Genomic DNA, 121,896 nt, shown 5'->3' with positions numbered 1-121,896 from the left:
TGAAGACCTTAATAGAACCAAAAGTCTGAGTAAGAAGGAACTTCTCCTGCTTGATTGCTTGAGCTGGGACATTGGTCTTCTGACTCCTACTGAAAACATTAGCTCCTCTAGATATGGTGTCTGATAACTTTCAAAGAGGAATTTACACTATCAGATCTCCTGCTGCTTAGGCCTCAAACTCAGATTGTGATATATATCAGCTTTGCTGGGCTCTAGCTTGCTGACTGCAAATCCTGGGACTTTCAATCATGCCAATTCCTTTAAATCAATCAATCAGCCAATCCTTTTGGTTCTGTTTCTCTGGAGAATCCTGACTAACCCAAGGCTAGCCACTGGGATTGTGCAGAAAGATAAAACATTTTCCCCCAGAATGGCTAAAATTGTTTACTTATTTCTATGTTCTCCTTTCATAGCACTTCTCTACTTCTTCCTTCCACCCTTTTCAGGATCAGGAAATGCTTCGTTGCTACAGTAGCAATAAACAGAGGAGATTTTTGATAGACATGTGGGAGAAATCTGTTCCAAGTAGAAGATAGTAAGTACAGGGGAAGATATTTAGATATCTAATGTTTGAAAGAATAATGATAGTGGTACAGAGTCCTATGATAACAGTTTAGGATATTGCTATGAAATGCTAATCTAAGAGATCTGCAAATACTGGATTATAATGAAAATGTCAAGAAGCACTGATGAGCTGGTATTTAGGTATATAGTATACACACTAAGCATTCTTCTAAGCACTTCATTTTAACTCATGTAATCATCCTATTCATTCTATTAAAATTTTTCTATTTTTGAAGTTTTACATTTGAAAAAACTGAGAGACAAATAAATACAGCAAGTTGCCCAAGGTCATACAAGTTTAGTCACTAGTAAAGCTAGGATTTAAGAATGAGGAGACATTCAATTCAGAGGAAGAAAATTAATCAGAGCCTATTAAATGATTCAGATAAGTTATGAGGTTTGAAATAAGATACTAATTATAGAAATGAAAAAAAGAGTACAAGGTAAAAAAATTATATTGTCAAATTATGCAGCATTTGGCATAAAATGGACTTGAAGCCAACAAGTACAAAATAGTCAAACCAGAAAATATGAAAGAGCAGAAGACAAATTTCATTTAGAATATTTTACAGTTGAAAAGAGACACTATATAATCAAGAATAAAATAAATTTTTTCTAAGTCACTGAGTTTACCATTGCTCAATGCAACTGAGATTATTACTGTAAACCAAATATCCCTTCCTTGATTTAAATTCTCCAGTGGCATTTATCCTGGTTGGACTAATTCTTACCAGTGGAATGTCAGCAAAAATGATGCAGTTCAGAGCAGGTGATTCCTGCCTCTGCTCTCATCTCCATGACTGACAACAAAGGATATCTCCATGGTATTGTTGCAAGATGAAGTAGATTGGATCACTGACTCAAACTTTGAAGGAGAGCATGATGAGAGGCAAATGACTTACATTGATCTGTAACATAAAAATTTGATGTGTGCAGTCATTGGGATTTTGGAGTTTGGTTATTACTGCAGCATAGCATAGGTAACTTACCTTGACATATATGTACAAGTAAAAGGTGTAGCTCTAAGACTACCTTAAGAGATCTCTGACTCTGGTCTTTCACTTTAAGGTATGAGGATAAAACAATTCCTAATTGGAATTGGAATTCCTAATTGTTCCTAATGTGGTTAAAATTTAGTAAACTAATAAGATATGAATGTGCTTTGTAAGTCAAAACTACTGTGTAAGTAAAAAGCATCCATATGCTGTTGTTGAATATCAGTCAGATGTTATTGCAAGCAACAAAAATATTTGGGCTACCACATTTTTTTAAAAGAATTTATTGAAGTATATTGGGCTCTGAGAAATTCATTAGAACCTAGGAGTACAGTCTTGAAAATCAGTAGAATCTAGGGTAATTCTAGAGATCCAATAGTCCAATATAGAAGCTAATAATCATATGTACCTATTGAACTCTTAATATTTGGACAATTTGAATTGAGATGTGTTATAAGTGTAAAATACAAACTTGAGTTAGAAGAATTAATATAGGGACACCTGGGTGGCTCAGCGGTTGAGTGTCTGCCTTCAGCTCAGGGCATGATCTCAGGATCCAGGATCTAGTCCCACATCGGGCTCCCTGCAGGGAACCTGCTTCCCCCTTTGCCTGTGTCTCTGCCTCTCTCTCTCTCTGTGTCTCTCATGAATAAATAAGTCTTTTAAAAAATGAAGAATTAATATAAAAAATGTAAAGTAACTTAATAATTATAGTGATTATTGAAATGAAGATTTTTTTATTACACTGGGTTAAATAAATTAGATTATTAAAATTAGAGTCCCCTTGTTTCCTTTAACTTTTTCAAATGCTGCTAATAGAAAACTTAAAATTGCATAAGTGGCTCTCATTGTGGTTTCTATTACTTTTCCAATGGGGAGCACTGACCTAGGCCTTTCACCTTTCCCAGAATAAGCTAAAGGCTAGCTCACTCCAAACAGGATATCATTTTGAATAGCCTACAACTGGAGGTAGAAAACAAAGGAAGAATGATTGTCTCTATTCTGAAAATTGTTAAGAAATCACTTTTTTTCAGACGGATAAAATATTATCCTTATACAAATAGAGAATGAACACATGTCAAAGATTTTGTCTAACTCATTACAATGTAGGAGCCAATAAGATGCTGCAACCAAGTCAAAGGAATATTCTAAGAACCACATATATAAAATTTGTTATTCTTAACAAATTCTGAAATTAATTTAAAAAAGATGCAACATGGATCTACCCACAAGGCAATAATCACTTGCAGTTTACTGGACACAACGAATTTGTATTTCCATGCACAAGAATAATTTGCATTATGATCAGTGTTCTACGATTTAGATGCTCAATGTCAATGATAGATACACATATAGGTGAACCAGAGAAGATACACATTGACTTTTTCCCCTCATTGCAGAATCTTGCAAATTTTTCCTGGCAGGATGAAAAAATTAAGAAACAAAAGAATTTCAAATTGTGTTTTTCAGGATTGCAAGGACAATGATGGAAATTCTGTAATCTAAATCATGATCTCCGATTTGTAATATATTCTGTGCCAATGATGTATTTTTCACTTTGTTTTAGAAAATTTTCTAAGTTTTTTTGAAGAAATAGAATAGATATTGACAAAAATTGTACTTTTTACTAATATTTATTTAAAATTACATGTTTTTCCTGAAGCTCCAACCCAGTAGGTATAACACACCACACCTCCAACAAACCCACCCCCCACAGAAAACAACCAACCAGCTAAATAAACAAACAACTGTCCTTGTGCTAACTCCTGGAACCTGTTACCATACTTTACTGTATTTTGCAAAAAAAGAAAAACGGGGGGGAGGTATATAGGGAGTTTACAGATAATGATTGAGGAATACAGGTCATAAAGCAGGGAAATTACCTGATATCAACCAGGTGGGCTCAATCTAATCATACAAACACTTAAAAACAGCAAAATATATCTAGCCGGGGGCAGGAAAGATGCAGCAAAAGAAGTAAAAAACATGCACTCTGGGCTGACTTTGAAGAAAAAAACCAAATGGCTACTTTGTGAACCGCTGATGGAGAAGGATAGCCTCTAGAAGCTGAGTGTGACCCTGAGTTGGCAGTCTGCAAGAACACAGGGGCCTTAGCCCTACAACCACAAGGAAATGAAATCTGCCAACAACCAGGGAGCTTGGAAGAGTCCCCCAGGCCTCACATGAGAATGGCAGTTCTAGCCAAAAGCTTGATTTCAGCCTGTGAGATGTGATCAGAGGAGCCAGCTAATTAGCACCCAGACTCCAGTCATGGAAAGTGTAAGATAATGAGTTTGTCTTGTTTAAATGAGTAAGTGTGTGAAAATTTGTTACAGCAGCAACAGAAAATGTAGATACTTACTCTCATGCCAAACTACTTTTTTTTTTTGATAGGGAGTTTTGGTTATTATTGTTTAGATGGCGATCTCTTTTATGTTTGTGAATGATACGCCATCACCCGTGAAATGAACTAAAAGTCTTGTCTGGCTTATTAATCTAAATACCTGAATTCTCTCATGTGGCCAAAAAAGGCTAGAATCTAATGTTAAGAGCTGCCTGATGCAGTTTACTTTTAGCTTATCTCAGGCAGAGCTTTGTTGCTCATTTTGAAAGAGGAAACCAACACTTTTGCTGATTAGAGTGATAGGGCTACTTACCAGAAGCATTAAAGTGTTTAGTGCTCACAAATGGCAGGATCATGTTACTTGATAATAACTTTCTACAAATTCTCTACTACTACAAAGAGGTTGGTACATGATTCTTAGAGGGAAGCTGTCAGCTAGGAGGAAGATCAGAAATAATCAAGGATAAAGTACTTGGATATGAGGCAAGGTTAAAAGTGTTAAATATTAACAGATTGGTCAACTAAAATAGGGAATGGGATTAAAAGCATACTTTATATCTGAAGTTTATTAAACAGCAAATTTATGAAGTAATTGGGAAGAATGTTGCAGCTGGATATTAGGTTAGATCACAACAGGGTTAAGCATTAGGTAAAAGAGGATATATTAGGCTAGAAAAACTTATATAATAAACAACTTTCCAACCTCAGGGGCTTAATGCTTTCTAGCTTGCATCATAGTTCACTGCGGGGTTGAAGGGAGCGCTGGGAAGGGTGCTTTTGCATGAAGCCATTCAGGAATTCAGGCTTCTATCCTGTGGTTCACCCACCATCTTCTTGGGTGGAAGTAAGAAAACTAGGACTCATGGACCAATTTTTGTTGCAAACCTGTTTTCATATGCCATATGAGCAAAGAGTGGTTTTTGCATTTTAAATGTATATGAATAAAGAACGTAACAAGCACAAAATTTACAATCTGGCCTTTTCAGGGAAAAAAATTGCTAACCACAGCTCTAGAGCTTTGGTAGCCTCAATCAGAGTCTCAGCATCCAGCTGGCTATAAGGAAAAACAGTGAACATAGAAGTTTGTGTAAGAGGTTTTAGGGGCCAGGTCTGGAAATGACAAATACACTTCTACTAAACATACTGATAGTCAGAAATACTTAATGGGACACCTCCTCTCTGCAAAGCACAGTTGCAGGTACAGTCTAGCTCTACACATAGCTGGAAAAGTAATAGAAATTAAAGAATTATGGGAGATGTTTTACCGCTAGGGAAAGAGGTTTTATAACTTGCCATAAAACCAATTTCTGGTTAACAAAACTTAAAATGGAAACATTTGAGAAACGTTTAATAGAAAATAACTATTTTAACAAATGTTAACTTATAGAAAAAATAACAGAAAGGCCCAGATTATCCAAATTATAAATTGGATGCCAGATAATTGTGGTTTCTGGCATTTAAAACATATATATTAATATAATCCAGTCGTAAATTGGCCTAACTTTTGGCCACAAATTGTCTAGAAATATAATGCAGATTCGTAGGACAGTACAAAAAAGACCTTTTCAAACAGCATGCCAAAAGCGGAAGTGAGATTATTCTCCAATTTTTACATGATCTGTCCCAAACATACGTTGAATATAATTATTAGATTTGTCTTGTTCAGTTAACCTTTATTACCTAAACATTATTTTTAATTCAAAACTTCATAAGCATAATTTTAAGTTTAGTTCTAAATAGCCAAACACATTGAGAAATGAGCAATGTTTAACAAACATTGAACAGAAGCCTAAATATATAGAAAAAATATAAAAATATAAATATCACTACAGTGGGATTCTCATGCTAACTACAAATCACTGTTCCTTGGACTTTGGTGGGAACCATTAATCAGGAGTGTCTGAGAAAAATCTTTGCCCCTCCCTTGTCAAGATGTTTTTCCTTTATTGTCATGATTGTGTTTCGTCTGCTTTTATATACATTAATTCATGTTGGATAACAGTAGACCTCTTGTTTTCTTTATTCAGAGCCAGTATATTAATGAAAAAAAAATATCTTTCTTTCTGTCTGAAACTGCTTTAAGATCAGTCTTTAAAGTAGAAGAAATAGTTGATCACTCAGATTTCATCAATCATTTCTCTTCTTCTAGCTGTATCTATTACAATTTATATTTATTACACCTGTGAAATGGCAAAGGTAGGGAAAGAAAATCTATCAGTGTCTTTTCAGAAGACCTTTTCAATGGAATGCCTTCCACAAAGCACTATCTGTAAACTGTCTGCTTCATCTGTGGTGAGAATGAGTTTGTTTCCTTCCTTCTTTGTGGGAAAATATCATCTTAGATGTTAAGTGTTGCTTGCAACAATCACCTACGTTTCTCATCCTCTTTTTCCTTTATGGTTGTTGCCTCCTTCATTTATCAGGAGACCAATTTTGTTCCACCAAAACAGTTGCTGGGACTTCACCTTATCTGTCTGTCATCTTCCAGGAGTTAAAGTGTTTAATGCTTACTTGCACATGGATCAAACACCTTTTCTCTCATAGTCAAGCCATGCATACCATCTCATTGTCTCCACATAGCCTCCACAACTGGCATCTAGGAAAAGCAATGAGATAAAAACTCAGGGAGGAATATTTTACCAGGACTTTAATCCTGCCAATCTGGTTCTTTCAACTGTGTCTCAGCAATGACTGTGGAAACACTTATTATAGGGTTTCTTTTAGTGTGAAGGAAAAAAATGATTCTGCGTCATAAAGCCCTTGACTTTCCCTCCTAAATTTTGCAAAGGAGACATTCTCCTTTGGCTTCCATCATCTCCTGTGGATTGCAATTTGCCACATTGCAAAAGTACATTGTGACTTCTTGAAAGGCTTGTGCTTTCCCATGCTGTTCTGTGAATGGGTTCTCAACTATCAGCCTTGTGCGTGTGTGGTGATTTCACACCATGCACTACTGAGACCTTGTTACAAGTCACATCCTCAGGGATTTTGTGCAATGTGTTTAGAGAAGGCCTTATGGAGGAATATGATCAAACTTTAAGTCAAAGAAAAGAATGGCTATGAAGATTTTCTTGGGTACAATGCTAGCTTTGTGTGAAACAAATAGTCACAAGTATTTTATGAAATCTGGGCTCCTGATTTGAAAGATTTGATAGTATTGTTTTAACCTATAAAACTTGTGATGGCTCTTTAAGTAAAGAAAATCAGGGATTGTCCCTCTTATATATTTTCACAATCTCAGTCAAGAAAACCAGCCACCTTGGGATCCCTGGGTGGCACGGCGGTTTAGCGCCTGCCTTTGGCCCAGGGCGTGATCCTGAGACCTGGGATTGAATCCCACGTTGGGCTCCCGGTGCATGGAGCCTGCTTCTCCCTCTGCCTATGTCTCTGCCTCTCTCTCTCTCTCTGTGACTATCATAAATAAATAAAAATTTAAAAAAAAAAAGAAAAACAAAGAAAAACAGCCACCTATTTCTGGTATCTGTTCCTATCTAACAGTAAATATATAATATATGTAAATATTTATATATAACATATATTAAATTTATATAACATATAAATATTCATGTATGACATATATTAAATATATATTATATAAATATAATATTTCTATATAATATAAAATTATTATAAAATGTATAATATATAAAAATATGTAATTCAGTACTTTTTTGAACTACCCTTAGTGGAAGACCTCAATACTTTACTTTACTTGGAAGAAAGTGGTGGATAATCAGCTGACTACAGCTCATTTAGCAAATCCTATATCTGGGTGTTATTGCAACTCTTTCCATCAAATGCATGAATATCCAGGTCATGTGGAATGTGTACCATATATATATTTATGTATTTATGTATGTGTATATATATATTTAAGTAGGTTCCATGCCTAGCATGGAGCCCAACATAGGGCTTGATCTTAGTACCCTGAGATCAAGACCTGAGCTGAGATCAAGTCAGATGCTCAGCCGACTGAGCCACTTAGGTGCCCCTCCATATATATTTTCGAAAGAGTTAAAGTAAAAGGCTAGAAAGTATAACTATATTAAAATATAAATAAAGTTATTATGAATTTTCTGTAAGTGCTTCTCTGAATATCATTTGGGGGAGTGGAACAACCTTTCACACAGTCAAATTATTTAAAAAAAACAAATGCTGTGAATCTAAAGTGACTCCTTCTATGAGAGACTGTAGATCCCGAGAAAAACCAAGAAGAACACAGGTAGTGAGGAAGGAAATGTGGGGCAGTATAGGGAGCAGTAACAATTAAGTCATAATGTAGTCATATACCATGATAAAAATCTGATAGAAAGAAGACCATGAGGATGAGAGCAATGGTGGACAAGATATATGGAGTCCAAAACTTCTCTGGTTATCTGAATAAAGGATAAAGGATCATTAAGTATCTACAATTGAAAAAAGGAAAGAAATAAAAATAATGGAGAATGGAAGAAAGAGGACAAGTAGATTGGAGGGGAAAAAAAACAACAAAATATTACAAGGTAAGAAGAAAAAATAAGGAAAAAAGGTGTTATTTGCCAGGTTTCTTCTTTAAAAGACCATGAGGATGAGATTTGCCAAGAGGAACAGAAGTGACTAAATGATATAAAATCCTGATGGAAAAGAAGAAGAGAACAGAAATATTCCTGTACACAAAGACATTGTCAGGGCCATTTTTATAAATCTTAGCAGTTTTTCATAAAGAAACAATGTACTGTGTCATAAATATTCAATTTTAATAAATCTGAAACTGCTACTACTAACATAGTTCAATTGCTTAAGGGGTTAATGAAAGATTCATATTAGGAAACAAAAAATCAAATAAAAAATTTTCATTGAAAAAAAGACTAGTTAAATGTTGATGAGATTCAACTTAGTAGGTCAAAATTTTAAAAAATTGTTTCTTATAATGAGACAGTGGACATAGGAAAAGTTGCGAACTACTTAAGGCAAATTGTGATAAAGAACATTTACATATTAAAAATAATAATTACTAATTAGCATTAATTTACCTTGTTAATAATGTGCCAGGCATTCAGCAAAGTGCTATAAATATCATTTCATTCACACATGCACATATACAAGTTATCGTATGTATTAATAATATTATAAATGAAAAAGCATAAGCTGAGAAAGGATAAATGAATTTTCTTAAGACCCCAACTCCATAAGTGGGAAAATAGAGAGTACAAATGAAGTTTGAATCCAAAGCCAGAGCTCTTAATACTTACTTAAACTGAATTTTGGTCTTCCTCTCAAATTGGAAACGGCTGTAACATTTGTGATTTAAAAAATATAGCTACTCAAATTCCCCCAGAATATTTCTTAATAAAGTTGGGTGGGCAAAGTGTGGCTAGTTTCCCTAGCTCAAGGAAAAAAAAAAAAATCACACAATAAATTTCTCAGTTCATATCATCTACCGAAGTCTTCAGGGGTTCTAGAAGATAAAAGAAATAAGAGAGATTTTAGAAACAGATGTGAAAAATAAAGATGGCTTTCACGTTGTGATGAAAAAAGATAAGAGGTACCACATAAAGTAGCTGAGCATAAACAAAAGGTGCAGCAGGAAGAAGACAGCTCTTGCAGAGTAAGTGAGCGGGAGTATGTTTATTTTTGAGCACTCCACTTTGTGTGAAGCCTAACTATGAAGGAAAAGGGGAATGGAGAAAGAAGCCATTAATACAAACAAAGAGAGGATAAGCCAAAGAAAATGAAAGGGGGGTCAACCAGAGATCGAAGCCAAGTTTCTGATACAGGATAAGAAGCATAACTCAGAAATCAGGTAATAGAAAACAGCCACATTTGGAGAGCAGCAGGTGAAAAAGAACAGTGTGAAAAACTACATCAAGTCACACACTTACAGGTCAAGTGGTTCTTGAAGCAGGATCATGTAACCTAAGCAACGTAACCACAAAGAAGGCACACAGTTTATGGTTCTCTAAGAAAGGAAAAAAAACAAAATGTCAGTACAAGAAAAAATTCATATGAAAAGAAAACACTATAAAGGAAGGAACTAATTTTGGAGTTCTTCAAAATGGTTAGTAAAGGGAAACAGTGTAATAAAGGGAAAATGCATTTTACAATGATTGCTTCAATTAATTTTATCCCACAATGTGAATCTGTTAGAATGAGTATATTCATAACTATCACTAGCATGTCTTCCCAATCTATATAACATCATAAATTAAGGTTAAAGTGAAAATTTCTTAGAATAGTTTATCTCTGTGCATCTGTGTAAGATATATGAATTGGGACGTATTCAAACAGAAATTTAAAAAAAGACTAGATTAAAAGTGACTTAGAGAGAATTTATCTCAGTTTAAATATAAATAGGTTAATAATTTATAGGCTTGTCTGTTCATTTATTTGATATAATTTCAAAAGCAACCTATATTCATTGTTAAAATTGTAGAAGATCTCTTCATAGCAGCAATGTAAACCTACAGGTGTGATATGGTATTCTCTAGACCATCTGTGCAAGTATTTCTATATATCCTTGCACTTACTTTCACTAGTTTGTCAAAGTGGTGAAGATGCCCTTTTGGGTCATCATTTTGGGGTGGTGAACTAAATTCCCGTAGATCAATTTGCAGAAAATCCTTTCACCAATAGCCATTCATCACAAGACCAATTTGCTGCATGACCAATTTGACAAATTATTAACTCCCCCCAAATGTGTATCTACTCACTAGTTATGAAGCTGATAGCAATCTCTATTTCACCAAGACCACTCGATTTTCAATGTCAGTTTGGTTATTGCAATTTCTTTTGGACTTTGAATTTTAGATATAGAATATACTATTTGTGCCTAAGAATTTTAAAGCTATAGAATGAGTCTGTTACAAAATATTTTCAATCAAGTCTACAAGTGGATATAGAGAAAAGTCTGAGGAATTGTGAACCTTTTTGTTATGTTCAGATAGCCATAGGAACATAAACTAGATTCATATAAATGATAAACCTGAATTAAAATAAATCACAACCCAAAAGGAAATAGTTTATAAACATAAGAGTCCCAGGATCCTTGAAACAGGAAACTAATGTCTTATATGTATTGTTATCCCTGCAACTAGAACTGTTTGATTTACATATATCTCCAAAAAATAAGAGAAATTGAGCTACATCAATGAATAGTTATTTTTGGCAATAGCTGGCTTCAAAGAGGAAAGAAATAGGGTTTATACATTTCAAATTCTTGAATACTCTTTTAAATGTTTAGTGTTTTATATACAGATGGGTAGCTCTTCCCATAATTGCAGTTTAGACTGACTGGGACATGTGAAAATAGACACTCAGATGAAACTTCCACTTGGTAGATTAAAAACACTTGGCCTCTGGGCCCATTTTTCTTATTGTACATACAATCAAGTGTGCACAAATGAGACACAGTATTACTTACTGTTCACTAGTATTAGCGAATTGCTATTATTCATTGGATTTATTAGATTATATATTTAGGGACTGTTTTTGAAAAATATGGACAAATTTAGTATAATTATTAAAAAGCCTACAAACTTAAAAGTAATTATCAGTATTTTGGAATTTTGGAGAAAAGAATAGAAATAGAGAGTAAGCACATAGTACTTTTCATCTTTCATAGTTTTATAAAGTCTCAATGTACTCTATAATTTTAAAAAATAACAATAATAAGTTCTGGGGATATAATTAACAATATATTAGAAAGTTGGTAAGAGAGTAGATCTTAAAAGTTCTCACCACAAAAAAAAAAAATTGTAACTATGTGTGGTGATAGATGTTAACTGAACTCATGGTGATCATTTTGCAATATATGAATATAGCAAATCATTATGTCATAGGGGCAAAACCAATACAATATTATATATCAATTACAATTTCAATTCAGGAAGAAAATATTACAAACCTAATTTTCATGACAGAGTAAAAATACTGTAATTCTCAACATTCACATTAAGAAGTAAAATATCCCCACAATATATAAATCAAGAAATAAAAAATTAAGAATTGTGTTTAAGGTAATGACAGTCATCAGAAAACACTAGAGAGATTTATTCTAACTTAAAGGTGTGGAGAGGATAGAAGTGGAAAAATAGAGTATAAATAGATTTATTTCCTCAACAAATATTTCCTGGTACTAACTTTACTACATAAAGTTAGTAAGTCAAGCAAAACAGGCATAAAAAATGTGTAGTTAAAAACTGGTAATAAAAGTTCTATTTTGTCTAAAGGGTGTAGAATATTAGAAAGAGTTCTGTTCCTATCTTAGTAATTAGAAAAAGCAAAGCAATTTATAAAATCATATCTTTTCTTGACCTATCGAAGAGCTGAGATCATCAGGCAACCAACTATCCCAATATCCAAAGAAAAGTAGAAAATCTCAAGGAGAGACATGGACACATGTGTTAGGTTACTTGGGATAGAACAAGAGACAAATACATGACAGTCATAAAAGTAAGAAGATTTAAGCACAAGAATTTAGTTAAGTTTTTGGAAGTTTAGTGTCAGCTATCATGGAGAGTGTAAAACCCCTAGGACCTGCAGACATTCAGATACAACCCAGATGTTGGAATTACAGGTCAGGCATTTAAAAACGGCTATTATTAACATGTTAAAGTCTGCAGTGGAGAAGATGGATGATATACATGAACAAATGGGGAAATCTTAGCAAAAAAGAGAAAACTATAAGAAATAATCAAGGGGCGCCTGGGTAGCTCAGTTGGTTAAGCATCTGACTCTTGACTTTGGCTCAGCTCATGATCTCAGGGTGAGATGGAGCCCTTCATGGGGCTCTTTGCTCAGCAGGGAGTCTGCTTGAGATTCTCTCTCACCCTCTCCCTCTGCTCCTCCCTGTCTCATGGGCTGTCTCTCTAAAATAAATAAATAAATAAATAAATAAATAAATAAATAAATAAATAAACAAACAAACAAATATAAATAAATAAGTAAATAGATCTGTAATTTCCCTTAGAGAGCAAATAGATTTTAATTCTGCCAAATAATATTTTTAGGCAGAATTAAAGGAAGTGTAAAATATTACCTAAGATTAGGTAGATTAAATATTGCCTAAGATTCCGAAGTTTGATGACATAAATTATGATCTAATTATAGAACTAGATTTGTTATACCTACAGAATGATAGAAATCATCTCTCCTATCTTAATGCCTATATACATATATTTATATCTAAAAGTACATCTTTCTTTAATATAGATACAAACATGTAGTCAGCTAACTCTGCATAGAGAATCAAGCATTTGATCAATCAGATTCTCACAAAATTAAGTATTGTTATAACTATCTTTGGAAATAACCACTAAGACATAGCATGCCCCTCTCTGATAAACTTGTAATAGATACAAAATTGTTTGTGTGAATTCTCCTTAGAAGTCCATATCTAAACCGGACAGCTGGCAAGAGAACATGTCTCTGTCATCTTAGAATAAACCACTTATTATTCAGCTCTCTTAAGAGATTACACCTTTGGCAGCCAAACATTTTTTGCCATCTGCAGCAGGTGGGAAACATGGAGAGTTGTGAAATTCTGGTTCATTTCAGTGGTCAAAGTAGTATTTGCAGAAAAAAAATGTTTTTGTCTTTAGGATAGAATTTGTATATATTTTCAATAAATGCTCCTTCCCCTTGACCTCTGTCAGGATATTATCCCTTTTCCAAGGATATTATTGCTTTCCTTCCCAGAGATGTCTAAGATGATGTCAGGAATTAGACACTTAATGTAGTCATAAATCACAGCAATAGTTATTTAATAACTATATTTCAAGCTGTGATTCTGTTTTCAGTTCCATTATTATCTTATATCAACTTAGTTAACATCCAAAAGATTCAATCCTATTTCAAATTTCACCATTTTTTCATCCACATCCGTTTTCTTGCTCTGTTCAACTCTCAAGCCTATGTAAGCACAGTATACATACAAGCTTAGCAGAGCTAATCAAAATTACCAAACAATTTGGGTAATAATATTTTTGGGGGGATCCCTGGGTGGCGCAGCAGTTTAGCGCCTGCCTTTGGCCCAGGGCGCCATCCTGGAGACCCGGGATCGAATCCCACGTGGGGCTCCCGGTGCATGGAGCCTGCTTCTCCCTCTGCCTGTGTCTCTGACTCTCTCTCTCTCCCTCTCTCTCTCTGTGACTATCATAAATAAATAAAAATTAAAAAAAAAAAAGATTAAAAAAATATTTTTGTGTGTGAATTTTCTGTTCCCTAAGGCCTTCTATACTTTAATGCTACATTCAGGACTGTCCAAATCTTATAATTTAAGCAAATATGTGAACAAAACTCCTCACCAATAAATATTGTAATGCCTAAAAGATGTATGATATATATATAGTTGTTATTATATATTTCTATGCATTTATAGTTATAATTTACATATTATATAATAAACTATATCATGGACTCTTTGAATCAGCACCTAATTACCCCCTTTACGGTGAATGAATGGATAGATATTATTTCAGAAAGAATCTAGTTAACCATGCCATTCAAAGTATTCTCAGGCAAATAATTAAGATTCCCCCTTTACAACTGTGTCAGTGTTGAAAACATTAGAAGAAAATATGAATATTTTCAACTTTTCAAGTCATTTTAGTTTACATTCATTTTAGTTTATGAAAATGAAAAGTATGGAACTTATAAAATAGAAAAGGTTGTCAGCACACCAACTTCTTCATAGGGACCAGCTAGCTGAGCTAGTGATGGATGAAAGGAAACAACCTATCATCAGTAAATGCTGGAAAATGAGTTAGTGAGCCCTAGAAATTCATTATTACTGAAGACTTCTTCTCAACCCTGGCAGCCTGGAGACACCAGAGGCTTCCACAGGCCTTTTGGCAAGAGATTGGTAAACAATCATGGAGTCCAAGAGGAGGAAGCTAACTCTCCACACACATAAAACTTGGATATAACTTAGTACATCATTGCATAAGGAAAAATAAGAACAAAGGCAAAATTCACCAGATACCAAAAGATTCTCAGAATAATAACTATATATCTATTAAATCCTTGTAGTTTTATGGCTAGAATTTCTACCAGTATGGGTACCAAAACTCCTAGTCAAAAGGCTAAATAGTGGTAAGTTGGTCAAACTTTTGGACAACTGATTGAAGCAAGCAGAAAAACCATTTCTAAAACAGTGCACTTTAATACAATCCTCAAATAATTCTCATAGAAGTCAGAGGAATAAGCACTTACAATTAAAAAAAAATCAACAAACAAATGAAATCCACCATCATAAATATCAACAGAAAAAAAATCCTTGCAAATTGAGTTAGGTCCTCGAAGATCTCATATATTGAAATTGTAAGCTATAAAGCATAAAATAAATGTATTTTATACATTTAAAGACATTCTTCAAAAATAAGGGGAACATTTAAATAGAAAAAAATTAACCAAATTTATTTTGTGAAACAATCAAATCTAATTTCTAGAAGTCAAAAGACAATAATTGAAATTTGAAAACAAAACAAAAGCAAAAACAGTGGTCTGATCAAACTGCAGATTAGGCTCAAATAAGGATTTAGTAAAGTAAATAATGTATATTTAATGAAATTATATGAAGTAAGGCACTAAGAGATCTAGGGAAATAAACATAAAAGAAAAATTAAGAGAGTAAGCAGAGAAAAACAGACTGGAAATTAAATTTCTAGAAGCATTAAAAAAGAGAAAACTGGAAAAAGACAATTATCAAAGGGAAATAGACTAATAGTTTTCTAGAATTGGGAAAAGATAAAATCACAGATTCAGACAGATAAACAAAGTACAAGAAAAACAAGTAAAAAATGTGCCTCAGGATGGTGTATGTGAAATGGCAGACAGTAAAGAGAAACAGAAAATTTTATAAGCAGTTAGAGATAAAATGGATTACCTTCAGCTAAATAACAATTAGTCCAATAGCTGCCTTCTCAATACTGTGTTAGAAATACAAATACAGGGGATAACATATTCATAGTAATTAGAGAAAATGATCATTGAATTAGAATTGTATATTCATTAAATTGCCTTTCAAGAAAGAGGTCAAAGTAAAAACACTTTCAAAATAACAAAAGTCTGTATTCACTGTCAAAAAAGTATCGCTAAAAGAATTTATAAAGCAGTTGTAGCCAATATAACTTTCTTCAATGATGGAAATATTCTACATCTGTCCTGCCCAATATGGTAACAAGCCACGTGTGATTTTGAGCTCCTGAGCTAAGACTACTGTAACTGAGAAACTGAATTTTAAATTTTAATTTTAATTAACTTAAATCGCCACACATGGCTAGTAGCTATGTATTAGAAAGCCAATTCTAAAAATATGGTTTAAGAAGGAATTATGTGTAAAAATAATAATAAAATTATATGTAAATGTTAAAGTACATAAAATAATACAATTATCTTACTGTGCTGTTAAGAGAATCAAAAGAAATAAAACAAATTATAGAGAGAAGTATGATCTGGCAAGGAGATAATTACAGTTAGAATATTTTAAAGTCCTTGTTTTGGAGACAAGTAAAGTGATATTGATCTTTGATAAGCTAAAATAGTTCTAGTAAATTCTAGGAAGATTAATAAGAGGAAAACACTAGAATATATAATTTCTAAACTAAGAGATATATAAAAAATGTGTGGAAGGGACAACAAACTCAATCAATGTAAATAAGGCAATGGGGAGAAAAAGATCCTTATAATATGCAAAAAATAAAAGGGGCAAAATAAGATGAGTAATAGCCTTAAATTTAAATCTATTGATAATATCAAATATAAAGAATATTTTTTCTACTTAAAAAATGAAGATTACACAAGTGTGTTGAAGAAAGATTTTGTTATATGCAGGAAATGTATAAGAATGTAAAATTATCAAAAGACAAATTAAAGAAAAATATATACCAGGCAAATATAAACCAATAGAAAATTGCAGGTATATTAATATCAGGAAAAAAGTAGGATTCAGGGCAAAACTTTGCTATAGATAGACTTTTCTGTGTTAATAAAATGTTTAATTCATAACGATGGAATTAAAATTTCTGGACTTGTAAGCACATAATAAAATAGTTTCAAATACATAATAAATTTGAAAATATTATTGGGGATCTTTCACATTTTTGCTCACAAAATTATTGATTAGGGAAAAATTCAATAAAGACATGGCAGCTAAAACAACACAACTAACAAGAATGATCAAAGAAATACATAAATACTGTCATCAATATAATCTTTTCATGAATACATATACATTTTCATGGAAATTGACTATGGTCAGAGCCACCAAACAAGTTATACCAAATTTTTTAAAAAGGATATCAATAGTGTTATAGAGACTGGTAGGTGATCATCAAACCTGTATCTTCATCTTTTGAGAAAACAGCTGGATTACGTTTCCCAGACGTAATTCCAACTGAGGCAAAAAAGTGCATGCGGTGTATATTTGCCACAGATGCTTTTTATTCAATGAAATGTAAGCAGAAATGATGTATGTTTCTTCCAAGCTAATACCTTAAACACCTTTCACAAATAATTCTCCATGCTCATTCCAATACTATCTTCATGATGATGTGCACAGAGACATGCAAGCCCTTTTCAGAGATACAATAACCATGATTTGAATGGAAACTTGAAGCACTGCTTAGAGAAAAGCTTCTTTCTAATCAAGAAATATATATGTTGGAGGTTTCACATAAAAGAGAAATGAATTGACATTTTGTTAACTCACTGAAAGTATAGAATTTTCTCTTATAAAAGCTAATATCATTCTAATACAAACATTATTATTAGAAATGATATACTGTAGTAGAAGAAACCTAATATATATTTTATCTCAGTAATTCAGCATTTGGTGGTGGTGAATTTCTTATTGAAGACTAAAGAGATGGGAAGCTCTGGAATGGCTAGCAAAACACTTGGAGATACATGACCTATGACAATTTGGGAGGCAGATCATATGTCTTCTGAATCAGATTCTCTAAGTAAAGGGGTTAGACATAGTGTAATAGTGCATATCAGATTCTAATTTTGGTGAGGTATCACAAGATACATATGACTTCAAGTAAGTATTTTTCATTTTTTGGCCAAAATTTTAAAAACAGATTAAAAAGAACTGGCAGAGAAATAGCAGAAAAGTCAATTGTTGCTAGACTTCAAGCAATGAGACCTAAGTCTAAACCTATGAATCTGTAAAGATCACTATATTCATTATGTTATTACATTACAAATTATCTTAGGTAATGGACCAAAGGCATTAAATATGTATCTATGGAACCCATGAATGTTACTTTATGTGATAATTTTTTTTAATTTTTTGCAGATGTGATTAAGGATTTTGAGATAAGGAAATTATCTGGATTACCAAGTAGGCCCTAAATCCCATCATAAATGTCCTTATAAGAGAGAGGAACAGGGAAATTAGACACAGAAGAGTAAGGCCATGTGAAGACAGAGGCAGTGATTGGAGTGATAATACAGTTACAAACCAATGAATATGGCGATCACCAGAAGCTACAAGAGACAAGAAACAGATTCTCCCTTAGAACCTCCAGAGGAAATGTGGCTTGGTTTATACCTTGATTTTGACCCAGTAAAATTGTTATCAGATTTCTAAGACTCCAGAACTCTACAAAAATTACATTTCTATTGCTTTAAACTATCAAGTGGTAATTTGTCAGCCATAAGAAACTAATACATGCTAAAATTTAGCAGCTAAAAACATTTTCTGATTGTTTCCCTATCTCAGGAATCCAGGAGTGGCTTAGCTGGATTTCTCTGGCTCAGGGTCTCTTGCACATCTGTAATCTAGGTGTCTGTAATCATCTCAAGTCTCAACTGGGGAAGATCCCTCTCCAAGTTCATTCCTATGACTGGTGGCAGGTCTCAGAAGATCTGATTCTAAGCTCACTCATGCAGCACTTTCCACATAGATGCATCATTTCATGGCAGCTGGCTTCCCCAGAGAGCAATCAGAGAGATCTAGAGAGAATACCTCAATGGAAGTCACAATCTTTATCCAACTTAATCTTGAAAGAGAAATCTCAACACACATTAGAAATGAGTCAGTAAGCCCAGCCTATATTCAAGGGGAGCATATTGCAAAAGGACATTATAGCAGGAGGGATTGTTGGGGGCCGTGTTAGAGGCTATCAACCACAAAAGCATAGATTTTATCAGTAAATACTTAGAAATATCAAGGAAAAATTGTTTAATCTTAGCCTAAAGATGGATGAGGTAAGAGGAGAGGATGTTTCTTATATTCCAGGTACATATATAATTCTGGATATTCTGAAAAAAGGCAAAACTATAAGAATAGAAACCAGATCATTGGTTACCAGGGGCTGAGGGTGGAACACTAGACAATTAACTAAAGAATAGTAACTTGGTGGTGGTAAAATCATTCTATATTTTGATTGTAGTTGTAGTTATCACTGTTGTATACGTTTGCTTGAAGTCATCAAATTATATTCTAAATAGGTCTAGTTTAGGGTACATACTCCCCATCACAATAAACCTGCCTCCCCAACAAAATTTAAAAATTCCCTCAATGTAAACCAAGTACAATATTCTAGAGACAAGTAAATCTAATCACACACAAAAATTTCTGGGGAAAGAAAAATGAAAATACTCTTCAAATTATCTTATGGTGTTAGAATAACCAGAGTCCCAAATTCAGAAAAGGACACTAAAACATCAGAAAATTAGAGTCCTGTCTCATTCATAAACACAGACATAAAGTTTATAAATGAAATGTTAGCAAAACAAATATTTTAAAACATTAAGAGGATAATACATCATGACAGAGTTGGATACATCCAAGGAATGCAAAATTATTTTCTCAGTAAAGAAAGGGAAAAAAATCAATTAGTGTTATTCATTGGGATAATCTTAATAGGTAATGGAAATACTTCAATAAATTTCAATATCATTTACTTCTTTTTAAAAATATCTCTCACAAAATTAGCAATAGGAAGACATTTCCTTTTATTGGTCTGAAAAGATTGTAGTCACTGTTGCCAGTGTTTTGTAAGCAATTGCTGTCATTGATTTAAAAAGGAAAGAAAACAAACATTTTTCCAAACTCAGAATAGTAGGGTACTAGTATGAATGAATTCAATTTGCCAGAATTTTTGATTACTTATTTATCATGCTATATTTCTTGTTAGTAGAATCGGATTTTGCTCTGAGTTGCATTGGTGTCCTTCCACACATTGACAGAGCAAAACCAGTCTAAGCTGTCCTGACAATTTTGCATTTCTTTGCCAGATGTGAAATTTTCCAGCTTCCCAGTACTGCCAGTTATGGCCCTATAAAACCTTTTTGGCAAATGGAATGTAGCACATGACTACAATTTGATTGGAATTGCTTTTAGGAAAACTTATTTTCTATCAAAAGGAAGCATACACATATGACAGCACCTTTCTTGTCTTGACATGAATATAATATCTAAAACTGAGGCAAGTCTTCTTATACCCATGCTGTAGAAAGTAACTTGCTGAGGATGAAACACAAAAGAATGAAAAAAGCCTATTTGTTTGAAGACATTGTGAAGCCCCTATACCAATAATAGGTTCTTTTTTTTTTTTTAAAGCTTATTTATTTTTTACTGTAATCTCTACACCCAACATGGTGCTTGAACTCACAACCCTGAGATCAGGCATCACATACTCTTTATGTCTAGACTCCTTATCAAGGACCCTGATTAATATCTTTGTTTTTTTAAGCAAATGTAAGTAAGGAGTTTTAGACTTACAGCTGAATGTACTTTAACAGATATAATTAGTAATCACCCCAATATCTCATATAATTAAATTATCTTTTCTTCTTACATTCTCATGAGAACGGAGATGGGGTAGCTTGGTCCTTTTTCCTTGTAACAAAATTATTTGGTTCAAAAATCTTACACTTGAAAATGATATATATTCTCAAAGAAACCATGTTTCAGTTATAGATTTTCCTGTAACAAACTAATCCAAAATCTGTTGGCTTAAAACAGTAATGATTTATTATTTCTCATTATTTCTTATAATTTCGTGAGTTGGCTGACCTAGCTGGACTTTTTCTTCTGTGCCATGTAATGTTGGCTGAGGATACAAATGTGTGCTTATTGACTGTCTTTGGCTAGTACTATGGCTGAGACAGCACGATCAAGATGGTTTTATTCCTGCTCATAGCACCTCCACTGTGGTATCTGGAATGCCTGGGGGCTGCCTGGGGCTGTTTCTCTCTTATCACTCAGTAATCTTGCCATAGCTTTTGTGCTTTTGGCTGGATCCCACAAGAGTGAAATGAATCTGCCAAGCTCTAGAACTCACACATCACTTCTTCCTCACTGTCTTAGTCAAAACAAGTCATAGGACAGCAGCAATTCAAGAGAGGGAAAATACCTTTATATCTTGATAAGGGGGATTGAAAGAATTGTTGATGGCCTTATGCTGACAGGATAATCTACCTTTAAACCACTTGTAATAATATCTTTCTCCTATTCCCATCACATGTTTATAACGTGTCATCTTACTGTAATGCTTTAAAAAAATGCGTATCCTATACAGTAAAGAATCGCTAAAAGAAGAAAAAGAGGAAGATATTGTATAGATTCAAACATATATTATTTATTCTATACTAATTCAAGCTAAGTTCTGGCTCATTGCTACAGGAGAACTATTGGAAGTAACCAAATGACTAGTAGAGACAAAAGTGATAGTGTACGAAGATTCAACTTTTTTTTCATATTATATATTTACTCTGCATTGCTCCTCCCAGACATTCAACTTTATTTTATTTTTTTAAAAAAGATTTTATCTATTTATTCTTGAGAGGCACAGAGAGAGAGGCAGAGACACAGGCAGAGGGAGAAGCAGACTCCCCACAGGAAGCAGGACGCCGGACTCAATCCCAGGACCCCAGGATCATAAACCAAGCCAGAGGCAGATGCTCAACCGCTGAGCCACTCAGGTGCCCCTCAACTTTATTTTAGAATGGAGAAACAATATGACATTATTTTGCATTTCCATCTTACGATGTAAATTTTCCTTCATTCAAATATATTTTTTTTACATTTTCCATAAAAATATATAACATAGAGATAATTGGAGAACATTTCTCTATTACCCGAAAGAAGTAAAACTACAAGTTATAAGACAAAGTCAGGAAATGTCAAGTATGATTACACATACATAGATTGCATTCATAAAGTATTATGTATTTATTTTCTTTTTAAAGAACTATCACATATTTTAAAGCTTATTAAGAACTATCTACAGGGCAGACCCGGTGGCTCAGTGGTTTGGCGCCTGCCTTCAGCCCAGGGTGTGATCCTGGAGACCTGGGATCTAGTCCCACATCGGGATCCCCACAGGGAGCCTGCTTCTCCCTCTGCCTGTGTCTCTGCTTCTCTCTCTCTCTGTGTGTCTCTCATGAATAAATAAATAAAGTCTTAAAAAAAACTATCTATAAAACTCAAGCAAATTTATTGTTTTGTGTTTTTAAGTAAGCTCCCTTATGTATGCATATACACATACATATATATATGCATATATATATGATATATATGTGTATATATGCATATACACACATAATGGAATATTATTCAGCCTTTAAAAAGAAAAAAATCCTTTTAAAAGAAGAAAACCCAAGAATATGGATGAACAGGAGGGTATTATGCTAAGCGAAATAAGCCAGATAGAGAAAGGCAAATACTGCATGGTATCACTTATATGTAGAATCTAAAAAGAAAAAAAAAGTATCAAACTCATAGAAAAAGAAGTTGAAAAAGTGTTACCAGGAGCTAGACAGTGGGCCTAGGAGGCAGGAGGGATGAGATTGGAAGTGGTTGATAAAAGGGTACAAACTTTCAGTGATAAGATAAATAAGGTCTGAGGCTGTAATGTATAATATGGTGACTAAAGTTGACAACACTGTATTCTTTAATTAAATTAGCTAAGAGAGTAGAACTTAAATGGTCTCATTAAAAAAATAGTAAATATGTGAAGTGATGGGTGTGTTAGTTATTTTGATGATGAGAATATTTTCACAATGCATATGTACATCAAATCATCATGTTTTACGTTTCAAGTGTCTTACAACTTGATTTGTGAACTATACCTCAGTGAAGCTGGGCGAGGAAACATGGCATGGGAGACTTATCTAAGGTATCATAACTTGTAAATTCAAATATATTTTTAAAGATATAACAAACAACTTCTGTATGTTACAGGATTCATTTTCTCCAGTCTAGTTAATCTTAATTTTTCATTTTGTTACCTATTTTTTAAAGACACATAACTTTCAAAATCCAAATTATCAAAAATTAACATTTAGAATACATAATATCATATTAAATTTTATTGGTATATGCATGCATGTACTTATATACATATTTCTGTACATATACATATATGTATATATGAACACATACATATACATGCACACTATAAATACATATAAAAATTGTAAGAAAAATATTTAAAAATAGAAAATTGAAAGACTTAGAGAATTACTGTCACTACATCTAATCAGAGAACACAGCCAAGTTGGTAATTAAATAGCCACATTCCCACTGACAGGCCTGCAGCTATGTGGCACTCATCCCAATAATATGAAAGGATCTAGATTCATACTGAAAACTACTATTAAATAGACTTACTTTAGACAAGTTCAATTCTTTCTGGTCAGAAAGTGCAAACTATGAAATTAGCACTATTGTGAAATACCCAATCTTTATCAAATAATACATACAGGACAGAAACTGCAATGATATTATATATTTTAATGTATTGACGTCTCATAAGGGCAATATTTGATGATATCTATTAGTAATGTTCCAGCTGTATTTTTGGCTCAAGAGAAGTAAATCAGAACCAATTCCCTCAATCATTTCAAGAAAAATTTAAGCTAAAATTCAAAATGACCAAAAATATTTAAGTAGTGCATACCCTGCTACTACCAATAAAAGATTCACTCCTTGTAATCTCATTGAATTCTATAATTTCTAATAACAGTAATTATACTATATTAAAACATAGATTGCAAAGTGATTTGTCCAAAGAGCGCAATTTCCTTTTATAGATGTTATTCTGCTCTATATAATACATTTATGGAAACAGGAAAAAGTAGCATTCCCACTTGGAATGGAAACTTATGCAAGAGGACATACTTTTATACTTTTCCCAAAATCAAAGAAAACTCTGTTTTTGTGAAATGACATCCTTGAAACAGATGACCAATGCCTCCACTCCAAGTATATCCTCACAAACTACCTTTATATTGAAGATTCCTAAAATATTCCTTCATGGTTTGCTACCACTCTGTTTTGTCAAGACGATAAGTAGCTGCAAGCCAATGGTCATAATGTGAATGTAGCATGGCCGAATGAGTGCCAGAGGATGCATTACTAGTATGTTACTGCCTTCAGCAGATTGGTTATGAACATGGTCTCCAAATCATAATTTTGTTTCATGATTTTGAACTATAGGTAGTTCTTCTTTGGCCTCTGACCTATGAAATGAAGGGCCACAAAAGACAAATCACAGTGATGTTTTACTATTTCACTTAAAATCCTTCCTTATTGATTTGCTTGCCTATTTATAGACCTGTTGACTTTCTGGCCTAAATGATCCCTGATGCAATAATAAATATTTTCCTGTTCTTCTATCTCCAATAGCCTGATTTTGATCCATAGCCTTTCTCTGACTTGTGATGTAATATATCAGGATTCATATTCTATGTGGGGATCCCAACACCTCTTTGATGACAAGCTGTTGAAACTTCACAGGCCAGGTCATCCCATCTGCCTCTCCTGGTTGGCCTTCCATTGGCCTTTCTAGTCTCAATCTTCAGTAATCTGTATTTGCAAGTGAAACTTTGACACTTTCAAGCAGCCTGCTTCTTGACCTTTCCATCTCACCATCACCTCTCATAATAACATGTTTACCATCACTTTCCTTACATTGCAGCTTGTGTCTGTATAAATATTCCAATAAAGCACCCTCTTCGAATCCTGCTTTTGTTCTTGGCCTAATGGGGGTAACCTCTCCATAGGATGTATTCTATAATGGGGATTCTTCACATTTAATACTTGGATACATTTTATTTAGTTGGCACAATGATATCAACAAAAAATCAAATTTGGGAAGTAGCATGAAGACCCTAGACTTGCCTCATCCCTTGAACACAGATATCAAATCATTCTGAATATGCAAGAAATCAATTTGAAGACTGAGAGAACACACTGCACAACTAGTGGGAGAGATGAGGCCACATTGTGGAAGGTAGGAGGTGTAGAGAGGTGATTTGGGAGAGAAAAGGATTACAGATGCAGTGGAGGTGATGGAGCCCTTGTCAGAGAGAGAGATTTGAAAGAGAGAAAGGAAGATATGAGGGATAGCACAAGAAAAACACTTCCCTAAAGCCACTAGCTGGGAAAATGAGAGGGGCTGATTTTTGTGAGTTTTTCCAACCAGTGGGCCTCAAAGACTAGAGTTTAAGAGGTCTGTGGAGTGACTGGGATGGAGACTAGTGGGTGCTGCAGTACTCCTGTTGAGGAGGACAGATAGTTCAGTACAGATTATGCAATCGGAGGATCTTCTGGAGCACACTGGGAGAGACAGTTCTCCTTCTTGGAGTGCATCTGGGAGGGGTGGCATTTCCTCTCCTGGGACAGAAGAGTTGATAGGTGCTATCTCCCTCCCCAAACCCTTAGCATAGGTGCATAGACACCTGCTGAGTGGTCCTAACCTGAACATTGACTCTTTGCTATGCTTTAGTCCAAACTTCACACCCTTGGACTTTGGTGCAACTACCCTTCTGGGATAAACCTGCATCCGTCCCAACATAGTGAGATCCTTCCCCAGAGGACAAGTGTTGGTCCATGCCATGCCGGGTCCCTCAAGTTTGAAATTTGAAGAACTCAGCCGGCCAGCCTAGGATAGACTACTGCACTGCAGACACAGGGTGAAGGCAGCCAACTGAGATGCCTAGGACAGATAAGGGGAGATTGTTCACTCTTCTTGGAGGGTTTCCTGGACAGAAGTGGGTGGGAATTCCCCCACCCTCCCACCCGTAGAGCCCAGGAAGCTGGCTGAAGCAGATACTGCTTTTCTGGACAAGTGATCCTGAGAATCACAGCAGCAGGCCCCTCCCCCAGAAGACCAGCGCAAACCTCTCAAATGTACATCTACTAACCATAAAGTTCTGCAAAGCTTCAGTTCTAGTGAAAGTAGCATCAGATGTCTTTTAACAAGCAGACCAGAGCACATCTAGTTAAAACTCACCACACTCCAGCCAAGATCCAAACACACCTCACTGTAGGCAAGGAGGAATTCTGCAGAGAAATAACCTGAGGGAAAGAGCAGCCAAAACACAGCAGCAGAATACACATAGAATACACCAGAGATACTTTCTGAAGCACCAGGCCCTGGAAAGTATATGACCTCTTCTTTATAAAGCCAGTACTCTCAGGAGCAGGAAACATAATAGGCTTTCTTAACACAGAGAAGAAGCCAGAGACCTAAACAAAATGCCAGGACAGAGGAATTCCTCCCAAAAGAAAAAACAAGAAAAGGTTATGGCCAGGGATCTAATCGAAACAGATATAAGTAATATGCCTGATCCAGAGTTTAAAGCAACAATCATAAGGATAGTAGCTGGGCTTGAGAAAAGCATAGAACATAGAGTGCCTTTTAAGTGATAAAACTTAAAAATTAATCAGTCTAAAAATAAAATGCTATAATTGAGATGCAAAACCAATGGGATGTAATGAGCACAATGACGGAAGAAGCAGATAAACAAATAAATGATATAGGAAATAAAATTATGGAAATAAGCTAAAAAAAAACAGGGAAATAAAAGTATTGGATTGTGAATGTAGACTTAGGGAACTAAGTGATTCCATAAAGCATAATAATATTTATATCACAGGAGAAGTCCCAGAAGAAGAGAGGATAAAAAGGGTGGAAGGCTTATTTGAAGAAATTATAGCTGAAAACTTCCCTATTCTGGGAAAGAAACAGGCATCCAAATCCAGGAGGCACAGAGAACTCACCGCAAAATCAACAAAAGGCTAACACCAAAACATATAATAGTTAAATTCACAAAATATAGAGATAAAAAAAAATCCTAACAGCAGCAAGACAACAGAAGTCCCTAAGTAAGGAAATACAGATAAGGCAGCAGATCTCTCCAAGAAGCCTGGCAGGCCAGAAGAGAGTGGCAGGATATATGCAATGTGCTGAATGGGAGAAATACACAGCCAAGAACACTCTAGCAAGGCTGTCATTCAGAACAGAAGGAGTGATAAACACTTTCTCAGACAAACAAAAACTAAAGGAGTTTGGGACCACTAACTCAGCCCTGCAAGAAATATTAAAGGGGACTCTGGGAGTGGGAAGAAAAGACCAAAATTGACAAAAACTAGAAAGGAACAGGGAAAATCTCCAGGAAAAAAATGACAAAACAAGTCATACAATGACACTAAATTCATAGCCATCAATAATTACTTTGAATGTAAAAGGAACAATTGCTCCAATCAAAAGCTATGAGTATCAGAATGAATAAAAAAACAAAACAAAACAAGACCCATCCAAAAAACAAACAAACAAAAAAACAAAACAAAACAAAACAAAACCAACCAACCAACAACAAAAAACCCCATCTATATACTGCCTATAGGCGACTCATTTCAGACCTAAAGACATCTACAGATTGAAAATGAAGGGATGAAAAACCATTGATCATGCTAATCGATATCAAGAGAAAGCCAGGGTAGCCATACTAAGATCAGACAAACTAGATTTTAAAACAAAGACTGTAAAAAGAGATGAAGAAGGGCAGGACATCATAATAAAAAGATCTATCAACAAGAAGATCTACTAATTGTAAATAATTATTCCCCCCACTTGAGAGCACTCAAATTTGTAAAATAATTTATAACAAACACAAAGAAACTCATTGATAAAAATACAATAATAGTCAAGGACTATAACACCCCGCTTACATTAATAGACAGATCATCTAAGCAGGAAATCAACAAGGTAACTAGGCCTTGAATGACACACTGAACTACATGTGAATGACACACTGGATTTAATAGATACATTCAGAACATTTCACCTAAACATTCAGAACATTTCACCTAAAATCAGCAGACTACACATTCTTTTTGAATGCACATGGAACATTCTCCAGAATAGATCAATACTGGGTCACAAATCAGCCCTCATTAAGTACAAAAAGACTGAGGTCATAACATGCATATTTTCCAACACTATGAATTTGAAGGGAACCACAAGAAAAAAATTGGAAAGACCACATGTATTTGTGGTTAAAGAGCATCTCACTAAAGAATGAATGGGTCAACCAGGAAACTAAAGAAGAAATAAAACAAAATACATGGGAACAAAAGAAAATGAAAACACAATGGTCTGATACCTTTGGGATGCAGCAAAAGCAGTCCTAAGAGGGAAGTACATAGTAATACAGGCCTACCTCAAGAAGCAAGGAAAGTTTCAAATATGCAGCCTAAACTTACACCTAAAGGAGCTAGAAAAAGAACAACAAATGAAGTCTAAATCCAGCAGAAGAAGGGAAATAATAAAGATTAGAGCAGAAATAAATAAATAAACAAAACAGTAGAATAGCTCAATAAGAGGCACCTGGATGGCTCAGTTGGTTAGGCATCTACCTTCAGCTCAGGCCATGATCACAGGATCCTGGGATCAAGCCCCACATCAGTTTCCTTGGTCCATGGGGAGTAGTCTGCTTCTCCCTCTCCTCCCTGCTCATGTTCTCTATCTCTGTTGTAATCTCTGTATCTCTCAAATAAATAAATAAAAACTTAAAAAAAAAAAAGAATAGCTCATTGAAACCAAGAGCTGGTTCTTTGAAAGAATTAATACAATTTATAAAACTATAGCCAGACTTAAAAATAAAAGAGAATGAACACAAATAAATAAAATCACAAATGAGAGAGAAGAAATTACAGCCAATACCAGATAAATACAAACAATTATGGGGATATTATGAAAAATTATATGCCAACAAATTGGGCCACCTGGAAGAAATGGATAAATTCCTAGAAACATATAAACTACCAAAATTGAAACAGGAGGGAAAAAAATGAACAGGTCAATAACCAGCAAAGAAACTGAATCAATAATAAAAAAAAATCTCTCAATAGACAAAAGTGTAGTGACAGATGGATTCCCAGGGGAATTCTATCAGACATTTAAAGAAGAGTTAGTTGTTATTCTTCTCAAACTGCTCCAAAAATAGAAATGGAAGGAAAACTTCCAAACTCATTCTACAAAGCCAGCATTATCTTGATTCCAAAACCAGATGATGACTACACTGAAAAAGAGAATTACAGGCCAAAACCCTGATGAACATAGATGGAAAAATTCTCAGCAAAGTACTAGCAAATCAAATCCAACAGTACATTAAAATGATCATTCACCACAATCAAGTGGGATTTATTTGTGTTCTTCAAAAGTAATTCAATATTTGCAAATCAATGTGATACTCCACATTAATAAAAGAAAGGATAAGAACCATATGATCTTACCAAGAGATGCAAAAAAAAAAAGAAACTGACAAAATACAGCACCATTCTTGGTAAAAACTCAACAAAATAGGGATAGAAGGAACATAGCTCAACATCCTAAAGGCCATATACTAAGGACCCACAGCTAGTATCATCCTCAATGGGAAAAACAGAGAGCTTTTTGTCCATGGTAACCATTGTTACTTGATATAGTACTGGAGTCTTAACCTCAGCAACCAGACAACAACAACAACAACAAAAATAAAGGCATCCAGATTGGCAAGGAAGAAATGGAACTTTCACTATTTGCAGACAACATGATACTCTATGTAGAAAATTCGAAATACTTGACAGAAAATTGCTAGACCTGATACATAAATACAGATATCTGTAGCATTTCTATATAGCAATAATGTAGCAACAGAAAGAGATATCAAGGAATAGATCCATTTACAATTGTTTCAAAAACCATAAAATACCTAGGAATAAACCTAACCAAAGAGGTAAAAGAGCTATACTCTGAAAACTATAAAACACTGATGAAAAAATTGAAGAAGACTCAGAGAAATGGAAAAGCATTCAATGCTCATGAATTGGAAGAACAAATATTATTAAAATGTTAAATATTGTTAAATTGTTAAAATAGTACCCAAAATAATCTACACATTTTTTGAAGTTTTATTTAGGTAATCTCTACACTGCACCTGGGGCTCAAACTCACACCAAGATCAAACCACAAGTTCCTCCCACTGAGCCAGACAGGGGCCCAAACAATCTACATATTTAATGCGATCTCTATTAAAATACCACCAATATTTTTCACAGAGCTGGTACAAAGAATCCTAAAATTTGTATGGAACTACAAAAGACTCCAAATAGCCAAAGCAATTTTGGAAAAGAAGAGCAAAGTTGGAGGCATCACAATTCTAGACTTGAAGCTATACTACTAAGCTATAGTGATTAAGATAATATTGTATTGGCACAAAAACAGACACATAGACTAATGCAACACAATAGAAAACCAAGAAATGGTTCCATAACTGTAAAGTCAATAAAATGGGAAAGAATATCCAATGGGAAAAAAAATATCTCTTCAACAAATGGTGTTGTTGGGAAAACTGGACAGCAACATACAAAGAATGAAATTGGACCACATTCTTACTTCATATACAAAAATAAATTCAAAATGAATGAAAGACCTAAATGTGAGACAGGAAACCATCAAAATCCTGGAGGAGAACACAGGCAGCAACCTCTTTGACATTGGGCATAACAGCTTCTTACTGGACACATCTCTGGCGTTAAGGGAAACAAAAGCAAAAATGGACTATTGGGACTTCATAAAAAAAAAAACAAAAAAAAAAACCTTCTGCACAGCAAAGGAAATCATCAATGAAACTAACAGGCAACCTTTGTAATAGGAAGAGGATATTTACAAATGACATATCTGATAAAGGAATAGTATCCAAAATCTATATAGAACATGTCAAACTCACCCTAAAAACAAATAATCTGGTTAAGGAAATATACAGAAAATATAAAAAGATACTTTTCCAAAAATGACTTCCAGATGGCCAACAGACACATGAAAAGATGCTCAATGTCTCTCCCCATCAGGGAAACACAAGTCAAAACTAAAAGGAAAAAAAAAAAAAAAACTACAAGGAGATATTTACCAACACCAGAAGCAAGAGATGTTGGTGAGGATGTGGAGAAAGGGGAACACTGTCGCACTGTAGGTGGGAATGCAAACTGGTACAGCCACTCTAGAAAGCAGCAGGTAAGTTCCTCAAAAAGTTAAAAATAGAACTACCCCACAAGCTACAAATTGCACTACTAGGTATTTACTCAAAGGATACAAAAATACTGATTCAAAAGGGCACATGCACCCTGATGTTTACAGCAGCATTATCAACAATAGCCAAATAATGGAAAGTGCCCAAAAGTCCATCGACTAATACTGGATAAAGAAGAGGTGCTATATATTTCCGATGGAATATTAACCAAAAATCAAAAAGAATGAAATCTTGCTATTTGCAATGATGTGGCTGAAACTAGAGTGTCTCATGCTAAGGGAAACAAATCAATCAGAGAAGGACAAATACTATTATATTTAAATTGAATCTCATAATTCCCTTCGATTGCAATGACTCCTTTCCATCACACGCGCGCGCACACACACACACACACACACACATACACAGAGCATTCAGCTAAATTGAGGGAGTCATTGTGATGAGAAAATAGATTTTAAATGTAACCTATGGTAAAGGTGGGTGACAGTTAAAGATTTATTAGCTAGCACTTTGGTTAGCCAAAAGAGGCTTTCATTCATATGTGGAATTTAAGAAATTTACCAGATGAACATAGGGGTAAAAAAGAGAGAGGCAAACCATAAAACAGACTCTTTTAACTATAGAGAACAAACTGAGGGATGTTGGAAGGGAGGTGGGGGCGGGGAGTGGGATGGGGGGTGGGTGATGGGTGCTTTTAAGAAGGACATTTGTTGTGATAAGCACTAGATGTTCTATGTAAGTGATGGATCACTAAATTCTACTCCTGAAAGTAATATTACATGAAATGAAATTTAAATAAAAACTTGAAACAAACAAAAAAAATCAGATTTGGATGCCTTGCGCCACGACTACTCACTATCGTCTTTTGCTAAGCCCATTCACAGAGGACATTATCCTTTAAATTTGCAATCACTGGGCTAATGATAAAGACAAGAAAGAGTACCATGCTCTACTTCAACTTCCCCACCCTCTTAAAGTCAAACATAGCCAATTCTGTCCCAGGAAATACGGACTTACAGTCAGACTAGAAAACCTACCATCTGACTTGGAAGGACTGGAATATTGAAAAAGAATCCTTGATTCTACAAGATCCGTGTAAAACAAGCAAACAAACAAAGTAAAGTGATATTACAGAGACCAACTGAATGAGCACTGGATGGTGAAGAAAGGAGCTTTCAATTCATTTCAGGACTTCTGTCATTATTGCAACCCCAAGACACTGAAAAAAATAAGAGTAAAAATAAATATTTAATTGAATAGAATTAAAAATATTGGAATACATTTCCTTAGAAGTTGGAGGGCTACATATGCTTGCATCTCCCTCTACTATTATTTTTTAACCCTTTTAAAAAGCAATTGAGCCACATTTCCTCAAGAGAAATTTTACAGGTAATCTCAGTATTAAGAAATTAAGCAATGAAGTAGAGCTGCTCTAGTTGAGTAAAAGTGGGAAAGAACAGCAAAAGTGGGAGGGAACTGAGCTTCTTCAGCATCTTACCTGACACTCTAAACCACCTCAAGCTTATTTCCCCTGAAAAAAAACCAACCAAACAAACAAACAAAAAAACAAAACAAACAAACAAAAAAACCTTGATTATCTCCTCTCTTTGCCATTAGTTTTGGACTTTGCTAGCACCTGCTGCCAGTCTACAGTCCTGATTTGCCTCACACTTGCTTTAACTGGCTTCTTGTGCCATTCCAGAACCCAGTTCTCACCCAGCCTGTTTTGGCTAACCAAAGTGCTAGCTAATAAATCTGTCACTCACCTTTACCATAGGTAACATTTAAAATCCATTTTCTTATCACAATGACTCCCTCAATTTAGCTGAATGCTGTGTGTGTGTGTGTGTGTGTGTGATGGAAAGGAGTCGTTACAATCAAAATATCATAATTGAAATTATGGTATTCAATCTAAATATAATTGAGAGCAATTATACATTTACCTAATTCATGTTACTTCAGTCAGGTTTAAAGGAGTGTTCCATCGCTAGCATCAATTCCAAATTTTCCAGGTGCCTTGCCTGACCTTGCCACTAACGATTGTGTTTCTATGGTCCACTGATTTCCATGTTTCCTTTCAACCCTTGCCACACTGAAATACACAACTACCTTATGATGAGCTGCTTAGAGCTCATCTATTCTCTTTTACCCCCATTTGGATTCTGATCAATCTTGCCTTACTAGTTTGACATATTGTTCTCCAACATCACAAGGATCGCCTCATTTTTCACCTAGGTAATTAAATATCATATCTCTTACTGAGAATGTTTTACACAAGTTTTGTCAAGTATTCCTTTATCTCTCAAAATTCTGGTCTTTGTGAATTTTTCAACTTACATGAATTTTTTCTACTGAAAAATAATTTCATAGAATTGTGGAGTAGATTTAGGATTTCTCCAAAATCCATTTTCCTTCTTCTTTCTTTTCTTTTTTTAGCAGTGGAACCCCTAATTTTCAAGTAGGCCCCTAGCCTAAACTCGCAGTAAGGCTGAATGACAAAATTCAGAAGATAAAATATAAGTTGAAATAATGTGATCAATTGCTGGGTCATGCTGCTACAGGGAAGTGACACACACTTTTTTTTTTCTTTTTCATCTTCTTATTGATTTTGTTCTTTACCTTTTCTGTGGTTTTACCTTCCCAAATATAAAATTTCTATTTTAAACAGCTGGAGAATTACAGAAAAATTGTGATGACAATACGACAACTGTCAAATAGCTTCTACTGTTATTAATATCTTATATCATTGATACTTTTGTCACAGTTCTTACTAACATTGATACATTATAATTATTTCTATTATTCTATTATTTCTTCAAACATCCTTAGTTTTTGCCTACTGTTCTTTTTCTTTTCCAGGATTTCATTCCAAACACCACATGACATTTACTTCCCATGTCTAATTAAGTTCCTTTTGGCTATGAGAGTCTTAATTTGGTGATCTTTACAGTTTTGAAAAGGACTTTTAGTTATTTTGTAGTTTGTCCCTCAATTGGGATTTATCTGATCTTTCTTTTTATGCTTGAAATGGTATTGAATGTTTCAAGGGGAAGAAAAAAGAGGCTAAGTATCATTCTCACTATAACATATCAGGAGTACATATTTTTAAGATTACTTATTAATGCTGATGTTCAACTTAACGACTTGGCCATAGTAATGTTTCTTTTTTTTTTTTTAATTTTTTTTTATTTATTTATGATAGTCACAGAGAGAGAGAGAGAGAGAGAGAGAGAGGCAGAGACACAGGCAGAGGGAGAAGCAGGCTCCATGCACCGGGAGCCTGACGTGGGATTCGATCCCGGGTCTCCAGGATCGCGCCCTGGGCCAAAGGCAGGCGCCAAACCGCTGCGCCACCCAGGGATCCCGATAGTAATGTTTCTTAAGTTTATCCACCAAAAAATTGTTCTTTACAATGGCCTTTTTAGTATATTGTTTTACAAACTCCGGAAGAAGTCACTTGTGCTACCCACTCTTAAGTGAGAATTAAGTTCAAAATTTTAAAAAGTGGAGTAACTACATATTTTTTTTTTAAAAAATCATCTATACAGGAGTTTTGTCTATTCTCTTCCATTTATTCATATATTCAATCATTTATTTATATAAGTTTGGACTGAATATTTATTGGATAAAATGCTACATTATTGGGGCAGCCCGGGTGGCTCAGCAGTTTAACGCTGCCTTCAGCCCAGGGTGTGATCCTGGAGACCCGGGATCGGGTCCCACAGGGGGCTCCCTACGGGAAGCCTGCTTCTCCCTTCTGCCTACGTCCCTGCCTCTGCCTTTCTCTGTGTTTCTCATGAATAAATAAATAAAATCCTTAAAAAAAAATGCTACATTATTTTGTTGCTAAAATTGTTCTAACTTTGGCCATTAGGGATTCTTTCAGTTGGCTTCCATGCATTGATGCAATAGCTAGGACTTTTAATACAATGTTGACTTGGAATAGTGAAAGAGGACATCCTTGCCTTATTCCTGATCTTAGAGGAAAGGTATCCAATTTCTCCCCATTAATTAAAAACAATGTTAATTGTAGATTTTTTGCTAGATATTCTCTATAAATTTGCGGAAGTTCTCTATTCCTAGTTTGTTAAAAAGTTCTATTATAAATGAGTGATCAATTCTGCCAAATTCTTCTTCTGCATTAATATGATCATATGATTTTTCATCTTTAGCCTGTCAATATGGTGGATTACATTGATTGACTTTCTAATGTTGAATCATCTTTATGTACCTAGAATAAGTCCTACTTGGTCTTTTTATACACTGTAGTATTTGAATTGCTAACGCATGCTTACTAGGGATATTGCTCTGTAGTGATATATTCTTATAACATCTTTACTGGTTTTGTTATAAGAGTAATGTTAACTTCACAAAATGAGTTCAGAGTGTTACTTATGCTTTTATATTCTGGAAGGTATTTTGGAGAATTGGTATCATGTTTCCCTTAAGTGTTTGGTAGACTTCACCAGTAAGATAATCTGGTTTAGGGATCCCTGGGTGGCTCAGCGGTTTAGCACCTACCTTCGGCCCAGGGTGTGACCCTGGAGTCCTGGATTGAGTCCCACGTTGGACTCCTTGCATGGAGCCTGCTTCTCCCTCTGCCTGTGTCTCTGCCTCTCTCTCTCTTTCTCTCTGTGTCTCTCATGAATAAGTAAAATCTTTAAAAAAATAATAATCTGGCTTAATAGTTTGCTTGTTTGGATGGACAATTATTGATAATTGACTCAATCCACTGAAGAGATATAGGGCTATTCAAGTTATCGATTTCTCCTTGTGTGAGTTTCAGTAGTTTGTGCCTTTCAAGGAATTTGATCCATTTAATCTAAGTTATGAAATTGGTAGGCATATAGTTGTTTGTAATATCACTTTATAAACTTTTTTTTTATGTCTATGAGATCAATAGTGGTGACCTCTCATTCATTTATTTTATTGACTTGTATCTTCTCTTTTTTTCTTGGTTTACATTGCTAGAGGTTTGTAAATTTTATCTTTTCAAAAAACTAGCCTTTGATTTTGCTAGTTTTTTTTCTATGTGTTTTCCTATTTTGAATTTCTCTGATTTCTAGTCTTTTATTTTCATTGGTTTTGCTCTTTTTTGTTTTAAATAGACTTAAACTATTGTTCTTTCTCTAGTTTCCTGATGTAGAAGCTGAGGTTATTGATTTTTAGATCTTTTTTCCCTTTTATATATACATTTAATGCTATAAATTTTCCTCTAAGCCCCACTTTTGCTACATTCTACAAATTTTGATAGATTGGTCTTTTAATTTTCCTTTAATGAAAAAAAAATTATTAATTTCTGAGACATCTCCCTTGACTCATGTGTTATCTAGAAATGTATTGTTTAATTTTCAAATCTTTGCAGATTTTCCAGCTATATTTCTGTTGTTGATTTCTAGTTCAATTCCATTGTAGTCTGGGAACATATTTTTTATGACTTCAATGCTTTCCAACTTGTAAAGCTTGTAAAGCATTATTCACTTACTACAATAGTATAATCAAGAGGCAAAAATAGATTCTGGCTCCCCAGTGTTCCATTTTCCCCATGGAATAACACTGAGTGCTGGTAAGATGATATGTAGCTCAGGTAGGAGGAATCACCTCATAACTAAGGAGCCTGGTAGGAGAAGGGGGAGGGGAAGGTGCTGATTTCAGCAGAAAGGTATTGATTTAGAGTGAGGAAAAGTACTCAGCTAAGGTCTTGTGATAGAGAGGTGGTTAGAGAAGACACCTGAGAAGTGCATCTTTGAAGGCTTGAATAAGGAGGCCTCCCAAAGGAGATGCCGAGGCTAGAAATGCAGGGGATGAGTGTTCTAAGTGCCTGACTCCAATTTAATTCCTGGGGAAATATTCATTGGCTGTGCTCAAACTCTGTTAGGGAGGATTGCCTCTCCTTCTTCCCTATGCTGAGGAACCTGCCAGGTAAAGCTTGTAATTGGCCTATGATTAGGCCCAAAAGATCATACCTAAAATTTTGGCCTGGAGCCAGATCATCAATACTTTATAATTTTTTGCTGAAAACCAGACATTTTACTTTCAATAATAGAAACTGAGCCAAATAGACTTTTTATATTAGGATTTACGTTAATTCAGTTAGGAGTTCGGCTGTGTTTAACATTTGCTTTAGCTATAAGTACCAGGGTCTTCAGATTCCTCTGGTGTCCTTGCTTTGGTATCTCCTTTGATGTTGGGCTTTCTCTAAGTGCTTCTCAGGAAGGGACTGTTTCGTAGCTCTTTCAGCTTTAATCAGCTATTCTAGGGTTCTCAATGTGATCAATTTTGGGGGGTGATAGTTATCAAGTCATCAAATATCTCTCTGCTAATACTTCTGCTTCTCTGCTTGATACTGAAATTGTGCCAATTTAGACCACAAAATGAAAACCATTTTTGGAACTGTCAGTGCACTTTAAGGCATTCATACTAAATGGAAATGACTATGTGTGGCAGCCATCCAAATCCTAGTTCTTACTAGAATATGTGTGGATTCTTTAGAAAGTATGAACAGAAGACGTATTGCAGTTTCTTGATGCAGGAGAACTCCACTTCACCACTTCTGGGATATCTTCAGTCCATAGGTATCCTTCTTGGGATAGTTATTAAGAAGACATTGCTCAACAGTCTTCCATCCACTTGTTTGACTCAGGTCCTCAACTATCCAAGTTTAAAGGGCAAATGTGAAGAAGAACATGGGCTCCTTTGCTCTTAACTCCACTACCTCTTTTCCTTTCTAATCCTTTTCCTCTGTTTGACCAACATAGGAGCAGATCAGCAAGTTTGCTAGTTAAATAAATATGTCTCAAGAGGTCTTCCTGGTTGTGTCACCGTGAATTCTACATGGCCCAAAGGTTGCAGGCTCCTATTTCTCCAAATGTCCTTTTATATTTATTTGGGTTTAGAGTGATGTTGAGGGTTTTTAGGCCAATTCTGGTAACTCCTAAGGCCAAAAGGAAATAGAGAAGGATTTGATCCCAACTGCTATGGCCTCTCTCAACCTAGAATATTGGGAAACTTAGTGCCTTTCAGTGTTCAACATTGATCCTTAATTGTAAGTCAAGGAGAGGGATGTCTGGGTGATTTAGTCAGTTAACCATCTGCCTTCAGCTCAGGTCATGATGTTGGGGTCCTGGGATCCTGACCATGTCAGGCTTCTTGCTCAGCTGGGAGTCTGTTTGTCCCTCTGCTCCTCCCCTGACTTATAATGTCTCTCTCAAATAGGTAAATAAAAAATTTTTAAAAATTGTAATTCAAGGAGAAACAGAAGAACATATTAATTCAAGGAGAAACAGAAGAACATATTAATCTTATGATTTTAAATAAAGAGTTGTGCTGGTAGTTGATGTTTTCCATTTAAACAAATTTCTGATTCTTTAGACATATATAATAAAGGATTCTCCCTAAAACAAATCCCCAAATGTCTCTGAAATAGGATTCCTCTTCCAAACTCAGAGCTCCTATAATTTGATCTCTTATTTTTCATAAAATAGCATTTAACTTTATCTTACTAATATTCAAGAGTTGAGAGTCTATTAAGGGCCTGAAAATATTTGGCTTAACTTTAGAGACATGTTTTCTAAATCCTTTCAAATCTCAAAAGGCTTTCAATAGTAATTATTCACGGATAGATCAACATTCTGGAATCATATCATTCAGAGCATGGGATGCAAATCCAGACTCAGTTGGTTGCAAAAATACTTAGTAATTTATGAACTGTGCAAAAAATAAACCATGGACATTCAGTCTGTCAGCAGTCTGGTTAAAAGAATAGCCTAAATGAACCTACACACTGCCTGGAGTTTTACTTTATCTAATCAGTGAAGTGACCTTATAGACATAATTTTCTCATATATCAAATGACCAAATTCTACTGGACAAAGAAAGGAGAACTATCCAGAAAACAATATAAAATCATAACTCACCAAAATATAAAGCTATGTTAAAATCCTAACTAAAAAGCAGAGTATAGGAAGTGAAGTCTTGGTCTTGGTCACTTTTTCTTTCTTTTAATTTGTTGATCACTTTTTCTATATGAAAATCAAATTTCATATAGATAACATATGTTCATTAAAAAAGCCAAATTGTAAAAATGGCTATAAATTTGACGCTTAAACATTTCTTACCAAAAGCAAAATAAGATTATTATTTTTTCGAAATAAGATAATTTAAACATCGATTGTCTTGATTACATTTAAAATGACTGTATTTTTCAGTAGCGCATTACATATAAAGAAGGTTCATTTATATATAATGTCTCAATCATACAGAGAATCTGATACTTTAGGATCACTTTACAGAATCTTAGTTCTCTCTTACAGTAAATGAAGTTCCATTTGTCCATTTAAAATGCTGAATTTTTAATATGTCCCTCTGCTCTTCCTTTGTCTCCTCTTCCCTTCAGTTCAGAAAGCCCAGTTTATATATAAAAACCAATTAACTTCCACAACATCCCACAGGATAAGAATGGTGTGGGGGGATAAAGGGAGCTTCTTGACCTACCACTATGGTCAAATGTAAAGATAATCTTACGATTTTTTCTTTGCTCATCATGTACATTCTACATGATTTAAGTTCACTGGTATGTTACCTTTACTTTTTCCAAATAATGATTTGAGTTTGACCTGAATTGTCTGCCACAGACAGACTTTCTTACAATAGTAATTTAGGGCAATTTAGGACAAGTATCTACCAACTAAAAACTTGAGAAAGCCTGTTATGGATAATTTGGGAACTTGAATTCAAACATAGTGTTTTTAAAAGAGAAATGTGAAGTAATTTCTTCAAGGATTTTTAAAGTTAGTTATATAAAACTATTCAATTTTTAATGGATACTCAAAGCACACATTTTTTCATGTGATATTAAATCATGCAAATATTTCCCCCAACAACGCATATAAAATTTTATTTTAAAATAATTGAGATTAGAATAATAAAATGTGAAGAGTAATAATAGATATTATGTAATTAGTGCTTACTACATGATGGTTCCTCCTAAAATTTTATATATTTTATATATCGTTTAATCCTGACAATGACAGAAAATGGTAGTTACCATTATCCTAATTTCTAGATGTTAAAAAGGAAGCTTGAGGGATGCTTAGGCAGCTCAGTCAGTTAAAGCATCTGACTATCCATTTTGGGTAGCATCATGATCCCAGGACCATGAAATTGAGCCCTACATTGGGCTCTGTGATCAGTGTGGAGTTACTTGAGATGATCTCTGTCTCTCTCCCACTACCCCTACTCACTCATTCTCTAAATAAAGAAATAAATACCTAAAACCTAAAAAAAAAAAAAAAAAAAAAAAGCTTGAAAAGTCTAAGTAACCTGCTAATAAGTAGCAAATGAGGAATCCAACTTAGTTATACTTAGCTCCAAAGGCTGCTCTTCTAACATACCCTAATATGTGTGTAAATAAGTGTGTATTACAAGCAAATTTTAGGAGCACAAATGTTCATGAAGAGAGATTTTTAAGACTTAAAAATGCTTCTCTTATAGACTTCAAATTTAGGTTAGGCAATGCAAAATGAGAGAACTTTTCCAATATTTATTTATTTATTTATTTACTTATTTATTTATGTTTTAAAAATTTTATTTATTTATTCATGAGAGACACACAGAGAGAAGTAAAGACATAGGAAGAGGGAGAAGCAGGCTCTCCATAGGGAGCCTGAAGAAGGACTTGATATCAGGACTCTAGTATCATGACCTGAGACAAAGGCAGGTGCTCAATCACTGAACCACCCAGGTGCTCCCTAACACAATTTAAATTATTTGATGTGTAGTCATTACAAAATGTTATTTCTTCTTCAAAAAACAATCTCTAGCATCAATGATACTAGTAAATCAGCAAATTTGTCTTAGAAAAAATAAAATCTTTTAAGTCACCTAATGACTACATTTTTTTTTCTCATTTTGATCAAATTATGTATTTAATGTAAACATATGCAGCCAAAATAAAGTTTGTTTTAATCAAAAACCTCAAAAATACTCTGCGGCCTGATTTTCATCTTATTGGTAGAATTCCACACTCAACCCTCAATCTGTCTTTTTTTTTAATAAATTAAAATTTTAATTAATTAAATTAATTAATCGATTTAATTAATTTTAATTTTAGTTAGCATACAGTGCAATATTGGTTTCAGGAGTGGGATTTAGTGATTCATCACTTACATACAATACCCAGTGTTCATCACAAGTGCCCTCCTTATCCCTATCACTCTAACCCATCTCCCACCATCTCTCCCATCAACTCTCAGGTTGTTCTCTATCGTTAAGAGTCTCTTATGGTGGTTTCTCTCTCTCCATTTTCTCTTTTCCCTCTTCCCAAATGTTCATCTGATTTCTTTCTTAAATCCCACATATGAGTGAGATCATATTGTATTTGTCTTTCTCTGACTGACTTATCTCATTTAGCATAATACACTTTAGCTCCAATCACATCATTGCAAATAGCAAGATTTCTTTATTTTTGATGGCTGAGTATTATTCTATTGTTATATATGCCACCTCTTTATCTATTCATCAGTGGATGGTCATTTGGCTGTGGCTAATGCTGCTATAAGCATCATGGTGTATGTGTCCCTTTGAGTCAGTATTTTTGTATCCTTTGGGTAAATACCTAGTAATGCAATTACAGGATTGTAAGGTAGCTCTATTTTTAACTTTTTGAAGAACTTCCATTCTGTTGTCCAGAGTGACTGCACCAGTTTGCATTCCCACCAACAGTGTAAGAGGGCTCCTCTTTCTCTGCATCCTTCCCAACATCTGTTGTTTCCTGTGTTAATTTCAGCTATTCTGACAGATATGAGGTGTTATCTCATGATGGTTTTGATTTGTATTTCCATGATGATGAGTGATGTTGAGCATCTTTCCTGTATCTGTTAGCCATCTGGATGTCTTCTTTGGAAAAATGTCTATTCATGTCTTCTGCCCATTTCTTAACTAGATTTTTTGGGGGTATTGAGTTTGATAAGTTCTTTATAGATTTCAGATACTAATTATCAGATATCATCATTTGTAAATGTCTTCTTCCATTCTGTAGGTTGCTTTTGAGTTTCGTTGTTTCCTTCCCTATGAAGACTTTTATCTTGATGAAGCTCTAATAGTTAATTTTTGCTTTTGTTTCTCTTGCCTCCAGATACATATCCAGCAAGAAGTGGCTATGGCTGATGTCAAAGAGGTTGCTGCTTTGTGTTGTCCCCCAGGATTTTGATGGTTCACTATCTCACATTTAAGTCTTTTAATCCTTTTTCATTTGCTTTTGCATATGGTGTAAGAAAGTGGTGGAGTTTCATTCTTTTGCATGTTGCTGTCCAGTTTTCCCATCATTTGTTGAAGAGACTGTCTTTTTTTCATTGGATATTCCTTCCTTTTTCATCAAAGATTAGTTGCCCATATTGTTGTGGATCCAATTCTGGGTTTTCTATTCTGTTCCATTGATCTATGGCTCTATTCTTGTACTAGTACCATACTTTCTTGATCACTGTAGTTTTGTAATATAACATGAAATCTGGAATCATGATGCTTCCAGTTATGTTTTTATTTTATAGGATTACTTTGACTGTTCAGAGTCTTTTAATTGTTCCATACAAGTTTTAGGATTGTTTGTCCTAGCTCTGTGAAAAGTTCTGGTGGTATTTTTATACTGATTTCATTAAAGTGTACATTGCTTTGGGTAGTATAGACATTTTAATGCTGTTTATTTTTCTAATCCATGAACATGGAATGCTTTTCAATTTTTTTTATCTTCTTTATTTCTTTCATAAGTGTACAGATTTTTCACCTTTCAGTTAGGTTTATTTCTAGTTATTGTTTTTTGTGCAATTGCAAATGGGATCGATTCCTTGAATTCTCTTTCTGCTGCTTTGTTATTGGTTTAGAGAAATACAACAGATTTCTGCACATTGATTTTATATCCTAGAACTTTGCTGAATTCATGTGTTAGTTCTAGCAATTTATTGGTGGAGACTTTCAGGTTTTCTACATAGAGTATCATGTTATCTGCAAATAGTGAAAGTTTGATTACTCTTGTCAATTTGGATGCCTTTTATTTCTTTTGTTGTCTGATTGCTGAAGCTAGGGCTTCAATTACTAAAAAGTGGTGCAAATGGAAACCCTTGTCTTATTCCTGATAGGGGAAAGCCTCTTGGTTTTTCCCCATTGCGGGTGATATTAGCTGTGGGTCTTTCATACATGGCCTTTATGATGTTGAAGCATGTTCCCTCTATCCTTGTTTTATTGAGGGTTTTTATCAAGTATGGATGTTGTATTTTGTAAGCTGCCTTTTCTGCATCCATTAACAGGATCATATTTTTTTTTATCCTTTCTTTTATTATGTAGTATATCATGTTGATTGATCTGTGAATTTTCATCCACACTTGAAGCAAGGAATAAATCCCACTTGATCATGGCAAATAATTCTGTTAATGTACTGTTGAATTCGATTTGCTAGTATTTTGTTGAGAATTTTTACATTGATGTTCATGAGGGATACTGGTCTATAATTCTCTTTTCTTTAAATGTCTAATAGAATTCCTCTGGGAATCCATCTGTCCCTAGACTTTTGTCTGTTAGGAGATTTTTGATTACTGATTCAATTTCTTGGCTAGTTATGGGTCTGTTCATATTTTCTATTTCATCCTGTTTCAGTTCTGGTAGTGTGTAGGTTTCTAGGAATTTGTCCATTTCTTCTAGGTTGCTCAGTTTGTAGGCATAAATTTTTTCATTATATTCTATTATAATTGCTTGTATTCCTGTGGTATTGGTTGTGATCTTTCATCTTTCATTCATAATTTTATATATTTGGGTCCTTCCTCTTTTCTTTTTGATATGTCTGGCTAGGGTTTTATCAATTTTATTAATTCTTTTGAATAATCAGCTCTTAGTTTGGTTGGTCCATCATACTGATTCTTTATCTTGTTTCTATATAATTTGCTTATCTATTCTTTATTTCTTATCTTATGATTATTATTTATTTATTACCTATCATTTATTTCTTATCTTATTCTTTTCTAATCTTTATTATTTCCCTTCTTCTGCTGGCTTTAGGCATTATTTACTGTTCTTTTTCTAGCTCCTTTAGGTGTAAGATTAGATTGCATATTTGAGACTTTTCTTGCTTCTCGTGGTAGGCCTATATTGATATATATTTCCTTCTTAGGACTGTCTTTAGGACCTTGCATCCTAAGGTTTTGGACTACCATGTTTTCATTTTCATTTGATTCCATGTATTTTTTAATTGCTTTTTAAATTTCCTGGTTGACCCATTCATTCTTTAGTAAGATAATTTTTAACTTCCATGTATTTATGATCTTTCCAAATTTTTCTTGTGGTTGATTTCAAGTTTCATAGCATTGTCATTGGAAAATATGCATGTTATGACCTCAATCTTTTTGTACTTATTGAGGGCTGATTTGTGACCCAGTATGTGATCTATTCTGGAGAATGTTCCATGTGCATTCAAAAAGAATGTGTAGTCTGCTGATTTTAGGTGAAATGTTCTGAATATATCTATTAAATCCAGTGTGTCATTCACATGTAGTTCAGTGTGTCATTCACAGCCCTAGTTACCTTGTTGATTTCCTGCTTAGATGATCTGTCTATTAATGTAAGCGGGGTGTTATAGTCCTTGACTATTATTGTATTATTATCAGTAAGTTTCTTTGTGTTTGTTATAAATTGTTTTACAAATTTTGGTGTTCCCAAGTTGTGGCATAAGTATTTATAATTGTTAGATCTTCTTGATAAATAGACCACTGAATTATGATATAATGCCTTTTTCATCTCTTTACAGTCTTTATTTTAAATTCTAGTTTGTTTGATATAAGTATGGCTACTCTGGCTATCTTTTGATGTCTTTAGCATGATGGATGGTTCTCCATCTCATTTTCGATGTGTAGTTACCTTTAGATCTAAAATGAGTCTCTTGTAGGTAGTATATAGATGTATCTTATATTTTTATCCATTTTGATACTTTATGTCTTTTGATTGGAGCATTTAATCCATTTACATTCAGATTGATTATTGAAATCTATCAATTTAGTGTCATTGTGTTACATATAGACTTGGTGTTTCTGGTGATGTTCTCTGATCCTTTCTAGTCCTCATTGCTTTTGGTCTCCCCCACCCCATTCAAAGGGTCCCCCTCAATATTTCTTGCAAGAATGGTTTAGTGGTCCCAAACTCCTTTAGTTTTTGTTTGTCTGGGAAAGTGTGTAGCTCTTCTATTTTGAATAGCAGCCTAGCTGAAGTATTCTTGGCTGTATATTTTTCCCATTCAGTACATTGAATACATCCTGCCACTCTCTTCTGGCCTGTAAGTTTCTGTAAACGGATCTTTTTCCCTTTCTGTTTGCAAAATTCATTCCTTGTCTGTGAATTTTATGAATTTGACCGTGACATGCCATTGTAGTAGTTGGCATTTGTTGAATTTAATGAGAATTCCCTATGTTTGTTAGATTTTGATGCATGTATCCTTCCCCAGATTAGGGAGGGGTTTTCAGCTATAATTTGCTCAAATAAAACTTCTGCCACTTTTTCTTTCTCTTCCTCTTCTGGGACTCCTATGATATTAATGTTATTCCATTTTTAAAAGTCGCTGAAAAAAAATGCATCACTGAGTTCATTAAGTTTACCTTCATAATGCATTACCTTTGTTTCCCTCTTCTTTCAGCCTCATTATTTTCCATAGTTTTATCTTCTATATCCCTGATTCATTCTTCTGCTTCATCCTCATTTAGCTAAAGCAATTTTGAAAAAGAAAAGCAAAGTTAGAGGCATCACAATTCTGGGCTTCAAGTTATACTACAAAGCTGTAGTAATTAAAACAATATGATACTGGGATAAAAATAGACACATGGATCAATAGAACAGAACAGAAAACTTAGAAATAAACCCACAACAATACAGTCAGCTAATCTTTGACAAAAAAGGAAAAGCTATTCAATGGGAAAATGACTGTCTCCTCAAAAATAATGTTGGAAAAACTGGACAGCAACATGCAAAAGAATAAAACTGGAACATTTTCTTATATCATACACAAAAACAAATTCCTAAGGGATTAAAGACCTAAATGTGAGACCTGAAACCATAAAAGTCTTTGAAGAGAACACAGGCAGTAACTTTTTTGACATAGTCTTAGAAATTTCTTTCTAGATGTTTTCTGAGGCAAAGGAAAGAATAGAAAATAAACTATTGATACTAACATCAAAATAAAAACTTTCTACACAGGAGAGGAAAGAATCAACAAAACCAAAAGACAGCATTCAGAATGGGAGAAGATATTTGCAAATGACATATCTGATAGAGGGTTAGTATCCAAAATCTATAAAGAATTTTTCACTCAACACCCAAAACCCCCCAAATAATCCAGTTAAGAAAGGGGCAAAAAACATGAACAAACATTTTTCTAAAGAAGACATACAGATGACCAACAGATACATGAAAATATGCTCATCCCTTATCATCATTGAAATGTAAATCAAAACTACAATGAGATGTTACCCCTCACACTTGTCCAAATGGCTAAAATCAACAACACAAGAAAAAACCAGCCTTTGGTGAGAATGTGGAGAAATAGGAATCCTCTTGCACTGTTGGTGGTTGTGCAAACCAGTGCAACCACTGTGAAAAACAATTTTGGAGGTTCCTCAAAAATTAAAAGTAGAACTATCCAGCAATCACACTGTTAGGTATTTACACAAAGAATACAAAAACACAAATTTAAAGCTGTGTATGTATCCTGATATTTATAGCAGCAATGTGCACAATAGCCAAATTAATGAAACAGCCCAATCATCCGTTGATTGTTGAAAGAATAAAGATGCAGTATATATATATATATATATATATATATATACATATATATATATATATGTATATATATATATATATTCTTTACCAACAGAACATATATATATATATATATATATAATGGGATTATATATATTTTTATAGCTAAGTATTACTCGCTATAAAAAAAGAATAAAGTCTTTCCATTTGTAATGACATGGATGGAGCTAGAGAATATAATGCTAAGTGAAATAAATCAGTCAGAGAAAGACAAATACCATATGATTTCATTCATATGTTGAATTTAAGAAACAAAACAAACTAGCAAATGGAAAAAGAGAGAGAGGCAAACCAAGAAACAGACATTTAACTATGGAAAACAAATTGATGGTTACCAGAAGGGAAGTGGGTAGGAGGATGGTTTAAGTAGGCGATGGGAATTAAAAAGTGTACTTGTTGTTGTGATGAGTACTGGATGATGTATAGAAGTTTTCAATCACTATATTGTACACTTGAAATTAGCATTACACTATATGTTAATAACTGGAATGTAAATAAAATATTTTAAATCTTCATTTCATGAAAACTCCACTGTATTCATATCAATTGCCTGATTCAGATAGGGCTGGAAACACTCATGTAATACCCTTTTTCATATATTTTTTAGCAATGTGTTCTTTGATTACCTTCACATCCCAACAACTTGGTAATGACATTTTTTTTCATAAAAAATACATCAGTTTTTATGATAATTTAGCAATAAAAACCTACGTTATTATTTACAAAGTTTCTTCAGCTTCATACCTTCTGTCAAATTTTAAGATCATTTTGGATTTGGGAAAATTTCTCAGGTTTTCTTTACGTATGAGCCATCAAATGTTAAAGTTTTATCAAATTTCTGAATCTGTACATTACAAACTTTCTTCCTTCACTACTCACATGCTTCCAGTGTCAGTAATAGCATGGAAATACTCAAATCACAATGTGATGTGTGGCTCTGCTTTTTTTGTAATGGTGCCAAATGAGTTTGTACACTGGGCAGTAGGAGGATTGCTGGGAACCATTGCTACACCTGAATAGCCAGCAATACAGAAAACTATTCATGGGAGTGATTGAGAACGTAAATATATTCCACAGACCCCAAGTGAAAGTATCCCTAACTCAATTTCCCTGCCGCTGGGTCCTGAAAATATACATGACCACATCAAATCCATGATTGGAAGGCAAGTGTGATGGTGGGTTGTCAGAGTGGAAAAAAACAGCCTTACATATTGCAATTAAGATATACTTTGCCAAATTTACAAAAAAACAATGACTATGTGACCACATTGCTAGAGCTGATTCCAGGCTTGTGGCATTAAGGACATGAAGCCTGATATATGTTTCAGTAAATCCACTTCTGTTCTCCGTTTTAGTAGTCCTACAGGTGATTTGCTGGGACCAATTTATAGCCTTGGGGTTAGGGGGATGCAATCGTGCACATCTTTCCAACTCTGTTTTCATTGACCTCATGTTGGGAGATTAGAAATTAGTCTTAGTGGGAGAACTTACATCATAGAAAAGGGCAAATACCACAAATAAAGCCCTTTATTGGGGGGTTAGAGGGTGAAGGAGCTGTTCTTTACCAACAGAACACTTGTCCTGTTATCAGTTTAAGTAACACATTTAAAATGTAGGATGAGAATTCAAGATAATAATCAATATTCAGAACTTGAATTAACATTAAATATTCTCCCCTCTGTAAACTTCAGCCATTCTCAGACCAGAAACTTATCCTGAGAATGGGTTTAGAACTCAGGATAGTTCTCTCTTTTTCAACTCTACTTCCCCAGTTACCAACAGCTTTAGACTCTGAATAAAGAGTAGAAATGCAGCAGAAAGATCTATTTTTTGGTACTTCTGCGTTATTTGGGCTTAGATTTTAAACTGAACCTTTTTTCTATTTTAAGATTTTTAAATCTTCCTTTGTGTTTTGTTTGCATATTCCTATTGCTGATTTACACCCAGAGGAAAGTCTATATAAGGACAGAGGGAGAATGTGGCTTGTCTGTAAACTGAGGAGAAGCCTCTGGAGAAATGAAGCCTGCTGACACTGGCCTTGGGTTTCTAGCCTTCAGACCTGTAAAAAAATAATCTAGGGATTAGGACATAGCTATCTTGGGGAGGAGGTGGCATTATTCTACCTACCACATAGGCCATCAAAATCCTCAATAATATCATAGCTAAGTCTGGATTTTCCATCTATACTGATCTTTGAATTCCAATTTTGTCCTTTTAATGGAAGCTAATAGTGTCAATCTAGTAGATAGGTGGTTGGAGTTACATAAGAAAATGTTTATAATATTCTTAGTATAGGGTCTGGCACATAGTAAATGCTCAACAAAATTCAGCTATTATAATATTTATTGTCAATAACTGAATAAAATGGATTTACCTCATATTTTCAACCATTTTATAATCAATGTTTAAATATCCCTAGACATCAAACCTCCCTGTGCACCAGAGTAGGCCATGGCATACTGCAGATTTTCCCCAAAGCATTCACATGAGTGTCCAGCTACCTTGGAGTTTCTGATTAGACATCTCACAATATAATGTATATGTTCTAATTTATTCATGTGATAAATGTTCCTTCAGAATTCTTAAATATTATAAAATATCAACCATGATAGAAAAAAAATATGAATTTCCTACCCATTTCTCATCTCAGCCAGATAGACCTGCTAAGCAAATATCCTCGGAAGCAATTCTGGTTAAGTGTCCTTTTAATATTCTTTAGGATGAGGTCAGCCTAATGCCTTTTGTTCATCTGCTTTCAGAACTCCCTTCACATCTTTCTTATCTTTCATTAATGAAGTCGCTTATCCACAACTTTTCCCTAAAACTCATATACATATACACACACACTGTGTTGCCCCTTAACGCCCTAGTGAGAGTAGTAACACCTATTATGCTCAGTAACAGACTGTTGGAATGATGTGAACACATTTTGAAAACGATAGAGCGCTCTACAAATGTAAGACATCACATTGTTCATTACAGATACTTGTCTTGATAATGGAGATATTTGACATGTGGAAGTGGTTAAGTATGGTTATTTTACCAATGTAAAATACCTCTTCTAAAACTTTGCTGGCTACTCTTACTTTAATAACTAAAAGGGATGATTGTTTTCCTGGAAAAAGACTAGCTTGGTTATCATTTGAAATAAAATAAAAATTAAGATCCTTCAAGTAATATTATACTTACATCCAGGGCATTCCTCCTGTGTCTATTGCCTCCATAGAAGTTAAAAGAAATCCAGTAATAATGAATGATTTTTGGCCTACATATCAATTGCTACAATATTTCATTGTTAATTTTTATTCAAAATTAAATATGGAACCAAATAGAGGTAATACTATTCTCTGCTAGTCCTTCCTATTAAAATGTCCCTCCCATATTTCTAGCTTGTAAATGCAGCCATCATATATAAGACCGCCTTCTGGGATCTCTGGGTGGCGCCGCGGTTTGGCGCCTGCCTTTGGCCTAGGGCGCGATCCTGGATACCCGGGATCGAATCCCACGTCGGGCTCCCGGTGCATGGGGTCTGCTTCTCCCTCTGCCTGTGTCTCTGCCTCTCTTTCTCTCTGTGTGACTATCATAAATCAATAAAAATTAAAAAAAAAGAAGAAGAAGAAAAAAAAAAGACCGCCTTCTTTGTGGGAAAGCTTGTCTAATATCTTTGGGTAATGAGTTTAAAAAAAATATTTACTAATGCTAAGTGCTACTATGTTCCTGCCCATATTGCTTACATGTCAGTGCGGATATAAATAGTCTAAGAATAAAGTCTGTGTGTGTGTGTGTGTGTGTATATATATATATATATATATACACACACACATATTTGTATCACTAAGTGAATCAAGTATACTTATATAAGTATGTTTGTATATATAGTGATAAGTACTGCCAATAAAAGAGGGGGAAGTAGAATAGGAGCTATAGTCCCAGAGAATATTAGGGAAGTATCCTAGGTATTTGAAGGAAGAAGGGAAAATTAAGGGAAAATTGGAAAGGGCCAAGAAATAAGCTGAGGAAGAAGATGCTGCTGGGGTTGTAGGGGGAGGTAAATGCCCTCAGTGGGCAGGGAATATATTTGGTATGTATGAGGAGTTGAAGAAGTAGTCAAGGTTCAGAGTATGTAGACTTGTAGACTGTGATGAGAATTTAGAATTTTATTCTGAATACAACCAAATTCTGAGTGTGACACAATGACAGGATCATACTGAAATTTTCAAAGTATCACTGAAGCTGTTTTGTGTAAATAGTGACTGATAAGGAGTGCAAAAGTTTAATCAGAGATACCAGATAGAATTTTATTGTAAGAGCTCTGATGGAAGGTGATAACAGCTTTCTCTTTAGTTTTAGCAAGCAGAAACAAGGGGTCAGATTCTGTATGTATGTATTTTTTAGAGAGAGAGAAAGGGAGGGGTGGAGAGGGGCAGAGGGAGAGGGAGACAATAAATCTTAAACAGGCTCCACACTCAACAAAGAGCCTGACATGGGGCTCATTCTCACAACCCCGAGATCATGGCCTGACCTGAAATCAAGAGTCAGATGCTTAACAGACTAAGCCACCCAGATGCCCCCCTGTATTTATTTTAAGTTAGATACAAGAGTATGTGCTCTCAGATTAGATATGAGCTATAAGAGAAGTGTCAAGGATAATTACAAGGTTTTTGGTCTATACAACTGAAAAGATGGAATTGCCATTTGCTGTGATAGGAAGTCCACAGGAGATAGATAAATGGTTTTCGGGGTTAAGATAAAGAATGAGTCAGGTTTAGAGTATACATACATTGCTTCAGACAGTCTGGACTAGCCATTGCCAAGATGGAGAAGACTTCAGGGTAATCAGGAGTTTACTCTGGATAATAAAAGCTTAAGATTTTCATAGATGCTCAGTTGGAGGCAACAATTAGGAGTAGATTAAATACACAGAACTGGATTTGAGAAGAAAAAAAGTACTGTGTTGGAATTATACATTTGAAAGTTGTCAGTGCAATTATGGTATTTAAAGCCATATGACTGGATGAAATCATCTAGGACACAAATGTAAACAAAGAAGAGAAAATGTTCAAGGACTGAGCCAATTTATTTTGATGAGTATATTGAAACCCAGACTAATTAAGGGATTTCCTCTAGTGTAGCTAATGATCTCCAGGGCCAGGATTAGAAATGCAATCTCCTTAATCTCTAGCCAGTGCTCTTTCCAATAAACATGCCTCTACCTTGGGTTAAAATGTAAATATATGTTTCCTATGTAGCCATATATTAACACACCCGAGGACAAATAAATTCTAAGGCATCCTTCTAGCTTTGAATGTGGATTCCCATGTATGTGGATTCCCAAAGGCGTTCTTCACCTCAGAACACCATACAACCAACAGTCATTGTGTGGAGCTCATCAACACACTCTAAGACAATGTGCCTTCATCAAATTGCAACTGCTACCAGAAGAAAAGTGCAGTCATCTACTACAGCTCCAAAATACAAATCCTCAAAGAAAGGCATAAGGTTTACGGCATCAAGGAAATAAAATAATCGTACTGTATCTCTTCCAATGGAATGATCACTTTCCATTTATAGTACAGTGATATTATCCATATATCTCACCCACCAGATAGGGAATTCCTGAGTGCCAAGGATCTTTTGCTATAGGTATTTTTACTCTCCTGATTATAGAAACTGTTACCTGGCAGGTTTTCAGTGAATGGTGTTTGAGGGGAAAAAATGACAGAATGAAGGAAGAAAAAAAAAAAGATGAAAATGCTATGCTATGCTATTAACATTAAGAAGTGTAGAAATTGAGAGAATTTGTTAACTGGCAGTCATTAGTTCTGAGAGAATAGTTTCAGCCAAGTAGGAGAATAGGAAAAGATAGCCCTAAGAAATAGAAGGGAAAAAGAAGGGGATTACGGAAGAAAAGGCAAGATCAGGACAAGGAGAGCCCAGAACCTTAAAAAAAAAAAAAAAAAAAAGAAAAGAAAAGAAAAAGAAAAATCCAGTCATGATGAGAAAGCTTAAAGTTGCAAACAAATATAGTGGATGTCCGAAGGCCTGGAAAACATGAAAGAGGGAGAGAGATTAAAGAGGGTTGGTTCACTGATTAGTTAGACTTGTAGGAGCAGAGGAACGTTTTCTTATGATATAAGTGGGGAGTAAATTGGTCAAGAACATTTTGATGTAGAAAACAATTCAGATAAAGGTGAACTTAATCATAGTGAGGTGGGAAACAAGGTCACTCTTTGAAGTGAAGAAGATGATGGTGTGTTTGGCTAGTATATGAAGTGTCTGAAAGTATTAGAACAGTCACTGTGAGGACTCTGATAAAAAGTCCCCAGAAGATAGTAGATGGTTTTCTGAGTTGGAAAAAAAGGATGAAAGCGGTATGAATTTGAAATGGAAATAATATTGCTTCAAACAGTCTTTAGTGGAAAAGTTTTACTAGCACTAATTTTGTAAAATAATTATGCAAGTACAATTGTGAATAGTCCCTATCCTTGGAAATATAATTTATAGAGAGTTTAATACAAACATATCACTTCTTGAGTAATTTACTGTGTGTTGCGTTTTTAATTTAAGTACCTCTCATGAAATAACTGATTTTATCCTCCACCAAATTCTATGAGATAGAATCTATTAATATCTCCATTTTAGTTATGACTACCTACCAGAGTAGGCCAAACTCTGAGCTGGAGTTCAAATGCCATGGTCTTAAACACAGAGTGAGGAGTGAGTGACCAAAATTAAATAAATTTGTATTTGTATGTGCATGAAGCTTTCTCTTTTCTTATCAGTCCTGTGGTGTAAAGAAAAATGCAAGAGCTAAATCAAAAGCAGATCAAAGCTGAACAACTGTTAAGACAAAGAAATGAAATGAGACAGCAGTGTTCTGAAAAATGGAAAATTTCAAGTAAGAAAAACACACATAATGATTTAAGAGATGAAAAATCCAGAAATATGTGGGGTCAACATATTTCACCTGGTTAAAACAATATCTTTGGTAAAGGGAATCTCTGGGAAAGAGTTTCGTTTAGAATGATAAAAGCCATTAAAGTTCACACTATAGAAATTTTAATAGGGTTAAAAGTGAACTTCTTCCAGGATTATGAAGGGAAATGTATGAACTGGAAGAGAACCCATTAAAGAATACTATACATTTTTTTATATCTTGGAATAGTTTGAGAGAAGGTCATTCATTCACTTATTCCTTTAATTTGTTTAACACTTATTTGTGTTTAGAATTATGTAGTGGCCATTTAATTGTGGGATAGTTAGGAAATGAACATAGACAATTTTGGTTTATTGACTTTAGATGGCATCTGTATAACTTTACCAAGGAAGCATTTTGTCTAAAGGAAAGATCTGCTGGTTGTTAAAATAGGAAAATGAGGGAATGTCTACTGTAACAGGTAAGAAAGTTTAAGAAAACAGATTCCTTGGCTTAGGCTCTGGAGACCTATGTCCAGGTGAGTCTTTCCCACCTACCAGCATGTGACTTTGTGCAGACTGCTTCTAGCCTCCTTGGGCTCCGTTCTCTCATCTGTAGAGAAGGAGTTGATATGTCAGGACCTTTCTGGATCTACCATCAATGAGTTCAAACACATGCAAACCATCAATGAGTATCTAATATTAAAATTGAGACCCAAAACACAAAGAATATAATGATAAGGATTCCTCTCTTGAACGAACTTCATTAGGACCGGTCTTTGGCCAGTTGACCCCATTTGGTATAGAAACCCCACACTTAGTATCTAATCAAGTTCTTCATCTTCCCCACTTGATAACTAATCAAGTTCCTGTGTTGATTTTTTGTCTACTGCCTCCCTTACGCTGTACATTGACTATAAATCCCCATCTGTCTTTGCTGTATCAGAAGTTGAGCTCAGTTCTAACCTGAAGTCTCTCTCCTACTGCAATAGCTCAATACAATCTGACCTGCTGTTTTTAGCAGATGTCCAGTGCAAATTCTCTTTGACATTAAAGATACCAGAAATTGAACTTTACATCTACCGGATATAGAAATTTGAGATGAACACAAGGACAAAGATAGAGAATACATGGAATCTGATTTCTTAATATTAGCAAGCAGATTTAAAAAGTAATATTTATGGGGAGGTGGTTGTGGATGTGTGTGGAGTGAGAAAGAGAGAAACAGAGAGAGAGAGATTGATTTTAACAAAGAGCTATTGTGCACATCTTTTGGGAAGGAAGATATGGGTCTATCTGTTTTCCTGAAAGATTTTGTGTACCGGTCATTGTGGAGAGCTCCATTTTTCCCCTGTAAAATGAGATAAAATTGTGCCCTTGTTTTAGTTTCTTTTGCATAAATGGTATGTTTATTTTCCATATTTGAAAGTTTAGAAGAATTAGATGAAGTGTTGCAGATTGTGGAATCCTAGAGCATACTTCTTTCCTTCTTTCTTATACCCATGCTTAGCCATTTAAATAGTATGAAAATAATGCATTTAAATGTTTAAACACTATTTAGACTAGCCCAGGATGCCATTTTAAAATATCCCTAATTGTCTTTATCTCCCCTGGCCCCAGGGGAATAACTTGTTCTGGCTCCATTGGGGTTTTACGAATTTTATTTTTTGTAAAAAGATATGCTTGAAAATAAGGCGACTTGTCCTTTTATTTATGATCTTAAAACAGATATTTGCTGTTATGGAGAATGTTTTCAAACACATTCATAGAAAATAAGCTTAATACCTAAAAATATTTTGTCTGAGAAAGGCCGCAAATGCCTGAAGACCATTTCACAGGTATGTTGGTAAAAATTGCCCTGATGATTGCAAAGGTCTTAACTATGGAAGGACTTTTACTCTCCATGAGCGGATTCTCATATATTTATTTTGGACAATACCTCACCTGAGATTATTTTTTTATATTCTTATTCAGGCCAATCTTAAGTTAGACATTTAAGAACACCAAAAAACATTTTCTTGTATTAAGGATATTGACAAAAAATATAAACATGCACTTTCTGAAATATCTGGATCTTATCCAAACTGTCACCTTGGTTAACTTTTACATGATTTAAAATGATATGGAGGGATAAATGGAAATAAAATCTAATTCACATTGGAAAGGAAGACTAGAAATTCAAATGGCAACTAAAATAGATTTATCATAGGATATTCAGTAAGTGAAGAAACAAAAGAAATGCATATAAAATCATAAAGAAATATTTAGAATACAAGGCAGCATGTTTAAAATGTTTATATATAGCACTTACATATTTATAATTCATATACTGATTATTTGATATTGAGATAACCTAAAAGAGTAACTTGTAGAAAAAAGGTACATATAAATATAGATAAAAACAAATAAGAAAACATCAATGCTTAATAAGTGAACTATAGCTAACTCAACAATTACCAATAAGATGACTTTCATTAGTTTTAAACCTACAATGAAGATCATTAGTCTTTGGCTTTACTCAGTCCTAGGTTAAATTTCAAAGTAGAACAGGTATGAATGTGATTCACTAACAGTTTCCTTTCAATAGCTTTTTTCTCTTTCTAGTACTTATTCTTTTCCTAAACAATTCTCTATTCTGCATCCTAAAAGCAAGCTAGCCTGATTCTAATTTGTTGTCAAAAAATCCCTGCTAAGCTTATTATATCTCCTAAGAGAGTTGCAATTTTAATAGGATTTAATATAAAAAATTTTGCCTCTTTATACAAACTATTATTAAAACAATATAATAGAAGAGAAATTTGAAAATAAAACCAACTAAATAATTCCAACACAATACGCCAATAGTGCTTTTGTAATTTTTGCTACTCTCTAGTCTATGACCATATACAAAACTAAGGTTCATATAATTTTGGAATCTCCTTTTTTTAAAATTTATTATTAAATTAAATTGTAAAACTGTGTATCATTAAATCACTTTCTACTGTTTTGGTGATTTTTTAAAATGCAGAACATAACATTTTAGATATGAGAAGTTCTGTTTCGCTTTTGTAGGTATTTTTAATTAATTAAAAAATAAGTTTAAGAAATCAATGTGTAGGGCAGCCACGGTGGCTCAGGGGTTTAATGCTGCCTTCAGCCCAGGGCATGGTCCTGGAGACCCGGGATCGAGTCCTACATCAGGCTCCCTGCATGGAGCCTGCTTCTCCCTCTCTCTCTCTCTCTCTCTCTGTGTCTCTCATGGATAAATAAATAAAATCTTAAAAAAAATGGACATGTAGAAACAATTTTCAAGTTCTCTAGAATAGTGATATTGCTTTTCAAAAGCTTTTTACCAATTTACAGTGCTACCAGTTAATGTATAAATGTACCAGTTTTACCCCTACCTCATTAGCATTGGGTATTATGTTCTTTAATTTAATAGGTTTTAAATGTACCTTTTCATTGTTTTAATTTGCAAGTCTTTAATTACTAGAGAACTTATTCATGTTACCAGATGTTTATTTTCTTCCTGGATTTTTTTTTTTAATTAATTATCTGCTCTTGTTATAGATCCACTTACCTACTGGTATCTTGATGTTTCACAACTTTGAAAATGTACCCTGTATTTTAAACAGTATCTATTTTTAATGTTTGATTCATTTTTCATCTACTTCTTGTTTTCTATATTGCTTAAATTTATTTGTGAAAATTTAAATGAGATTTTTAGTGGCTTTAAACTTTTTTGGCCATGGTAATGAGGGTACAGAGTGATATTTTGAAAGGCTTCTGGATTTTTCTGGTACTGTTCAAAACATACCAAATAGGCATGCTTCGTTAGCATCTTTAGCATTACAGATTCCAGTAATGAGTTCTTTTATGCAGATCTATGGTACATGGAGATTCCTGATAATGAAATGTATCCTAATAGGAATATGTATTTAAATTAATAAAGGCACTGAGATAATGCAGCAAAAATGGCTAGGCTAAAAGGATTGAGAAGGAAAGCAATGGTAAAGCTATAAATTGTATAGCTTCTCAAATTGGATGGGATCAGGCAAAGGCAAGTAATATCCTAATGCTTGGAGAATGTATGCAAAATATAAAGGAATATAACTATAGTAATGAAATATCCTGAAAAAAATTAAGCAAATATCAAATACTTTTGTAGTCAGCTCATATGTAATTATGTATGCATACAGCAGCTACTATTGAAGTTTGGTTTGAGTCCTTTACCAAACCTTTATGAATAGAGAGGAAAACAGAGATGCAGTAACTAACTCATTAAAGTCCACAGAGCAAGACAGTGACAAAATCAACACCTAGTTCACAAATGCATTATGTTTGTTTTGCTTTCAACCTTGGTTCCAGGATTTCCCTCACATTATATTGGACAGATGCAGGGAGGCAGGGAGTAATAACAACTAAAGAAAAAGAAACAATAAACAGTGTGAAACCTTCTTGCAGTGGTTTTGATGGTTTGGCTAATTAGAGAAATGGTGGTAAAACCTGTTTCAGTGCACCTGGCACACCCACACACACCTCAGACCCCACTGCCAAAAAAAAATCATGTTTGTTTTATTTCCTCATTGTCTTCATCTGATGTAGGATTCATTGTAATAACATCCAGATTTACTGTGAAGTCTTAATTAGTGAAAATATACTAACTTTACTGGTACTGTAGGGTTTTCATTTTTGCTTTCTGACATGTTTATGTGAAGCTGCTATGTAATAAATACACTATTTGCAAGTTCTTGAAGAGCCACAAGACTTAATGTGACATCTGACTCACTTACATTTAGTGGAATTCTGGGCTTAAACTGAATCGATTTCTGACTTACTTGCTAATGATCTCTCCAAATAATATTCGTGAGGTTTCTTTTGTTCTCAATTCATCCATAGTCTTTGACTATACTTTTTTTTTCTTCCCTAGCAGCTCCATTTCTTTCTGGTTGAATTTGTACTTCTTAGTCCCTGGTAAAATTTCCGGTGGTCCAGAATATGTTTTTGAGAACAATACACATTTTATATTTTATCTCTTCTTCAACCACTGTGAAGGTGATTCCATTCCAGATACCTAATGCTGGGTGGAGACGAGATTTAGGGAGCTAGAGCAAATCTGAGGGAGCTCCAAAAGGAGATGATATGAAATGAGTGCAAAAAGGAAAACCAATCTGGGACATCTTTTTTTTTTTTGGGGGGGGGGGACATCTTTTGAAGCTAACAGAGAAAGTATAAAACAAAGAGAGAGAGAGATAGAGAGAGAGAGAGAGAGAAGGTAGCAGGGAGAATTGGTACTTTCTAATTGCTATGACTCAATTCTCTATCCTCAAATGCAAATGCCAAAGAAATATTTCGGTTTCATCTTTGTATTCTCTCTCAATTTTCTTAAGGAATGTAAATCGAAGAGTACTCCTGAAAACTTAAAATAAATATGTCATTGTTTTTCAGACAAGAATATTACTTATTTTCAACCATATGAAAGTTTGGCAAGTCCTGTGGTCTCCCACAACAGATTCCAAATTAGATCCTGATGTTAGAATTCTAGATCTTGGATCCTGAAGGATAGAGAATCAGGGATGTTGGGTACTAATTCTAAAATTAAAATAAATACCTAAGAAAAGAAAAAGCATGTCCATCCTGGCTCATCAAAGAACTGAATATAGAAAAAATAAATAAATAATTGAAATAATAATAAAATTGAAGGAAGAGACTTGCTCAGGAAAGGAGATTAAAATTGGTTTAAAAAAGAAAGCAAACAAACCCAAAACCCCAAAGATACAAATATGTAAAAGCATATAAAGAAACAGAATGATTTTGAAGTAACTGAGCATTACAACCTGAGAAAATTTAAGAAAATACTGGGGAGTAAAGAGATTTAATATACTTAAGCATTTGTTCTGTCACACACTAGGGAAATAAATTAACAACACATCAAATAGTCCCCATGGGTTCTCTTTTCTTTGTGAACAACTAATCATTTTCACTTTTGCCTGGGGCTCTGAAACCTTTGGAATGAACTTGGAGCAGGTTATCAGGGAGTGTTTTTGGTTGTCTGATTGAGTCAAAAGGGTGAAAGAAAATAGTTAATGGACAATTAAGATGTCTGCCAGTCCAGGGCCACAGATTAGTTTTCATTCTAATGTCTCTCAATTAGCTGCTGAAAATTCAGTACAAAACAGACTTGATACGTAGAGAGTAATTAGCACTTTCATACAAACATGGATTAGGGGCAACCTTGATGTTAGCAGAAAATAGGATGCTAGTAAAAGTAACCTTGAAGGAATAGTAGAGATGCAAAGCCTGCGTAGATTTGCTAGGCCACAGTCTTGACATGCTTCCACGTACAGCCCAAATCCGGGGTTACTAAACTCAAATTTACTGACTACTTTGGAGCAATGCAAGGTCTTCCTGGCTTATATAAAAGCAAACAATCACATGAAGTGAAAAACAAAACAAACAAACTAAAAAAAACAGAAACCAGGACTGTCTTTTGAAATGAACTTGTAGTAATCAGTGAATTTCTGTGGGAAGAACAAAGCTAATTACAAATAGCAATAGCAATACCAGCTCTGGGAAAATAAAATTCTACCATTGTTTCATCCTGTAGCTCTCCAGCATTGTACTGAACCCTCAGGATCCTCACTGTCTCACGCAACAACTGAAGAGCTTGGACATGATGAACACTAAGATCTAGTGCAGATCTGAAATCCCATGATTCTGTAACCGAGTTCTTAACCCTTTCATAAACATTGCTTTTATCCATTCCACTGGGAAAATTTGCACTACAAAATTACCAAATATTTAATGCCCAAATCAAAGTAAAGACCACGTAATCTAGTGTATTCCATGATACTTATGAGACATTTAAGAATAAGAATGAAGGGCAGACCCCCCCCCCCCGCCAAAAAAAAAAAAAAATGATGAACAGTAGATCAGACTATATCCTCACAGGGCATTTTAGAATGATTTTTTTTTAAGATTTTATTTATTTAAGAGAGAAGAGGGAGAGAGAGAATGCAAGTGGGGGTGAGGGGAGTGGAGAAGCAGAAGGGGAGGGAGAGGGAGTGGGAAAGAATCTCAAGCAGAATCCATGCGGAGTGCAGAGCCCCATGTGGGGCTCATACGCACAATCATGAGACCATGACTGGAGCAGAAACCAAGAATGGGATGCACAACCAACTGAGCCACTCAGGTGTTGTTTTTTTTTTTTTTTTTTTTAATGTGTAAGTATACTTGTCTAACAAGTATGGTAAATAGAAACATTTTTATTTTAAAATATAGTAAAATATATTTACAATACGATATCAGGAAAGCCAATTGAAATCGCATGTGTTTCTCTTTATGGGTTCTAGATACAATAATTTAAGATACAATAATAATTGAGACAGGACAATTTATGTGGCATACAACTGAGCATAATAGCCATGTGATGACTTTTTATACTTTATTATAAACTCATTTAATTATCATTCATCCATCTTATTGATTTAATGGATACTTATTAGATGCCAACAACTATGCAAGGTATGGAGGTCAGGATACTCAACTACAAAGACCATTATTCTCGACTTCAATAATCTTAGTATTTAATTTAACTTTAATATATAAAATATAAATCTTCCAGAGAAAACTCAATCATCTTATTTTTTCCCCCTAATGATAGACTTATCTCTCTCTTTATAAACAATAGAAATGCTGATACTGCTTCTACTCAGACAGCATTCTGTTATATTGTTTCTACTGCTCATGTCTTTCGGCAATCTTTTAGGCCAATGTTATCTTCAAAACTCATATATCAACACAACTGAATGTTATTTTGACTGAGGAAAAACCACATATCCTTCACCTTTTATTGATCAATTGTGAAGAAAGGAAATGCTGGTAAGGCATACATAATAAAAATAATAACTAATATATCTTAATTTGTGAGTAAAGACATTTGTATGGATGTGTAAAATAAGGAAATACATAAGATAGAAATAAAAATCAAGAGCGAGCATACCTATGGAAGTTAAAAAAGATCAGAGAACAGGGGCACCTGGTAACTTAGTTGGTTCAGTGTCTGCCTTCAGCTCAGGTCATGATCTTGGGGGTCCTAGGATTGTAGGGATCCTCACTTAGCAGGAAGCCTGCCTCTTCCTCTGGTCGTCCCCCTGCTTGTGCTCTCTTTCTCTCAAATAAATAAAATCTTTAAAAAAGAGAAAAGAAAATCAGAGAATAAAAAAGAAAACACAAAACAAGGGCAATATTAAAATAAATAAATAAATAAATAAATAAATAAATAAATAAATAAATAAATTAGCATAACATGGGCCCAACTTCTATCAGAAAGATGCTAAAAACTTACTCTTGTGTCCCTGAGTAGCAACAGATGAAGCAGCTTGATGAATGTTGCTGTGGGCCCTAGCTTCATCCACAGAGGTCACAGAAGCTTATTGATGATCCAAGAGGGATAAAAGGGTTGGGAAGAAGAATTATAGCACGAGGAGTGACAGACTCAATCTGATTACAGAATCTAAGTCTCTATCATTCTCCAGATTAATATTGAATTCTAACTATATTGACCTTATCTAATATCATGGAACTATTAATTTAATAATATAGGAAAGAAAAATTAACAAAAGAGAATAAAGTACCTATAATTTTGAAAGATGTTGAAGGGGGAATCAATAAATAGAATTTTGTTTTCTTGGACAGAGCTCCTGGGCAGCTTTTCCAAGACATGAGCTGCTTGATCACGAGCATCCTAGGAGGTTCAGAGGAACTAACGAGAGGGATCCCTGGGTGGCGCAGCGGTTTGGCGCCTGCCTTTGGCCCAGGGCGCGATCCCGGAAACCCGGGATCGAATCCCACATCGGGTTCCCGGTGCATGGAGCCTGCTTCTCCCTCTGCCTGTGTCTCTGCCTCTCTCTCTCTCTCTCTCTGTGACTATCATAAATAAATAAAAAAATTAAAAAAAAAAAAAAAAGGAACTAACGAGGGACCATGTATTCATGTTTGATTGTCCATGAGCTTTATGGGTTCTCCATAGCTGATTTGGCTACTGAATGTAAGCAATGGAAAAATAAGCATAAATTTTAGAATATTTATTTTGACCAGTATAAGTGCCACAAAGCATTACAGATGCATTTTTTTACAAAGAGAAGGATATTACATGTTAGACTTCTTCAAGAAGACAGTGACATTTTTTTTATTCCAAAGTACCTTTTACTTTTTCTTTTTATCTGTATTTCATACCTTCCTATTCTTAAATTTGCTAGTTCAGATTACCAAATTCATCAAACCAGGAGAAACTATGTATAAAAATTAGATACTTTTATTTATATAATATTAACATTGCTACTATTTATATCTTTTGACCTATTTTCAGCAACTGTACCAATAAAATTAAAGTACATCAAGAAAAGTAAAGTAAAAAAATCATATTATGTAAAATTATGAAAAAATAGTAGAATATAGTCAATAATATTGTAAAGAAAAAATTATAATTTTAAATACTATTTCAAATCCCTGTACTTGCATGATCTTAAAGGGTAAAGTATGGGCAATCCCAATTCAGTGTCAATCATAGAGTGGGAAGGCAGCATAAACATTTTACATTTCAATTTCCTGTTTCTTTCTTCAATATCTCTGGACAAGGAGGATCAAGCTAATATTTGCTTCTAGTGTAGATGGTATAAATAATGGTTAAAAACCTGGACTCTGGACTAAGGCTTTGTGGTGAGTCTTGCATTTTCCATCTTAGACAACACACTAAATCTATGTTTGCAATATTGAACAAATTATTCAATTTTTGTGGCCCACTGTTTCCTCACTTTAAAAACGGAGATCATGATAGTAACTACCTCATTGGTCCAATAAGGCCATTAAATGAATCTATCATTTAAAATAGTGCCTGACTCAGTGGAGTCTCTAAAATCTTCAGCCATTATTAGTATCTTGTGATTGCCCTATCTTTGTTGGATAATTTTTAATATAGAAAAGTATTCCATATATTGAATCAAACCTGTCTGCCTAAAACTTGGTCACATATTTCCCTTCTTGGTCCCTTCTTTCCAAAGGAAGAAATTTAGTGGTTGTTTTACTTAATAGTTATTCATAATTAGAAAGCAGTGCCCATGTCCCTTCTTTCTTCACTTCCTTCCTCCCTTCCTTCCTTCGTACCTTCGTTTTGTTCTTTTGAGGCTGAAACACACTCAGTTTCTTCACACATCATTTTTTTCCAAGTCTTTGCCATCTAGCTTCCTTCCTCCTAAAATTCCAATTCACTAATGTGATTCTTCCAACATAACATTTAGGAAATTATATGAAAATCCAGTACATACCCATTTATCATCATTTCACATTAGAAGTCTTATTTCCTTCTATCCAATTCAGTTTAAGATTCCATTATTTTAAATCTAGAACATCATATTTTTTGTTTCTTGATTTACTTAGAAAATGATAGGAAAATAGAATATCAGAGTTAGAAAACAATTTAAAAATCAAATAGTCCAAATCCCTTGTTTACAAATGAGGAAATTATAATTGTAGACTGGCTAGGGGAACAATTTTACTAAGGTTCCAAGACTTATTTTCCTAATATCAATGAAACCAGGACTTGGCCTAGAATCCAAGACCCATAGGTCAATATTTTTACTCCAGCGCCAGATCTAATTGACTGCTAGTCATCCTGATGGGGAAGATCTAAAATTTTAATCTGGCTCCAAGGGAAAGAGTGCTATTAGAAATGTCTGCCTTAGCAAAGGAATACAAAGTGGTACACTCTTACTTCAGATATCCTGTTTTTAATATAAAATTATCTTAATCCAGATCACTCCAAGACTGATTAAGTAAGCAATTGATTTTTCTGAATCCAGGTGAGAAACTTCACATTTATATTTATCAGATTATTAATTATTATTTTGAGCCTATTCTAGTCCATTGACCTATTCTCAAATCTTGATTCTGATATGAAATATATTTGCTATTCTTTATATTCATAAGACACACCAAATTTGATAAGCATAAAAATATATCTTTATCAAATCATTCATTAAAATGTAGAACAAGGTTATTTTTAATACTTCCATAATATTTATCTCACATATTTCCTAAACTAGAGCTGAAAGCAAATATTCCATCTGCCAAGGGTATATCTAAGAGCAATCTAGGAGCAGATCTAATGAACAGGTCATATCCCAGCTACTCCAATTTCCTTTTTAATATGATATCATGGGAATAGGAGTGTGAAGAGAATAACTACACATACTTACCTTAGAAAATACTATTGTTTGTTCAATATAAAGGAGTAAAAGAAAGGATGAGTAAGCAGCTTAGGGGTAGGAGTATATGGGAAAGAACTGCTGAGGGCAGACAGCAGTAGGGAGAAGAGGAAATACATTTCCAGGTAGGCCAATTAAAAACTTAAAAAAAAAATAGTTTAAATATTTTATAGATCAATGCAGGAACATCAGCTAGCCCAGAAAACTAAATTGCAACTCTGAAAAGGACTTCCCGTTTTCCTGCACCATGAGGTAGGACAATGCCTGAAGCATTCAGGCAGCCTCTAGTTTTGAAGTGGAGCAGGTCACAGCAATCCCTAGCACTTACTGGCCAGTTCAAAACATTTCACTCCATTTTACTCCTGGGACCAATAAAGGAGTAAGTTGTGAATATTGAAGCACTAGCCAGCATGGCACCTGGCTGCCCAGGAAACATTTCATTTGCTAAGCCTTAAAGGCAGCTTGCTTATGGGTCTTTAAAAATCTGTACTGGTTTCTCATTGCTATTAGAGGACACTAATAAGAGGACACAGCAAACAAAATTAACGTTTAGCTGCTTTCTCCAGTTACCACTGAGTCAAATACTGGGACTTTTTTGGGTTACTATATTTTTATTATGACCTGGGCTCTTACAACAGTAAAAACAAAACCCAAAACCCAAGAAAACAAAACATAAGTAATCAAGAAATATGTTTCACACTATAGGAGGAATTGTGATGGCAGCCAGCACCTGGGAATATATATGTACACAAGGGGCCGTTGTGCTTGTGTGTATTTCTACTGCTCAGTCAAGGCAAACAGCAAGCAGCTGGCTGTGACTAGCTCAGACTAATAAGCATAAAATCAACATAGGCTGATCCAGGCTGAATATCAGCATCTGTTAGGCCATTGTCTCTGCTGCTATGTGGGAAGCAGAAGGAAGAGCCAAATAGACAGCCTGCTCTGAGGCAGAACTCAAGATGAGGGGCCCCTAACCACCTGCCAAGGTGTTAGTGGAAGAGCCATGGTAGGAAGCGGCCGTCAAACCCACAGAGAAGGCGCCTCATGCAACCTGTAAACTCTGTGCCCTTCTCCAGTTACACTTTCCCCTAGGGCTGCTCTAACCCAGTTTTAAGCAAAAGGCAGTGAAAAAAGAGCTATTAATGAATCAGGAATTAGTATTAAAGATCAGGAGATGTACTATCATTTCATGCTTCATTACACTTTGCAGAGAAAGCCAGAGGAACAAAGGAGGCAGATCCTCTATCACTGCAACAAATGGTGAGGTTGTCCTCTGATCTGAAGAAGTAATATTGAAAAATAAGACGTTAATTCTCACATCATATATGAGTAATAATTCACTTCTCACCTACTGTGTCCTCATCCTGCTGGGATTTTTCCTAGTTTAGTGTTGTCCTCAGGCATATTTGCCACTTCCTATGACCCCGGAAGCACTCAGGACCTTGCCATTCTGCTCAGATTATCCCAATGCCTGATTACTCCACAAAGTAAACTCTTCATCTCTCTTGGCAGGACAGCCTCTTGAATCATAATTTAAAGGCCAAGGCAGAAAACTGATAAAGAGACAAACAAGGGATGTCCTTTCCAATTCCTCTTGTCTAGTATGCCAGATTGGATGTTTGAAAATAATTATTTCCTCTTACTACTCCTCAAATAAAAACAAACTGAAAATTACTTGACATTTCTTTTAGCAGGGTAAGAATGTTAGATTTCTGCAGAGCATTTTCTACAATGGAAGAGTATGAATGAGGAAATTTAGTGTGTTAAAAAGTTGTGTTTTAAAAGTGTGAGCTAGAGGGATGTACATGATTGGTATTGAAGGGGGCAAAATACCACTCCAAATATGCCATTTTTTAAATATTATTTTGAGCTGCAGGCTCTTGAAAAGCAACAAATGTGGGGAAGCTTCCTCTGAACTCTTCTTATCTGCTTAAGACAGATCTTCCAGAAGAACTCAGTTTTCATAAATCCCCTCCTCAGGGGTTCAATCAACCAGGAAGGACTGACTCATCACAGGAGAGGAGTAGAAGTCGACGTCACATCTAGACAAACTTTGTCACAAACTATCATACTCGTCTCTTCTGCTAAGGGCCCAGTCATCTTTCCTAAAAATCATTTATTATCTCCTATGTGACCAACATCTCCCCTCACCTTTTCCTTTTAAGATGGGATTTTTTATTATTTTATTTATTTTTTTTAAAGATTTTATTTATTAATTCATGAGAGACACAGAAAGAGAGAGGCAGAGGGAGAAGCAGGCTCCATGCAGGGAGCCCGATGTGGGACTCGATCCTGGAACTGCAGGATCATGCCCTGGGCAGAAGGCAGGCGCTCAACCGCTGAGCCACCCAGGCATTCCTAAAATGGGATATTTAAAAAAAGATTATTTGAGTGACAGAGAGAGTGAGAGAGTGCACCAGCAAGGGGGAGGGGGCAGAAGGAGAAGCAGACTCCTCACTGAGCAGGGAGCCCAATGACACAGTGCTTGATCCCAGGATCCTGAGATCATGGATCTGAGCTGAAAGCAGCCCCTTAAACTGAATGAACCACCCAGGCGCCTCTTAAAATGGGATTTAATCCTAAATTCTAATCCACCTGGAGGATTTATTCATTTTTCCCTGGGTATTTCCCACATATGCCAGAGGTATACATGTTAGTAAACTTCTGTTTGTTTTTCTCTTATTAATATGTTTTTCTCTTATTAATCTGTTTACAGGGGTCTCAACTTAGAAGTCAGAAGAGTAAAGGGAATATTACTCTTCCTCCCTAATAGTATGCAAACATTCAAACATTTGTGTGATGACGAAAGAGTATATGTTATGAGTCTTTAAAAGAAAGCCAAGAGAAATTGCTGTTTTGGTTCACCAGGAGACATTAAAGATAATAGCAAGGAGAAGCAGAAGAGATCAGAGACATAGAATTTGCACTATTTAGTATAAATGCAAAGAAAGGGTAGTTTATGAATGAAATGTGACAAATTCATAAACTGTGATTCACTGTGGAGAGAAAAAAGGAAATTAATGTTACAAATTGGCTTGGCATTTTTATTTTTTCTTATTTTTCAGAAAGCCAACATACGGCACATTTAAAAAATCAGAAACTTATAGATCAATGCTTTTCCATTTTCTCTGAGCTTCAAAATTAGCTGGCAAAAAAAAAAAAAAAAAAAAAAAAGCCCAAATTTTATACCCCTCTTCCTCTTAGTAGTAGAGCCTGAAGGCAATGGGGAAGAGATTTGGGGTACCACATAACGTCACCTTTACAGGGTTTCAGAAATCATTTGTATGTCGTTTTGGGAAGTTTCCCAAAGCTAGATGATAACTTAGAGCAGACCCCAGTCTCTTCAGTTACTTGAACTTGAGATACCAAGCTTTTATAAGACTAAATAGAAAGTAAAGCTCCATCAGTTCAGTTGCCACACTGAAGGATTAAGAGGCTGATTCTTAGAGAAATGAAGGGACTTTTACTTATTACCTATGAAGAACTATATCTCAGGTTAGAGGTCTAATAGTCTCTCCTCAGGGCCAATAGTTTTTTGTCCATGGCTAAAATAAGAAAACTATCAATTCTAGAAATATCATTATGAATCCAGAAAACCCTTATCTTGAAGTGTGGATCTGAACGCTATGTTTTCCCACATGAATTTGGAGAAGTTGACAGGGCAGACAGAAAAAGGAGACAGTGGCCATTTGAAGGCTTAGTTCCTTCAGAGCTAAGGTGATCATTTAGCTTAGAATGTTGAGTGAGACAACTGGTATTCATGCATAAAAAAGAAATCAAGTAATTTGTAAAGATAAATTATAAAATATAAATTATAAACTTATAAAAGTAAGTTATAGTTATGTAAAAAAAGACCCAAAAGTAAAGGATGAATTAAAATAATGTTAGAATAAACTATAGCACTTATTTAGGGCCTCAGGGTAAAAACGAATTTCTTAAGTCAAACACAAAAGTCACAGATCATAAAATAAATAAAATGTAAATGTGACTACTGTGTATATATACACAATGGAAGTTACCATTTAAAAAACTGAAAATTCAAGATATTGGCTGGAAGAGAATATTTCAATGACATATAAGAGAGAAAGGATTGGGATCCCTGGGTGGCGCAGCGGTTTGGCGCCTGCCTTTGGCCCAGGGCGCGATCCTGGAGATCCGGGATCGAATCCCACGTCAGGCTCCCAGTGCATGGAGCCTGCTTCTCCCTCTGCCCGTGTCTCTGCCTCTCTCTCTCTCACTGTGTGCCTATCATGAATAAATAAAAATTAAAAAAAAAAGAGAGAAAGGATTGATTTCTAGAATACACAAATGCAATTTAAGTGTTTAAAAAATAGAATAGAAAAAATAGACAATTTATAATTCAAAGGAAAAGAAATTCTAATGGCTAATAGACATTTGAAAGTCTGCTCAACATTCCTTAAGGAAATGTAAATTAGAACAACCAGAAAATACTCTTAAGAACTCATCAGACTGGCAAGATAAATAATATATGATAATTCCAGATATTGACAAAAGTTGGAGAAATGTGAACTTTGAAGCACCATTATTTGGATAAATTGCTCCAACTCCTGAAAGGATATAGACTAATATGGTAATATTAGTAAGTGTACATATAAAAGACCAGGAATTTTACATGAAAGTATATGAAAGGTATATGGAAGTTCCTTATGAAATTCTCAACAGCATGCAAAAAAATATGCACTAGATTATTCATTGAACCATTAATTTTTCTTAACAAAACAAAATGTGAGCACTTCAAGTATTCATCAACATGAGACTTGGAAGTTGACAGAGCAGAGACTCAGAAAGTTAACTGTGGTATATTCTTTCTTTCTTTTTTTCTTCCCTTCTTTTTTTTTTAACTGTGGTATATTCTATATTGGGTTCCTGTACAGTTGTTAAAATAAACAGACAAAGCCATATGCATCAACATGTATATTGTATATTTGGTAGTTGCATCACAAGAAAAAAAATTGTAACTATGTGTGGTGATGGATGTTAACTCAACTTGTTATGGTAAACATTTCAAAATATATACAAATATTGAATCATTAGGTCATACACTTGAAACTAATATAATGTTATATGCCAATTATATCTGATTTAAAAAAATGCATAAAGTTGAATGACAGAAGGGAAGAGATGGTAAAAAAAAACTAAGAGAAAAGGAAAAATCCACTGCCATTGGCCAAACAACGTCCAGAGTTAGTAGAAAACTACTGAAGGAAGTACTATAGTAAATTAGTTTAATAGCCTGGCCTTTGAAGTCAAGTATATCAGAGTTCAAAATCTTTATTTATTATTTTCAATATAATAGTAGAAAATAGCCCAATCTCTGTAAACCTATTATAATTTTCTCTTATATAAGAATAATAAAATCTGCCTTATGAAATTGTTCTAAGCATTAAATTAGACAAGGGAATATTTAAAACTTTTTCTTGCTTAAGGAAATTTGAATTAAATAAATGAAATGGATTAAAATGATATTTTTTCTCTATCTTCTGTTTTGATTTTTTTACATATTGTGCTAAATGCTAAACATAATATGTTGACTAATAAGAACATGATCTCTACCTTCTACAGGGTGTATTTGAATTTTATGAATTAGACCTTAATGACACAGTCACGCCTGCCGCCTCAGAATGTCTAGTATGGAACCTCACCTCCATAAGCTTTCATTCAACCAGCTGAGCAATCAAAGGACCTAAAACCACTTCTCCAACTGGAATATCCAAGATCATCAAGAGTATCTCACTCTTTGGAAATGGATGCAGCCATTATTGCAAAGGTCAGTTTTTCAGACAAGCCTTAGATAGTGAGTCTTTTAGAGGGGGTAACATACTGATACCTGGTGGTAGTCGATGATCATATGACATTATCAAGCTAGGCATAGATTCTATGTTCTACAGGCTAAATGAGGTAATGTACTCTATTTTTAATTAACCTATATTTATGGAAACTTTGTGGACCTAAAACCACTTCAGAGCATTAAGTTCATAAATAAGTGAACATGGGAACCCTGGGTGGCGCAGCGGTTTGGCGCCTGCCTTTGGCCCAGGGCGCGATCCTGGAGACCCGGGATCGAATCCCACGTCGGGCTCCCGGTGCATGGAGCCTGCTTCTCCCTCTGCCTGTGTCTCTGCCTCTCTCTCTCTCTCTCTCTCTGTGTGACTCTCATAAATAAATAAATAAATAAATAAATAAATAAATAAATAAGTGGACACATTCTTTTGCGGTGTCTAACTACCAAACTTAGAATTTGATTTTCTCACCCACCAGTCACTGGTCTCCAAGAATAAATATAGAAGTTGAGAAAGAAGTTTAAGTATGTATTACTGTTGTCCTTAAGTCTCTGTATTTCTCATTAGAAACTTCAATGACAGTGTTTTACAACAGCCCAACATAGAGTAAATTTTAGGAAAAGTTTTACTGAACAGAATAGATTGTTTTACTTATACACATAGGAGTCACGGTTAAGCTTCAACAGTATGCTTATATATTGCAAAACAAAAATAAGCTTAGAAATTCAGAAACTGTGTTAACTGACATTAACAACAACACAAAAAACATAAAAGACCCCACCTTCCTCCCAATTCAATGAAGAACTAGTTCTATAAGATTTCAGCTTCTAAAATGATCCATAGTTGAACAAAAAATAGGCTTCTAATAATACTGTATAAACCAGTTCTGAAAAGCTGTTTGACTTGAGCAGGTCCTTTGTTAATACATTTAAACTAAATAGAAGATAGAAACCAAAAAAATTAAAAAACACATAAAGAAAGAAGAGGAGAAATAAATGCTATATTAGATAAAGCAGCGTTTAAATAAATATAGAATATTTACTTCAAGAGAACTGTTCAGATTACTTAGGTCAAAGTCACACACAGGTAACTTGAACATTTTGTTATAAATGATAAAACTAATATTCAGTGAACCAAAAATATGTTCAATGGCTTAGAATGTATTCATTAGATAAATATTTATAGAACACATTCATCAGATACAAGATGAAAAAAACAACAGTCATAACCCTCAAATAACCTACACTTTATTATGTAAAGAAAATAACATGTACAATGTAATAGGAAATACATTTAGTAGAAATTTTTCAGATGTGGCTTTTAATCAAGTTTTGAAGGATGAATACAAGAGGATTAATTAAAGAAGATGGCAGGGGACTCTCATCCTAAAAGAGAGGAGGAAGCACAATTGTAAAAAGATATAAAACTGTGGCATGTACTTGAGTACAAACAGTAGTTGTGTGCAGTCTCCTGGTGGCATTAACACTAGTCTTCAGTGGCAGTCTGATTTCTCAATCCTACCATCCACTTGAAGAGAAATGTCATTCTTTCCTGTCACGACATCTCCTCTTCCAGATCAATGTATGCATGGTGAAATATGGCCACTTTGGTTTCACACTCTCATCTCCCAGAGAGAGGTTAATGTTTCAACTTAATGGTTATAGCAAAGATTACACAGAAAATTTCAATTTCAAGTGGCCGAGAGGGGAAGAGGCTTGCTTTACTAATTGCATTTTTGTTCTCTCTATGCATCTTGACCCACTCATCTACATAGTCTCAGCTCCATATGACCTAAATTCTATCAGTACAATGCCCCTAAACTCCATGTGACCTGCCAGCAATGTGTTATACTTATTTTTTTTAATTTTCATGTAAAAGAGATTTTACATTTTCTTAAGTGAATTTTTTTAGAAATTATTAGAACGCCATTCCTGTTGACTTTGTATGACATTCTCATAAACCATGATGAACAATGAATTATTTCTTACATCCACAATATTTAAATTTTGTTCCAAGTTTTTATCTGTGCTTCATGGTTTGGGAAGAAGTTGTGCTATGTCCCTTTTTATTGTACTAGATTGCTGAATGTCATCAAGAGGGAATTTTTATTCTCTTTGTTTTACTATTTTAAATCTGTTTAATGGGCAAATTAAGTGAATCTCTCCTGGCAATCAAAAGATTAATAGAACATTGTGTTAAAGTTGGAGTGTACAAATAAGTACTAGGTTACATATAGTACTGAACTTTATAAGAAATGTAGGAAGGCAGGCCATGATTAATTTTTCATTAGTTCTGGGAGTTTAATGGAGGATGAGATCATAGCAGAGAATTGTTAAACAATGAAACAAAATGAATTAATATGAATTATAGAGAGGTACAATGAATTCGGGAGTTCTTGTTAGGTAGTTTGGATCAGCACTGTCTTTATGTTTCTCCATGCCTCTGCAGTAGAAGCAACTCACTAGAAAACTTAAGAATTGGAGCCACTCCTGTATCTATGAGCTATTTTTAGGAATAAAATATTGGAAGAAAGTCTCATGTTTTATTGCTACTTACCCTGCTGGTAACTTTTTCAGGGTAAAAAGGCAATTTCTAAGTAGGACTAGCTTCATTCAGTGAGAAATTTATCTAATCTAACCATCATGATTTGAAACTAGTTCGGGATAGTCCTTTTTTTTTTTTTTTTTTTTTTTTTACCCTGCCACCTGTCATTCCACAAGAGACCCAGGTTTCTGGATCTTAAAGGATTTTATTTTCAAGAATTTCCTATCATAATGCAAATTGCATTTAACTGACACTTCAGGTTCATGAAATTGTTTTCACAATTAGTTGGTAGTGTGGTTTCAGTAAGATTGATGGAAATGAGACACAGAATAATTTTTGAGTTCTGGAGAGTTAGAGAGACCTTTGGGAGAGGGAAGAGTTTGAGGTCATTAATGTAGTCTCAGTATAGAAGATATCCAATGGTCAAACAGAAAATGCTTGACATGTTTTGGTCAGAAAGATCAGTTACTAGAGAGGACTCAGAGAAAATCTTGAAATAGATAATTGTAGCCTAGTGGAAAGCCTCTGATTTTTCAAGACATTCGATCTGGATTCCAATTTTTGCTCTAATACTTTCAAGCTAGGTGGCTTTCGGCAAATTACTTAATCTCTCCAATTGTCATTGTAAACTTGGCATGTTGTGAAGGAGTCAGGAAGGAAACAAGAAAACAAACTTGTAATAGATATAAAGACTGCTTTAATGGCAATATAGATGGTAGCATAGGAAAAGAAGGAACTTAGTTTGCGTAGGGGAGTTAGAGAAGTCTTCTCGAAGAGGTGAATTGAGCTAAGATCTAAATCATGTGTAGGAATTTGCGATATTTGAGTTGTGAATTTCATGCAATGAAAACATCATGTGAAGGCAGGAAGGTATGAGAGAGCATGGAGCCAACAGGGAATTTAATATGGCTGGAGTATAAAAAGCAGGAGGGACATAATATAAACAAAGAGGCAATGGGGAACTACAAATTATTCAGAGCAGGAGAGTAACACTATTAGATTTTCTTGTTGGAAAGGTCACTTTGGTGACACTCTGAATTAAGTCTAAATAAAATTATAAAATATTAAAATACTGAGCATTGATGAGAACCTGAACTAAGGCAGGAAATAGAAAACAACAGACAGATATAGGAAATATTTAGGAAACGGAACCAATAAAACTCAATAGGATGGAAGACAGGGAGAAGGAAGCATTCTGGAATGATTTCTAGATTTCATCTGGAGCATCTGGGTGGGTAGTGTTGAATATCAATGAAGTTTAGGACCACAGATGTGACGCAGCAGACAGACCCCACAGAGCCATGAGAAAACAGAACTGAAACATGCTTCCCTTCTTAAGGCCATGAGCAGCCATAGCAAGCATTTCTAGGAAAAAGCACGGGAAGAAAGCAAATCCCCAATAATGAAAAATCAGGACCCAGTAAGTAGCAACAACAAAAGTTAGAATTATACAAATACAACTGTACTGAAGTGTGCATTTTGAGCAGTTGTACAGCAAGTCTAACATTTCTGTAATCAACATGAGGGTGATTAGAGAAAAAGCCATTAGCCTCAGGAACTACGGATGATCAGGCAAAGAAGGAAATATAGCTACCATGATGACAGAGATAATGCCCTCAACCCCATCAAACTGAAAATTTCAGTTCATGGTAGAGGGATGAAAAACTGAGAGCCACCCAATTCTTAGTGCTATTTGTATTATGTTATAACCAAACTCAATTTATTGTTCAGTAAAATCTACATAGTTATCATTCAATCGTGTATATTAAAATATTCTCAACAAAGGTTGTTTTCCTTATGGAATAAAAAACCACATTAAACAGTTCAGACATCTTGAAGACAGTTATGTGGCTGAGAATCCAATTGACAAATTTTCCCTAACCTAGAGAGACCGGGCTAGCAACTCTTCCCAACAATTATAAAAGCCATTCTAAATAAAGGTATTTTTTCCTTTGGTAGGCTGAGGTGGAGGTGGAGAGTTACGAAAAATAAGGGCTTTTTAAAAAAATCCCAATGCCAAGACTAGACTTGCTCTATTCTTTGAATATAAGAGTAGGGTGTTTTTCTACAACTCCATGGGTGTGGACAAAACAAGTCCCAATAGAAGTCCAGTATTAGCCTGATAGTAACCAGAAACATTTTTTTTTTTTTTAACCCGAGAATGATCAATTGGCAGGATAAATCTTTCAGTTAGTTGTAGGGGCTGTTGGGTAGGTTTCAAGAGAGAGTCCTCGGTAGCTTCATGCCTCAATGTCTCCAACTACAACGCTGTGTCTAACAAATATCTCCCCACACTCTGAGAAAGTAGAAGGCAGAGTGCCACAGCGTCAGATGTAGTGCTGTTCTTTTTCTGGCATTAACACAGCAGTGAAAGTCCAACTGGATAAGACCAATATAATTTATCCTTAGCCTGAAATCTCCTGATGATAGAGCACATTTCCACTGGGGCTGCATTTTGAATCAACACCAAAGGGTATCAAACAAATCCAGTAAGTAACGAGCAAGGCAATTACCTTTACCTTGGCTGTTTCGCATTGCACTTCACGTCCTTGTAGTGGGCACACATTTACTAGACCACAGACTTAAATGTACTGAAATTTCACTTACTTTTTTTTTTTTTTTTTACAACTAAACAAAAATGTTATTCTGGGCCTCCATTCTGTATGATACGGAAACCTCAATCTAGATGCCTATAGAAAATTCTCTTTAAGTTAATGACTTATCAGTTACCTTGCTTAGGTTTATTTATTTATTTATTTATTTATTTATTTATTTATTTACTTATTTTTAAAAAGATTTTATTTATCTATTCATGAGATACAGGCAGAGAGAGAGAGAGAGAGAGAGAGGCAGAGACACAGGGAGAGGGAGAAGCAGGCTCTAGGCAGAGAGCCTGACTTGGGACTTGATCCCAGGTCTTCAGGATCATGCCCTGGGCTGAAGGCAGCGCTAAACCACTGAGCAACCCGAGCTGCCCCCTTGGTTAGATTTAAAACTCAGTCACTTTCTGATATGTTCTTTGTCTCTTTGCTAGGCTGGTTCTAAACATACTGGCATATTCAGTGGAGTAATCGCCAACCCCTGATCTCTCTGCCAACCAGCTTCCCCATTCCATCCCAAAGGAACAAGAGAACATATAGATGTTGTCCAATGTTACAATAAAGTACTGGAGAAGTCAGAGGGTTTGGATAGATCTTGTTTAGATAAGTCTTAGGGACTCTCCACAAGGCTCACCATCACCTCGGAGGTCAACGAAGAGTCAAGTATAGGTAAGTAATGCTCCTATGAACATGAGTACACAGTATCTCTTTGTGACCCATCAATTCTTTGAAATTGTACCAGAAGTGCAATTTCTGGATTATATAATAATTTTATTTTTAATTTTTTTCAGGAACCACTGCACTGTTTTCCATAGAAACTCCCTTTTTACATCCTTACCAATAGTGCATGAGCTCCAATTTCTCCACATCCCTGTCAACAGTCATTATTTTCTTTTTTTTCATATTAGCTATCCTAATAGACATAAAGTGATATTTCACTGCAGTTTTTATTTGTATCTCCCAATTATTAGTGATATTTAACAACTTTTCATGTGACTTTACTAGTTATTTTGTGTCTTCTTTGGAAAAATATCTATTCAAATTCTTTGCTCACTTTTTAAGCAAGTGGCTTGTTTTTCCTATTGTTGAGTTTTAGGAGTTCTCCATATATTTTGGATATTAATCTTTTGTCAGATAAATGATTTGCAAATATTTTTTCCTATCTGTGGATTGCCTATTCTATTGATAGTGTCATTTGATGAACAAAACTTAAACATTTTCATGAAGTCCAATTTGTCTATTTTTCCCCAGCACCATTTGTTGAAAACACTATCCTTTTGTCCTAAATCATCTTTGTACTCTTGTCAAAAACCATTTGATCATAGATATGAAAGTTTATCTCTGGGCTCTCTTCTATTACATTGATCCCTGTGTTGGTCTTTATGCCAAACACATTGTTTATATTACTGTAGCTTTGTAGTAAGTTTTGAAATCAAGAAGTGTGAGTCCTTCAGCTTTGTTCTTATTTTTCAGGATTATCTTGTCTTTTCAAGATCACATGAGATTCCATGTGAATTTGAGGATATGTTTTCTGTTTCTGCAAAGAAAAATAATGTTATTGGTATTTTGACTGGGATTGCATTGAATCTATTGATCATTTTGAGTAGTGTTGACATCTTAACAATACGAAAGTCTTCCAGTCCATGAACATTTATTTTTGTCTCTCGTAATTTCTTTAGAAATGTCCTGTAATTTTTGTTGTACCAGTCTTTCACCTCCTTGGTTAAGTTAATTTCTAAGTTTGTAAATTTTTTTGATGCTATTGTTTTCTTAATTTTCTTTTCAAATTGTTCATTTTTACTGTATATGAATGCAACTGCTTTTGCATGTTGGTTTTGTAACCCTGCTACTTTACTGAATTCATTTATCAGTTCTAACAGCTTTTTTTCCAGACATGGTAGGGTTTCTCACACGTAAAATTATATCATCTATATTCATAGGTAATTTACTTCTTTCTTTCCAATTTGGATGCATTTATTTCTTTTTCTTGCCTGATTGCTCTGACTAGGACTTCCAATACTATGTTAAATAGAAGTAGAGAAAGTAAACATCTTTAAAATATTTTTAGTCTTTTATGATTATGATGTATGCTATGTGTTTTTTGCATTATTGTATTGAGGTAGTTTCCATCTATTCCTTGTTTCTTGATGTTTTTAGTCATGAAATGGTGTTGAATTTTATCATGGAATGGTGTTGAATTTTATCAAATACTTTTTTTCTGTATCAATTGGAATGATCATGTGGCTTTCCCCCCGTATTCTGTTGATATGGTGTATAATACTGATTGATTTGAATATGTTGAACCATCTTTGCATTCCAGGAATAAATGCTTCTTGGTTCTGGTGTATAAATATTCTTCTTAATTTGGTTAGCTAGTATTTTGTGAGGATTTTTCTTTCAATTTTCATTAGGGATATTGGTCTATGGTTTTCTTTTCAGATACTGTCTTTCTCTGTTTTTTTTTTTTTCTTTCTTTGAATGAGTTGTGCTTTCCTATTTCCTTGTATTTTTTGTTGAAAACTGAATATTTGAAACTAATAATGAGGTAACTCTGGACATTAGATTCTCCCCTTCCCCATGATTTGTTGTTGTTGCTGTTTTTACTTGTTATATATTACCTCTGTGCCAGAAATATAAACTTGAGGTCTTCTCAGTTATTTTATGAGCCTATACCTTCCCCTAGGTATGTGCAGTGTCTTTTTTTTTAAGATTTTATTTATTTATTCATGAGAGACAGAGAGAGAGACAGAGAGGCAGAGACACAGGCAGAGGGAGAAGCAGGCTCCCTGCGGGTGCTTCCTATCTGCCTCCTTCCCAGAAAGGAAATTTAATTTTTACCATTGCTTTTGCATTATTAGGAGAAGATATAAGAAACAGCTGTAAGTGGGATGCCTGGGTGGCTCAGTGGTTGAGCAGCTGCCATTGGCTCAGGGTGTGATCCCAGGGTCCCAGGATTGAGTCCCACATCGGGCTCCCTGCATGGAGCCTGCTTCTCCCTCTGCCTGTGTCTCTGCCTCTCTCTCTCTCTCTCTCATAAATAAATAAATAAAATCTTTAAAAAAAAAGAAACAGCTATAAGAAAGACATTTTCTAGCTTGTTCAGAACTTTCTATGCTGTTACTCCATAACTATCACAGAAAAAAATATAATTATATAAAAATATGTAATAAATTTTTACTGTTTTATTTGTTCATGAACAGCTTTATGTCTCCTGAAGTATAGGTATGCTTTCTGTGATCTGAGGAATGCTTGCAACTTATCTGGTCTTACTTGTGTATTCATTGCCAGAAAGCCTTGGGGCTAAAATGATTGCATAATTATTTCATTTTTAAATCACTGTTTATCACCGCTTGAATTCTTTTAATGGAATAAAAATATCTTTATTCTCTAACAAGACAGTTTTATACTACACTTTAAACAAGGTCTGTTTATTTTTTATCTGTTGTATAATTAAGGCTTTTAATCCTTCTATATTATCCTTCAATCATCACCAATTTAAAAATAACTTCTTGATTGTGTGTATATTCTGGATATACTTTTTAAGATTTTTTTCAGCTATTGAGGTATAATTGACATAGAAAATTAGTAGATATTTAAAGTGTACAACATAATGATTTGACATACATATACATTGTGAAGAATTTTCTCCATTGAGCTTATTAACACGTCCATTACCTCACATATCTATGTTTTTGGGGTTTTTTGTTTGTTTGTTTGTTTTGTTTTTTTTTTGTTTTTGTTTTTTTGGGGGGGTCAGAACATTTATGTTCTACTCTCATAGAAAATTTCAGTGATACTATACAGTGTTATCAACTTTATTACCATGTTATACATTAGATCCTCAGAACTTACTCATCTTATAACTGAAAATTTGTACCCTTTTCCCCACTTTTCCTTATTTCCCTTACTACTCAGTCCCTGGCAACCCCACTTTTCTACTCTTAGTTTCTATGTTTGATGTTGTTTTTTTATTCCTTATGTAAGTGATATCATACAGGATTTGTCTTTTTCTGTTTGGCTTATTTCACTTAACATAATGCCCTTCCAGTTTATCCATGTTGTTGCAAATGACAGGATTTGCTTTAAAAAAACAAAATGGAGTAATATTTATGTGTGTGTGTATGTCACATCGTCATTATTTATTCCACTACAGATAGCCATTTAGGTTGTTATCGTAGATCGTCCCTTTCTTTATGTAGCTTACATTTTTAGGTTCTACCTTTATTTTTAAATACCTGAATATGTTTTGAAAGACAACCCAATCTCTTCTGAAATGTAAAATTTTACAAATTATAAACAAGAAAACTTATCATGAGCATAGTAATATGTGTCAGTATATCAATGTTAGCTTTGTGAAATGTAAACTTAAATGATATCTTAGGGAAGATTTATAACCTATTATAATCTTTTTTTAAAAACAGATTTTATTTATTTCTTCATGATAGACACAGAGAGAGAGAAAGACAGAGAAAGAGAGAGAGAGAGGCAGAGAGAGAAGTAAGCCCCATGCAGGGAGCCCGACGTGGGACTCGATTCCGGGTCTCCAGGATCACCCCTGTGCCGAAGGCAGGCACTTAAACTGCTGAGCCACCCAGGCTGCCCTATAATCATCTTTATCACAGTGCATTCAGTATTAGTCTTATTCTCAATCATTTTAAAAATTAAAATCACAGTAAAAAATTAATTCATTGATCAGTCTATTTGAGAGCTGATTGTGAGTGAATACTAGATTAGCAAGTGTCATCATGCTTGTTCTTTTAATCTTTAGCTACTAAGCTTAAATATATTTCCTTGTTTGTATTTTCCATTTATTCCAGAGTTCCCTTTACTTATCTATTACCTCACCGGAAGACAGTTTTTTTTTTTTATTACACAAATGTTGTTTTACTTTATATAATGATGTCTTTCTGAAAAGTTGAGCATAAGCCAATACATAAACTGTATTTTTAAAGCATTGAGCAGAAAATACTGTGTGTGTGAATTGAATCATCATTTTGTAAGGTTTCTTAACTTACTAATTTGTAATGGAGTTCAGGAATTTTCATTTTTTATGTACTTTTAATTTATGTTGGGCTATTATTACTATGTTTGTTGCATTTGTTTCGAACCCAAATTATTCATAATCCTGATTGTTTCATTCTAAGAAACCCTAATAGATGGTATTTCATGATGATCTCCAGCAGCTTAGGAGTGAACTTGAGAAGTTTGAATTAAGGCTGACTTAAGTATTAACATTTACCTGAGCATGTCAGAACAAGCAATTTAGGATTCATTTGGTAGGTAATGTTGGAAGTCAAAAGGTGGCTAGAGAATTGGTTATTGGAGAAGTAAAATGTAGCTTCAGAGTTTGAAGAGACTGGGAAAAATCAGAGGTTTTGCCATATGCTGGTGTTGGCTGGCATCAATCTGTATGGCGAAGAAACACATTTTGCAAGAGTTCAGGAAGTAGGCTATTAAATGACACCATGAATATATACCAGAATCATAAATAAATAACATCATTGGTTATTAAAGTTGGAAAGGATTTTTAAATCTATCGAATATAAGACTTCCATGTTTTAGATTAGAAAATGACAGACATTAAAATGAAGGTATTTCTCCAGGGATAAATGTATTTGTAGCAATGTTTGAATAAGAATTTCACTTAGTTTTGTCCAAATATTAAATCTCTCTCTCTTTTAAACTCAAAACAGAAAGCATTGGTCCAAGTTCTCCTATTTAACACCCCACTGTTTCTACAATAGACTTCTCACTCTCATTAAACATCTTGGAAAGAATGCCGAGAAGATACCAAGAAAGATGTCCACACATTTTCAAGAACTAAAGTCAGTTTCAAAATAGAGCATGCATGAGAGAAACTGGCTAGAAATTTTGCTAATTTTGAGCTTTTATTTTCCCTTGGAGTTATTGGCCCTCATCTTTTCTTCTCAATTTATACATTTACTCAAACATATTTTGTATCCAGTCTTCTAAGACCATTTTCCTAGTTTATTTTTCTTTACTAGGAATGAGTGATGTTTTATCAATGATTTAATCTCCCATAGGCAAGTTGTTTAGAGTTCTATAATTATAATTTGTCAGTAGGAGAACATATCAACTACTCTTTTGCTACCAAAGTATGTTCCATAGATCAGCAGCATTGACATCATCTGGAAACTTGTTAAAAATGCCGATTTTCAGGCTCTGACTCAGACTTTTTGAATAAGAATCCACATTTTAACAAGATCTCTAGGTGGTTTCTTTGCACACAAATGTTGGAAAGTTACAGAAGAAGACCAATAATTTTTATAGGTACCAATGTGTCCACAGTAAAACTCGCTGTTATTGATAATTTTCAGTAAAAAGAATAATAAAATAAAAAAAAGGGACAGCGAAACCTGGGACATCAGATATAAATGGATTAGATTCTTTAAATTTTTATAGCTCCCTCTGTTATTAATTTAGGCAAAACAGCTCTCTTGTCTTCTCCAAAGCAGCATTATCTGTGTTAACAACATAGAGTTTTCATATTTCAATACCCAGAGCTATGCAGATATCCAGAATCATAGTGATTATTTAGGTTACTTAAAGAGTGAAAAATTGCAACTCCAGCATAAGATTATAAGTAAGAAGTAGGAAGAAACAGTGTAGGAGACTGATATGTAAGAAAAATACTTTTGAAAATTAATCATTCATAAGATAATAAATTCCTATGTTATTATGTCATAAGTGGAGTATACTGTAGACTTGAGTACTCTCCACTCTTGGAACACATGCTGCCTCAAGTAGTTCTGTCAACACACACATAGAACATGTTGGTCAGGGACGCCTGGGTGGCTCAGCGGTTGAACCTCTCTGCCTTTGGCTCAGGGTGTGATCCCAGGGTCCAAAATCGAATCCCACATCAGGCTTCTTGCAGGAGCCTGCTTCTCCCTCTGCCTATGTCTCTGCCCCCCTCTCTCTCTCTGTGTCACTCATTAATAGATAAATAAAATCTTAAAAAAAAAAAAAACATGTTGGTCAATGGAATATCCACTTTTCTATCTTATTGGCAAATATATATATATATATATATTTGTCTTTGATTTCATTCAGTATTTGTGATGGGTCAAAGTGATAATTATTTGAACATGTTTGGGAAGGATAAAGAAATTTGGTGAAAAACATGGTCTCAAATTTGTTTATTTGTAACTGAATTTGCTCTACAAAATGTCTATTTTAGGGGATTAGTAGTTTACCTGTTTATTGAAGCAATAGTCTATTACAGTGGGGAAAATGGCCTACTTTTAAATAGTTTCTGTATTTGAGTAACTGCATAGCATATCTTTCAGTCTAGGTAGTCTGGGTGATAAACCAACAAGAAATACTAAGGTGATTGATGTGTCATCATATAATTCTAGGCAATTGTCAATTAGGACAATGATGTGCCACTGATCTCTTCAGCAGATACAGGTGAATAAGTATCCACAATTGCAGTAGTTTGGTTGTAATTTGTATAGAAAGGGTTATGAAATGAGTTTCATTTTGAAGAAAAAACACATTGCTTAGACACTTATATCAGCACATGGCACAAATGAGGAATTACAATTGAAAGGTCTTAATTTAGAGGACTATTTTAAATTGCTGTTGTTCCTCTCTCTAGTCTGTATTCAACTCCAAATAGAATAAACACACAGATGGAATGGGAGTGGCTGCAAGAATTATTATTTTCCCCTGTACAACAAATGTTAGTCATTCAAGAGCAGAGGAGATTATTATTATAATGGCTAGTGGAGACCTAAAGGGCATGAAACAACATCAATTTCCATGTTACCTTTTCAAACAAGGCTATAAAAAAAGAAAAGAGGATCTAGCTGTTTTTAACAAAATGAGAAGGCCAAAATAGATGTTCCATTAAAAGAAATCATTTGCCTTAATGTGTTACATATGTTAATGTACTCCACAAGTTTGTGCTGAGATAATGAATAATCAATGAGTGAGTAGATTTGATATTAATAAACGCAAAGAAAAAACTCTTCATATTTTCTTCTATTAAGTAAAAATGGTAAATAATTGTTTCAAATCTTTAATTAATAAGCAAGTCAATTAATAAATGCTAGTATTATATTCATTGAGCAGGAAGTTGTTAATCTTCTCCTAAATGTCAGGCATGGTCTCAGGCTCTGAAGGTGTGCAGATGAATAAGTCATATTCACTGACATAAGAAGTTCAGAGTCTAGACAGAGTACAATTAATGCTATGCCTGTATCTCTCCATTATATACGAGGCATTCATTTTCTTAGTTGTTAGGAGGGCTGATGACTCTTACCTGGGTCCCTCTGAGAATTTCCCTCAACTGAAGAGATCTGTTTGATGTAATTATCATTGCCCTTCTCCAGAGGCAATCCACATCCTATGCTATGAGTGAAAAAAATCCTAGCTCCCTTGCCTCAAGGCATATAATTGTGAAGTACCATCCCAGGAAGTCCAGAACTTACTGGGCATTTGGCTGAAGCCTGCATTGTAATTGATTTGCAGTGTGACACCTTCTTTTGCCAAAACCTATATCCCTTATTCCTAGAACTCCTCTAACAAACTTCCTGCACAAAAACCTCCATCTCAGAGTGTGTTTTGTGGGAAATACAAACTAAGAGAATTTATACCAGCAGGATGTCAGGTCTGAGAGAAGGGGATTTTGAAGTCAGCCGTAGGGCAATGAAGTGCCATCACTAGTGTAAGTGGAACACTAATTTGTTCTTGGGATGTTGTAGGAGCATAACTGCCAGGATTTTCATGAGTGGGATGGGACACTGATAGAAGAGAATGTACTGGCAAGAAAGATATCTCTGGCTTTTAAGAGGACATACAAAATATTAACTATATGGGTAATAGGAATCTGGTGGCTCCTTTTGAGTGACCTGAGAATATTGAGAAAGACTGAAAAGCTTAGGTTATTGAATCACCAAGGGAAGGTAAAGTGAAAATTAAAGTCACTCTTTGACAGCATAATGAAACTCTTATCTTCTGCAACCATAGCCCAAAAAAGCTGAGGGTCAGTCTCAGAAAGAATATACTTATAAGAGTTTCAGAGCTCCAGGGAAATTTGAAATCCCTGCCCCAGCAAGTGTGCTATGCTAAGATCATGGTCTTAGGCGGGGAAGGATTGAGACCCTATAATTTATATATATATATATATATATATATATATATATATATATATTTTTTTTTTTTTTTTAAGTAGGCTCCATGCCTAGCATAGAGCCGAACACAGGGCTTGAACTCATGACTCTGAGATCAAGTCTTGAACTGAGATCTAGAGTTAAAAGCTTACCTGACTGAGACACCCAGGAGGCCTGGAACCCTAAAATTTAGAATCGAGTATAGGTAGGATGATGAATTCAAAGCACTGGAGCTCTAAAATACCTTGAACTTTGTGAACTTGCACCATGGGAACTTGGATTCAAGAAAGCTGTGAAGATAAGTAATAGAACACTGTGTCCCATGGTTGTGATAGATGGCAAACAGATAATCAGGAGATTAAGGGTTGCCATACTCCCAAAAATCCACAATCCTTTGCCTAGTTTCTGATATTGACCTAATTAATAATCAGACCCATGATCCACTGATTGAAGGAGAAAAGCATAATCCTTAGGAATCTAGTACTTCTGTCTATGACAGGACAAAGGAAAGTACAAATTATTGCCACTTGCACCTTCCATTACTAAGAAAAAAGTATAATGCCTGGTCAGCCTATTTGAATTTTGTAGGCAATATATTCCAACTTGGGAATATATTGCTCTAGTCCAGTTTTCAAGTGACAAAAAAGGCTTCCAGCTTTGACTGACTGACAGACCAGACCCAAAGAATAAAAGGTTCTATAACAGAATCAGGGTACGGTGCAAAGAGCCCTGATGCTGCAGAGCCTATGGCTTAGGAGTATTACTGATGAGAAAAATTCTGTGCAGTTTATGGCAAACTAGTAGAAAAATCACAGCACAGAGACTCCTAGGGTTCCGGATCAAAGCTATGCCATATGGAACAAATGATCTGCTACTGGGCCCTGATATAAAACTTGTGACCATGAGATGACAATTAACTATGTCCAGAACTGCCCATCAAAAGTTAATTATGTCAGATATATGAACTCATAATAATTTCAACAGTGATCCACTGTATGATGAAAGTGGTAACAACAGAGTTCTCAAGTAAATTGCACAGGTAAATGAGCTAATTCCTTATATCATTCATTTCTGTTTTATTGAAGCTTCTTCCTTAAATCAGAGCTATAGTCACATGTAGGAAGGGGATATTTTGATGACCTCTGATGGAAAACAAACATGGCCAAACTTGGTTCATAAGTGGATTGGCTTAGTACATGATTATGACTAAAAACTCTAATATGCCTCTAATATACTGTTGCTCTACAGTCTCACTGTGTCTTCATGAAAACATGAGTGAGGGAACTCCACCCAATGGACAGAAGTTCAGGCAATACACCTGCTTATCCATTTTTTATGTGAATAAAAATGGTGTAAGGGAGGCATGTATGTATGTTTATTTATATACTCTGAACAACGGAAAATGGCTTGGTTGATGGCACAAGGTGTAAGTTTATAAAACTGAGGACAAGTCTCCTAGGGGAGAAGAATGTCAATGGATCTTTGGGAGTAAAAGCAAAGTATAATAATCAAACACTACAGAGCATCCATCATACAAAAGGCAATAAACTATCAAGTAGGCAGAATGGCTCAGCTCACTGACATCATCTAGCCTGGGCTATCATCTAACCAGCCAAATAAGGTCAACTTGGCAGGATTGAAGGTCATATGTGAGCCCAAGTGCATGGGCCCACAAACCATGGCCAATCTAGCTATTACTAGTACCAATTGTCTAATCAGCCAGGAACAGAGACCCACACAGAGCATATGTAATGGTTTGGCATTCTTCCTAAGGAATATCAAATAGTAGTTTGGTGACATGTTGATTACATCGGGCCTGTTCGATCTTGGAAGGGACAGAAATTTGTCTTGACTATAATTGATCTGTATTCCAGGTATAAGGCCTTTCCTGCTGACCAGTTCTTAGGCAGTGTCACTATCTAAGTGCTTATGAGTGATTGGATCTACTGATATGGAATTCCACTTAACACAGCATCACATCAAGAGCAAAGAATGTATATCAGAGGACCTATGACTATGGGATCTATTGGACCTATCACATACTACATGATACAGAAGCTAACACAAATATGGAATGGTCCCTTAAACTGCAATTGGGCAGTAGCTTAAAGATGCCTCAAGAATGAGGCACAATCATCCAGGAAGTAGTATTCTCCTTAAATCAAATCAGTAATGGTTATGTAGTACTATTTTCAACAGAAAAAATACATGGATTCAGGTGCCAAAAGACAGATACAGAAATGACTCTGCTTATTATCACTTCCAATGGTTTATAGGAAAGGTTCCAAAGGTTTTAAGGAAAGGAAGACACAACTCTGGGTTCTGCAGTCAACACACCCTGATTAACAAATGGGAAATGCTTACCCTAGGAAACAAGGCAGGATTTTCAAGAGTTCAACTACACTTGCCACCCAATCTGTTTGGATTCCTTATGTTAGGAAACAGTCAAGGGAAGGAGTTATGGTCATGGCAATGGTAACTGGCTCTGGTCATCAGCGGAAAGTGGGGCTACTGTCACACACAGAGAGCAGGAGAATATGTTTGCAACTTTCTGGTCCACTGAGATGACTTTTGGTATTTGTTTTTCTAATTTTGAAGGTAACTGGGGAAGGGAAACAGCCTAGCCAAAGAAAAGCATGGTTAACAGGAATTCAGACCACCCAGGGATGAGGAGTCCAGATCAGTGGTGTATTGGAAACAGTTCACACTGGCTTTCAAGTTGAGAACCATTCTTATACATCTCTTCCAAACTCCATGTTCAGTGATAGAACATTGGTAGCTTGAAAGGAGCCTCGATGAAAGTATATACATCACAAAAATTGGTAAATGTTAGGCATCAAGGTATTTGTTTAGGTAGAACCAGTCTGTCAGGACACATGGGTCTGGATTGCCTACCAGGTCAGCTGTCTAGATCAGCTGAATTGATCACTGGGTAAGAGAAACCTAGAATGGGTAGCACAGAAGGGAGTTGGTAAGAATCAGTTGCAGGCTCAAAACCAGTTGCAGCAATGAGGCTGCTGTTCCTCCCACTGACTTTTCTCTTGTGAGTTTCTCCAATAAAAGAGATCACCAGAGTGCTTGGGAAGAGATGCACAAAAATGATTCTCAGCTTGAAAGTTGATTGAGTTTGCAGGTTTTGTTCTCCAGAGAGCACACTCTGACAGTGCAATGAGTAGGGTGTTCATTAGGGAATGCCTTTAGGATCAGTGCTAGTGGAAGGCAGAGGGAGGAAGTGAGATTGGCCAAGTGCAGAAGGCAAGCTGTGAAGTCAGCCTGGACAGCCTCTATCAATTTCATGGGAGGAATTCTGAAGCTGAAATATCCCATTAGAGTCCTAATGCTTTGGGCCTAAATGGACAGGCCTTGATACCCCACCATGATCAGTCACTCGATGGAGCCCCTAGAATTTGGCGAAGGCAGCTTTTTGCAGCTGAGGCAGTCTCTAAAAGGACTGATCAGTGAGGACTGTCTACTGATGACATTACCAGCAGCCAAACAGCAAGTGCTTCCTTAAAGGTGACTTTGAACAGAGCCTGTCTGTGTCTACCACAGCCTCTCTTCAGGACTCATTCTTCCAGCTGCTAAAGTGCTGGAAGCTGATGGCTGTCAGCTAAGAGTCCCTTTGAGAATTGCCCTCAGAGAAGAAAGCCTCCCTGTTAGAATTCACATTCCCTCCTTGGGAAGAGCTCATATCTGAAGACTGGTTGTACTGGGGGAAGGACCGGATGTGACGGTCCAGTTCTCTTGCCTCAAAAGTGCCTACTTGACTTGCTCCTCAAGCAGATTCAGATTTTGTTAATCAGGAAACTAGAGGAAACAGATAATGGCTAGATAGCTAATAGTATCTATAACAGGAGATTACCCTAAAAGCAAAGCCAAAATAAATAACAAAAATATTCAACATCGTTACTTGGATTATATATGGCTCAGTAAATGTGAAACTAATGTTATCTTGCCTATTTATGTCATATCAAAACAAGCTGTTTCCATATAACATAGAGTATATTATAATGTTCGCTAAAATAAGGAGGAAGGCAGTTAACATGTTTGATGAAGAATCAATCATATATGCAAAATAAAGAAGCTTAGGTTGATAACATACAAGCAATTTTTCCTTTCTTGTATCATGTTAGTTTAAACTGCAAACACTAAAGATCAGGAAAGAATCCAACTTACTGCAACTTCTGCTTAAGTAAAACTTTCCATTGAACTCACAAACCCAATTCAATGAGCATTTTATTCACACTGTGACTTACACAGAATCTCAAAATGATTTATAAAGTTAAGTAATACAATTACACAGTTAAATAACCACAAAGGGAGAAGAAAATTAAGAGAGCTTTAGGCAAGAGAGAAGAGACTTTCAAGAACTATATGAAAAGAAGAAGAGATAGCGTCAATGATGCAGAGAAATGCAAGAAGTTTCCTCCAGATGCCAAGAGCAATAAAGGAAAAGGCTTTTGATCCTATCTCATGAAAAAGCACCATGGAAGGAAGGGAGAATTAATGTCAGAGAACAGAGGGAACGGGCTGGAATGGAGACAAATATTTCCTGAAATACATTTTCTAGCTACAAGCAGATATAAAATTTTAAAGAATGTTGGGTAGAAAAACATTTTGAGACACCGAAATCATTTGATAGCACATGTATGTATATGGTTCCAAAATTCCTACCGTACAACTGGACACAGTTCCCAAAGCAGGAAATGTGAGAACGTATCTGTTTCACGGACAGGACAAGGCCAGCAGTATCGGATGAAATGAACCCTCTCCCTCCACCCTGCTGTCCTTAGACCACACTGTTTGATGCGTTAGAAATAAATCTGTTTGGTAAACCTTCTTTTTCTTTTATGTTAAAGGCAGTCCACACCTCAAAGACCATCTCTGCTGCAGGGAGAAATGCAATATATGCAGTTGGTTGGTTTGATAAGTCTATTCAGCATCCCACCTCCCATACCCATCCCAGGCACTGTTATTCTTTCTTTATGTCGACCATTTAGCTACAGCCTCTTCTCATGGCTTGTGTCCTAGTTTTGCCCTTTTGCATATGATTCTGAGCTGTAATGAACACGATACTAAATTTGAAGATTAAAAAAGGGAACTTAGTAACTTTTTCAGCTATTCCTGAAGGTATTCATCAATGTGCCCCTTAACATTTTTTTTTAAGATTTTATTTATTTATTCATGAGATACACATAGAGAGAGAGAGAGAGAGAGGCAGAGACACAGGCAGAGGGAGAAGCAGGCTCCATGCAGGGAGCACCGACATGAGACTTGATCCCGGGACTCCAGGATCATGCCCTGGGCTGAAGGCAGTGCTAAACCACTGAGCAACCCAGGCTGCCCTTGAGCCTCATTTTCCTCATCAATGAGAGAGGATAGCAGTTCAAAGACCACTGAAACAGAAGCAAATAAAATTAATTTTATGACAGAGAGGAGACATATGAATCAGGTAAGAAGGAAAGATGGCATCAGCTAAAACAAAAAAAAAAAAGGCAGAAGTTTATTCCAATATCATAAAAGGAATTATATAAAACAAATGTGAGGGTTTTAAGAATTTTAAATACATACATCTAAAGTAGTCAGTTGAGGTGAGTCAGTTCTAGAGGAAGTAGAACCAGTTATGAGACCATCTTTGCAGATGCAAAAGCATCATGGCCATCTCTCCCACATTAACTAAAACATCCAGGTCTGCTCTTAGAAATCTCCTTTATTATGGGTGCCTTCTTGAAACATTTTATTGCATCATCCTATTGTAGCCAATCCACAGGGTGTCCTCACATACCATCTCTGCTCTAGGAGATATTTTGAAAGTATAATCCTCCTTCATTGCCCTTTATACTGATGTCTAATTAGTGTAAAATTGTGGGATGCTAATGACAGGCAAAATTATATGTAATAGATACTGAAATAGCAGTTTTTAGCTACTCAAAACCCTGTCCTGTTGCACTATGTTTCTGGTAGAATGTGGTTTTCATTAGCAGGTTTCTTTGCCTTTTATTGGCCTGCCTGATGGAGAGAGTTCCAACAAAAAGAAAGAGGCTAAGTTGAATTGGCTGACATCAATATATCAGAATGGAATAAAAACCACAATGAGGGGAAGGAGTGGGAAGACACAGCTACTTGGTAGCAGCTCTAGTGACAGATGAGATTTTGGGGACTCCAATGAGAAGGGAGAAATTAAGACATTTTATTATGTGTCATGCAAAGCATTTCTATATTTTTCCTCTTTTGTGTAAAACACACCTTTCCTTTCAACCCTTTTATGTTAATGTCTGACTTGTATTTTCTTTTATAAATGAACTGAGCTGAGCCAGGTCATGACACAATATAGATGAGATTAGCATAGAGATATCTACATAGAGACACTTAAATTATATTATTTACACACAATGCACACACACACACACAATTTTACAATGGTGGAAAGTTATGACTCTGGGAAAAGAAACAGTGACATACGTTTATGACAACAACTTTAGAGACACCTTGTATCTTGATTCCTCTGGGACCTATTATGATCTCCAACCAGAGTTCAACACTGACAATCCAAGATTGCTCTAGTAGTGTTTCTAATGAAATAGAAGGGTTAAATGGAACAAAATGCCTAGAGCAAAATAAAAAAACTAAATCATAAAAAAACACAGCTCCTATGACAACATCATAAAACTTGCCTTTAAGTTTTATTTCTCCTTCTTTTGAAAAAGGGGAGTATTCATATGAGGGAATTTTTCCCTTCTATGTCTCTCTGGTTACCAATTTGACCCTTCTTTTGAAAAACTCCTGAGGCCCAAATGTACCATTTACAATAAATTATAATCCAAAGCTCATAATTTTAATTGCTTTAGGATGATTTCTTTCACCTCAGTTTGTTGTTCTCCTTGGCTTCCACATGATGTTTTCCTAAAGTTGTCATCCAGCAGAGTTTGTTTATTAAAAATGTTGCAGTGAGAACAAGATAGTGATGGATATAAAGAGCCAGAAGGAGTCACTATCATTGAAAATTGCTTTAGTCAGTGCAGTTAAGTGAAAACATATGTTGATAAGAGTCATATTTTTCAGTAAAGCATATTCTGTGGCTTAATTTGTTCTACAAGCCCAACCTCTTCCTCCCACTGTTTCTGTCTAAGCACAATATTACTTTTTCTCTTTAATTATCTTAACAGCAGCCTGTAAATAAACACAATAGCTTAATTGTACTTATTTGTGAGCTATCTGTTTTAGTGTGGTTCTAAATGATTACCTTTTCCAATTATTTTTGTGAAGCTGTTGCTCATAAAAATAAGATAAAAGCCAGTGGCTATAGTAACAAAGAGTTGAAGAGTACATTAAGAAAAGCAGAGAACTGCATTGTAGAAGGAATGGAAAGAGCTTCAGGTACCAGCTAGTTCTACCTACCGATTCATTACCCTCATTAGAGACTGAGACCCAGATAAAAGACTAACCAAAACATTCATTAATTGTTGGCTGTTGGCTGCTGAGATGTTGCAACTCAGACCTCCCTAGGAATTGTCCTTACAGGAGGGTGCTGTCTCATCCAGGATTACATTCCTTCTCTGGAACATCCCATTCAAAGGACTGGACTCAATTTTAGACATCTCTGAATGTTCATTCAAGTCCTAGGACTCCTCTTGAGATAAGCCAAGGCCTTTGATGCAATCACACCATAATCCAACTTCTCTCTCTACACAATCCTGCTTCTCTCTTTCCCCCCAGGAATTGTTCTCAATAGCATTCCCCAGTAAGCAGTCTGCATAAAAATTCCCACTTCAGAATTCATTTCCCAGAGAATCCAGTCTATGGCACACAGTGGGATTAATAACAGTTGTCTAATTGCCGACTTAAGAAACTAATGAATATTCTAAAGTGTCTGAATTTTTAATCACATTTTAAAGGTCAAGAGTAAAGAAAACAATAAAGTGAAGAATTTGAATTCCTAATCAATTATTCCTCAGCATTAAACTAAGAGTCATAATTTCTCTTATCATTGAAGGTTAGATAGACAAAGACTAGTTTCAGAACTCAGTCCCTTGTACTAGGCAAGGAAAGATTTACTGAGTCTCTGCTATGTATCTCATGTAATGAAAAGAACTAAGAATGTTAAAAACAAATATGACACAGGCTCTGTTATCAAGGAGCAGATATTTAATCAGCTATTTGCAATCAAGTGTGGCAATAAAGAAATGGAAGTATGTATCTTATAAAGGCGTAGGACCAAAGAAAAATGATTATTCTGTTTTGGAGAATCCAAGGAATCCCCACATAGAAGATATTTTACCTGTAACTATAAAAAATAATAAAGAATGAATGAGGTAGAAAAGGAAAAGTGGGAAGAGTAATCCAGGCAAATATATCATGTACAAACATACAGAGGCAGCAAGAATATTCTGTTTGAGGAAATTAAAATAATTCAAGATCATAATTATGAAAGGAAAGAGTGGCAAGACAGAGAATGGGATAGGTTGCACTATTAAGGTTCTCTCCCAAACTAAGAAATTCACATATTCTCTGCAATAATGCAGCATCTGAGTCTTAGAAGGAGCATTCTGGAAGTGGCAAGGAGGGAGTTTTAGAAGAAAGGCAGACTGGGAATAGGATACGTTAGGATACTTAGACACAGGTATACACCAGGACACAATGACCAGGACACAGTGACCAAATCCCCCTAATGCAAGCCTCCTTTCTATTGGGATGCACATCTTCTGGCTTCTAGCATGTAGCCACATGCTACTTCTAGGTATATCCCAAGTGACCATCCCATATTAAAATCTATGTATCCCACAGTTATGTCTTTAGGAACCAGCTAGTTATCCTAGTAAATTAATTTATCATAGACTTTAATTATACCATGTTCAATATCTCCCATAAGTATCTATAGATGAACCAGGGTCTTAATGCATGTATAATGTCTTACACTGAAGGGTGAACCGCTAATGATGAAATTGGAGGCTGTCACGAAATCTTCCTGTGCTTAAAGCCAGTCCCATTTCCTAGACACATATCTCTTTCACATCTCTTAGTGGTAAAGAAATCAAACATCACTATGTTACAAGCTGTGGATGAAAAGGGGTGGCTTAAAATTGGAAGAAAAGAAAAAATTCTGAAATGTCCAAATTTATATTTTAAAACTTTAAAAAGAATATTAGGGTCTTTACATTCCAACTTTGAAATTTATGTAATGTCATAAAGTAATGAGCCTCACAATTAAGTAACTTTTCCACATTGGTGAAAAATCCCAAACAATAATTCAGGTCACATGTATTAAATATTTCAATTTAGTGTTCTTTCCAATGCTTAAAATATAAAAAAGTCTACCAAAATTCTCCTCTAGAATCTTCTAGAGGAGTAAGACATATAACGGTGACTTGGTTGGGATTGTAATAGCCAATTTTAGTAATTTCTTTTCATGCCATTTTGATAGACTTTTAAAGAAATTCTGTACTATCTTGTTCAGTTTAAATTTTATATTTTGTAGATTACTTTCTAAATTATGTTTCTTGTCAAAATTGTTCCCTTGGAGGGGCACCTGGGTAGCCTAATATGTTATGCATCTAAATCTTGGTTGGGCTCAGGTCATGATCTCAGGGTTGTGAGAGTGAGCCTAGAGTAGTTTCCACACAAAGCACTGAGTTGGTTTGGGGTTCTCTCTCCCTATCCTTCCTCCTCTGTCCCTGCCCCCACTCACAGGCACTCATATTCTCTCCCCCCTTTTTCTCAACTAACTAACTAATTAAATTCTTTTTTAAAAATGTTCCCTCTGGGATCCCTGGGTGGCGCAGCGGTTTAGCGCCTGCCTTTGGCCCAGGGCGCGATCCTGGAGACCCGGGATGGAATCCCACATCGGGCTCCAGGTGCATGGAGCCTGCTTCTCCCTCTGCCTGTGTCTCTGCCTCTCTCTCTCTCTCTCTCTGTATGACTATCATAAATAAATAAAATTTAAAAAAAGAAAAAAAATGTTCCCTCTGAGTGGTCTGAGAAGATTTCTCCATTGCTCATCTTTGACCACAGAGATGTGTGTTCCTCTAGGTCTGGGAACTAGCTCTTCAGTAGGAAGCCACTTTGAATGCTACCTTTTTGGTAGAAGTAGAGTATGAATAGAACCAAGTCAATCATACTGAGTTTTTTAGGCTTCACTCTTCTTATCTCCAATTCTGGTTACTTAAAGACATGGAGACCAAATGTGGAAAATTTCTCAAGTTACAGATCCTCCAAAGATAAGTGAATGAGGCAGTTGTGCAAAGAACTCTATCTTCTGACATCCCACAAAAAAGAGTTGATACACATATATAGTCATGACTAGAACACTAAAGTGCTGGCTGTGTAAACTAACTGTAACAAATATATAGATCATCATAGAGATTTGCGATGAAAATAGAGGAGAACAAAGAACAGTTAGTAAGGAAAAAAAAATAATGCAGTAGCAAGAGATGCCAGGCTTATATCAAAGAGCTCCGTCTTTCTATTAAATGATTTAAGATTAATAATATTTGGAAGATTTTATTGCAAAATTTAAGTACATTGAAGATTTTATAATAGAGTTTATAGTGGTATTATCTGATTGATCAACTCATTTTGAAATTGTTATTTCTGAGTTACATATAAAATGCATCAATGCTTTTAAATGAGAGAGGTTCGAAATGAGACTCACTGAAAAAGTCACGTTACTGTCATTTTTATGGATAGAAGTGATATATCTATATCAAATGAAGTATCAAATATCTCAGAAACAAATGGAAAATCCCAAGGACTCTATTACAAATTAGCAGTTCTAATGAGATGAATACTAGATAGCACTATTGATATTTTCATATATGATATCATATAATTTTATAACACGTAGTTGTTACAATAATCAAATCAATGAAAATATTAACAGAAATTACACTGCTAGTATTGGACATATTTATTAAAGTATATATTAGTTAAAGTATATTTATAACTATAATTAAAGCATAAAATGCGAAGGATTTGAATTTTCTTCACAGAGTGCTGGTTGACATCTATTCAACTATTTGAATTGAGACATGTAAAGTAAATGTTAAGATAAAAATATGTTTTCATACATGGTATTATTACATCAGAAAATCTAATAATGAGGTTTGGTTTGCTGACAGAAAAGGAAAGGAAGAGAGGAGGAAGGGAGTCACATAAATGACAAAGGGTCTAAAATGATACAGTAATTTTTAATTCAGAAAAAGAGGTCGAAGTTGATCACCAATATTTAATGTGTCAATTGGCATTTTCAAAAATATACATGGTTTACTGTGATCTAGGAATGAGAATATTATGTTTTTCATTAAACTCTAGGCTACTTTATTTCTGACTCTAATATACTGGCTAATTTAAGTAACACTATATGGAAGTTTTATGTAATTATAATAAAAATTTTAGTCAAAAATTTAAGATAGGTATCCACTCTAAGTTGAGTAAAATGCTCAAGCTGTATTTCTCTTTAATGAAGTTTAAAATATAAATAGAGACTACCTGTATTTTTTTTTTTGCAATTTTTAAAGAAAGAATTTATGTAAATCTTTTCATGATTCATAGTCATGCTGGCTTCAAAATTATCAAATAGCATCTGATGATTGTTATCAACTAGCAAATAACAAAAAAATGGGTGGAAGTTTTTTTGTTAAGTATTTTGCCCATATTGCATCACAAAATGGGGACTGCAGGAAGAGGGTAAAACATAAAATTTACCATTAGAAATGGTTTAGGCAATAGTTACATAAAAATAGAATGGTGAAAATCGTATGTTCTTTAATATCCTGCTACAAAGACCAATATTACTTTCTTTAAAAATAAACACACGGGATCCCTGGGTGGCGCAGCGGTTTAGCGCCTGCCTTTGCCTAGGGCGCGATACTGGAGACCCGGGATCGAATCCCACATCGGGCTCCCGGTACATGGAGCCTGCTTCTCCCTCTGCCTGTGCCTCTGCCTCTCTCTCTCTCTCTCTCTCTCTGTGACTATCATAAATAAATAAAAATTAAAAAAATAAAAATAAAATAAACACACATTGATTCCCTCAAGTGTTCTATTCCTCCACATGCTAAATGAATCGGATGTTAATGGGGAGATGGGCTGTATGTTCCCTGTGTGTATGCTTGTGCATGTGTTGCATGTGTAGGGGAGAAAAAAACACATGCAGAAAGCTAATTATGCACAAGCTGTTTTGCAGTTATTAAATGAATATACAGACCTACAGAGCAAATAGAAACCTGAGAAGTTGACATACAGAAATACATCTATAAATAGAAATTATAGGGAACTCACGTTAAAGTATTTAAAAATTAAAAAAAAAAAAGAAATGGTGAGATATATGCAAATGTCTGCTTTGTGGAGAGAACATATGAAGAAATTGAAAAGCAATCCAAAAGTACCTTGTAGCTTTGCAAAAACTTCTAAGATGTTTTCAGAGATAAAGTAGACTTCATCAAAGAGAAAAAGAGGGGGGGAACCCCCAATTTTGGTAAAATAGCAAAGGCTGATAAGCTTTGGCGTATTTGGATATGTCGCATTATGGACCAGGTAACAGAGAGCTAAAGCAAGGGGACCTCCTCCCCTCAAACTACCTATTCAGTTCAGAATCTGCCTCACTCCGGTGCTACACATGCAGACATATCTATTAGGGGAAGAGAAATGGACTCAAATGCACAGCAATTTCAGTAATTGCTTTTCAAAATATTTAGAAGCTCTCTGTCAGTGGTAAGACAGGCAATTAAGAATTGTATCAAAGGTGATGAAGTTGAAATCTAAAGAAAGTTTCAAATATCCCAAAAAAGCCACCAAAAGCAACTGATGATGTAGAGGAAGAAGATGAGAAAAATGAAGAGGGAATAAATAATGATAAATAAAATCATATAAAGTAAAATAGACACCAGTATCTTATGTGAGTATCTTGGAATAGGATAAACACCACAAATGAAGCCCTTTAGTTTTGAGACGTTATGTACCAGCCTCGTTAAATATTCTTTCAAAATGGGATTATGGCTGCAGTATAGTTGCCATAGAGGCTAAAGATGCTTTAGACTGTGAGACCAGAGTACATAAAACAGCCATGCTTCATGAACATTTTGGTTTTTTGTTTGTTTTTGTTTTTAAATATTTTATTTATTTATTCATGAGAGCCACACACACACACAGAGAGAGAGAGAGAGAGAGAGAGAGAGAGAGAGGCAGAGACACAAGGCAGACGGAGGAGCAGGCCCCATGCAGGGAACCTGACATGGGACTCGATCCCAGGTCTCCAGGATCAGACGCTAGGCCGAAGGCGGTGCTAAACCATTGAGCCACCTGGGCTGCCTTTCTTGAACATTTTGTATATCATTCTGCATTTAAAAAGTCAAAAGATGTTCTTTTTTCCTCATTCGGTGCACTTTTTCTTGGTTAACACGCTATGCAAAATGTTTTGTGATTTTTAGAAAATGTCTCAGATGTCCTAGACAGTAATTTCTCTCATGTAATTTTTAAAAGCTACGAGATTATTGAAAACATATTTAGAATTTTGATAAATTAAAGAGAAAATTACCTTGATGTTTTTATAGCTTTCATCGGGTAACATTGCCCTTTGAACAAATTATGTGTAATTATGCCACAGTGCCATTCATTAGGTTTAGAGTCATTCTGTATATAGAGAATTAGAATTTTATTTTCATTCTTAGTTTTCGGAATGGGGTTCATCTGGCATGATAATTTATTTTATTTAGTTAGTTAAGTGCAGAGTTTTATAACTAAAATGATAGACCTGCTTTAGCAAATGAAGAGCCAATTCAGCTATTAAAATTCCTATTAAAAATCTGTATCAAAACAATATGCATAATGCCAATTTTGTACATGAGGAATGCTGAAATGTTTCTAAAGCAAAAAATGTGGAGTTTCATTAAAAAATATCAATGTGTTTTTATGTCGATATAAGAGCTTGAGGAACAAAGTAAATAAAAAGGAAAATTTGAAAAAAGGAAATAAATCAATGGTTTAAGTCCTTAAGACATAAAAAGATAAATGTCTATGAAGATTATTGGGTTAGGGTAGTGGACTTAGGGGAAATTTTCTGTTGTTCTTTTTTCTAAGCTCTTCTTTATTATAATAATAATGTTTTTGCAAATGTGAGAGGCAAAAAATTAAAGCAATGTATTTTAACTCTTTACAGGTAGCTCCAAGCTTAAGATATAAATGTTAATTTAGACCAGAACAATAGCAGCCCAAAAGACTTTAGGAAATTCAAACAGCAAGTAGGTAAATGATTGAGATTTCCTTTGTGAGAGATTTTACTCAGCAAATAGGATTTTTGTTTAGTATTCAAGAAACTAAAAAAAGAAAAAGAAGAAACAGAGTGATTTTCCTTCCTTGCTGCAGCACGTGTGTACCCTGCTCTTTCCTCCAAAGTAATGTCAGAAAACATGTGCTTTTGACACCAGAGCTTAAAATCACTTTCCTTTCTAATTCTGAAAGAAGACTATGAAGGAGGTCCCTCCTGACCGCCACCCACATTGGAGTGTTGAAAGTATTTCCCTATGTACCAAATAACCCCAGCAGGAAAGAAACAAGATCCTGTACTCAGTGTGTATCCTTGGACATTTATTTCTGACAAGTAGAAAGACATTTAAATACCAGCAGAGTGTTTCCACAAACTGACTACATACAAACATTTTTGCTCAGGAACAAAGCTACACCCCTCCTGAAGCGACTGCTTTGCCAGTTACTTTGTTCAAGGCAATTTGTTCTTGAGAAAATATTATCCCTGTAATTCTATCCCATCAGTGGATCCTTAGACGCTCGGTCTACTAGGTGCGGGTTGTTAGGCCATCTGCCTTTCCAGAACATTCTGTGTAATTATTTCATGGGTCAGAAAAAATAACTTTTCTTCTTATTTATACCATTTTGTTGTTCACAGCCTCTCAGAAGTGAATGTGTTCGTTGCCCATTGGGGCCCATCACGCATCAATTTGATCTTTACTCTCAGTTCCTACTTCTTACTTAGAGAGTGCAAACATCTACTTCACATGTGCTTTCTAAGTAAGTTATAATAATACCCACAGGGGAGCTGCATAGTTTCAATTATTGACAATAATGTCCTGAGTGAGAAGGAATTTACTGTTTGAAGTTAGATTATTTACATTCTCAGTTGCTACCCACATGTTGTGGGGGGTTGGTTTTGGGGACATGTTTTATCATTATTTTTTCTTGAGTTTAAATTATCTAAAATGTAAAGCTCAGCAGTTTCAGAAGTCATATTTAATACCCATAATTCAAAGATGAAAAACGTTTATCTCCTCACAAAACAATCTTCTTACCAAAGCATATTTCATCTGATCTAAATGTGTTTATAATACAGTAATGCTTATCAAAACCACATTGGCTTCAGCGTCACTTACTATGCTGTTCAGCTCACCCTCCCTCTTCTTTTATGATTAGCACTTTTTAAAGAAGTGCATAGCTTTGTAACTGGTGTTCTCTGATTGCCGTGTATTTTTTAACTAACAAAGCAAACAGAGTTTCTGGAACAGCTCCACTCACCACTATCCACCTCAGGCCAAGCCCAGGGAATGTTCTCAGGGAGGAAGGAGCCACTCTTTCCCCTGGGAAACACCGAGCTAAAGGTATGCATAAACTAGAGGAAACTTTAGTCCTCTGAGACAACAAATATCAGTGAATCATTTATTTCTTGACTGGTTCTATTTCATCTCTCACTCTGACATTCCTATAAAATAAGAAAGTCATTGTGGATTCACAGATCCACATCTATAGTAACAAAGTTAGGTATTATGACCAAGCAGGATGTTCAAAACAGAATATTCAAATACATTGTCAGGTAGTGGTAAGAATGTGGTAACCCCTTGAGTAAGATCCATGCATTGGTATAGCTTTTGGATCTGAACACAAAGTACTTCCTTTACCAAGATGTTGGTAACTGAAAGAGTGACACATGTTACTTCCGTCTAATAAGAATCTTTCTTTATGCATAAAAAGTGTTCTTTCCATGTAAAATTCAACTTGGATGCATCTGAACAATGGCAAAGAGGGGTCAGGAATTATGTAAAACATAAAAAAGTGAAGCAACACAAAAAATAAAACAAATGTGTACATAAAAAGAATAAGTAGAACACACACAAAAAAATGTGATTTCTAGCAAGAATATCATCCATTATGCCAAATGAATTATTTAGTGTATATCACGGAATTCCAGTTAAATTGTTAGGCATTCCTTAATTTAAAAACAAATATTTATGTTTCACCATGGCCCACAAGATAAAGTAAAAACATACCCCTTCATAAAATGTATAAGACCCTTCATTATCTCCTCTCATTCTGGTTTTTCTAATCCCTCCATGCTGTGTTACAGTCATACCAAATGATTAGTTAATCTCCAAAAACATCATTCATTTCAAAATAGTATTACTTCTGTCTAGAATGCTTTTGCCACTAATCCCCTTGCATTTCCTTTATATTTTCCAGCCTGATATATTTCTACATAATATGAAGACTATTTAAATGTTCCTTCCAGGGCAAGTTCCTTTTTATGTATTCCTGTAACATATCCTACATATCTTTATCACAGTCTTTGCCACATTGTCATCTAACTATGGACATGTCAGTGACATTGCCTCGTCTAAGGCAGGGGATCATATTTTGTTCACTTTAGTTTTTGTAATATTATACACGATATTGAAAAACTATTTTTTTGTTGTTGTTGACATGTCTAAGAGATAAAACTGGCTGAAGAATATCTGGAAACTTTTCTCATAGTCAGTTTGTCAGTAAGAACTATTCTAAGTATTCAAAAGCTCATTGATAAAGGGAAACCATCTTAAAGCTTTCTTCTGGCTAAGACTTACAATTTTCCTACCAAGAATATTTCTTGACATCAGATCATTTCTGATGTAACTGTCAAGCCCGAAATTATTCAAATATATGTATATTTCAATTAGTGATCAAAGCAAATATATTTCCTTAGGAAACAGTATTTTATACATCACTTAGCAATATTTATTTTTTTAAAGATTTTATTTATTTATTCATGAGAGATACAAGAGAGAGGGAGAGAGGCAAAGACATAGACAGAGAGAGAAGCAGGCTCCATGGAGGGAGCCCGATGTGGGACTTGATCCTGAGACTCCAGGATCATGCCCTGGGCCAAAGGTCAACCACTCAACCACTGAGCCACTCAGGTATCCCAATGCTTTAATGTATCTAAAACTGTATTCAAGTAAAACATGAAGAAATAAATAATTCAATATATTGCAATAATATTTGAAATTTCATTCAGATCTGTAATTAGATAAGCATTTTTAAGATCAAATTACTTATACAGACGTATGCGTATGTATGTGTGAGAGACAAAGACATGGAGAGACAGAGAGAGAGAAACAGAGCTGGAATATTAAAACACAATCTCAATAGATCTTTCTGCTTCACAAAGTAAACTGCGGAATTCAGAAATTATTTTCCAAATAACATCTCTCAAGCATTTATTACTCCATTTATTTTTGCTATTAACAAAAGGAATTCAGAAGTCTTGGGTATAACTGGCAACTGCAAAGACGTGCCAGGATAATAGATTATCTTTGCTATTTGGCTCCTTTTCAGCTGACAAGTTCTGGAAGTACTTTTGTAATCAGATATATGCAAGGATAATGTCATTGTCGTAATTTAAAATTATGTGAAGAAGTGTTTATTATCACATTTCTCACATGAAAAACACTCTTGGTCAAATTGGAAGGTATTTAAAAATTTTGCTTCAGTTTCTTGATATGCTGAGAGCCAATATGACAGCCCTAGGCTTTGGTAGCTGATTAGAGAAAGGGATAACAATTCATCATTTTCTCTCCTTTAATCTTTTTTTTTTTTTTTTATTGTAGTTTGATACGCCAACATATAGTATAACACCCAGTGCTCATCCTGTCAACTGCCCCCCTCAGTGCCCGTCACCCAGTCACCCCATCCCCCCGCCCACCTCCCCTTCCACCACCCCTTGTTCATTTCCCAGAGTTAGGAGTCTCTCATGGTCCATCACCCTCACTGATATTTCCCGCTCATTTTCTCTCATTTCCCCTATAATCCCTTTCACTATTTTTTATATTCTCCAAATGAATAAAATCATATGTTTGTCCTTCTCCGATTGACTTACTTCACTCAGCATTACACCCTCCAGTTCCATCCACGTCGAAGCAAATGGTGGGTATTTGTCGTTTCTGATGGCTGAGGAATATTCCATTGTATACATAGACCACAGCTTCTTTATCCATTCATCTTTTGATGGGCACCGAGGCTCCTTCCACAGTTTGGCTATTGTGGACATTGCTGCTATAAACATTGGGTGCAGGTGTCCGGGTGTTTCACTGCATCTGTATCTTTGGGGTAAATCCCCATCAGTGCAATTGCTGGGTCGTAGGGCAGGTCTATTTTTCACTCTTTGAGGAACCTCCACACAGTTTTCCAGAGTAGCTGCACCAGTTCACATTCCCACCAACAGTGCAGGAGGGTTCCCCTTTCTCCACATCCTCTCCAACATTTGTTGTTTCCCATCTTGTTAATTTTCACCATCTCACTGGTGTGAGGTGGGATCTTATTGTGGTTTTGATTTGTATTTCCCTAATGGCATCTATCCTTTAATCTAGCAAAGTTTCAGGAGGAAAGTAAAGTTGTTGGTTTATTTAATATCTGTATGCTAATATATAGTTAAAATGAAAGAAGACTACTTTGAAAGAGCCATGAGGCAAATAAAAATTGTAAATGACTTATCAAATCATTGGTGATGCAATTATAACTGTATATTAATAAAAATTAAATTGAGTGATTTATATTATGGCAAAGTATTATAAATTTCTATGTTTGCCAATTTTCTCTGTCCTTTATTGATTTTATCTTTTAGACCTTACTAATTAAACATTTATGTAGTAATTCTGATTAGCCAGATATGGCCCCTGGCTCTCAGCACTATGTACATCTCTGTGAAGTAGAGACAATTAGCCCTTTTTTACAAATAACAAAGTGAATCTTAGAGAACAGGTAAAACTCCTCGCAGGACACACAGAAAGATGTGATGGAGCCAAGACTGATGTCCAACTAGTCTGGTTCCAGATTCATGTTCTCAACTATTTTTACACCTTTTTTGTCAATTATACTTCAATAAAGCTTGTTCTTAATTATTATGTCAAACCATTTCGATTCACCTAGACCATTACTGATGTTGTAAGTAAAATACAATCATGTTATGAAAGCAGAACATTATCTTTCCATTGAGTAACAACTATCGGGTAGAGTGCTTAAGAAAGTATTGTTCAGCATAAGTGCTTAATTTTGATAATATACAATGCAGAAATTATTTTTAAAATTCCCATTACACAGAACATGTTGCATTTGAACTGAAAACATCAAATTGCTTATCATGTTGTCATTCTTTTTCTTGTGGTTTTGAGCTTAAAAATTGTCATTTAGTAATAACTTACTGTTACTAATATTAAGTAACTGTATGTAGCTAAATGAATAGTTGCTGTTGTCTGTGGAATTACGGGGTCATTCTAAATTTTGCCTGTGGAATTACAGTGTCATTCTGAATTTTGGGATCCACAGTCAGTGGTTGTACCATAGGTTCAGTGAGCTATTGCTCATATAAGAAAACTAGTGAGCAACTAATTATCTCTAAATATCTACAATAATTATTTTATTAAGTTAATAATCAATGATTAATTAATAATTAATTTGATTAAGTAAATAAATATGTAAAATGAAAATGACAAAGCTTGGTATACAAAGGAGAAATCTCTTCCTTGGTATAGGGAGATGAAGATAATTTTCTTTTCATAAACTATTTTGATTTTGTCCCCACCAAGTCAAAGGAGGGAGTAAATTTTCCAATAATTCATCTTTTCATTACCTTTCATTTTCACTTATTCAAAAATTCATAATGGTGAATTTATTAATCAGCTCTAGTATTTGCAAACTAATAAAATTATGATGACTTTATTGAATGGTGGTATTAAAAAGTATGCATTTCAAGTTTTCATAAATTGTCATTTCAAAAATGTATTTTCCTGATCAAAATTTCTGAAAATGTGACATCTGTTCCCCTGATTGGAGTAATATCATTATAAAATCCCAGAAATTATTGAATACTGTAGACCATCACTGCCTTTTTTCTAATAACCTGACAAACTCTTCACAAAGCATTTGATCATAACACCAGATGAAAAAATTAACTAACTCTCTAGTCCTATCTTCCTTGCAGAATGTGTTGTAGAGAAAGGTTATTTTGGAAGACTGGGGGAAAAGGAAATAAGTTTAGGCAGATTATACTTGATATTCAGATGAAAAAGTCCAGAACAGATGGGAGATAGATAATTGGGATTCACAAGTATAGTGGAGACTAAATGAGAAACTTCTTTTTAACCTAGAACATGCAGGAAAACTATAACCTGGCTCAAATTACATTGTTTTTTGGCACTTTGGGGGATCCATACTGCCATGCCTGTTAATGTAGAGTCAGTGTGACAATAAAGGTGTGTTGTTGTTTTTTAATCTCTTCCATCAGTATCAAATTTAATCCTTAAAAAGGAACCAATTGAGAGATGCCTGGGTGGCTCAGTCAGTTAAGCATCTACCTTTAGCTCAGGTCATGATCCCAGGATCCTGGGATAGAGCTCCACATGGGGCTCAGCAGGTAGTCTCCCTCTGCCCCTTCTCTCTCTCAAATAAATAATAAATAGATTCTTTAAAAAAAAGAGCAAAACTCTCAGAAGTCTTTAAAATGGAAATAAAACCCTGAAAGGCAGTGTTTTTTGTCCAACTTGTAAGTAGCCTCTGTGTCCACTCCAGTTTGGATGCCATTGTGTAGGATTCAATTAATCCTGCTCACCGGAAGTAAACAGGTTGTACTGAAGAGGCACCAAGAGCTTAAGCATTTCTACTTGACTTTACCTTTTTCTTTTCATGATAATTTTGAAATCTAAAATTGTTTACTCTTGAGACATTTGAAGAAAACTAACTTCTCACAAATGTTTTCATGTACTCTAACTTGAGAAAATGCTATTCTATATTCTACACCTCACAGCATTCCCTCTACAACGTATCCAATTTCTTATAAATTTTGAAATTGAAGAATATTTTGTGGAGGCCAGTAGAACTCGGGAGGTTCACGCTAAATATGCCAAACAAATAAAGAGTGGCTGTGTTTGACTCTTTGTTTTGCTCTTTGTACTGTAGCGTAACAATGACATTGGAGGCAAACAATAGAAACTTTCTTTCAAAAGTTCATTTCTTTACTTCAGTTTTTCAAACTCTCCACAAATTCTTTATTTCCTTATTATAATACCAAAAATAGCAACTAAATTGTGTTTAAGCAAACGCTCAGCTAAAGGGCTGTGTCCAATTATTTTCATTTAAACTTCTGACCTGGTGAAGGAAATAGGGCCTCTTTCCAACAGGAGAGTTTACTTCTTTGTCATTTTAGGTGGAGGAACAGGAATAAAAACAGGCTTCATCTCATTTGTCTCTTTCCATGGGCATGAAGCCAGAGAGTCAGCATGCCTCCAAGTTAAAAAGAGCTGAGAGTGTTATAAAACATATTTCCACCTTTCTGCCCTTTTTGGGTTGAAAACAAGGTGGATTGTCTGCCTCAGCAGCTCCCAAAATTAGTCATAAAAAGATATGGGAAGGCTCAGGAAATCCTTATTCTCTAGAATGACATTCTTAGCTATGGGATTGAAAGCTACATTACAGAAAGAGGCAAGATTTAATAACATAAAACACCAAACTTCCTGGAAATAATTGTTTTGGGGAAAGGTGAAGGGATAAAATAGGACTTCACAGATTTTTAAGCAGACTCCAAAGCATAGTACAGGGGCTCTGGCGATCTCAGCTCCACACTGAGAGTTCCTGAAATGAACTTTTTCACCAGTTCTAATGGCAGATTCAATGGACTGTTATCACTCAATTAAAGATAATTCCATTCGCTTGGTTTTGTGTTACCAAAAGCCAAATTGACCTTTGCACATGTAAGTGAATTGCAAGGACATATCCAGTCCTTGGGAACTCAACAATACCTACAGGAGATACACGTTCCTTTTATAGCAATTTAATAGAAAATAAAACCCATTTTTTGCTATAATCTGTACCTTACCAGTTTCATAGTCATTTCAGTCTCTGTGGAATTAATTTCTTTATGCTGTGATACAATAAAAAAGAGATATTAAATTATGACTGTTCAAATTAGAAAATCAAGAAATAGAGTTAAGATTTCCAAATCAGAATGGCTTTCTTAGTGGCAATACTGGCGTATGCCAAAATGTAAAAGGATCATAAGATGGAGACGAGAATGATAAAAATGAATTTTAAGGTATCTAGAAGGAGAATAAAATCTCCTCAAATGAGTCAGTGATTCAAAATGGAATGTATTGACACTAAATGCTCTCATATCATCTCATATAAAAATGTTACATATTTAAATTTTTTAATGCCTCCATCATTTCCTCTCATATATTCTAATTTTTTAAATGATAAATCATGTAATATTCTTCTAGTAACTTATTCTATCATCCTTTCTCAGATGTCTTGTTCTTTTTTTTTATTTCGTAGTTATATATATATATCTTTCCAACTTCAGTCTTTTCCTAACCTCCCTTTAGGATTGCTTCTGGCTAAAATTAGCTTAGCCCTGTCTCACCTCAGATCAGGCAAATTAAACCTGGTGGGGAAGGTTCACCAATATCACTGCGCATAAGCAGAAACTTCATTTGGGCAAAATAGCAGAAAATACTCAAGCTTAATTTATCAAATAACACAATTTGAGGTCAAAATATTTCTTGGTTTTAGCACAATTCTAGAATTATAAATTTCTTTCTTCATTTTCCAATTGCTAATGTTCAAAGCATTAAACAGTGGTATAACAATGACCTTTTCACAGTTTTTTCCCAAGGCATCTTTGACAAACCTTCCCAGATGTCCAGGAATAGAAGCATTTTTCAGCATTGACTTTTAGCTATGAACCCCAGAAAATTCCAGGCAAGCCAGGAGAGAGTTTGTCACCCTGGTTTATATGTGTGTGCATGCGTGCATGTGTGCCTGTGTGTATGTTCTTTGCAGGAGGATGGTTGGGATATTTTGAACAATTAACTTTGCTTATGGTTTCCCTCTATGGTTAGTTCTTTTTTTTTTTTTTTCACTTGTTGAGAAAACATGGCTTTCCTCCAAAGACATGAACATGTTTTCCACTCCTACCTTATAGAAGTTGTTTTGTTTTGTTTTTATAGAAGTTATTTGAATCTTCAATCACCTGAAACTGATTTTTGCATATGAAATGACGTAGAGGTTACATTTCACTTTTTAAATCATGAATTTTACAGATTTTCAACAGATTATTTGTTGAAAGCACTACCCTTTCCCCTCTTTATCATACACCAAGTGTCTAAATATTTATGGGTCTGAATGTGAAATCAATATTGTCTTATGTTCTTCTATTAGTCTTGTCTAAAAGCAGTGCCACACTGTCTATGTTATTGTAGCTTTAAAGCAAGTCTTGAAATTGGTAGAGCAAGTTTTTCTACCTGCTTATTTTCCTTTAATGATGTCTTTCTTATTTTTGGAATTTGTATATGACTTTTACACAGTGTAAAAGACACGCACACAAACTCGCACGTTCACAGACACAAAGCAATTAAGATTGCTTTGAAATTATAACTCAAGTTTGGAATAATTGACTTCTTTACAGGACTGATTACTCAAATCTATAAATAGGGTAGATCTTTCCATCTGGTTAGGTTTTTATTTAATTATCTCTATACATTTATAGTAACTTATTAAAATAAATAATTTTTGTAGATGAAGATATTGGATATCTCTGGTAAGGTGTGTCATGTTTTATGCTGTCAGGTGACATATTTACATTTGATTTTCTGTTTGTTGAAGTTCATACAAACATAGCTGATTTTTGTATATTGACATTATATATCAGCCTTGTAAAGTTGCTGTTAATTCTTATAAGTTATGCATATATGCCTTTGATTTTTCTATGCACGCACTTAATTTTCTAAATATTCACATAATTTTCAGCTTTCTAATAATTATAACTTTAACCTTACTGACATACCCTGATATATAATTACTGAAATACTTGGGTTTAGATCTACAGTATTACAGTTTACTTTCAATTTGTCCTATCTCACGTATTCTATTTTGTTTCCTTTTTTGCATTCACGTGTACTTTTTATTTTCTGCTTACCTTCAGGACTATGATCCATTTGGAGTTAATATTTGCACATCATGTGAAGTCAGGATTGAGGCTCAGTATTCTGTATACAAAAAAAAATTTTATTTAGGACCATCTATTGAAAAGACCACACTTTCTCCAATGATTTAATGTGGCACTTTTGTCTAAAATCAATGACCATGTAAGTCATGTCTATTACTGTGCTAACTATTCTGCTTAGTTCATGTGTATTTATGTCTTGTCTTAATTAGTGTGGATTTATAGTAAGTTTTGAAATCAGATAGTAAAAGGTCCCCAAATATATTAATCATTTTCAAAAGTGTTGTATTCATTTCTAAGTGATTTTTCCATTTCATATATATTTTAATCAGATTTTCAACTTCTTTTAAAAACGTATTAAGATTTTGATTGAGGTTGCATGAATATATAAATCAATTTGGGGAGAACTGCAATTTTAACAATATTGTCTTTTGATCTGTGATCATACACATCTTTCTACATATTTAGGTACACTTAACTTTCCATTTCCAGTGTTTTATAGTTTTCATCTATAGGTCTTTTTTCCTAAGTAATATTTTGATGCTATCATGAATAAAAAAATTTATATTATTTTCTCAGTTTTTAGAACATAAAAATACAATTGACTTTTATATATTGACCTTTTATCTTGGACCTTGCTAAAGTCACTTAATAGTTCTAATAGCTTTATTCTGATTTCCTTTAGTGTCTTCCACATATTAGATTATGTCTTATGCCTTTATTTCTTTTCCTTGCCCTGTAACACTGGATATGACCTCCGGAACAATATTAAAATGGTAAGAGCGGATATTCTTGCTTTGTTCTTGACCTTTAGTTAGAAAGCATTGAGTCTTTTGCAACTGAATATGAGACTAACTGTAAATATTTCATAGGTGCTGTTTAATCAGGTGAAGAATTATGCTTTTATTTCTAGTGTGCTCAGAGTTAATATAATGAAAGTTTTGAAATTTGTAATTTTTTATATCCTTGGAAATAAATAATTTTCTCTTTCATTCCATTAATATGGTAAACTATGTTAATTGATTTTTACATGTTTAGCCAAACTTAGCATTTTTTAAATAAATCCCACTTGGTCATGATGAATTTCCCTTTTAAAATACTGTTGTATTCTATTTGCACATATATGTAAGGGTTTTTGCATCTATGCTTTGTGGGATATTAGTTTGTAGTTCTCTTTTATTGTGTTATCTCTTTAATCTTGTAATTAGGATAATCCTGACCTCATAAAATGGGTTAGAAGTGTTGTCTTCTACTCTATGAAAGAGTTTTGTATGAATTTGGTAATATTTCTCCTTTACATGTTGGATAGAATTCACCAGTGAAGCCAGCTTGGTCTAGAGTTGTCTTTCGGGAAAGGTTTTTAGTTACAAATTCAGTTTATTTCATTTACTTAAGACTGTTCAAATTTGGGGGGCACTTGGGTGGGTGAGTTGGTTAAGCGTCTGTCTTTGGTTTAAGTACTGATCCCAGGGTTCTGGGATCCAGCCCCCATTGTGCTCCCTGTTCAATGGAGAGCCTGCTTCTCCTCTGCTGCTCTTTCTGTTGCTCCCTGCTTGTGCTCTCTCGCTCTAGCTTCCTCTCAAATAATGAAAAATTTTTTAAAAGATTGTTTAAATTTTCTATTCTTGTTGGGCCAGTTTGACTAATTTGTGTCTTTCTAGAAATTTATATTTCATACAGGTTTTCAAATTTATTTGGCATAAATCTGTCCTTTCTTTCCTGATGTTAGTAATTTATGCCTTTTTTCTCTTTTTCAATCAATTTGGCTAGAGATTTGTTAATTATATTGATTTTTTTAAAGAACTAGAATTTGTTTTCATTGATTTTTCCCTATTTTCTGTGTTCTACTCTGTTGATTTCTGAATTTTTCTTCATTATTTACTTTTATATGTGTGCTTGGATTTTATTTGCTATTTTGTTCTCAGTTTCTTAAGGTTGAAGATTAAATCATTGATTTGAGGTTGTTCTTTCTGACAATGGCATTTAAAAACATAAACTTTTTTCAAAGCACTACTTTATCTGTATCCCACAAATTTTGATATAGTTCATGAACATTCATTTCACAAAATTCTAATTTATTCTTTTCATTTCTAACCTTTCTAAATCTGAATTCTGATTTATTTGTTGATACTATAATTAGAAGTATATGGTTAGTTTTAAATAGTTGAGATTTTTCCTGTTATCTTCTGATTAATGTTTCTAGCTAAATTCCGGTATGGTCAGTAAACATTTTCTGTATAATTTCAAATATTTTAAATTTATTGTGATGAGTTCATGAATGTTTGTATCTTGGTTAATATATAATATGCATTTAAGGAGAATATGTATTCTGTTGTTGTAGAGTGAAATTTTTAATTTATAAATATCAATTAAGTCAGTGTGGTTGATAGCACTGTTCAGATCTTAGTCTTTCCTCATGTTTTGACCAGTTCTTTCAATTGCTGAGAGAACAACTATGATTGTGGAGTTGCTTCTTCCTTTAATTCTGTCAAAATTGTTCCATGTGCTTTGAAGCTTTGTTATTGAAAATATACATTTTTATAATTGCTGAATCTTCTTGTCATGCTGAACTTTCATCATAAAAAATGTCCCTCTTATGTTTGCTAGTTTGCTACTAAATTTTACTTTTTTTTAAAATTTTACTTCAAAACCCATTTATTCTGATATTAATATAATCTCTCCAGGCTTTATAAGATTACTCTTTAAATGATACATTCTTCTCATCCATTTACTTTCATCCTGTGTATGTATTTAAAATATGTCTCATGAAGACAGTATAGAGTTGCATCTGTTTTTTGTATCTGTTTTTTGGCCATTCAGATAGTCCCTACCTTTTAATTGGAGTGCTTAGTCAATTAAAATTTAAAATAATATAGGTTTACCATTTTCTACTTGTCTCATTTTTTTCATCTGTTTCTTCTTTCCTAACTTTTTACAAGATAATTCAAATATATTCAGGATTCTCTTTTATATTTAATTTTCTGGCTGCCTTTTTGGCTATTCTTTTGTGCATTATTTTCATAGCTGTATACACACACACACACACATACATATATATGTAAATACTATATATATAATATATGTATAACTATATATATAGTTAGGTATATAGATATAGTATTTAATATAGCCTCATTATTATATGTAAAATGTAAAATATAAAAATATTTAAACATATAACTGTATCTACTCATTCTTTTATGTTAATTTGTTTTTTTAAGATTTTATTTATTCATGAGAGACAGAGAGAGAGAGAGGCAGAGACACATTCAGAGGGAGAAGTAGGCTCCATGCAGGGAGCCTGACGTGGGACTCGATCCTGGATCTCCAGGATCAGGCCCTGGACTGAAGGCGGTGCTAAACCACTGAGCCACCTGGGCTGCCCTGTTAATGTTTTTATATAATGAAACTATATATGTTATAAATCCCATAGGCAATGTTTATATTTATATTCTAGCAGTTATGTTTTATGACAAAGTTAGAGAAAAAAGAGCAAAAAAATTGTCACTTATCATTTCTTCATTCTCTCTCAAGTTTTCAACTGCTATCATTTTTTCTCTCCTTAAAAGAACTTCCTTTACCAGTTCTTATGATTCCATTAGAAACAAAATTTTATCTTTAAAAAAATGCTTATTTGCCTTCATTCTTGAGAGAAAATTTAGTCAGATATAGAATCCTAAATTAAAAGATATTTTCCATTCAGAATTGTAAGATATCTTTCCATTCCTTTTGGGGGATTTCATGGTGTCTGAGATTAAATTAGCTATTAATATGGACATTGTTCCTCTTTTGAGGAACTACTCTGTCATACTCTCAGTCCCCCTTTTTTTTTCTTCTCAGTCCCTTTTTGGTTAAGACCGAGCATATTTTCCAGAAACTATGGAAATTATGTGGTCCAAGCCTGGTTAATGGAACTTCTCCAATTTCCCAACTGTATCCTTTGATTGAGAGATCAGTAAATAACCCAAACTTAGGCAACTGTGGGGGAAAAATATTTTTTCTACCAAGATCAATTGCTGAAAAAATCATATATGTCTCTACTGCTCATATTTGGTGAGGGACTGCCTAAGAATGATGTCAGCAAAGAAATGAAGCCTTATATGAATTGAAAGAAAAAACTCATTGAATGATAAATTCCTGTTATTTGAACCTTTGCTATAACTGTGCCAAAGCCAACATCATGGCTAAAGCTTCCCAAATATACAAAGCAACAAATTCACTTTGTTTCTTTAGGATAGGAACATTCAGATCTTGTCACCTATAACAAAATGAACTCTAATGATTTTTGTCACCAGTCACTGTATATGCAAAATTTTATCTTGAGTTGGGAAATGAAATCAAGATGTTTTCAAGGTGTATCCTTTTTAAGAGTTATTTATTTCAGAGTTTATTTAGGAATTATTTCTCCTACCACCAATATTTACCTAAAATATTATAGATGCTTTTCTAGAGACAAATTGATACAGCTTTTGATATTCCCACCTTCTATAATCATAGATCACCATCCATAATATGGAAAGCACTAGTAATAGTTTAAATGAAGTACTTTAATTCTGTGGATCATAAGCATAATGATACAATGCTATATATTTATACAATATTTATTAACTTATTAAATACTAATATGGATTAAAAATACTAAGAAAGTGTAGGCATACCTTAATTGATACTCTAAAGTTATTCTTTGTAGAAAATTAGGAGTATAGATCCTTATGGAAATAATAGATTCCCTTGTCTTAATAAATACTGCAAAACTATTTCCTATTGATATGCAGACTGAATAATATCTTTTTTAACTATTTTAAAATTTTTACGTGATGTCAACTAAGTGTCTAATTTGAATTTTGATCTTACTTCTTAGTCTTTTTTTATTGTCTAGTCAGCAAAGTTTAATGGTTTTCACTCTAGAATTAAAGTCTAAATCATACCATTCCCATTGCATGCAGTTGTTCTAGATGAACATTAGTTAATAATCTTGAGTACTGTAATGCACTGTTTAAAAGTCACAGTACTTAGCATGTTGTAACATTGGGAATTAAGCACACAAGTTTTCAGAGTAACTAAAAAAGTACATATTGCCATGGAAATGTTGACTCATCCATGCAGCAAAGTACTGAATATTAAAGTGTGTATTCTTTTAAAAAGTCAACCAAAAGGTTAGCTTCCTTTTGGAGCTCAGCAAACTGCCTTCCACAGAACTTTTCTGTTGTCTTGAATCAAAATAAAGAAAACATAAGAGCAGGAAAAATATTTAACAAACTAGAAATAGCAGGAAATTTCCTCAACCCAATAGAGATCATCTATGGAAAACCCACAGCTAACATCATATTAATGGTGACTAACTGAATACTTTTCCTTAGTATTAGTATCAAGACAAAGGTATCTGCTCTCATCAATTCTGTTCAACATTGTGCTGATGGTTCTAGCCAAGGAAATTTGCAAGAAAAAAAATAAAGGCATTCAGTCTGGAAAAGTAAAAATAAAATGATCTCTACTTGCAAATGATATAATCTTTTATATAGAAAATCCTAAGGGGCACACACATATACACACACAATTAGAATGAATAATGAAATCTGCAAAGCTGAAGAATACAGAATGGCACAAATATCAATTGTATTTCTATGTTTGAGCAAGGAATAATCTGGAAATACAATTAACAGAATAGTTCCAATTGCAATAGCATCAAAAAGAATAAAATTCTTAGGAATAAATTTAACAAAAGAAACACAAAACTATGCAAAAACTATAAAACACTGTTAAAAGAATTGAAAGTGGGAAAAAAACAAAAACAAAGGAAAGATGTCCCATTTTCATGGGAAGGAAGACACTGTTGTTAAGATAGCAATACCTTCCAAACTGAGATACCACTTTACTCTTCTGGAATACCTATCTCCATAAAGATGAACAATAACAAGTGTTGATGACCATATGGAGAAATTGGAGCCCTCATACATTGATGGTGAGAATGCAAAATATGGCAGCAGTTTTGGAAAACAGTTTAGAGGTTCCCTGAAAAGGTTAAACAATCAGATCAGATGGTCTAGTAGTTCCACTCTTAGGTAGAAACCCACAAGAATTGAAAATATTTGTCCACTCAAAAACTTATATACAAATGTTTATAGCAGCTTTAGTCATAACAGTCAAAAAGTGGGAACAAGTGTCCATAAACTGATGAATGCATACACAAAATGCAAAATATCCACACAATGGAATACTATTCAATACTATTCAGTCATAAAATATAAATGAAGTACTGACACATGCTATGACATGGATCAAATTTAAAAATATACCAAGTGAAAGAAGCCTTACACAAAGGGTCAAATACAACAAGATTCCATTTATCTGAAATATCCTGGTTAGACAATTCCATTGAGACAGAAAGTAAATTAGTGATTTCTAGCAGTTGGGAGCAGGGGACAGGGGAGAATGCTAATGGGTACAGAGTTTTTTTGTGGGATTCCCAAATTGTTCTAGGATTAGAGAGTGGTGCTGGATGCCCAACATGTGAATACTCTAAAAACCACCGAAATGCACATTTTAAAAGGATGAATTTTATGGTATGGGAATTATACATCAATAAAGCTATTAAAAAAAGATTAAAAAATGTTAGTATGAAAGAATCTCATCCTGATTTGGACATTATGTAAGTACTGAGCAGAGAAATTTTTAAATTAAAATACTTCCTCTAGATATCTGAAAGCATTATACACCCCCTTCATGGTTGTGGTAGAGACTGCTGGATGTTCACCAAACTCATTTCCTTCTTTTTTTGGACAGTGAACCAAACTATTATTTGTGACCATGTGCATGAGTCCTGACCAGTTATGGAAAGAAAAATACTCACACGCACATCTTTCCATTAAGGCCAAATAAAACTCCCATGGAGACCATCCATAGTTTTTCCCATTCATGCTTAATACAGCCAAACAAGAAGGAAGTCAAGTGCTAAAGATGGCATAGATACAAGGAAAAAGCCCGGTGTAATGAAACAGTTACCAGAAGAGAACCTATCATACAACCATCAACATCTATTTTGGTATTTAAATAAGTAAGAAACAAACTTTTATTACCTTCTGCCACTAAGATGTTGGGATTTATCTGTTTAGAGAGGGTTTTTTTGTTGTTGTTGTTGTTTAACTATAAAATTATTCTTGCTAGGCAAATTCCAAATTAATAATTAATCATGAAAAAATCAAAATAATCAGAAGCATCCATCACATGGGAACAATGATTTTATCTCAGATAACACAGTTTGTATTCCAGAAGAAACAAAAAATTGACTCTCCGAATAGTCACAAAAATGTCATCTAGTATTCACTATATAAACAACAAAAAAAAATAGTTGAACATTTAGATGTTGAGTTTACTTCTTGGAAAAAACTTCCACATTTTCTTACATGCAGTAATTGGTAGTAATACAAACTTTTCTATCACCCCAATTTCCTGAATAAGAGAAATTACAAAAACTCTAATGTGAAAATACTTGAAGCCCATTTTACAATTTGTTTCTTCCTAAATCATTCTCTCAAGATTTAAAGATTTTATGTTTAGTTTCATAAGTTCAGCCTATAAAAAGCAAAGATAAATTGCTATAACTACTTCCTTTATACAATTTTCAAAATTACCTTTCAATATTTTAATTACTTAAAATTACTCTGAAATTATTCTTCAAAAATAAAATACTTTATCATAATAGAAAATCATACTTCAAATATGAAAGGAAAAATTTTACTGAGAAATCTCTGTAATATATACTTTGACTACTAAACATTTAACCCAAATTCCACACTATGTACTATAAAAACTGAGGTCCATTTGCTTAATCTAGTCAACTATTTAGGATGACTATCATGAATCTATGAGGTAATATTTTGCAGTCCCAAATAAGAATGCAACATTTTAAGGGTGAAGAAACTTGACATGGCCATTTTAATGCAGCTTTATATAACCACATGGAAGACAAAAAATTATTGCTCTTAATAATTCTAGTGTGTATGCATCAAACTTCCCTGATCTGCAGCCTATCTACCCATGACTTCTCCTTTTAACCATAATTCCTAAGATTGAGACAAGTATTGATTTAGAATTGTGTTCAGCATTGTGCTGAAGAGTAGGAATGGGCTGGGGATGTTATTTATTCACAGCACTTGGCAATAAAAATGCCAAAACTCTAGTGGCCCAAACACGTTCTTTAACTAGGAAGTTCTACTTTTCAAACATATCTCCAGACTACTTTTCTTTTTAAACCACCTCTCTGCACCATTCTTGCTCTAGCTTCCATAATTTCTTGCCTGTCTACTGTAAAAGCATCTTAATTAGTGGTGTTACTTCAATTTTACCTCATCTAATAAGTCAACATTAAAAACATAAATGAATTCCTGTCTCTCTAACACTCAAAGCATCCACTGACTTCCCATAAACATAAAAAAATCTAAATGCTGATACCGAGACTTCAATGATTACCTAATGGAGCTCCCAGCTCCATCTTTGACTGTATCCCACATGACTCTCTTCCTTCTTTACTCTCATTGTACTCTCATAGTCCCATTGTTGTCCTCCTTATTTCTTTTCTTTCTTTTTATTTTTTTACCTCGTTTATTGAAGCATATATTACATAGCACAAAATCCATCAATTTTAAATGTACACTTTGACGAGTTTTAGTATATTTACACTTTTTTGCAACTACCAGTACAGTCTAGTCTTAGAACACTTTGTTTATCACAAAAATGTTATCTTGCACCCATTTGCAGTTAATTTCTACTCGCACTCAAGTTTTAAGAGACTACTGATTTGCTTCCTATATCTATAGGTTTTGCCCTTTCTGGTAACTGAACATAAATAAAATCATACAATATATAACCTTTGGTCTCTTGTTTCTTTCCTTATTATAATGTTTTTGAGGCCTATCTATATTGTAGCATGTAGCGGTAGTTTATCTCCTTTTATTGCTGACTAGTATCCATTTTATAGCCATACTATATTTTGTGCTTCTATCAATCATTTCATAGATATTTGAATTTTCTCTATTTTTGACTCTTTTGAATAGTATTGCTGTGAACACTAAAGTCCAAGTGTTTGTGTCGATGTACACTTTTGTTTTTCTTTGGTAGATAGCTAGGGATATAATTATTGGGCCATATGATAAGCTTATGTTTAACTTGTTAAGAAACTGCCAGACTATTTTCCAAAGTAACTGTACCATTTTATTTTCCAGCAGCAACAGTTTCCAGTTTCTCCACAGCTTAGCCATACTTGGTATTGTTGGTCATAATTCTTGAGTGTGTAATATATAATGTAATATATAATATAATATAATATAATATAATATAATATAATATAATATATAATATATAATGTGTGTAATATATAGTGTGTAAACTATAATTCATGATAGTTTAATGTGAAGTTTCCTAATGATTATTCTTAAAGCCTTTTGTATGTGTTCAGTACCATTCCTATATCTTCTTTGGTGAAGTGTCTCAAGTATGTTGGCCACTTTTTTAAAAAAATGGGCTATCTTCTATTACTTACTTTTGTTTTTTTGCATAAATTGGACATATGTCCTTACCAAATACATAACTTGCAATTATTTGCTCCCAGTCTGTAACTCGTTTTTTAATTTTCTTACATTTTATTAGTTGTATTTTATATTTGTTTATTTGTTTTTATGAAGTCTTACCTCCTTTTTGAACAAACCAGATAGGCTTTAGCTTCTTCACTCTTCTTTTTGCTAGGAATTTCTGTTCCCTGTTCTCACTGCCTCATTTCCTTCAGGTCTTGGTTCAAAATGTTACTTTCTGGTGGTCATTAGCGCTACGATAAAGACAAAGATATTTAGGTCTGCTTCCGTCCTCGCTACCCTGTGGGAGGGTGGGCCATGCAATTTAGTTCTGGGTAATGAGTAATAGGTGAAAGAGAGAAATATCACACTTCTTTCTGGTTCAAGTTTCTCCAGAGCTCTTTTTCCTTTAGCACAATGATCAGCAACACATAGCACAGTACCTAATTCTTCAATCTGGGTCACTGAAAGATTTCAATAAGTAGAGCCTGGTGCCAACATACAGTGTGCATATAAAATGATCAAGAAACCTATATTTTTATTTTAATTAATTAATTAATTTGTTTGTTTGTTTTGGTGGGCGATCAAACCATTTTATCGAGGGACTTTGGGGAAAGGTCAAAGGGGAGGAGCACAATGAGATCCAATGTCCTTGGCCTTGCCAGACACTCACCTTTCCAGCATCACATTTGCCAAAAGAGGAAATCTAGTTTTAAAGCCACTAAGTTTTGGATCTTTATCTGTTATTGTAGCAGATTCTGATTGATATGCCCTCCCGAAGAACTTTCCCATGGAAATTATCTATCCACTTGTCAAGTTTTTTCTGTATAGTGTTTAGTATCTGACATACATTTTGCCTTGTCTACTACCACACGAGGTGAGGATGTAGTTTGGATCAGTGTTTATATCCCTAGCACTTAGAGCAGAGCCTTGCACATAATATGTACTTGTTAAATATTTGTTAAATGAATTAATGTGGCCCCACATCAGCAGAGTTGTGCTAAATTGGGCATATAAAAATATAATGTATTCTTTAAAATAGCATCTGAGAATATTTCCAGGTTTAATTTTGCTCTAGCTATTTATTAAAAGCGGCAGAGTTTGAATGTACTTATAATTGGATTTTCATTGCTAAAAGTTCCTGTCTTTGATAAAACTTGTAAATAAAATACTAAATCAATTGGAAATTGTTTTATTTCTCTAAGACTGCTACTCTGTACACTATGTACACTGCTTACTAAGCACAAAACTTGGGCCAATGCTTTCAAATGTAAATACATGTTAGTCCTGCATTATCTTATAATCACTTCTCATTAAGGAATTATATCTTTAGCTGGATATGGCAAGGCACATTATTTTACCTTGCTGTCTCAGCATCTTTTCTTTATCTTGGTTCTTCATGGTCTGCTGATCCTCATCTATGTACCATGTTAATCTGCAATAGATTGATCATGTCAACTATTCTTTTTCCTTTCATTATAAGTGGGAATCTTGACTAGGCTGAAGAAGGAACATTAGGGTTGTTACTCTACAGAGTTAAGACTCCAGCCCTATGATCTGTTCCTTCTCTAGCCATTAGGATAACCCCCTCCTCAGGGATTGCATTTAAAAAAAATGTTATTTATTCAAGAGAGAGAGAGAACATGAGTGGAATGGGGGAAAGAGCAGAGGAAGAGGGAGAAGCAGACTCCCTGCTGAGCAGGGAGCCCAACATGGGGCTTGATCCCAGGACCCTCAGACCATGACCTGAGCCCAACGCAGACACTTAACTGACTGAGTCACTCAGGTGCCCCAGGGATTTATTTATTTGAATAAACCAAATAGGCCTTGGAAAGATCTTCCAGATATCTTGGTTCACTTCCTCATTTTCCTTCTATCTAGGCTCAAATGTGCCCTTCATATGCAGGAGATCCCCAATAATTCCATGTAAAATTGAAAATCTTCCTCACTCCTAAAATGACCTATAATCCCGCTTTCTTGTCTTATTTATCTCTTTAGCACTTACTACCATTTGTTATTTTTTACTTTTTTATTCTATCATCACTGCAGAGAGAAAGCTATACAAGTTCACAAATTTTTGTCTTTTATTGTTTAACTCTTGTATTCTTTATACCTAAATTACTGCCTGGCATATGGTGAGCAATGAATACATGTTTATGGAATAGACGAACCTACTCAAATTAAGAATGAGATGCATCCTAAAAGAGTAGACAGTGGAGATGGGGATGGACGACTTTGCACAATGATGTCCAGACATATACATATATGTTTACTAGAAGAGTGTACTGAGAGGTACAGTGAGTCATTATAAAAAGGAATGCCAGGAAAAGTGACAAGCCCTGGGAACAGGTTTCAGTGCCAAAGACTGAGATTAACCATTAATGTCGTCCTGCTCTGACATCAAGCTACCCTAGCCTTGAGTAAAGAAGTGATACTACTTTGTTCTAAGAGTTGTTGAAAGAGCTGCATCATACTTGTATCTGTGACATTTGGAGCACTCATGATAGTTTGCTTTGAGAGCCAAAGACTTCCTCTCACTTTTTGAGAGCATCATGATCAAGACAGGTTTTCATATTCACAGGTGACATCTAGTGACAATGACAGGTGGCCAAATTTAAACTCCACCAGCACTAGTTCTCAAAGGATGCAGCAGATTTATACTCCACCACCACTTGGGTTTAGATTCATAAAGATAGGAGTGCTATGACTTGAAGCTGCACACCTGTGAAATTGAGATTGCAGAGTATACACCTGACTGTGAGAGTGCCTAAAAAAATTCATCACTGACCACTGGCATTTTGGAGTT

The 121,896-nt window shown here is 34.6% G+C and overlaps 1 long non-coding RNA gene across 1 annotated transcript; it reads right to left on the bottom strand.

The window, feature by feature from the left end:
- Positions 1–1,301: 1,301 nt before the first annotated feature.
- Positions 1,302–45,931, bottom strand: LOC144305258 (uncharacterized). The gene is made up of 3 exons (XR_013372320.1): positions 45,841–45,931; positions 9,765–9,841; positions 1,302–1,472 (listed from the first exon to the last, which is right to left on the bottom strand). It is a non-coding gene; the product is annotated as an uncharacterized LOC144305258 (long non-coding RNA).
- Positions 45,932–121,896: the final 75,965 nt, after the last annotated feature.

This window comes from Canis aureus, chromosome 35, assembly GCF_053574225.1.
Source record: "Canis aureus isolate CA01 chromosome 35, VMU_Caureus_v.1.0, whole genome shotgun sequence".
In the NCBI taxonomy this organism is placed as follows: Eukaryota; Metazoa; Chordata; class Mammalia; order Carnivora; family Canidae; genus Canis; species Canis aureus.
Note: the sequence above shows the minus strand (reverse complement) of the source record. Positions and strands in the feature narration are given on the sequence as shown.